At 35.3% G+C, this 144,179-nt stretch overlaps 1 protein-coding gene and 1 long non-coding RNA gene across 3 annotated transcripts; one reads left to right on the top strand and one right to left on the bottom strand.

Moving 5' to 3' along the window:
- Window positions 1-61,641: 61,641 nt before the first annotated feature.
- On the bottom strand, window positions 61,642-116,563 carry GABRA1 (gamma-aminobutyric acid type A receptor subunit alpha1). Of its 2 annotated transcripts, none has more exons than XM_004450562.4 (10): window positions 115,940-116,563; window positions 113,522-113,610; window positions 110,118-110,230; window positions 100,610-100,677; window positions 92,675-92,895; window positions 90,273-90,355; window positions 77,111-77,254; window positions 67,855-68,007; window positions 65,956-66,158; window positions 61,642-64,494 (listed from the first exon to the last, which is right to left on the bottom strand). In XM_004450562.4, exons 2-10 carry the CDS (start codon window positions 113,593-113,595, stop codon window positions 64,183-64,185), a joined length of 1,371 nt encoding a protein of 456 aa, XP_004450619.3. In that variant the 5' UTR covers window positions 113,596-113,610; window positions 115,940-116,563; the 3' UTR covers window positions 61,642-64,182. The 2 variants fall into 2 exon arrangements, with proteins under 2 accessions (XP_004450619.3, XP_058137842.1); XM_058281859.1 differs by having other exon boundaries at window positions 115,453-115,942.
- Window positions 113,745-138,286, top strand: LOC131274624 (uncharacterized). Its single transcript, XR_011647025.1, has 3 exons — window positions 113,745-113,887; window positions 136,290-136,413; window positions 138,101-138,286. It is a non-coding gene; the product is annotated as an uncharacterized lncRNA (long non-coding RNA).
- The last annotated feature ends 5,893 nt before the right edge of the window (window positions 138,287-144,179 follow it).

Here is a 144,179-nt window from a genome sequence, read left to right as displayed (position 1 = left end):
TTCCCAAGATGACTGTGAAAGATCCTAGAAGATTCACTAGTGAAATAAAAATTGAGGAAGGAAATTTGAAACAGAATGCAGGTATTTTCTAATTTGTTTTTCTGAAAAGTTATAGAATACTATTTTTTAATTCAAATCCTTACTTAGAAACAATATAATGTGAATTACTAACAAGTGTCTGGTAGATAGCCAGCTCTCAGTTAATAAGAGCTATTGTGACTACCAGTGTTGTAGATTTTAGAAGATGATGACGATTCTGGAAGATGATGGATTTTAAATATCTATTTTTTTCATGTTACTTGCTTTGGACTTTAAAATGAAAGCACATTTTGAGAATTTGAAAAAGCTTTCCATCAACTGGTGAATGAGTAAGGAAATTGTGGTATATCCATGCAATGAAATTCTACTCAGAAATACAAAGGAATGAAGTACTGAGATATGCAATATCAGAGATGATTTTGAAAAGCATCATACTAAGTGAAAGAAGCTGGACGTAAAATACTGCATGTTATATGACTCCATTAAGATGTAACTATAGAAAAGTCAAGGCTCTAGTGACAAACACAGATCAGTGATTGCCCCGGGCCTGAGGAAGGAGGAGAGGGTTGACTGCAAAAGATCATAAAGAAAACTTTTGGGTTGATGATAAGCCTCTGTATCTTGACAGTGGTGGTAACTACATGACTTGATAGTTAGATAGATATTCATTGAAATATTCACTTAAAATTGTTGAATTTTACTGTCTATAAAATATGCCACAATAAAGCTTATTTTAAAAATCAACTCAACATCTTACTCAGGAAATTAACTAGACGTCATATACAAAAATAATTTGAGAAGGTATTTCAATTTAATAATGTCTTACTATTTCAATAAATGCTTAAGAGGTCACTACCACTTGATTTAATATTGGAAATTTGTGAAATTTTAGACCAGACTATACATGGAAAAATATTTTCCTCTCAAATTTTTATTGGCAGTAGTTATGGCTGTTCATATTTTGGATAATAATTATATATTGGGTAGAATTATGAAAATGTACAGAAAATGCCAGAAAGTAACACAATTTATCTTTCAACTTTTCATCAATAATTTTCAATGAACAAGATAGTAATTTCAAAAAAATAGCTATCTTATCACCTTCTGAATGAAGATAAGTAGTACTTTCTGAACTAGACATGGTTTCCAAAATATAATATATATTCAGAGATAATGTATTCACTAAAAGTAGTCACTTTTGCCATTTTGCTGCATCCATGATGGTAAAGAATTTTTAATTAAATGTTTAGGTTTCAAGCATTTGTTTTCTAATTTGATTGTTGATTTGCAAATAAGGATGTAAGAAAAAGAGTTAATTCACGTTTGTCTTTGTTTTAGCTGAGCTCTTTGTTCAGTTGGTTTTCACATCTGATTAAAGTAAATTTTCTGATTTTGGAAAAGGGAGTGATAAATAAATGTTTATTCCCCCATTTGAAAGAATAGGGATTTTTATTAGTTTATCTCTAAAGTTAAATGTCTTACAGCCTTCTATTTCAGCATGTAAGAGAGAGATAACTTTTTATTTTTGCATTTATCTCCATAGGTAGATATATTTAAAAACCAAACCAAGAATTTCTCTGTATACCAACCAAGAATGTTTAAAAATAATAGACAAAGCTATTTGTGGCCATTTTAATAGGTTGGTTATTTTTATAAATGTAGAAAACAGAGGGCCATTTTAGATAAAATTGAGAAGTTAAATCCTGAAGTTGCTTATCAAATCTTCCTTCATAAACTCACAAAAGCAAGATTGTATTTCTTTTAAACAGTAGGTTGCCAATAAATGCTTTTCATTTCCTAGGAACTTCAGGGTAGTACCATAAGCTTTGGAGAAATTTTATATCCCTAATCTGATATCACATGTGTTTTGTCAATGGAGTGATTTAAACTGAACACTGCACAACACTAACAGTGTACCCTAAATTAAACCATGGGTTAGAGTTAATAGCATGAGTATAAAAAACATGTTTTCATTAATTGTAACAAATGTTTCACACCATAGCAAGGTGTTAAGAATAGTGTGGTATGTGGAAATCCTATATTTTATGAGCGGTTGTTATGTGACCCACAACTTCTCTAACTAAAAAAAAAAAAAATCACATGAAATCTTATTTGGCAAACAAAGGATTCTAGACAGCAAATTTAAGAGAATTCTGAAGTTTTAAGGTTAGTTAAGAACAGTTCCTAATGGAGGATACAGATCTCATTCCTTTTTCAGGGCAGCTTTCATTATAACCTAAATGGTTTTGAGTTTTTGAAAGAAAATATAAATATATGACTAAATCATTTTTAAGAAATAGAAGGAGCACCTACATTTCCAGTGAAATTGCTATGTTTATCCAGCTAACAAAAGGTTTATATCCAATAACTGTATTGGATACTTTTTCTCATGTGCCTGTCCTTGGCTCTCTGCAAATGAAATAACCATATTGTGGCAGTTTGACATGGCTATGAATTCTAAAAATAGATACTGGATTATGTTTGTAATCTAGTCTGTACCTTGGTATGATTGAGTTATGATTAGGACTTTGATTGGGCCATGTCTTTAGGGCATTGATTGGTGGGTGGGCACTCACAGATAAAAGGCATGGCAAAGGACAGAGTTGAAGGTTCTTGCTGTTGGAGTTTTGATGTTGGAGTTTGATGCTGAAGCTGGAGCCCCAGGGAGAGACACAGCTATTAGCCTAATAGTCTACAGCTGACCTTGTGGAGAGAGGCGGAACCTAGAGAGCCTCATAGTCTATAGCTGACCTTGTGGAGGAAACAGAGGAGTTGAGTCCAGAGGAACCCAGAAAGCCTGAACCCTGGCTGACATCAGCACCCCTCTTGTTCCAACAAATGAAAGTAGGAAAGTAACATGCTTTATGGCCTGGTATCTGTAAGTTCCTACCTCAAAAAAATACCTTTTATAAAAACCAACCAATTTCTGATATTTTGCATCAGCACCCCTTTGGCTGACTAATACACATATTGTTTCATTTATAAACATCTAAATATACACTTTTTAGGGAGGTTTAGTACACTTTCCTAAAATAATATGTACAAGATGTATCATATTGAAGAATAAAAATTGCCTTAAATCTTTAAAGGTCAAACTTGGTGGTAAATAGTTATTTTAAGCAATGGAAAGGACAACCAAATGAGATCACATTTACGTATCCTAAAATGAGTTACATTTATATATAAAATAAAAAAATATTTTGAAATATGATGAACTTAATGGTAACACTGTTGTGGATAGTTTCAATATGTGAAACCAAAATACCATTGATTATTAAGTCATTTTGTTGAAGTGAGCTATTTAAGTAGAACTAGAAGAGGATCTAAATTTGTATATCTTTCATGAATACCTTTTATAAACTTGGACTATTCAAATTAAAGGCTTTAAAATGTCTGTCTAAGTAAGATGGGATATTTAATTAGCACTTTAAAGCTCCTAAAGGGCTATATCACTCACCAAAAAGTGTTAAGAAACAGAAGTTGCTCTGTCATTAAGCTTGACTATTAATTGCATTACCACTGAAATAAAATATCACTCATTTGTTCAGTCATTATTACAAGGAAATATAAAATGTAAGCACCATGGCATTTGCCAGTCATTCTTCTAGATGTTGTTCTTCTTTTTAAATGTCAGTTTTATTAAAGGAAGGTAGACATTTTATTTTCTTATATATATATATATATATATATATATATATATATTTAGTTGAAGTAGAATATAATTGAATAAAATAAAAAATTCCTTAATTGTAAAAGCTCACTGACCTTTGTCAAATTAATACATCTAGAAAAATATCATCCAAATGAGGAGGACATATGATTTTTGTTAACAGGATGAATTTCTTCTCTGTGCCCTGCCAGTACTAACATATCCCTTCTCCTCTGCCTAAAATGGAAACACAATTCTGTCTTCCTATACCATATATTAATGTTGACTAGCATTAGAAATTAAGTTTTAATGAAATCATATACACTTTTAATACCTGGCTGTTGATTTACCAATTTCTAGAAAGAGAACCTGCTTGCATTTTTACTATGATTGCATTAAATTCCTAGATCAATTTCTTATGTCCTCCTGTTTAGTTTGACCTTTTTTTTTTCAGAATAATGTTCAATAGTTTAGATTAAATTTATTCTTAGGTATTTAATGCTTTCATGTTCTTTTAAACTAATATTTCATTTTTTAAGTGTTTATGTAGAAATATTACCATCTAGTAACTGTGAAAATATAAATTCTAATTGATTCTTTTTTAGATTCCTGTGGATTTTCTGCACACATAAGCTATCCATGAATAAGTGACATTTTATTTCTCTTTTCAAATCATCATGTATTTAATGATTTCTTGCATTATTGCATTGGCTAGGATTTTCAGTTTCATGTTGAACAGAACTGGTGATGCCAGGTATACATGTTTCTGAATACACCATTGAGTATGATGTTAACTGTAAGTGCTTCATAGATATTGTTTATTACATTGAAAAATTCCTTCTTTCCTACTTAACAAAGTTGTGAAATAGTACTCCTTTTTATATGACTGGATTCAAATTTCAAATGCTGTATTTTGGACTCATGGGTCTATACTTAAAAAAAGAGACTGGCATGGAATTATCCTGTCATATAATGCCCTAAACTAATGAAATGAGATGACATGTATTCTTAGTTTTTCTGGTTTGTGAAATAATTTGATTTTTAAAATATTGATTTATTCCTTTACTGAAATGTTTGAAAAAGGTCATCAGTGAAGACCTCTGGGTCTGTACTTTCTTTTCTGGAAAGGTTTCAAATCACAGATTCACTTTGATTAATATATATAGGACTCTCAGAATTTTGTTTACTTGTGCAAATTTTGGTTAAGTTCTGTTTTTCAAGGAATGTATTCTTCCTAGTTAAATAATCAAGTTTTTTCATTAAGTTGTTCATAATATACTCATCATTTTTCTAATATCTGTAAGATCTATAATGATATCACCCTCCATTTCTGATGCTATCATTTGTGTTTTCTTTCTTTGTTCTTGAAAAGTCTTGCTAATATGTATAAAATTTCTCAATTTTTTCAAAGATTCAATTTAAGATTATTGGTTTTCTCTAATATATTTTTGCCTTCCATTTTGTTAAATTTTTTACCAATATTTTCTACATCCTTTGTTTTTAATTTGTTGTTGCTTTTTGTTTCTTAAAATAGATACTTAGGGGGAAGCGGACTTGGCCCAGAGGATAGGTCCTCCGTCTGCCACATGAGAGGTCCATGGTTCAAACCTCGGGCCTCCTTGACCTGTGTGGAGCTGGCCCACACACAGTGCTGATGCGCGCAAGGAGTGCCTTGCCAAGGAGGGGTCCCCCCGCACAGAGGAGCCCCATGCGTCAAGGAGTGCACCCTGTAAGGAGAGCTGCCCAGCGTGAAAAAAAGTGCAGCCTGCCCAGGAATGGTGCTCCACACACAGAGAACTGACGCAGCAAGATGACGCAACAACAACAAAAGAAGAAACACAGATTCCCATGCCCCTGACAGCAGCAGAAGCAGCAAATAAAGAACATGCAGCAAATGGACACAGAGAACAGACAACTGGGGCAGGGAGAGGGGGGAGGAAGGGAGAGAAATAAATAATATAAATCTTTTTAAAAAATAGATACTTAGGTTTTTAATCTTTACATTTTTTAATTTATGGAGTTAAGGCTATGAATTAACATTAAATTTATCTCCTGTTTTAGTTTGTTAAAAGCTGCTGAAAGTAATATACCAGGAATGGCTGGGGTTTTCACAGTTCCAAGTCTGAGAAGTGTTCAAATCAAGGCATCATCAGGCAGCACTCTATCCCCAAAGACCAGATGTGGCAATCCTGGACTCTGCTGTCCCATGGGAAGGCACAAGGTGGTGTCTGCCAGCCTCTGCCTTCTTCTTTGCACTCTGTTGCTTTCAGCTTCCGGCTGCTCCATCTGTGGCTTTCTCTCTCATCTTCTGTGGGTTCCTCTCTGAGACCCTGTGTCCTTCACTACAAATTTATCCATTCATAAGGGACTCCAGTAAGAAGATTAAGATCCACTCTGGTTCACAACTTACTGAAATAATCTAATCAAAGGCCCTTAACCAAAGTAATCTTTTTTTTTTTAAGATTTATTTATTTAGTTATTTCTCCCCCCTTCCCCTTCCACCTCCCTGTCCCAGTTTTCTGTTCTCTGTGTCTGTTTGCTGCATCTTCTTTGTCCACTTCTGTTGTTGTCAGCAGCTAGGGAATCTGTGTCTCTTTTTGTTGCATCATCTTGCTGTGTCAGTTCTCCATGTGTGCTACGCCACGCCTGGGCAGGCTGCACTTTTTTTCACGCTGGGCGGCTCTCCTTACAGGGTGCACTCCTTGACGCATGGGGCTCCTCTATGCGGAGGGCACCCCTCCTTGGCAAGGCACTCCTTGCGTGCATCAGCACTGCGCATGGACCAGCTGCACCCAGGTTAAGGAGGCCCCGGGGTTTGAACCGTGGACCTCCCATGTGGTAGACAGACGCACTAACCACTGGGCCAAGACCGTTTCCCTTCCAAAGTAATCTAATCAAAAGATCTATGTGTAATAAGTTCACATCCACAGGAATGGATTTGCTCTGAGGTCATGATTTTCTCTGGGGTCCATAAAAGCTTCAAACAACCACAAAATTTCATAGATGTTAATCTGTAATTTTTACTTTATCATTTAGATCAAAATGTTTTCCAGTTCCCAATGAGACTTTGAATCTTTGGTTACTTGAAATGGTATTGCTTATTTTCCAAGCTTGTGGGCAATTTTTAAGTTATATTTGTCATTTATTTGTATCCATAGAAAGCTAAAGTTTTCTACAGATAGTTCATGGTATCAGTCTTTAAATTATTGTGGAAACTCTTTGTTTCCCAGCATATAGAATATTTTAGTAAATGCTCTATATGTACTTGAAAAAATATTTGTTTTTTATTGGATTAGTACAGTACTCAACATTTATCGTAAAGATTAAGTTTTCGAGTCATAGTCAGATCATCTATTTTTGCTGAATTTTATGTCTTCTTGCATTTTATTTACTGAGAGAGGTGAGTTAATATTTCTAGTTATGATTACATATTATTTTTCATTTTAATTCTAATGATATTTACTTTATGTATTTATATTATTAGGTACATAAAAATATAGCATTGTTATATTTTCCCATTGAGTTCCTCCGTTTTTTGTCAGTATGGAAAATTCATTATTCTTATACTATTTTTTTCCTTTATTGCAATTTGTCTGATATTGCAGAAGGTAAGCAACTTTTAAACTTCCAGTACTTTAAAGGGTGTCATTCATTGTCTTCTGACCTCCATTACTTATTTTCATAATGGTGCTCATGGTTGCTCTCTTGAAGGCTTTATGCTTTTTTTTTCTGTATCTACTTTTAAGATTGCCTTTTCTCTTTGTTCTAAGGAATTTAACATAATAGACTTAGGTGTCGTTTTCTTTTTATTTATTTACTTGAGTTATTGGGAGGTTCCTGATTCCGTGGGTTATTATAGCTAATCAGTTTTAGAGACTACTCAGCCAGTAGCTCTACAAATATTGCATTGGCTCCATTCACTCTCTTCTCACTTTCTGGGGCTTCAGTTATTTTAAAATGAGAAGTTTAAAAAAGTACACGAGAATTTTTCACTATGTTGCAAAACATTTATTTTCTTTCCTGTATTTTTCCTCTTTTTATCTTGGATATTTTTACAGATGTAATTTCTAGGTAATTCATTCTCTTTCTGTCATGTCTAAATTTCTATTTAATCCATTAATGAATATTTTAATTTCATTATGTTTATTAATTTTTTAAAAAAATTTCTCATAACACTTTAAATAAATGTGCACTTAAGAGCTTTGGCCTCAAAAGCTGGTTGTCATCAGTATGGAAAGTGAAAAATGCATTTATTCTCATGCTATCAGTTCTAAAAAGTTAGTAACTTTTGAAAAAGAATTAATTATAAGTATATTTACAATCATTTTATTATTAAAAATATATTTTCCGTAATTTTTTTTGGTTTTTACAATGGGGATTATTAATTTAAAAACTTACAGTTCTGAGACTGTGAAAGTGTCTGAATCAAGGCATCATAGGAAGATGTTTTCTCCCTGAGCTGCATCTGTGGGCGATCAGGCACATGGTGGTGTCCACTCAACTCCCCCCGCTCCTCCAGGCCTCACTGCTTTCAGCTTCTGGCTAAAGTGGCTTCCTCTCAGTTTCTGTGTTCCATTGATTTCAGCTTCTGGTTCCCAGGGCCTTCTCTCAGCTTCTGGATTTCTCTCTGTCTCTGCAGCTTTTTTATGTCCTTAAATTTTAACTGGAATTGAACATAATTCCAATGGATAAAAATGGATAAAATGCGAGCACATCTGAATGAATAAATGTAAGTTACATGGAGGTAGGAATATTTCTTTCTCTTTTTCATTGCTGTATTCTCAGTACCCAGAACAGCCAGTCTCAGAATATATCTTTTTTCATTCTTTACTGTCTGAATTGAATAAATGTATTAGTGAACTGAAGTGGGAGTGAAGAACACTGCTAAGAAAAATAAGCACCTAATTTAGTTTCTGGTTATTGTTAATCTAATTAATAAAAACATCAACATTAAAGATATTAGAAGGCATGAGTAGTCTTAAATAGTAATAGCAATAAAAATAATTCCCTCAAAATAGATTTCATGGCAAGAATATTACCAGAGATTTAAAAACAACATTTCATATTCACTAAAAAGTCAGTTCATCTGGAGGACATGACAGTGAATGAGCACACCTAAAATAATTCAAAATACATAATGAGAGGGAAAAGGGAATTTATGTTATTAATGTAGAGTGCTTTAAAATGCAATTTAAAAAGAAAAATATATGATGAAAAAATTGTCAGAACTAAAGGAGACAATAGGAAAATAATCTTAAATAGAGATTTTAATGCCATTACTTAGTATTTGTTAAAAAACGTACACCAAAACAATCCACAAACGTGTCGAAGATTTGAAAAACACTCTAACCAATTTGACCTAATTGACGTTTTATGCCACCACACCCAACAAATACAGAATACGAACTTTTTTTCAGTGCTTAGGTAACGTTCACCCATATATATGGTAAGCTATATAAAAAGTCTTAATATATTTCAAAGAAGTAAAATCAAACAGAATATACTCTTATTAAAATGATGTTAAGTTAGACATGAATAATAATTACATACCTTTAAAAATTCCTAGTATTAGGAAATTAAGCAATGCACTTTTAAAAACTCCATGTAAGAAGAAATCACAAAGAACATTAAGATAAATTTATTTATTTTTCATGACTCCTGTAAAAGGATTAAGACCAACCGCCCTATATCTTGCAATTTAATCAAAGTCCCTTAAATAAAGTAATCTAATCAAAAGTGATCTGATCAAAATGTCTCTTAACTGAATCTAACCAAAAGGTCCCACACACAAGGCTTCCATGCACAGGAAAGGGTTAGCTTAAGAACATAATTTTCTGGGGTCCAAAAAATGTTCAAGCCAGAACATTCCACTCTCTGGACCCCCAAATTACATGTTCTGTCCACATGCAGATATATTCATTTTACTGGAGTATTATATAAATAGAATACACAGAGATAGAGAACTGGCATTTTACCCTGCCATGTGAAGGAAGACTCCAGGATTACCTACAGCTAGTCACAGAAATCCAGAGAAACCTGAGAGGCTGAGAGAGACGCCAGACCCTGGTATCAGTGGAGCAGCCTGAACCTGAAGAGACAAGGCCCAGGAAGGTATGAGCCATATGCCTGATTGCCCACAGCTGAAGAAAATGAACCTGGAAGAGAAAGCAGAGACGGCCACCATTTTGCTTTGCCATGTGGAAGGAGTCCCTAGTCACCAGAAGGAGATCTTTGATGAGAAAGCATCTCTGAAGATGTCTTGATACCTTGATTTGCATATTTTCACAGCATCAGAGCTGTAAGCTTTTGCCCTAAAGGAAAAAGCCAACCCATTTCTGGTTTATTGCATTGGCAGTCTTAAGCAAACTAAAACAAATGAAATAAGGAAGTAAAAGGTATACCAACTGGGAAGGAAAAATAAAACTGTCTTTATTTGCAAAGGATAAGATTGTCTACTTAGAAAATAAAAAAAAAAAATTTAAATCCCAGAACTAATAAGCAGCTCGAGCAATGCTGCAGGATCCAAGGTTAATGTAGAAAGTCCATTAATTTCCTATTTAACAGTCATTAACAACTGAAATTTAAAATAAAAAAAAACAAAAACACAACACTATTTTCATTAGCTCAAAAAACATGAAGTATGTATGTATCAACATATCAAAAAACATATAAGCGGAGCAAATGTAGCTAAAGTGGTTGAGTTCCTGCTTCCCATGTATGAGGTTCAGGGTCATTTCCTAAGAACAAACAAACCAAACAAACAAACAGGGAAAAAAAAAAAAACAACTCTCATTGGGAAGCAGATGTAGCTTAGGGGTTGAATAAGTGTTTCTGATGCACAAGGTCCTGGTACCTCCCATATATATATATATATATATATATAAAATACACATAAGGAAAACTACAAAACTCTAATGAAAGAAATAAAATACATGTAAATAGAGTTATGGTCTATTGTTCATAGTTAGGAAGATTCAATATTGTTAGGTTGTTAGTTCTTCCCAGCTTGTCCAATAGATCAATGTTAGTTAAACCACAGCAAGTTACTTCATGAATATTGACAAACTGCTTCAAAAAATTTTGTTGAAAAGCAAAAGACATAGAAGAACCAATACATCATTAAAGAAAAGGAACAAATTCAAAAGACTCTCTGACTCAACTTTAAGTTTTACCATACAGCTACAGTAATGAAGACAGTCTGCTATTAGTGAAAGAAGAGACAAATAGTAGACAAAAAGGTCAATGGAACAGAATAGAGAGCCTAAAATTAGATCTACACAAATACAGGTAACTGATATTTTACAAGGAGGCAACATAATTAAATGGAGAAAGGGTATTCTTTACAACAAATAGTCTTGGAACAACTGTGCATCAACATGCAAAAAAAAATCAATAAATCTAGATGCTAATCTTACACTTTTCACAAAAATAAATGCAAAATGGATTATAGACCTAAATGTAAAATACAAAACAATAAAATTTCTAAAGGATAACATAGAAGAAAATCCAGGTAACCTTGGGTTTGGCAAAGGATTTTAGATGCAACACCAAAAGCATGATCCATGTTAGAAAAAAACAGTTGATAAGTTTGACGTCATTAAAATTAACAACTTCTGCTTTGCAAATCACTCTGTTAAGAGAATGAAAAGACAAGTCATAGACTGAGAAAAAATATTTGCAAAACACATATGTGGTAAAAAACATTATTTAAAATATAAAACTCTTCAAATTTAAAAATAAGTAATTAACCCATTTAAGAAGTGGAGAAAATATCTGAACAAACATCTCACCAAAAAAGAGATACAAATGGCAAGTATGCAATGACAAAATGCTCAACATCATGTGATTAAGAATTGAAAAAAACTTAATAAATCAATGAGATATTACTGCCCAGCACATAGAATGGACAATATCCAAAACACTGACATCATCAAATGCTGGTGAGGATGTGGGGCAACAGGAACTATCCTTCGTTGCTGAGGGTGAATGCAAAATGGTACAATCTCTTTGAAAAAGAGTTCAACAGTTTCTTACAAAGGTAAACTTAGTATTACAATATGACCTAGCAACCATGCTCCTAGGTATTTACCCAAATTAGTTAAAAACTGATGGCCATGCAAAAATCAGCATACAACTGTTGATAACAGCTTATTCATAATCTTCCCAAATTGAAAGCAACCAAGAGGTACTTCATTAGGTGAAAGGAGAAACAAACTAGTACAACCATATAAGAAACTCTTCAGCAATAAAAAGAAATGAATTATCAAGCTGAGAAAAGACATGCATGAATCTTAAAATGAATGTTGCTAAGTGAAAGAAGCTATTCTGAAAAGGCTATGTGCTGTATGATTCCAACTATTTAACTTTCTAGAACAGGCAAAACTAAAGAGATCAAAAAGAATGTGTGTTACCATCATGGAGGGTAGTGGAGGGGGAAGGGATGAACAGATGAAGAACAGGGGATTTCTTTGAGGGCAGTGAAACTATTCTATACAATCTCTTAATGTTGGATACAAGACATTATGCTTTGTCAAAACCCACAGAATATACAACACAAAGAATGAATGCAAATGTAAACTATGAGTTTGAATAATAATAATAATGTATCAATATTAATTCATCAATTGTAACAAATGCACCATACTAGTATGAGATGTCAATAATAGTGGAAACCATGTTGTGAGGTGGAGGATGGGGCAAGGGGAAGGGTGTAATGGAAATTCTCTCTCTTTTCTGTTCCAATTTTCTGTAAACCCAGAAATACTCTAAAAGATAACATGTATTAATTTTTAAAAGCTTAGTTTTGTACTGCTTATTGTTTTACATAATGTAAATACTACCATCAGGGCTAATTTCAAGTTACTAACATGATATTAGAAGGCTCACAAAATTCTTGGAAATGTAACAATCATGTGTCACAAACAGATAAGAGTCAGTTTCATCATAACCCAGAACTCATATTTATTTCTTTCTCCACAGTGTTTCAAGTCCTTAATACAAAAGGTTCAGAGTCCTTAATACAAAATGTATACAATATAGTTCTAAAATATATGTAATTGAAGTTTTGTATGGTGTTATTATGCCATCTGTGGAAATATATTATTATATTTTAGTGAATGAATGGAATCATTGTCCAAAGCTTGAGTAATACATTAGAATGATTCTTGTACATAGCTAGAGAGGAAAAAAGCAATTTAAAGTAATCAACATAAAGCAATAAATAATATGAAAAGAATAGGCAGATACAAAGACATGGACTTTATTTAAATTGAGCAAGAGAATCTGGAAAAAAGATACTGGTTTAACACATTTAAGAATATATATATATATATTATATATATATATATATAAATAAATATATATATATTTCCAAACCAATTTCTAATACTGTAATAATTGTTAAATACTTGAAACATCAGGAACATGATCTGATTGCCTACTGCTGTCATGCTTATTTAATTGTTTAATATTATTTTCTGGGACATCTTACTAATCTAGCTATAGAAAAATTCAGGAAAATAAGTGAGACATACAACTATAAGAAAGGACAAATTAGAAGAAAATTAAATTTAGAAATTCAGAAATTTCTAAACTCAAAAAGATTAAATTAATGAGAAAATTCATCGAAGAGGCTATATACAAAATAAAGCCACAAAACTAAATTTTCCAGTTTCAGCCAGAATGAGACAAATGCACAAACAAAAATATAAGATGGTAGTATTTCCCAACCAAGTAGAAGGAGAAATAATAAGAAAAACACTGAACTATTTGACCTTGAAACAAGAAAATAAGTAAATACACAAATTAAAAGTGTTAAATACAGTATTTGGTATTTATTTTTAAAATAATAGACAAAGCATTGATATTCTGAATTTACAAACATTTCTTAACTTCCTTCACAGAATAAGCTCAACAGAAACTTCTGATCTCTTTCAGACAACCAGTCTCCTCTAGAGGAACAAAACGCTTGTAATTATGGTTATGGCCTATCTTATGGTTATGTACTTTTTCTACGTCTAAGTGTGTTAATGTCTGACTTGAAGCAAATGCTTGTAGTTACGTTTTCAGCTCTGTGAACTCATGCAAATAGCTTTCTCAGCATTTCCATTTGAATTTCCAGTGCTTACATGTCTTTGCAAAATGCATTTATTCTTTTTTTTCCTCCTCTTTTACTGAGAAATTATCTGACTCCACCTTATAGAAGTTTGTGTCTCCAGGGATCCAGTCTTCTCTTATTCCCTAGGTGCAAAAAGCGTTGCTGCCTTCAGGTATAGTTTTCCGAACATCAGCATCAGTAGCACCTGGAAGCTTGATAGAAAGGATCTCAGGCTTCACCCAGATCTACTGAACCAGAATCTACACAAGATATTCAACTGATATATACACACACACCCAAGAAAATGAGTAATAATACAAGCACAGCCATTTGTTATTTCAGTTTCACCTCTGCTATTATATCTGGCCTCCTAGGTAAAAAGATTTTCTTATAGTCAGGTGTTGCATCATCACTCTTGCTCCCAAATCACTAGGCAGGCCTGAACAGCCCAAATAAACTTGCATTTATTATTTTTTCCTATAGGAAACTTGGGACCTAGGAACAGCAGGGGTTAAGGCTGAAAAATAAGAAAAGGAAAGAGGAAACATTTGGCCTTCAGTATGGTGAAAGAAGAGTACTAATTCCATATTCAAATATTAACAACCTTATGAAAACAGGAGCATGAATCATCATAGGTAAATACCAATTAGGGTAGTCTCTAATCCAAGCGTTTCCAGTTAGGACCTTTGCTAAATTTTCATGTATGTTTTTTAAAATCTCCCAAAGAAAATATATCATTTACCTAATCATAAAAAATGGTGTATATACATGTCTAGAACGGACATGAGGTTATCTGGAAAAAATCAGCTATGGAGAAATTGGGATTACTGAAAATTTTATCCATTTTTCTTAGAATGGTATTGTTGTAAAAGAGGAAGCAAGGAGAATATTTTGCCTCTCCAATGCCAAACTGTAATTTTAAAACTGTAATTTTTCTATAGTATTTAGGTACAAATACTTGGTGAGTCAAGAAATGCTTTGCAGATGCTTCAGAGCAGAGATAAACCAAGCAAACCCCTTATTTTAAAAAATAAAATTGGATTTTTTGTCCCATTTTCCTCTTCAAACTCTACATATCTGACCATTTAATTTGGGAGCTGTGATTACTTTGTTAAGTATGAGGGAGATATTTCCATTCCTGGGAAAACAGAGTATACATATTTTTCCCTATCCCTTCTGCTAGGTACAAATAAAAAACCTGGATATTATAAAATTATATATTATATAAAACAAACCTTAGAGGACTCTGAAGGGTGGAAATGAAATAAGAAAGCAGATCAGTTAGGGTTATTGGGACCCAAGGGATGACATACTGTTGAGGTCCAAGGTTTTCCTTTTTGTCTCATTTATTGAATCCAAACTGGATCTATGTCCAGACTGGATAATGGAGGAAGTGGCAGCATGGAAACACCGATGGAGCACATACATAAAAACCCAGCGAATGCCTGATCTCTTCAGGCAAAGAAGCAAGGAAAGAGTAGCTTAGCAAGACAGAAAAATAACTGTTCTACTCTAGCCCTCTGCGTCTCTGCCAGCAAATGTTGAGTGTGAATCTTAGACTTGTAGATCCTCACCAGGCTGTCAGGAGGTACCCCAAGTACCTCGAAAAAGTAGTACCAAAGAAGCCTTAGTAGGGAGCCTGCCCTTATATTCCTGCCAAGCATAGTTATGCACTCACATGCAGAAAATCCTCCTTTAACAGCTTATCCTAGAATTGTCCAACCACAGTCAGAGGCATTTTATAATTGAAGCACCCCTATTTTGTCCCCTTCTTAGCCCATTTGCTTTCCTTACTCCCTAAAATTTTTCTGCTGGTCCTGCATGCCTCTCTTTAGAAAAGAAAAGCCTTTTTAAATTTGTTTGACTTTGCGAAATTTGCAGATTCTGAGGTACGAACATTCTCCTATTGCAATAATTTTTCGAATAAACTCTTTCTTTACCTATGTCTGAGTTTATTTTATATTTGACATGTCATTCTCACAGCATGAACTAGCTTATTCGAGTAGTTCTCAAAATAGTAAGGAAATTGTACTTATAAATAAAAGTCACCCAAAAAAGATATCTCTGGGCCCAGATGTTTTCACAGAAAAATTCCACCAAATGTTTAAAGAAGAATTAACACCAATTCTATGCAATATCTTCTGGAAAGCAGTAGAGGATGGAACATTTCCCAACTCATTCCTGGAAGCCAGTATTACATTAACACCAAAACCAGATAAATGTATTACAAAATACAAAAATACAGACCAATATTCCTCGTGAAAATTGATAAAAATTCTTAATGAAATATTATCAGGAGCAGATGTAGATCAAGTGATTGAGTGCCTCTTTCCCATGTATGAGATTCTGGGTTCGATCCATGGTACCTCCTAAAAACAAAAATAAACAAATAAAAAAACCAACTCTCATTGGGGAGCAGATATAGCTTGATGATTGAACAGCTGCTTCCCAAGTACAAGGTCATGGATTCAATCCCCAGTACCTCCTAAAAATATATAACTAAATATAATTCGGCAACATACGAACATAATTGTATATCATGGCCAAATAGAGTTTATTCTAGGTACTCATGGCATGTTCAATATTTGAAAATCAATTATTCACGGCATTAAGCTAAAGAAGAAAAATCACATGATCATATCAATTAGAGCGGGAAAAGCATTTAACAATTTTCAACATTCCATTCAGAAAATAAGGAATAGAGAGTAACTTCCTCAAGTGAGATACTCTGATAAAGTATATCCACAAGAAACCTGCAATTAATATTAAACTTAATGGTGAAGACTGAATGTTTTTGCCCTAAGAGTGGGAAGAAGGCATGCATGTATGTCCACGTTCCTCATTGCTATTCAACATAGTACCAAGAGTTCTAGGCTGTGCGATAAGGCAAAACCAGGAAAGAAGGCTTTCAGATCAGAAAATAAGAAAGAAAACTCTTCCTATTTGTAGATGACATGAGAGTCTACATTTATCTGGTAATGTTTCCATTAATGGCAAAACAAAACACAAAAGAACAAAATCAATGACAAATATCCAATAGATGAGTTCAGCAAGATCACAGGATACAGTTTCAATATATAAAATAATTGGATTTCTATATACTAGCAATGAATATGTTGAAACCCAAATTACAAAAATTATAACATTTATAATCACTCAAAATTTAAATATACAGGTGTAAATCTAACAAAATATGCATAAGACTTGTATGCTGAAAACTGTAAAATGCTGATAAAAGAAATCAAAGATCTAAGTAAAAGGAAAGATATTCCACATTCATGGATTGTAAGGCTCAAGATACTAAAGGTGTATCTTCTTAAATTGACATATAGGTTTATCACAGTTCCTATCAAAATCCCAGCAAGATTTGTGTAGATATGGACAAGATTCTTTTAAAATTCTTACGAAAAGGCAAGAATTTACAATAGATGTACCAATTCTGCAAAAGAAAAATAAAATTATATGATACAGTCTATCCAATTTTAAGACATTATATAGCTACAGTAATCAAGACTGTATAGTATTGGCAGAGAAACAGACACCCATATCAATGGAACAGAATAGAAAATCCAGAAACAAATAGTCTCACACATATATAGCCAATTAACTTTTTACAAAGATGCAAAAGGAAATCATTGAAGGAATAAAATCGTTTCTTCAAATGGTGTTGGAGCAACTGAATATCCATAGACAAAAAAAAATAAAGTTAAAACCTCAAAACTGAGCATACAGTTAATTGTAAATCCTAAAATTATAAAAAGATAAAAAGATAACATAGGAGAAAAACTTCAGGAAATGGAAATTAATGAAGGGTCCTTAGATATGAGAGCAAAAACATTATTTCTAAAACAAAAATCAATGAATTGGCATTCATCAACAATTAAAAACTTTTTACTTTGCAAAAGACCCCAATAAAAGGGTCAAAAGACTATTTACAGATTGAAGAAAATGTTTGCAAAACAAATATATGACCATGGAAAATACCTAGAGTATATAAAGAATTCTCAAAAATTAAAAAAAAAATCCAATTCAAAATTAGGCAATAGTGAGAACATGGGGAGATATTTTACTGAAGAGGATATAGGGATGTTAATTAAGTACATAAAAAGGTGTTCAACATCACCAGTCACCAGGGCAATGCAAATTAAGAACACAATGAAAAATGACTGGCATCTATTAGAACACCAAAAAATAAAACATTATGACACTACCAAATGCTGGTAAGGATGCAAAGAGAATCAATACTTCTAACATTGTTGGAGTGAGTACAGAATGATACAGCCAATCTGGGAAATAGTTTGCAGTTTTTTTTAAACAACAATTATGCGTTCCTTTAGCATACAATTTAGCAATAGCATACCTAGGTATTTGTTCCAGAGAAATGAAAACTTATACCCATTCAAAAACCTGTACAAGATTTTCATAGCAACTTTATTTGTAATAGTCAAATATTGGGAGGAAAATGTTCTTCAATAGGTGAATGTTAAATAAACTGGTATATCCATAACATGGACTGCAATTCAGAGAATAAAAGGAAAAAACAAAACTATTGATTCACACAAATGGGATGGCTCTCAAGAGTATAAAACTGAGCACAAAAAAACAATCAGAAAGTGTCAAAAACTCATGATATCATTGATATGAAGTTATTAAAATTGCAAAATTTTATAGATAAGCATCAGATTAATGGCTTTAATGGTTTATGGATGACTGAGGTACAGCTGGGTGGATTTTGGGTGATAGAAGAGTTCTGTATTTTGATTTCAGTGGCAATTATATCAATTTTATTTAAAACTGTATGTATACATTGTACCAATGTCAAATTCATGGTTTTAATATTGTACTATAATTATCCAAGATACCTATCAGGAGAAACAGTCTGAAGGGTACAAGGAACCCTCTGTGCTATATTTCAACTTACTTTGAATCTATTGCTATTATAAAAAATAGTGTACATATAGTAGCTGATATAAAGTTGAGGCACTTAAAATGCAAGTTGAAATATTAATATTTTGGGGCTCAGGAGCATGTTACTATGACTCATGAAATTCTCATAACTAAGAAGCCCTATTATATTTTCTATAGATATAAAGATTTGCTTTTCTCCAAATGGTAGTGGAGGTGACATATTTGCTTGTAGAAATAGAGGTGCTGAGATTTGAATGGAGTTATCTTTTTATATGTCAATCATTCTAGTACATTAAAAATGATTAAACTTTTCTCTTTGATTTCCCAATGTGCCCGTTCAAACTCTTGTTTGAGTAATATTTCATTAAAGATGTTTAGAAAAATACACCTGTTCAATTCAAAATAAACTTCCTAATACACATTTTAAGTTATTGAGAAATATGTATGGTTAGTAGGGATCATGAAAAGGACAAATTAGGTTATTATCAGACAAGGAAAAAAAACTAATTAAAATCAATTGTTCCAGGAATTATTTTAATTAATACTAACTTATATACTGTGATTTTTTGCTCCAAGTAAATTTCCCATGATGTGGAGCAAATCTTTTAATACCCCATTTTTCCAGTTTGGTACCACCCCCACTGCACTTAAATATATTATGTGCTTCTTACCAAACTTCCCCTGGAAATTTGAAATACAGATTTCCCAATAGCTGATTTTCATTAATCACACAGTCTTTAAACTTATATTCATTTATTTTCAGGACACAATTAGTACCTTCAAACAATATTTCATGTTCCTACAAGGTACTATGAACACGATAGTAAAAAGGACTTGGCCTCTGTAGACAAGAACATCAGAGTCTAGTGATGAAAGGAAGAGAAATAAAAAGGTATTTACAATGTAGTGTGATAAGAACTATGATGCAAAAGTACAGTTTACCACCGGAGCCCTTAGAAGATTACCTACTAAAGTAGTAAAGAGAATAGGGGAGAAAAGAACTCCCAGAGGAAGTGATAAGCAGGTTGATATCAAATGAAAACCGAAATGTTTCATGGCAGAGGGTTGGAGAAATTCTTTCACACTGAAAGAAAAACATGTCTGGTGGTTCAGAACCCCAAGACTGACCATCGATGGGGACTAACTGGAGGCAGGAGAAGTGAAATCTGCTTTGATTTTGAAGTAAGAAAGAACAATATCTTTGGAGTCTTGCCTGTAGAAGATAAGGCCAGAATTATTAAATTCAGTTAGAAGACTATCTTAGAAGACAAGTCAGAGTATTGTAGCTTGAAATTCAGGTGGTAGCAGTGGGAATAGCATGGAAAGTCCATGGCTTTGTGAGTAGGTTAGGAAAGCATCAAGACTTAATGAATGTTTATCTATGATTGAAAAGGTTTAAAATGTTTCCAGGATGATGTCCAGGTTTCTTTTATGGCTTGTTTTATGCTCACTGGTTGAAAAAATCAAAGATAGTTTTCACGGCAGAGGAAGAACTAACATAAATTACATTTGCAAACAAACAAAGTGTTTGTATGGGCATGTGCTCATGTTTGGAAAAAAAGATAGTATTTTGTTATTTACCCTATAGCAAACAGTCAGAAAATATACAGTATAAATCAGGACCGTGAGAAGTTCTAAAGAAGAAAAGCTTCATTCTTATTACTAAATGTTGCTCCCTTTTACAAAATGCACTTTTCTCCTCTATTAAACAAAAAAAAAGAAAGTCAGTAAGCCTGAGTCTTTCTGTCTAAGAATGGTCACTAGCTACAGGAGTGTGTGGAATGTGCACAGAGTAGACCTGCATTGCTGGAAGTTAATGCCCCAGGAGTGACCCTCAACCAAGGAGGAACAGAATTTGGTGGATAAATAAGGCAGTTCCTGGATTTATCCAGGGGCGAATTCTCAAGTCACTATACACAGTCCTTCAGAGGGTCCCCATCAGAACTGATCTCCCGCTGCCCACAACAGTAACCCGCTCATTAACACACACTTTACCTCCACGTCTCCAATGTATGCTCTCAACGTCCTCTATCATGACTGTCACCTACGGTCCTGAACACGTTTGAGCCTCTTTATTGTGAGGCCCATGTGTGCAGTGCCCTTAGCTCCCAGGTCCTGAATCTGTTCTCACTATTTCCTCATTCAGGTCCTTTTCCTTTCAAGGGATGATCTCACCCATGTCTCACCATTACCATCATCAGTGTGCTCTCTAGAGCAGGCCATGTTGAGCTGGGATTCTTATCTTCTACTTACATGTAAATTGCAATTAGAAGCTCTTTATGTGTCTTAATTATGCCAGACGCATAGTTTTATGATTTTGGCTTGTCTGTTTGCTCTCTTAATTAACCCATATGATTACTGGAGGACAAATTTAAATTTAAGTAGCTTTCATTATCCTATGAACCTCTTTTAGAAATTTTACTATTTAGCTTGAGGGACCCAAAAACTTGGATGTCTAACCTGGCATATCAAGAAAATGAGAAAATATCACTGGAAAATGTGTATTTAGAGGCCTCTTAGGACCAACAATGAAATCAGTAGTAACAAATGATTTTTTTTCCAATTTCTTCTGATGCTGCTTCTTTTGTTTACTGGGGTGGGAAAAAATGACATTGTGGGAGAGGACACGGAAAGATATGCTTGGACAATCTTTGCAAACGTTTCTGAACAATAAATATTATTATTTGATGGATGCAACCTTTTCCCTTTACTATCTGTGTGATCTGATCAAGTTACACATCTTCCTAAATTTTAGTAACATCACAGGTTATTTAGAAATAAATGAACAAATCGCAAATGCTTACAAGAGTCCCTTGTACATAGCAAGAGTCCAAAGTAGTTTAAAATATAGTGGTTATAATTACATAATGTGAAAGTTAAAAATCTCTCTAAGTGCTCTAGTTAAAACAGACGTAGTTCTTTGTTGAGGCGAATGTGTTTGAAGAGCCCCCTCAGGCTGTATCAACAGAGCCAAAGTAGTTTGTAGACTTGGAGGAGAGTGTATACAAAAATAAATAAATAAATATTTTAAAAGACATTTTGCTGTTACATGGAGAGTGAAATGTCTGAAAATGTGTGTGTGTTCTGACTTTTAAAGTTCAATATGTTTCGTAGCACTGTGAAAATGACTAGCTTCTGAGGCTTGCCAAATTAAACCCAGCGAAGCCAAATACTGCTAGAGCTCCTCCTAATGGAGGTAAGTGACGAAGGCTATTGCTAGCATATTCTCCTAATGTGCAAGTGAGTCAATAAATAAACTTGCCACTCTTCTTATTTGCGGTTAGTAGAATGGTCCGAGCAAGACAGACCTTTCTTTTGTAAGACAGAGACAACGGTTCCCTTTTGAAAGATCAGGAAAACTACCCAGTTATTCTCTGGATGTAGAAACACAATTGCATTTAATATAAAGGGAACTGGCAAAATTGTATGCCATGTTTAGATAATCACAGACACTTTACTCACTAAATCAGCCCATGGAAACTGATGCATAAAACATTCCTTTGCAAAATAAGAAATGTTCCCTATTTAGAAAGCATTCACATTACATTTATACCACTGAAGACTGTCCTGTTAAATTTGTGCTGGGATCGTAATAAAATCTCAGGGCTTCTTGTCCTACTTCACGTCTAATGTAGCATGCATGTCTCCACTTGTTGCCTCTGTAAGGCTGGCAAACACCGTCTTAATTTAAGTTGATGAATTGTTTCCTTTCTAAACAAACATTCAGGTTACTATTTACAATGAGAGAAAGGGCATATCTAGATTTCTGTCTTTGTAGATAATGATTCTTTACCCCCCCCCAATTCATTCTTCTTTTGAAAAGGAAAGATAGTCATTTTGAAATAACTTTCTACATAAATTGCATTGAGGAAATATAAAGAGTGGTTAATTACAATCCTGTGAAATATTCTTCGATGGCTACACCTGCCCAGTTGTGCAGAAGGACTCCAACAACAACAAAAAGCAGGTGACAATAATTTACATTATGTATAAGGGAAAAAGAAGTAATTGACCCAAAAGATCGTACTAATTGCTGTTTCTTTTTTATGTGTAAGGAAGAAATGTTGGCCTCCATGCAGAAACCAAAAAGAACGCTTTACCTGAGAGACACTATTGAGTAGAGTGTGATGCTAATGCATGCATTTAGCTACACTTCACCTTGGGAGAAGCACTTAGCTGATTGGTTCTAATTAAGGGTATAGTTTTCTTCTTATGGAGAAAATATCTATCCATGCAAAAGTAGAGAGTCAATCCATTTCCTCTTTAACTAGGAATTACATAAATAATGTGTAATAAGTCTTGATTCTGGGTCTAAGGTAGGCCAATTGGTACCAAGTTTCAATGGGCCTATTTGTTCTCCCAGAAGAAAACTAAGCTCCATAAAGAAAGGCCAATGGATAAATTTTAATTCTTATGCCTCTTTCCTTTTGGTTGGGGATCAAATAGTAATTAGTAACAAGAAAGGGCTTTGAATGTTACTGATTGAATAAATATCAATGCTAACTATTAGGCAAAGTGATCATTTACATTTTGGAATTATAAAATAAAAGAAATTTAACTGTCCCCCAGGACATGGACCTTTTCTTATTATTCTATACCAGTATCTAGCATGTGCCTGACATCTAATAGATGCTCTAAAATTTTTGTTGAATAGATGAGTGCAAGTTAAACTGGGCTCCCTTTCTATAATTTTTGGATATTAGACTGGTGAGCAAACCTATCATGTTCTTCCCCGATTATTAGGAAATGAGTTTCTTTTTATTGCACTTTCTTGAGTTGTTTTCATTTCATCACAGAAAATTTAGACTAGGTGATCAAGTCCATCTCTTTAGTCTCATCTAGTGACTTTGTTAACCAGTTCTGATGGCTTCTCCCATATCTGAAAGAGAATCCATCCTGTCTGCTTTCTGTGCTAAACCACAGAAGAAGAAACATGCAGAGGCAGTAAATTCATAAATCTTCAGGTACTAAAATAATGATGTAGCACACATAGTTCAGCAGATTTTTTAAAAAATGCTTGACACACAGTAGACACTCAAGAAATATTTTAGAATGAATTATGAATGGTGCTAAAGATAAAAGAAGTTTATGAGAGTATAAAATGGCTTAGAGAATACATTAGACCTGCTACAATGTTAATGTAAAATTCCACCAACTTTAAGATTTCACTTACATTCTGAGTAGTTCATCTAATTTCTAACCCCCTAAACTTTCAGTTAATTCTTCCTCTGTATTCAATTCTTGAAGAAGCCTTACAAAAAAGAGAAAAAAAGTTAAAACTGATAGCAAAATCAATTGTAGACATCTTAACGTTGAAATCAGCGAATGCTTCATTCATTTGCCAGGTCCTGTTAGGAAGGCTGGCTTCCTTCTGAAATAAAAGCACTTCTCTATAAAGCTCAACAGCAGAAAGTGGGAATCTCTTCAATTTTTCTCTTTCGCTACAACCAATTTCTGAATGCCTGAAATTGAAACAGCTAATAATAACAACAACACGGAATATTTTGAACTTAATATACCATTCCATTTGGTTTCCAGAAATTCACATGACCTCGCTGCTCATTTAATCCTGGCAGGTGTATTATTTTGAAATAAACAAAAATATTTTCTCTTTGAATATACAATTGTAAAATTCTATTTGATCATGATGCACGGTTTCAGAGTCTGCTGTTACCCAAGAAGAAGTGTAAAGCAATATAGTAATAGATAATTCTTATTGGACCTTACCCATAGTGGTAGACATACTTCTAAGTGCTTTGGAAATATTAATCCATTTACTCCAGCAACAATCCTATAAAACAGGTACTATTGCTATTCAATATTTATAGAAACATAGAAAGGCTAACAAATTTTATAGAGTTAGACAGTTAATATGAATTAAAGCTGAGATACAAACATTGGTAGCCTGTTGAAGAGTTTTCCTAGTCACTCTCTTATAGTTGCAGAACACAAGAGTTGAGGTCTGGTAGACTTTAGCTCTGGCGCTAGTAAACTTGAGCCAGCCTTTTGACAGTTTCCTCAATTGCAAAATGGAGATACTAAAGTGTTTCCTTTGGCATGATGTAATATTTGAAAATACAAACTCTGGGGCTACACCAGGTTTGAAACCAAGTTCTGCTGCTTACCAACAATATCACTTTGAACATTATGTAGCATCTTTGTGCCTCAGTTTCCCCAACAGTACCATGGAGATAATAACAAGCATACCCGTTAAGATTTTTAGGATTAAATTAGTTGATATATTATTATATACATGTAGTGGTTATATGAGAGTCTGACAAATGTAAGTGCTTTACAACTGAGTGTTAAATATAATTTAAAAATTGTAGGGATGAAATTAACTTAAATGAGGGAAACGGACTTTGGCCCAGTGGTTAGGGCGTCTGTCTACCATATGGGAGGTCCGCGGTTCAAACCCCGGGCCTCCTTGACCCGTGTGGAGCTGGCCATGTGCAGTGCTGATGCGCGCAAGGAGTGCCGTGCCACGCAAGGGTGTCCCCGCGTGGGGGAGCCCCATGCACAAGGAGTGCGCCCGTGAGGAAAGCCGCCCAGCGTGAAAAAGAAAGAGCAGCCTGCCCAGGAATGGCGCCGCCCACACTTCCCGTGCCGCTGACGACAACAGAAGCGGACAAAGAAACAAGACGCAGCAAATAGACACCAAGAACAGACAACCAGGGGAGGGGGGGAAATTAAATAAATAAATAAATCTTTAAAAAAAAGAAATTAACTTAAATGAATAATGACTTCAGTGTGCCAAGTAAAAACTGAACAGAATGTAGGTATTGTTATGCTCAGTACTTCAATACTCTCCTTATGCTTATGTCTCACCAATTGTATCACTGGATTCTATGCCATACACTAAATTACTTTTAGTAGCTAAAATTCTAAATTCCTTCTCTGTGTCTGGTCTCCTTACCTGTTAGCAACATTGGGCAGTTTTTCTTTTCTCCATCTCTTCCCTCCTTCCTATCACTCTCTGTTAAGATCATAATCATAATCCATTACCACCATTACCTAACTTTTAGTTTAGTCCTTGCTTTCTCTGGGAAGCCCACTCTGGATTCTTTGAGATCAGGATAGAAGACCTGGCTCTATGGTGCCATCAAATCTCATTCTGACCCTGTGATAACGTTCACCACCAGGCTCTATTGCAATTAATTTCCAGTCTTTTGTCTGTCACTTCTCCTTAGCTAAACATATCTGTTCAACTACTCCATCTCTCTACCACTTTTCACAGGGTCTGACACAAAGCATTTTTTTCAGTATCTATTTTGAATGAATGGAATGTTTCATTTCATTTGCCTAATGACAGAGTAAAAGATCATTAGCTTCCAAGAGATGTTATACAAAAATATTTCTTTCATTAAGTGATTTAAAAAAATAAGTGAGAAAATGTGATAAGGTTTGTGAATGGAAATTTAATTTTTAAACACTGAGATTATGTCTTTGCCATTTTTAATAATGAAATTAATTTCTTTCATAAAATGAAAAGGATGATAAATGAGTTGATTTATCTGTATTTTCCTTACTTAGAAAATAAAAATATCAGCAACTAGTATTTGCATCTCTATGTTTTTATTTAACTACCCCAAGGAATCCCAAGTTCTGGTCTAAGGAACTGAGGCTTACAAACATGGATAGAGGTCGATGCAGAAAACTAAGGTGGTGAGGGAGCTATGAAAAGCTTACGTAGTAACCTCTTTTCACAATTTTGCTTAGAATGAGAGCAAAATTTATTGTGACAGCTATGACTGTTAAGCTAATTATTTTAAGCTAAGGATGTAATATATTACTGTACCTGTCCCAAAACATAGGTTTTATAGTCTAGAGGTCATTTCAGTAAGGCATTTGACATATTTCCAAGAAATGCTATTGGGCCAGGTAGAAAAAACATTCCATAGCTAATGATAGGGATGGGTGGATTCATATCCTTCCAGCTAATAGATATATTCAGTGTCAACTTGGAATATTAGAGCACTTTCCTGGGTTCTGACCTTTTGAACAACTTTATGATTAGGATGAGATTGCTGGTACCTTGACTAAATAATTCTGAGATGATGGGGATTAAAGAAACAAATAAGATGCACTTCTGTATCAGATTCAAAAAAGTCCTTGAGAGGCTGACACAGTGTCTGTCTTAAGAAAAAAAATTAGGTAGCACAATATTGTTATGCTTGTTTGCCAAAAAGGAAATTCACAAGAACAAGAAGTCAATTACCCATTAGAAAAGATAAAAACAAAAAAAGATACAGGAATTTTCAATCAATATGTGCTAACAGTAGAAAGTGTTTTCTTGGAAAGTACTTTTGATCTTCTTTTGCATTAATGAAAAAAAGGGAATGATCAGCGTAAGAGAGAAAATAATTATTTTGAGAAGTAGATACCATATCCCCAGATGGTCTTTGACAAAAGCAATGTATCCAGAGGTGAGCTACTAAATGTTAACAGAGAATTATCTCCTCTCCAAAAGGAGAAGAGTCAGGAAAAATTTTGTATATATCTTCAAGTATTTATTTAACTTTTTCATTCCAGGGACTGTGTGCAGGTGTGTATGTGTGTGTACTTACATTTTGCCCAAACCTACAGAGTCTAGAAAAATATCCATGAAGAAAAAATGTTTTTCATTTTTTTCCTTTGCAAAAAATGTTTCAGATTATATAATGTCAAAGTAAATGATTGTAGAGACAGTCTATTACAAACAGAAGAAAATAATAATGAAGTCATTTTTCTTGCAGCCGAAGGTCAGAAAAAAAACCATATTCTATTTTCAACCAAAATACCGTTGAGAAATGCAATTACTGTTCAAACTTATTTAAATAGCTAGTATTGTGAGCTGTGAAATGTACATCCATTGTAATAAGTTTGCATTTGAATTTTGTAGATAAGTAATGTCATAATTAAAGTGTGAGCCATATTTACAGGACAATAAGTCAGACTTGAACACCTTTTATGAATTTCTGCCTTTAAAATGTATTTTATTCATGATAACTGAAGATAACAAATAATAGTGAGCTGAGAGCATGGCTTTATAAAGTACATTTGTATTTGGTTACTGGTGACCACTGATTAAATCAGGGGAGTGAACATGGGGAGAAATTGACTCTAAAAATACATACGTCACTCCAGATCCTTTCTTTACCCCAAACATTACTCTTCCATCTTGTTCCTACTCCTCCTAATAGGCCCATGGAATGAAATAGGTTTGCTGGTAAATTTGGAGTTGGTGTAGATGAACTCTCTTAACTTGAATAAATGGGTTTTGTCTCCTTTTTCACTACTTTTCTTTTTTTATGGAAGGCAGACTTCATTGGTCCAGCCTATGGGTAATGTGCCATCATGTTAAATGCCAACCACTTATATCAGACAATGTAGTCTAGAAAAATGAGGGTTTCATTGCAAGCTGTAGTTCACTTCTGATTTTGGCAGATTGGTTGGGTGACCTTAAGTCAATTGGATCATGTCCGCATGTTGGAGTATTTTGGCTGCGTTCTTATCTACTAAGTAAAATGAATGCATTGGATATGGTAATCTTTCATTATGAAAAATCAAAGTTATCAATAAGACATCCATACTATTGCATTCTTTTATAAATAGCATTGTTAATTTCCTAACTTCATTTAAAAAGCTAATTTTATTCTCTAATAACAAAAATGCTTCTTTTTCCATCTATCTTGTATTCCATCTGAGTGTTTACTGATTGTGGTAGAAGTCATTTGAGATGTTCAACTTAGAAGGCTGTTCTGAATATGTTTGTACTAACAACTTTTGCTGTTTTGATATGATAGCTTCAAAGGAATTAAGCACAGCTTTTTCTTTAAATTGGTTAATATTTCCCTGAAAAGAACTGTTTATTTACTTTCTGTATTGGTAAAAAATTTAAAAATACAAAGGGGATAAAACGAAAAGTAAGTCTCCTCTCACCCCATAGCCATCATTTTGCTTTCTTTGAACAGTGAATATTCCATAACTCCATAATTATGTGTATGCTTGTATCTTACTATTTTGATGGTATTTGACTATACCTACTACTATACAACTTGCTTTTTATCCCTTAATACATCTTTGAGATCATTTCACATCAAGGTCATATAAATCTGCTTTATCATTTTAAAGGCTACATAATCTGTCATTAAAATAATATATGATGATTTATTTAACCAGATTCTTAATTGTGGACATTCAGATTTTTCCAGTCTTTTGTGATTTTAAACTATGTCCCAGAGACTCTTCTTAAAAATATATTAAGATAAATTCCCAAACTCCTAGAAGTGGGACTTCTAGGTCAAAATATGCATGTCACATTTTGAAATATATTGCAAAATGTCCTCCACAGAAATACAAATTAATCTTCCATCAGCAATGTTTAAAGATGCTTATTCTTCTTGCCTACTGATATTAAAGTTATCAATTCAGGACATACTACTTAAAAATATATCTTGTTAGCTTATCATCTCTTAGTTTTATTCTAAAAATCAAATTATATTTGCAAAATAAGTATTACACAAAATATCCAGAAAGATAGAATGCAGATTAAAACTTTGTTACACTTATATAAATTTCCCAATTATACATTGCAATGTCAGAATAGTTATGAGAGAATGAAGAAATAAAAATCACATTGGAGTCTTTGGTCTTTGAAGCTAAATACGTTCTAGCCAATGAAAAATTTAAAAATACAGTTATTTCCATCTTTTGCAAAGCAAATTAACCAGGTTTCTGAGGTTGCAGTTCTAAATGTGAATAAAACATCCTTGTCAGCTGAAGTATTTCATTCCAGATTATTGAGACCATTATTACATTTAGGAAAAATTTACTTATTTGGAAGGAGAAAAGAATGTATGACCTAGATCTAGCAACACTTACAGAAGGACAATTAAAAGATTTTTCTGGGAATTTTTTCAACGTATTTATATATTCTATATATTTATGTGAGAATCTCTGGCTTCTGAATGATCAGTAGTACTGGTATTTTCCCTTAAAGGGATCAGAAAAAAGGAAAGATATCGTCAAGTTTATTTTTCTTCATCTGGCTGGACTTTATTTATTATGTGTTTGTTTCAGTCTTATTTCAAAGGCCAGGACTAAGGCTACCAGCTATATATCCAGAATCAACTCTTACTATATTTCTGATATATTGAATTAAAGAATTGCGAATCTAGGGGTATAAAACAGGGATTATGAAATCTGAATCTAGAGTTTACAATTAAACTTCAAATTCCATCTCAGTACTTTACTTCATGTGTAGCTTTCATCAATTCATTTTACCCTCGAAATCTCAGCCTCCTGTCTATTAGCAGGAGTTTGGCTGATTCAATAAAAAACATGAAGCAATTAGCACATTTCCTATTAAATATTTACCAATATGCTTTTTTTTTCCAGATGAGGAAAGGGAATCATAGAGAGATAATTCATTGAGAGTAATTCAAGAAGTATAATTGAACTTGAGGGAAAAATCTAGTTATAAAATTTTAAAAAGAATAGAAATAATAATAAAAACTGTGACATTTTCAATATTTCATTCCCAAAATATCATTGCTTACTTTTTCATATTTTCTGGTATTCATTTAGCTGCATAACAGAAATTTAAATTCAGTTTTATCTGACTTCCGTCAGAATACCAGGCTCTTGGTTATTACATAGCTTCAAAATGAACATTTTAAAAAATTAGAATAACAGAGAGAGGATTTTTTTGGTATGACAACTACCATTCTTCCTTTGGAACTCTGCTTAAAACAAATAAGTTATGGAAGGAAAAGCTGGTCAGTTTTCCAAGAATTAAACAGAATATTGGGAGAGATATTAGACACTTACATAAAACTCAAGAAATAGACTTGGATTTAAATGCAAGACAGTAACATACCACAAAATGCTTTCAGTGAAATGGGTATACGTCATATTAAAGATGACATATAAAAGGCACCAAGCATAGCATATGATAAATGGCACTCGGGAAGTCATTGTTGGTGGCACCATCAGTTAAAAAAAAAAAGTATTCTGTTATCTATTGTTTTTATTGTCTTTGATTTTCCCAGAAGAGTTAAACATTGATCTCTAGCTCTAATTACCTCTGTACTTTTATGTATGAAAACAAATATACAAACAGAACGTATTTAGTATATAAAATATAAGGTAAGTGTCTTCCACACACATCTTGATAGCATGACATATATTCTCCATGTAACATTAGGTCATGGTACTAAAGTCCATAAATAATTTCCCATCAATTGCTTTGCAGTGGTATAGGAATAGTGCTAAAAATGGAATTATATTTTACTCCTTTATCACAATTTTCTTTTAGAGGACTTTCTGTACTGCTTTAAATGGCACTAATTAATTATTAATAAATTTTGAAAAAGTTGCAAGATACATTATAAATTTTATTTTAACATTATACAAATAATTCAATATCTGATTGGAAATTTTAGGTTCCTTTTATGAAATGTGACTTTTGAATTAAGTTTTACTCCTCACTCCCTGGATGTTTGACTTTTAGTCCCTGGTAGAAAGCCACCACAAATGGGAAACTTTATGTGGATTTAGATTTAATTTTATTAAAGTTCATGATAATGATAATAATAATAACTCAGCATTTAATTCACAGATACCATGTGCCAAGGACTGTGGTAGGGAATTTTAAGAATTTGTCCTTACAAACTTAGAAAATTTGGTGACTGTATACCCAGAACAGGAAGAGGACAGTGCTCCCTCATCCATTCTGAGCAAATGTGTTTGCTTTCAGCCCACATGCACAAGATTGTTGGGCATACCCAGGGTCCATTCCTGCCCCTGGTAGGGAAGAGGGGAAACAGTGCTTCATCATTCTACCTGGTATGGCAATTTGATATGGCTATGAATTCCAAAAATAGGTATTAGATTATATTTGTAATCTGGTCTGAACTGAACATAAGTTATGATTAAGTCTTTGATTGGGCCACCAAAGGGTGGGGACTCACAGAAAAAAGGCATGGTAAAGGACAGAGTTGAGGGCTCTTAATATTGGAGTTTTGGTGTTGGAGTTTGATGCTGAAGTCTTAAACTGGAGCCCTGGGAGGTAAGCACACAGAGGAAAGAGAAGCAAGCCCCAGGAAGAAAAGAACCTTGAACCCAGAGAGAAGCAAGACCCTGGAAGGGAGGAACCCAGGAAGCCTGAACCTTCACAGGCATTGGCAGTCATCTTGCTTCAACATGTGAAAACAGACTTTGGTGAGGGAAGTAACTTATGCTTATGGTCTGGTATCTGTAATCTCCTAACTCAAATAAACACTCTTTATGAAAACCAACCAATTTCTGGTGTTTTGCAACAGCACCCCTTTGGCTACTAATACACTGGGCAAATGCAGTTGCTTTTGATTTGCATGTTTTAGAGTGCTGCCCACACCTTCAGCTCCATCCCTATCCCGGGCAGGGGAGGAAGGGGCATGGAGCTTCATCAGTCTCTCTGGGCAAGTACAGATGGTGTTTGCCTGCATAGCAGCTTGGATTACTTCACATGGTTGTGTCTCTGTCCCTATTCTGGCAGAGAAGAAACGTGGGAAAATCATTATTGGTTCCTGGAGCATCATGGGCAGCTTTAGCTTCCACAGCTTACAATAACAAACACATCCTCAGCTCCTATTCCACAACCAGCAAAGGAGAAAGGGCAAGAAACAGATGAATTTCATATTGGCTAAAAGTAAGCCACTATAAAGTTCCAAATTGGGTTGAAACAAGTATCAAAGAGGGGCTATAGCACAAAGCCAATCAAATAGATAGCCCTAGACTAAAGGGAAAAAAGTGTCCAGAAATAAATGCATCTAGTAAACTAGATCCCAAGACATCAATAAAAACTTCAAATCCATATCAAGAATTAGGAAAAAATCGCCCAATTAAATGAACAAACTAAGCCTCCAGATAACATAGAGTAGTTGAGACAACTAATCATAAGTGCTAAAACAAATCTTAATAAATTCAATTATATGGCTAAAAAGATTAAAGATATCAAGGAGACATTCAGTGAACACAAAGAATTTTAAGGTGTACATAGAAAAATGGCAGGTCTTATGGGAATAAAAGACACAATAAATGAAATTTAGAAAATGCTGGAGGCATATAAGAGCAGATTTGAAGAGGTAAAAGAAAGAATCAGTGGGCTTGAAAACAGGGCCTTTGAAAGTGAGCATACAGAAGAACAGATAAAGAATGTAAAAAATTGAACAGGGTCTGAGGGAACTAAATGGCAGCAAGAGATGTGCAAACATTTGTGTCATGGGTGTCCCAGAAAGAGAAAAGAAGGGAAAAGGGTCAGAAGGAATATTTGAGGAAATAATGGTAGAAAGTTTTCCAGCCCTATTGAAGACATAGATATCCATGTCCAAGGAGCACGATGTACACCCATCCTAAAAATCTAAATAGAACTATTCCAAGGCACATACTAATTAGAATGTCTAAAGCCAAAGAGAAAAAAGAGAATCCTGAGAGCAGCAAGAGAAAAGAGATTCATCATATAACCAATAAGAATAAGTGCTGATTTCTCCTCAGAAACCATGGAAGCAAGAATTAGTGACATGATATATTTAAGGTAAATCAAGAGAAAAACTGCCAGCAAAGAATCTTATATCCAGCAAGATTGTCTTTCAAAAATGAGAGCAAGTTTAGTATATTCTCAGAGAAATAGAAACTGTGGGTCAAAAAAGAAATTGCAAGAGAATTCAACAAATATCTTAAGACAAATGAAAATGAGAACACAACATATCGGAACCCATGGGATGCTGCAAAAGCCATGCTTAGAGGGCAATTTATAGCCCTCAATGCTTACATTAACAAAGAAGAAAGAGTTAAAATCAATGACCCAACTACACAGCTGGAGGAACTAGAAAAAGAATAGCAAACTATGTCCAAAGCAAGTTGGAATGAAATAACAAAAATCACAGCAGAAATAAATGGAATTGAGAACAAAAAATAATAGAGAGAATTAACAAAACCAAAAGTTGGTTCTTTGAGAAGATCAATACATTTGACAATACCATAGCTAGACTGACAAGGAAAAAAAAAGAGAATATGCAAACATATAAAATCAGAAATGAGAGGTGGGACATTACCATTGACCTCACAGAAAAAAAAAGAAATCATAAGAGAATACTATAAACAAATTTACACAAACAATATAGACAGGGTAGATGAAATGGAAAAATTCCTAGGATAATACAGCAACTTACACTGACCATAGAACAAATAAAATACTTTGACTAATGAATCACAAGCAAATAGATTGAAACAGTCATTAAACAAATTCCAAAAATGAAAAGCCGATATATTGAATTTATGTTCAATATAGTTCTAGAGGTTCTTGCTAGAGCAATCAGACAAGAAAAAGAAAGAAAAGGCATCCAAATGGAAAAGGAAGACATAAAACTTTCACTATTCACAGATGATATGATCCTATACATAGAAAATCTGAAAAATCAACAACAAAGATATTAGAGCTAATAAATGAACTCAGCAGTGTGGCAGGATACAAAATTAATATGCAAAAATCATTAGTGTTTCTATAAACCAATAATGAGCAATCTGAGGAGGAAGTAAAGAAGAAAATTCCTTTTACAATAGCAACCAAAAAATTCAAATATTTAGGAATAAATTTAACTATGGATGTAAAGCACTTGTATTCAGAAAACTACATTGTATTGCTAAAAGAAATCACATAAGACCTAAATAAACAGAACATTCCATGTTCATGTTTGGAAAGACTAAATTTCATTAATATGTCAATTCTACCCAAATTGATCTATAATCCAATGCAATCCTAATTAAAATTTCAACAGCCTATTTTTTAAAGAAATGGAAAACCCAATAATCAAATTTATTTGAAGAGGTAAAAGACCCCAAATAACCAGAAACATCTTAAAAAGGAAGAACAAAGTTGGAGGACTCTCACTTCTGGGCTTTAAATCATGTTACCTAACTACAGTGGTAAAACCAGCATGGTACTGACATAAAGATAGACATATAGACCAAATGAACCAAGTTGATGGTTCAGAAATAGACTCTTGCATCTATGGTCAAGTGTTTTTGACAAGGCTGTCAAACCCACCCAGCTGGGGCAGAAGTCTATTCAACAAATGGTGCTGGGAGAACAGGTATCAGTAGCTGAAAGAAAGAAAGATGATCTCTACCTCATACCCTATTAAAAGAAAACAACTCAAAATGGATCAAAGCCTTAAATATAAAAGCAAGAACCATAAAACTCCTAGAAGGAAAGATCTTCAAGACCTGGTGGTAGGTGGTGGTTTCTTAAACCTACACCAAAAGCATGAACAAGGAAAGAAGAATGGATAAATGGGAACTCCTGAAACTTAAAAACTTTGTGCTTCAAAGAACTTTGTCAAGCAGGTGAAAAGGCAACTCTCTCAGTGGGAAAACCCCAATAAAGGTTTCATTTCCATGTTATGTAAAGATATCATACAACTCAACGATAAAACTGCAAGCAATCCAATTTAAAAATGGGCATTTCTCCCAAGAGGAAATACAAATGACCCAAAAAGTATATGGAAAACTGTTCAATATCTCTAGCTATTAGGGAAATGCAAATGAAAACTAAAGTGAGATATTATCTCATGCCTCATAGAATGACTTTTATTAAAAAAAAAAAAAGGAAAAAAACAAGTGCTGAAGAGAATGTGGAGAAATAGGAAAACCCCTTCACTGTTGGTGGGAATGTAGAATGGTGCAGCCTCTGTGGAAGACAATTTGACAGTTCCTCAAGAATCTAAAAATACAGAAATCCTATATGATCCAGCAATCCCTCTACTAAGAATATATATCCAGAAAAACTGAAAATAGTGATGCAAACAGACATTTGTACAAGGATGTTCACAGTGGCATTATTCACAATTGCCAAAAATGGATACAACCCAAGTGTCCATCAAGAATGAATGGATAAACAAAATAAACAGATACATACAATGGAATACTATGCTGCTGTAAGAAGAAATGAAGTTGGAACACATATGATAACATGGATGAACCTTTAGGACATTATACTAGTGACATAAGCCAGACAGAAAAGGGAAAATATTGTATGGTTTCATTAATACAAACTAAATACAAAGAAGAAACGCATGGAGTTAAAACATAGAGTATAGGTTACTAGGAGAGAGGAGGAGCTGAGAAGAGGTACTGATCTTAATGTATGTAAAATTTTCATTAACTCGACTGTAAATGTGTGGAAATAGAGTTGATGGTAACACATTTTAGTGAGTATAACCAACATGACTCTTTTATAAGTGGGACTGTGACTGAACGAGGTAGTCTGTAGTTGCAAATGTCAATTGAAAGAAAGCTAGAGACTAATCTGGGGACTGAATAATATAGTGAACTTGGAGGTGGATAAAGACTGTGGTTAATAATGCAGATACAAAAATGCTGTTCTATGAACTAGAGCAAATGTACATCACTATTAAAAGGTGGTAAGAATATAGTGAAGCATTGGAAAATACAATTAATATAACCTATGAGCTATAGTTAACAGAAATATTGCAATATTCTTGTATCAATGTCAAAGAAGGTACTATATCAATGCTAAGGGCCCCAATGTGGGAAACAGGTGCTCAACTGCTTGAGCCACATCCACTTGCTATCCCTTACATTTTTGATGTAACATTTATAAAATCTAAAATTTCTTTAAAAATTAAAAATTAAAAAAAATAAAGAGCTATTTTGAGAGCATCATTGAAAAGTACAAGTGAACAGGGTGGAGCTTCCAGATGTGTGAAGTAAAGACCTCTTTATATCTGCTTCTCCATAAAGCAATGAAAACACTAGAAAATTTGTCCTAATTAACTTTCCCCCAAATGCTGAAAATTAATAAAATACTTGAAACATTGCAGGGTATTTATTCAGAGAACACTGCTGAACTCTGGTAAGAATAAGTAGCATTGTACGGTTGTAGCCTGCCATATTCCCATTCCTCTCTCTTCATACCCATGGTGGCCTTTAATTGTAGCAACCTTATAGTAGTAGTAGCACAAATTAGTAGACTTGCAGTCATCATTCAGGGAAACACCTCCCCCCATTCTTTGTCACTGTTTGGCCGGTCTGAAAGCCCATGGGATAAGTCCCATTTGTACGTTATTATTATTGTATCTCATTTATTGACAAAAGCCCTATCATCAGGAAAAGATGTACAAATAAACAGGAAAGTATGCCTATACACAAGAAAAGATGCAGTCAATAGAAACTGTCCCTGAGGGGGTCAGATGTTGGATTTTCTAGGGAAAAAAAAACAATTATTATAAATATGTTCATAGAGCTAGAGAAAATCATGTCTAAAGAACTATAGAATGAGGACAATTTCTTACTGAATCAAAAATTTCAATAATGAGATAGAAATTATAAAATAGAACAAAATAGAAATAATGAGGTTGTAAAGTTCAATAACTGAGGTAAAAATTTCATTAGAAGTTCAAGCCAGAATAATTGAATGAGAGAAGAAAGAATGAGAGGAAATGAAGACAGATCAACTGAGATTATCCAGTCTGAGATACGGAGATGAAAAAGAATGAAGAAACCTTCATAGATCTGTGAGGCAATCTCAAGCATACCAACTTATGCTCAATAGAGGACTTGAAAGAAGAGGAAAGAAAGTGATAGAAAGAATATTTGAAAATGATAATGGATAAAACTACCCGAATTTGATGAAAAACATCTGTCTACACATCAAAGAAGCTCAACAAATTCCAAGTGAAATACGCTCAAAGAGACCACATCTTGGCAAGTCATATTCAAACACAAAGACAACGACAAAGAGAATCTTGAAAGAAAAAAGAGGGAAATAAACAATTATGTACAAGAGATTCTCAATAACATTAACAGCTAGCTTCTTATTGGAAACCATGGAGATAAGACAGTAATATTATATATTTAAAGTGATGGAAATAAACAGATTATCAACCTAGAATTCTATATCCAACAAAATTAGCCTTCAAAAAATGATTAGATAGCAAAACATTTACAGGCAAAAACGGAGGGAATTTACAGTCTAGCCTACAAATGAAGCTAAGGAAAGTTGTGTTAGTTTGCCAGGCTGCCATGACAAATACTTCACAATGGGTTGTCTTAAACAACAAGCACTTATGCTTATGGCTTATGGTTTTGGGACTAGAAGAAGATATCGGCAAAGCTTTTATTCTCCTGGAGTTTGTAAGTTTCTCTGTTGGAAGCTGGCATCCTTGGCTTGTCTCTCAGACTCCCATCACATGATAATGCTGTTGACCTTTTGTCAGTTTTTCTGGTTTCTGCTGGCTTATGGCTTCTATTGACTTCCAGCTTCTGGCTCCTGTGTTGCCTTCTCTAATTCCTGTCTTTCAGTTTCTCTCTCTTTATAAGACAGATGCAAGACATTGTATATCTTGCCATAAACCACTGAATGGACTGGGGGAGAGTGTAAACTACAATGTAGCAGTGTTCCAAAATGTATTCACCAAATGCAATGAATGTGCCACAGTGATGAAAGAGGTTGTTGACGTGGAAGGAGTGGGAGGGTTGGGTGTGGGGTATATGGGAACCTCTTATATTTTTAAATGCAACATTTTTTTGTGATCTATGTATCTTTTAAAAAAAGGATATTTAAAATGTTTTGCTATAACTAAAATAAAATAAAATAAAAAAGAACTAATAGACTAAGTAAAGAAATATGGATTAAGATTCACCTTGATTCACTTGGCCACAGTTTAACTAAAAATGACATCTCAAATGGTCTTATTTATAAGTAGACTCATATGCACAGAAATGTGTATTAATATTAACAATGTTCAGTCTCAATATTAAGACTGAATAATTCAGTCTGCCACAGGAGTCTTTCAGGCTGAACTGAAAAGAAACTAAAAAGTTATTTTGAGCTACACAAAGAAATAAAGAGTACTGGTAAAAGTAATTGCATAGGTGAATATGAAAGACAATATAAATATATTTTTGTAACTCTTTCCTTATTCTATATGACTTAAAAGATAACTGCATAAGGCCATATTTATTAAAGGTACTGATGGACTCATAATGTAGGAAGGTGTAATTTATATGATTTGTTCTTATTTGTCTACCTATCTCAATGATTTCAAGTGGAAGTGTTTATGTAAATGGCTTTGAATGTCTTGGCATCCCTCAGAGGATATTTCATATTAAAATATATAGTCACATATACAATAAATGAAAAAGGAAAATAGAAGAACTATGTTCCTCTGAGGTAATGCATATATATTTATTTTGAAAAGGATGTTGATCACTGTTATATATGGCATACTCTAAGAAAATAACCTCTCCATAGTATGTACTAATTCCCCTTACAGGATAAACTCTAAAAATTCAGATATTGTAATAAAAATGAACTATTGATTTTTAAATAAAATGTTTTAGAATTATAATGGAGGTTTATGTTACAAAATTAGGTTTTACTTTCTTCTTTTTTTAAGAAAAGTAATCCAATATTAGATCTTCCAATGAAAATACTATTTTAAGAATTTTTTATTAAATGATTTTTTCATAAAGTAGGCTGATTTCCATGAAATAAGTAAAAATAGTCATTTATAGCATGGAAAGTTACCAGTGTTAGTAAGCCAGTGCTAAACCTGCCATGCTTTCCTGGAGTCCCAAAGTCTCATTACCAAGTGGTTAGTTAGACAGAATTTAGGGAAATAAATTTCTTCTACAAATGATCATTAATTAATAATAAATCATATAATCATGTGAAGTATTTTATATTGGTAAAAACAGTGCATAAAAGAGTAGAAACAAATAATTATTACTTATTTATCATTCTAAATTACCCTTCTAGAGGATGGTAAGGTCTAAGTCCATTAAAAATATGTTTTCAGAAAAAAAATGATAAAAGTTCCAGGAAAGAGTGCTGATCCTGGAATAAGAAGGCCCAGTTCCATCCTGGCTCTATTCCCTGACTACTTGAAGAGCTGTGATCTTTTGGGCAACAGTTGTGTTATAAAATGAAGATGGAGGTTGTTATCATAGATAATTTCAAAGGAAGCATGTTTCTGCCAAAAATTTAGTTTGGGAGTTCTAACCTCTGTAACTGTGAGACAATAAATATCTGATGTTTTAAGCAACTTAGTTTGTAGTACTTTGTTACAGAGCCCTAGGAAACTAAGATACTCCAAGCATACCTTGTTGGATTGTGCTTTGCTTTACTGAACTTTACAGATATTGGGATTTTTACAATTTGAAGTTCCATGGCAAACCTGTATCAAGCAATCTATCAGTGCCATTTTTCAACAGCATGTGCTCTTTTTATTTCTGTGTCACATTTTAATTAAGTTATACAGATTGATTTTTGGATATAATGTTATTGCACACTTTATTAATAGACTACCATATAGGGTAAACATAACTTTTATAAGCACTAGAAAAACAAAAAAAAAATTGTAACTCACTTTATGGCAATATTTGCTTTATTGTGGTGATCTGAAACCAAACCCATAATATCTCCAAGGTATGACTGTACATGTTTGCTGAATGTACACACTGAACAAGCTAAACTTTCTAAGAACCACTACTTCTATTAGTACATCATTTCTTAATTCTAAATGAAATGAGAAGTAGCATTGCTTTTAGGATCCCTCCAAGTTGGATTGGAGAAGAAATGGAGCTTCAGGGTGCCTAAGATTACCTCCTGAGAGCTTCCAAGGTGCTCAAATGTGACCACTCTCTAAGCCAAACTCAGCATGTGAATGCATTACCTTCCCCCCACCATGGGACATGACTCCCAGGGATGAGCCTCCCTGGCACCAAGGGATTACTACCAATCACTAACTGGTGATGCAACTAGAAAAAGACCTTGAATAAAAGCAGAAAATGGTAAAGATGAATGAGTATATATAGGTAAGAGTCTTCAAAAAAGAGTCAGGAGGTCATTAGAGGGGTCATGCTTACTCATGCCTCAGCAGGATCCCAGAGACATTCAAAGTAGATACAACCCCAGGTACTAGTGTTCCTGAGGGCTATGGAGACACACAGGTTCTATAATCATGGCAGTTGGCTCTGGAGTTCAATGCCTTGTCAGTGGGCCCTACTTTGGAATTTGTGCTCCTGAGTGTGATGGAGTTGGACTCAGGCATGAACTTTCTACACATGCCTCTTATGTCATTTTTACTGAACCTGTGTTTAGTGCTTGAGTTGGTGTATACCCAGGAGACTTGAATCTCTGGACTGCCCACGTGCCAGCTGGGCCCTGAGTTTCAGCAGAGTTGCAGCTCCTACTCTATGGTTTGTTGGACTTGCACAGGTTGGCTAACAAGGAGGTGAAGGTGGTCAACCACCACACCTGGGAACTGAGATTGCCTACGACTCCAAACAAGAGAATTGTATCCATCAACCATGTTGATCTAAGCCCCCTCTTGATATGGAGGTGGAGTGGACTTCACCAACCCAGGGTCCACAGGATGGAAGAATAAAATATGGATTAGAGTGGACTTACTGTTATTCTACTATAAAATCATTGTGACTAGTAACATCACAATACTGTAGCATTGATCTGGAGATAGTGGTCATGGTAGTTGCTGAGGGCAGAGAGAGGGAAGAAGAGATGAGATGTGGGGGCATTTTTGAGACTTGGAGTTGTCCTAAATGATATTGCAGGGACAGATGCTGGACATTATATATCCTGCCATAACCCACTGAATGGACTGGGGGAGAGTGAAAACTACAACGTAAACTATAATCCATGTGGAGCAGCAGTGCTCCAAAATGTATTTACCAAATGCAATGAATGTGCCACAGTGATGAAAGGTTGATGTGGGAAGAGTGGGGGGGTGGGGGTGGGGTATGTGGGAACTTCTTATGTTTTTTAATATAACATTTTTTTGTGATCTATGTACCTTTAATAAAAAGACAATTTCATAAAAAAAATTTTCATGTAGTTGGGACACGGGAACAAGTATCACCCCTTCACTTTTATGCATAGTTTCATCATCTATTTTATGGTTTTTGTTTATATTCTTGGCAGTTTTTTTTTTTAGAATACCAAGTATATTGCTGCTTAAAATAACTTGAGCTGTGTCTTCATGGTAATGAGTAAATTTGACTGAGTCAAATCTGGCCTTTAAATCTTTGTTCTCCACTTATTGGCTATGTGATTTTGGGAAGGTAATAACCTCAACATTCTTTGTCTGTAAAATCAGAATGCTAATGGGATCCTACCTCATAGAGCTGTTAAAATCAACAGATTAAATGAATTCAAAAGGACTTAAAAGAGTTCTTGGTGCATAAAAATATTCATACGTAATAATAATAATACTTATATCCAATATATAAAACTTAAGCTAAGGAAGCTAAGGATTTAAATATCATTTATCTTCTACATCATGAACCCAAATTTTCTGGGGGAGAAGGGAAGAATCATCACTTTAGTTCTCTAGTGTCAGATGCTCACCAGTTACCAACCGTGAGTTACCCAGGGCATGTGAGCTCATATTAGGATCAGTTCAAGTGAATCATGGTGTGTTTGTCTAAATAAATACAATTGTGTTTTGGAGCATAGGACACATGTACATTCATAGCTCTCAATTCACAACCGGCAGACTTGTTTTCAATCAATTTTCTTTTCTTTTTTATTGGTTTCTCTAAATTTGAATTTTACATCTTATTTTTCTACTTTTCAAAAGAACAAAGAAAAGAGGAAAGGAAAGGGGAGGAGGAGAGGGAAAGAAGAAAGGGGAGGAGGGAAGAGGGTAAGGGAAGGGACAGGAAAAAAGGGGAGCAGAGAGGCAGGGAAGGGGTAGGGGATAGGAGGGGAAAAGAGAGGAGAAGGAGAGGGGAAGGGAAAGACCAAGGGCAGGGGAGGAGATGAGAAGTGAGGAGAGGAAGAGGAGAGTTTTACTGGAAGAGTGATGGATGATATTCTTTCAAATATGAAGAGTTCATTTAAATTGTAACACTGTGACAACTCTGCCCTTACAATGATATTTCCTTACTCCAGAGTCAGCTTCAGTCATGAAAATAGATCTTTCTTCCCCCTTTGAGATCAACTTGTTACAGATTGAACAGCCTGGCACAGTGTTTATGCTGTAATGGGTTTTTGAGCTGTGCAAGAGCAGAGGTGGTAATACATGGCATGATTACATTTAATTTATATTTCAATTCTAACTCTCTTGAGCTCCGGCTCTGCCTTTTCATTTTCCTTCTTTGTGACAGTGGTATACAGGGTGATGACTAGATTTTCATCAGGGACTCCCAAATCCCAACTCTGGTTGGTATGCCTCAGCAACATTCTACCCAGAATGCTTTCTTTTTGTTTTACTATGGATATTTTGATGAGTTTCTTTTTCCTTTGCTCAGCTTTCTCTGTGCCAGAAACATAAAATTATCTGAAATTTGGGTTGCCATTATATTAGTTTAGCAAGTAAAGTGATTTAATCTGCTAAAATCAGATTACATCAAACCTTATTACCCTCCATGCCTTCCAATTACTTACTGTCACATTCCCTATGCTGAGGAACTTCTTTTTATTTTCTCAAAAATAGGTGAAGAATGTTGCTGTATTTTTATAGTTGTAGAAGAGAGGGAAGCTGAAATCCCAGCTTCAAAAGAGCCATCATTCCTAATGAGCCTACATTTTCAAAACATTTATCACAATTATAAACATTTCAGTTTACCAAGGTTTACTATCTCCTTGAACTGTAAACAGTAACTGTAAATCTGGGACACTGTTTATTTTTTCCATTTATTCCTTTTTCTTTTCAGATGAAGACTCTTCTTCAAATTAAATGATTTCATTCTCCCTAGGAACAAATGTGTACTTACTTGTAATTGGGCAATAAAACTGTAAGATTGTGGAATTAAAAAGTAATTACTATGAATGATGTAAAAATGAAGAACAAGATGAAAAAATTCAGATGCTGTGACTCACAAGAATGTCTGCAAATGCCAAAATTGAATATGCACCTTCTAAGCCAGGGAATTCTAGATTTATGTCATGTCACCAGATATTTGCTAAGCTGCTTCTTTGTTCCTAGAAATATTCTGGCCATTTTGATACATATAGTATCTCTTTGTCCTTTTAATTCTACTGCATTAATATCTTTTGAACCTGTTTCTTCCTTTATCCCTCACACCACTAACCTTGCCCTTATCTCCATATCTCCTACCTGTATGCCTGAGGTAGTCCAGGCTTGTCCACTTTTAATCCATTTTTAATTACGCTTTTTCTTAAATGCAGATGTGATTATGTCATTTCTTGTATTAACTGCCCAGTTTCTCTCCATTGCCCTCAGTTCAGCATCCAAATTTCTTATCATGATACGGTAAGCATCTCTTTAAACTATTGCCTTTCATCCCTTCCAACTCCTTCTGCCAACATCCCCCTACCCACATTTGTTTTTGGGGAAAAAACAACTATTTCATAGTGTTCCTTTGTGCTTATCAATCAAGGTCCTCTCCAGGAGCAAGGACATGACCTAACTAGACCAGTCAGACTCTTCTAAGGTTTAAATCCAGAGCAGAGTGCCCCAAATGACCAAAGCTATATCAGTGCAATGACCATGCTCTAGAAGGGAAAAAATGCCATTCCTGCTACAAAGATCCTGAGACTCTCAGTACCTATCTCTCTTGTGATCTAACTACAGAGCTTCTTCAATTCTGTGGTTTAGCCAGTATCTTAAAAATAGGTTCCTTCATTTTCTAAAGAGTAAGTCATAATTGGTTTGGGTTTCTGTCAAGGACATTTATTAATAGATTACTTCATAGCTCTTCTTTCTCCTATCTTATCATTCTTCATCTTGCTTCTGAGACTTACTGAATTCTTTGTTCTTCACTAATTTACCATACTTTCACTTGACTCCAGTTATTGTCCCTCATGTTCCCTTTTTTGGAGACCCCATCCTCTCATATAAATGCCTCTAATTCCTAATCATTCTCTAAAACTCAATTTTCATTTTCTCCAGGAAGACTTTCTTTATGTCCCCAGGTCTGTCTGCTCTGTACTTCTCAATCCCATTTATCACACTGTGAATTTGTTGCTTACCTGCTTTGAAAGAAGCACTTCCATAAGTGTGGAGTCTGTGCCTATCTTTTTCATATTTTATTCTTGGTGTCCAGTTCAGTGTCTAGTATATTAATCAAATTAGCTAATGTTTGTCATATAATGAGTGATGAATGAAGATATGAAAAAATATTTTAACTTACACCATATCATATAATCATGATCCAAAGTGAATATAATCAGTTATTCAGCCTTCTGGGTGACTAAAACATGAATGACCTTAGGTGTATGTGAGGATATTAGGGAAGACTGCAGGAAGGAGGTCGAGCTTGATTTGTTTAGTAGATATTAGTAAAAGAGGTAAAAAAATATATATATAGGAGAAGCTATTGGCCCCATAAAGGTAAACTTTGTATTTCAAACTGATACTGGTGAAATTGGGAGGTTTTTTTTCCCAGGGACATTTCTCTCCTATGTTACCTTCATCACTATATAGATGCTCTGTCCAGTACATTTTATCTCACATGTCAGTTCTGATTTTAGTGAGACAATGAGGCCTCATCCTGTCTTGGCATGAATGAGCATGGTGATTGATTAGCAATGTCTGCTTTGGACAAGGAATGAGGGAGTGAGAATAAGAGTGATGGGTATTTTCCATTTCTGTGCTAGCATAAGGAATTATCCTCTAGTTGATTTTTTGAATTAAATCATGCTAAATCATTCCAGGAATTTCACAGAGAAATGATGTAGTAGAATTTCCCTGAGAGTCATGTAGAAAACACTGAGAATTCTATTGAAGGTTAATATAAAATTATAGAAACATAAAATAGTTAAGATGCCTCAACCATATCTATTCATGTTAAAGATGTGGAAGTCAAGACCTGGAGAAAGTAATAGGTCTTTTTTTAAAGACTTTTTTTTTTAAGAAGCTTTAGATTACATAAGTGTTATATAAAAAATATAGGGGATTCCCATATGCCCCACTGCCTCCCACTCCCACACTTTACCATAGTATCAACATCCTTCATTAGTGTGGTACATTTGCTACAATTGATGGACACATATTGAAGCATTGCTGCTAACCATGGACTACAGTTTACATTATAGTTTATACGCTGTCCTGCACAATTTTGTAGGTTATGATAAAATATATAAAGTCCTATATCTGTCACTGCAGTGTAATGCAGGACAATTCCAATGTTCCATACATGCCCCCATATTATACCTATTCCATCTTCTCCGCCTCTTCAGATCTCTGGTGGCCCCTGCTTTTATAGCAATGATAAAACTTCTTCCATTGCTAGAATAATGAGTCTATAATAGAATAATAATAAGTATACGTAAGTTCATTGTTCATTCCCGAATCTTGAGGATTTGGGGATGTGATGTCCATTGTTTCTGATTGAGAGGGGACTTAGATCCCATGAAGCCAATGGATGGAGCTATCTTGCTTGCAGTTGCAGACTCTGTTTCTTAGGATGGGCTTTGTTCATTATCATCTCCTTGTTAGTTGTCCTGGCTGAGTCCAATGAACTGGAAAGTAGGTGTTGCAACTCTGTTGAGATTCAGAGTTCAATTGGCACATGGACAGATGAAAGATTTAAGTGTCTGGGACTTTCATTTAACAAGTATAGTGCTAATTATAGGTTCAAATATAAGGGGGAGAAGAGCAGTGTGTGGGGAAGCTGTAAATGAGTCTAACTCTGGGGAGCATAAATTCCAAAGTAAAGCCTATTTACAGAGTGCCAAAATCCTGAGCTTGTCTGCCCTGCTTATGGTGTCTGGATATCTATAGAGCCCTGAGGAGACCCACTATCTGAGACATTGTTTACTCTGGCAGTCAATGAGATCCTGCTGAGATGTGCATAAGCATAACCTCTGGAATGACCTCCTAACTCACTTTGAAATCTCTTAGCCATAAAACCTCATTTGTGTTTACCGTTTTCCCCTTGGTCAAGGTCTTTTTCTAGATGCATTGTTAGTTGGCTCTTGGTAATAATCCCTTGGTGTCAGGAGCCTCATCCTGGAGAGTCAGGTCCATGCCAGGGTGGGGGTGGGGTGGGGGAAGATAATGCATTTATATGCTGAGTTTGATTAGAGAGAGACCACATTTATAGCAACAAGGAGGCTTTCAGGAGGTAACTCTTAGGCAGTATATAATACTAGGCTAAGTTTCAATTTTAGACAAAAAGTTTCACAAGTATAATGATCAATATCAAGGACCTGGCATAATGGCCTGTCCTCCTTCATGAGGCACTGCCCTTGTACTTGGGGGATTCTTGCTGTCCTATTAGAGAAGGTGGCAGAGCTCCTCAGGATGGGAATTCAATATTCTTCCACCCACTGAGACAAAGCCCCATGAAGACTTGAACACATTCATATGCCTTAGAGGCACGCCAGGTCCACCCCTCCCCACACACACTGCCATCACTGACACCCAGCACCAGTGATCCTCCCCTGCCACAGTTGTGACCCTCCTTTGATCAAAAACCTCTCCAAAAATGAGGCCAAGAAAATAACAAAATAAAATTGATAAGAAAGTAAAATAATAAAAAGTTTTTTTAAAGAACCAATAAAGTAAAAAAAATTAAAAATTTGAAAGAATAAAAAAAATTAGACATTGTGTCTTTCATCACGTAAGATCTGTTGTCTTGTATGTACTGTGACATTTTCTTTCATATATTTCCCCCAGTGTTTTTTTTTTCATTTTACCTTCAAAGAAGCTTTAGGTTACAGAAAAGTCATTCAGAGAATATAGAATAGAGTAGAATAGATGGAGCATACAGTATTTTTAGGGCATTGGAAATGTTCTGCATGATCTTGCAATAAAGGATGCAGGCCATTATAAATTTCATCAAAATCTATAAAAATGTATGGTCCAAAATGTAAACCATAATGTAAACTATTGACCATGGTTAGTAGAAATGCTTCAATATTTGTACTTCAATTGTAACAAATGTACCATTCACGAGTAAAATATTATTAATAAGGGAGAAGGAAAAAGGGGGAGGACATTGGGTATATGGGTAAAAGTAATAGCTCTTGCCCAAGAATTCACACGAATCCATCAGCACTAAAATTTATGTTGTTTATTTCCTGGTTCAGTTTACATAATCCAATTTCAGTTTTCTTTTATAGTCACACATTCCAAATTAATAATATTCATTTATTAATTGTGATGTCTTGTGCAATAACTTAATCTTTGCCTTTTCTTAATTTGTAAAGTGTGTTTAATAATTAGATCAAATGAGATGCTATGTGTTAAGTTATAAGCAATACCTGGCACAAAGTAAATAAGTAAAAAGGATGTAACTGCCATCAACATTGTGAAATTTTTTCAAGCCTCACATTTAAGTGACTCAAATTCCTTAAAAAAAGAACTTTGCATCCGTTGTCAAGCCTTGATGTAGTCAGCCATAGTTAAGGGAGAAGGGCCACATGTTATAAGGCACTCCTTCCATTGTGACTTCTGTAACAAACCTTTTTCCTATATTTAACCAGTGCTTGGGTGATGATAGTTTAGAAAAGTGTGAGCAGGGCTTACATCATGGAAGGAAGCAGAGAATAGAATTGGGGTACAGAGGAGGAAGAAGGAAACCCAGAAGAAATATCGAAAGAATCATGTATAATAGTTTTAAGAAAGGCTTTTCTCTAACTCTATCTCGTTCATAATCTGCTTGTTCATTTCCAGGGTAAATTTTCCTTCCCTCAATAGAAGCTGGATAAATTATTATATTTCATTCACACAATCAGCAGTGCTGACAGCAGCAGATAGAACATTGGAACTCTGCCAGTACGCTAAGGCCAAGATTATTATCATTAATAAAATAATCAGTGATAAGTAAAGCTAGCAAGTCTTGAATCCTTATTATATGCCAGGCCCTGGACTAATTGCTTCATGCACATTATCTTCTTTAATTGTCATTGAAAGGCCATGTGAAAAATTGCCCCCATTTTTTGGATAAAGACAATGAGGCTTACAACAGTTAACTTGCCCAAAGTCAAAAGGGTAACAACTAAGTCTAAAAGAGTAAATCTGTCTGACTCCAAAGTCCATACCTTCAACCATTACAGCAAACTGCATCAAGCTACTCACCTCCCTCCTTTTTCTCCCTGTGATTTTCACAAGAAGGTAACACCCTCCACCAGTCCCATGGTGTCAGTGTCAAACACCCTAATCGGTCCTTGGGAAACCCTCCAGCCCCATCTCCTGTCCTGGCTGACTTTGTTCCAGGTGCACCATTTGGCCACGGCACTCTGAACTATTTGCAAGGCCTTTTCACCTGCTGTTCCTTCTGCTTGGAATATCTTTTCTCACCTTGTCAACTCTTACTTGTTGTCATATCTTAGAAACCTTATCTGACCTCTTAGGCATAAATCAGCTTCTGCTTTCAAGCTTCTCAACCCCTGCACCCCACTAGGAGCTCACACTACTGCAGCAGCTCACACTGCTGAAGCAAGCAGTTACCTTAATCCCATTGCGCTTGACATGGTACTGAAATGGATGGGTTACTTCTGCTTTCTTCAATGAACCCTGGATAGCTTGAGAAAAGGAGCTTGATTTTATCCATCGCATGTTCCCTGTGCCCAGAAGCAAAGCAAATAGAACCTAATAACTGCTCCAAAATATTTGACAAATTGAATAATAACACCAATAATAATATAAAATTACTGAATAATTCTATGTGCTAGCATTATACTAAGTCTTTCCACATGTTACCTTAATCAGTTTTCCTTGAAGCTAAATTAGATTATTCCCACTTCTGGAAAAGAAGGCTTTGAGAGGAAATGTGATTTAGCCTTGTTCACACGAAGAGTTAATACCAGAGAAAAGTTGGAATTTTGGCCTTTCTAAACCCAGAATTCATACTGTAACCACTGTACTTTATTAAATCCCTTCATGATTGGAAAAACAGGAAAACATCAAGGCAGATTATTTTAGAATATCGTCTTACAATGGGAGAAGATTGCAAACACAAGTGCTCACCTATTTAAAAATAAAATGGCTTAAACCATGTTTGCTCACTGATCCTTCCATATGTCTCGGTCATTTCTAAATAAGCACCTTTGTCTTTGTTTTCTATGCCCCCTCCCCCATGATGCTCACTACATTTGGTTTGCTTATTCAAATCTTGCCTATCCTTTTTGGGATAGCAGAAGTACTGGTGCTTGCACTCTAATCTGATTTCTTGAGCTCTCATTCATGTGTTCATCTCCATACTCCCAGTGCACTTTATCTCTAATATTCATCCTTTTTATGCTTGCTTTAGTAAAGTTCTGTTGAGGTTAGGAACACAGTCTTTGGAGACAATCAAAACTGGGTTTGAAAGTGGCTTAATAGCTGATTAACTTTACCTTAAAGCAACATTGGTTTGCTTCCTCCATGGTAAGTCACTCACTAGGCCAGGGGTTCTTTACAAGGGGTCTGTGACCTTGAAATGAAATACAAAATAAAACATTATTCTTGTGGGGTCGTGTTGGCACAGGCGTGATGTATTTATTAAACAGTACACAGTAGAGTGTGGACTTAGTACGGGGTCCATGGTTTTCGCCAGACTGGCAAAGGGGTCCATGGAACAAAAAAAGGTTAAGAGTCCTTGCACTAGGCCAATCTGACATCTCAGGGACCAAGAACAGGCAGGGAAGTTGGCAGGGAAGGCCTGAAGCTGTGGACAAGGCTAGGGAAGACCAGTTAAGGCTGAGTTTCCATTGCAGAGATTTTCAGGATAAGGAAAGGTAAACCCATGATTAAACAGAGGAGATAAGAATTAGAGATCCATTTAAAACAAAATTCTACCACAGAGATTAAGGAGACTATGGGGTTGCTAGAGTGCACCCACCAAGGCAAATATTCACAGTGGAGGCAATTTCTGGTGTGTGTTGGGGGACTTGACCAAGTCTAACCTGGAGAGAATTGCACATCCTACCTGTAATATCTTTAGAGTTCTTTGACTCTGTGGCTATCTCTGCTCTTTCTGCTTCAGACAGACAAGATCTTGTTTGTTTATTTTGTGTTATTTCCTTAGGTTTTTATCTGCTTGTTATGTTTATGGCTGAAAAGAGGATATTGACCTCTCTTTAAAAGCAGGTCTCCTCTGCTCCTGAGGACATTTGCATGGAATGATGAAGAGCCAAATGGAACAGGTGGGAAGAGAATATTCACTTATTTCTCTTGTGTTCTGTTAGCATGCCCCAAACTCCTGCCACCTGGATCACTTAGCAGGACTGATTAAAGAGCACAGGGCCTGGCAGCCTGGGGAAGATTGTTCCCTGGTGCCAGCCTGGACTGCCCTGGGCTGCTAGCAGCCTTATGGTCTCCAGACAATCTGTCATTTCTGCTTTGTCCCAATAACCTTTGGCAACAACAAAAGCAAACAAGTACCTGAAGGCTGAAGAATGCCAAAAAAAGAGAACTTGCCCTTTCTTTACTTTTAAAAAATGCAGGTGTCATTGCTACCCCAGGAAGTTATTAGCTCTTAAGAAAGTTCATTCTGAATCATGATTAAATGTAGGCTTGTTACAATTATGCACCAAATATGACCATCATATTTGTCATGCTTTTTCTCCTCTTACCAGTAAGTTCGCAAAATAGATGGCAATAGTAATAACCACGTATATGTGCATGTATGTATGTATGCATATATGTATGTATGAATAGATGAATGGATGGAGATACATATTCGTTCAGAGAGAGAAGGCAAAGGAAGAGAGAGAGGGAAAGTGAGAGAGAAAATGAATGAAGAGACAGGGAGTTAAATATCTAGATGTATGAAGAAAGTACCATGTCAAAAACTCTACTCTGTTTCCATTGTGATGTGTACCAGAGGTTCCAAATATCTTATGAGGTTTAGACATATGATATTGATGAATGGATCCAGCCAGATTATATTTTGCAAGAAATGCTTGTTGTTTCTTATTTTAATACATACATAGGAATCATCATAGCTTCCTCATTTTTCTTGAAACATGAGTCCCTTTTAACTATCTTTTCCAAGTTTTGTTAAAGCAAATAGACAGGCAATGGGAGCAGATGTGGCTCAAGTAATTGAGTGCCTGCTGCCCATGTGGGAGGTAGTGAGTTCTGTTCCTGATGCCTCCTGAAGAAGATGAGCAGACACAACAAGCAGATACAACAAGCTGACACAACAAGCAGATACAATGAGCAGATGCAGCAAGCATTGAGCAGACACAAAAAACAGGGAATGGATGTGCTTTAAGCAGCTGGGACCCACCTCCCACATAAGAGGTCCTGGGTTTGGTTCCCAGTGCCTCCCAAAGAAGATGAGCAGACAATAAGAGGACCCAATGATTAGACACAATGAGCCAACAAATGAGCAGATGTAACAAGCAGACAATGAGCAGAATCAACAAGCAGACTACAAGCAGACAAATGAGCAGACAATGAGCAGAAACAACAAGCAGACAGACAAGGGAGCCATCTCAGTGGGGGGCATGGATTATTCAGGCAAATATTTTCCTTCAGAAGAATAGTGGTAACACAAGCACCTGGTAATGGATGTTCTTTGGCCCTTGCCCTGGGTGTCAGGCACACTTGAGTGTGTTAGGGACTATGGAGAACTGGAAAACCTATGTCCAATCTGAAGGGGCAGCAGCCACTCACCTCCAGTTCACTGTTGTCTTGCAGGTTGGAGTTTCAGTGTTGCCAGATTTTCTTATTGTTAAAGAAGCCCCCAAACAAGATTTTACACAAGTGTTCTGACTTTAAAAATAGCAGCCTTATTTTGTTTTCATCAAAAACACAGGCTGAAACTTGCCCATATCTTACAATAACATGTGACCCCATAGCAAACTAGTCAAGTGATTCACACTTCCCCTTTTCTATTCCTCTTCTATAGTGAGTCTCTTTAAAATTTAGAAATTATCATTTTAAATATCTTCAATTGTTCTTTTAGTATAGAGATGTAGATTAAAATAAGCACAGTACCGAACTGTACATTTGTTTATACGTTTTTACTCTATTCAATAGAATCAATATATTTAGAAAATATATTTTAGAGAAAATGCTATCCAATGTGTTGCTTATTCATTGTTTCTTCAACATGTTTGTAAAATAGTGTTTATATGTTCATCAATTATAAATGTGGGTTTTCTTTCTTTTATTAACACCAAAAACGATTTTCTGATGCTAACCTATTTTTCTCATCTGTCGTAGACCAAGATCTTTCCCTGTGCTTGGTTCAAAGTTCTTTACTGGAGAATATGGCATAGTCACTTTCTGACTCTCTCATAACAGAGCATTTTTCATCTATATTACATGGTTAATTTTGGGATATTGGATTTATTTTCTTTTCGGCTTATCCTGGGGAGTTAGGGGAATCCTGATACCATTTGTTTAACTTTTAAAGAATTATAGGTGTCCAATTCTTCAACCCAGTTTTGGCTTCATGCATTATTCATTATTCAACTGACCCTTTCCAATTTCCTTCTGGCAAACTCTCTTTATACATCCATAGCAAAATCCAAATTTGTGTCATGGGTTTCCCAAATTTCCCCCAGGTACTAGGCAAGCAATAGGAAAATAATAAAATTCACTCCTGAACATTTACCCAAGCAGAAGACATGTAGTTTAAATTTGGTTCCTGAGATTTCATTGGAAGACCCACTTAGCTCATTGTTTGCTTCTCCAACTGATTTTCCCATTTGGAGAAAGGGACTTTATTATGTCCTTTATGTTAAAAACTGCCTGGCATATGCTAAGGTTTGGTTTTTTTTAAATTTTCCTTATACAACTCTTACTCGTTTTCAAATCAACTCTTTTTTTTTTTTTTTTCCCCTGACTATCTTGTGAAAACAGTCTTGGCATTTGGAATTGGTAGTGTCAAAAGGGCAAGGTTTTGATTCAGAAAAAGTAGACTGGCCAATAGCAGTTGACTAACAACATCAGCTTCTCAACATTTAGAACACAATCCATCTTATTCTCTGTGGCCTATAACTCCCTCCAAGTCATGGCCTTTGCCTGCCTCTCCTGCATCCCCTGAAACTCTTCATCTCACTCTCAGCATTCAGTTATGTACAGTTTATTTCCCTTCCAGAATTTCAACCAGCTTGTCTCAGAAATAAGGCCTTTCTCTGAGTCCTCTATGGCTGGGGTACATTTTTAACTACTGCCTCCTTCTTGTCATTCAGGTCTCAGAATCTATGTTGCGCTTCCATAGAGATCTTCCTTGACCACCTTACTGCATTATCTATACAGGTTTATGTACTTCATTGCACTTGTTGCCTTGCTGACATCACTGTATTTTTTATTATATATCTCCCCCACTAGAATATGAAATTCACAAGATTAGGACCTTGCATTGTCTCATTCACTATGATGTTCCCAGTACTTGTACAGGGAAAACATGCTCAATACAGAGATTTTGAGATATTAAAAAATCTATGGCACTTTCCCTTTTCAATATCAGAATAAATATTCCCCTATATTTACAAATAACCTAATTTGAAAATTCTTGACCTATATGTAACTGGCAAAAACGAGGTTGATTAAAAAAAGACAATAATTGGGAGTGTCTGAACTCTTTAGAGAATAAACTGTTTTCTGAATATTTCTATGTAAATTATTTGTCAGTGTACTTGACTTACAGTCTTAAGGTAGGAGTACTTAACCTTTTTTGTTCCACAGACCCCTTGTCAGCCAGGTGAAAGCCATGGAACCCTTACTAAGTCCACACTATACTGTGAATTTTTTAATAAATATATCACACCTGCACCAACATGTCTCCACAAGAATAATGCTTTTTTGAATTTCAATTCACACTCACGAACCCCTTGTTGATAACCCCTGCCTTAAGGGAAGGAAACTAGGTGACAAACTCCCTACTGTTTCTTGGGCGAATCCGTTTACCTTCAGTAATCTTCATCTCCCTTTTTTTCAGCCATAAACACACCTACCCAATCAAACAAAAGCAAATAAGCCCTCAATCACTAAATCCAAACTGATGAGAAGGCAAGAATGAGTTCTAAAGATTAGAGATTAAGGAACAGCTGGGATACATTGGGTATTAAGTGACAGAGTTAAAAGCATTAATTTCCTCCTCACCCCCAGATGGCTCCCTGCTCATTATCTGCTCATTGTGTCTGCCCTTTACCTATTTGCCGTGTTCACTTGTTGTCTACCCATCCTCTTTTAGGTGGCACTGGGAACCAAACCCAGAACCTCCCATATGGGAGGTGGGTTCTCAACCACTTGAATCATATCTGCTCCCTGCTTATTGTGTCTGCTCATTTTATCTGCTTGTTCATGTGCTCCTTGAATCAACTCATTGTGTCAATTCATTGCATCTGCTCTTCTTCTCCAGCAGGCACCAGGAACCGAATTTGGGACCTCCCATGTGGGAGGTGGGCACTCAACTGCTTGAGCCACATCCACTCCCAAAAGCATTAATGTTTAAACCAATAAAATAATTGTCAGATAACTATGATTACTAAGTATATTTTGAGTCATTATTTGCACAGAAAGTCTAATTATATGAAAGTTGTTAACATAATTCCAGTGAAAAGATAATCTTTGGCTTCCTAACCCCACGCCTGCAATTAACCTTCAAGTTATATTGGTAATTTTGACACTAATTCCTTGCTTAGATAAAATCATGTGAGTAAGGCATCTTTTAAATAGCATTGACTGGGGAGTTGAGACCACATTTCATATTCTTCCTCTGCCATAATTGTGTGAACTGGGTAATTCACTTTTCTGGGTTTAGTGATCTCATCTATAATACAAGGCTGTTACTCTGGATGAAGCTATCAAGTTCCATGACCTGAATTTTCATTCTTAAAATAAGTGGCTCTGATTCCTGGTATTTAATTGTTAAAAATGATCTGTCTTTATTTATAATCTTCATTTTTTTCATATTTTTCCTTACAAGTAATCAATAATCTGGATGCTGCCATTTTCATTCAGCATCATCTATAATCTATGATTTTAATAAATGAAGTCTTTTTTGGGCGATGATTAAGATGATGAGAAGGATGATGTTGCTAGTTTGGACCAAAGATACTATTTCCACCACCTCCCTTTCCCCAGAAAGATGCAGGTTTACTGAAAAAGAAATGCTTTTATTTCTGCTGCACCTTGTTTGAGGTTTAGAATTCATTATAGATAATACTTGTTTGTGTGTTTTTGAGTTGATGAAAATTAATTTTTTTGTTTCAATGGTGGCATGTGGAAGGATCATTGAATGACATTAAATAGATTGTTAAACTATATGTATTACCATGATAAAATCTTAGAAATACATCTTATTTCGTAGTCACAAATTTTAGTGCTTTGAAGATACTAAGGATCACCTGTTTAAGAGAGAAGAAAAATTGGCTGTATTTCTTAAATTGAAAGTTTTACCTCTTAGTTGCTTGATATAAGATAGATCTATATCTGTTAGTTTTTACCTGGTTAACCATGAGAAGCTTAATGATGGATCTATTTCAATAACTGTTTTAGAGAGAACACTTCTTCCTCTAGCTCTAGGAAAACCCACATATGTTCTGCTGTAATGAAATACCAGAAACCAGTTGGCTTAAAACAATAGAAATTTATTCTTTCAGTGTTCTGGAGGTCAGAATTCTGAAATCATGGTATTGGCAAGGCCATGCTCGCTTTGAAGGTTAGAGAGGAGACAGTTCTTCCTGGGCTTTTCCAGTTTCTGGTGGCTACAGCAGCCCTTGTGACTGCATCACTCTAATTCTGCCTCCACAAGGACATCTCCTCTGTGTGGGTCTTCTCCTTTTTTCTCCTTGTCAAGTTCCCTTTTGCCTTTGTTATAAGGATGCTTGCCATTTGTATTTAGGACCCATCCTGATAATCCAGGATGAGCTCGTCTCACAATCCTTAACTTCCTTCCATCTGCAACAACCCTTTATCCAGATAAGATCACATGCACAGGTATCGGGACTTAGGGTGTGGATGTATCTTTTTGGCAGCCACCATTCAACCCACAATAGACCCCCTCTTGCATGTCCCTGCAAAACCTTCTTTATTCCATCACTTTATATGCTTATGTGTTCCTAAAGGGATGGAGGGACGGTTCCTGGAGGAGAGGCCGCAATGCAATCACCTTTGTAGACCTAGTATCTAGCACAGTGTCTGTGGCATTAGTCAACTCAATATATATCGACTCAATGAATGAATTCTTGCTATAATTTTAGCCTCCAAATCTTGATTGGCCTAAACATTCTTTTGGCATTACTTGGGTTAAATGTTTCCCTTCTTTTCTGAAAAACATTATAGTAAAGGATTGAGGGATAAAAGGGGCAAATTCAACATAAAGAAACAAATTCATGTGTTTTTTGCTTATTGGGGTTTGAGAAATGTGTATTATAATCCTGGATGTACTTTTAGAAGGGATATATCCATTACTGCTTCTATTTTTTAATTGTATATAAAATGGAGAAATTAAATTAGATAATCTTTTCAATCCATTTAAACTCATAGAAAGTGACCCAGTTTCAACCCAGTTTCCAAATCCTGTTTCAGCACTTTATAGCTACATGGCATTGGGCAAGGTATATAAACTTTTTAACCTCTGTTTTCTCATCTGTAAAATGGGGATTGCCATCACTAATTCACAGGGATGTGAAAAATTAAATGAGGTAATATATGAAAATGATATAGTGTAATGCCTGACACTAAAAGCAATCAATTATTGGGAGTTATTAATACTGATTTTTAGCAATGTTATATCATGCAGTGGTTTTCTTTTCTATAGAAAACCATTTTTTTGGATACGAGGATTCACAGATATGATAAAGTATCAAGATTTAATGTTTCTTTCTGTTAATGGCCAAAATTCATAGAGGAATCAAAGTCCCTTATTTTTGGACCACACATTGAAATGCTAATCTTACCTTGAATAGCCTCTTCCTCAGGAAAGCAGACTATGAATTAAAATCTTCCTGAGAATGTTTCTTTAATGAATACTAACTAAGGCTTTGAATTGGGAAACAGCTTTTATAGTATCTCTGTGTCTTTGTTTCTATTTTTGCAGGGACCGTAAATAGAACAAACTAAACTTATGTGGACAACTGCCCACAAATATGTGGGTTAAGTTCCCATATGTCAATTCACTAACTTGCAATGGTAGTCGGTGCAGAAATAAGACTGTTAAGGAAGCTAGAATTACCAACATTAATAAAATAATTTTAATATTTACCTTTTAATTTTGTTACAAACAAATATTTGTATCGTATTTTGTAGCCCTCGCCCTGAGATAATTGTGAGGTAATTGTGCTAGAAATCAAATTGTATTCAACATCGTCATTTCATGACCTTCAATGTTAGGAGCTTTTAGGCATCATTTCATTGCGTAGTGCTTCTAGACAAATCTGCTGCTGTCTAAACCTAGATTATCCTAATTATACCTTATACTTTATCTTTCATGATTATTAACGTGTATAAAAATTGAAATAATTATAATATCCAGAGGCATTCTCATGTTCTTATATCAATGAACTCTAATAGAAAAAGTATAATTACAAAAAGCAGAAACAAATGGTACTGCTTGACCTACAAGTAGCTGTGCAATAAGGTAGAGATGAGAGTATATTTTTATTTATAATGTCTGAAATTGAGGTCCTTCGTTAAAGGACAGAGCAATTTAATTTTCAAAAATATTTGTTTTATTACGTAAGGGAAAAAAACTTCCATTTTAACAGGTTCGTTGAATGTTTTTATTCATTTTACTGGTATTCATTTTTCACTTGTGGGAGGAATTGGTTACAGTTACCAGTTTGCTACTGAAAGAGACAAAATCCCCAAGACTCATGTCAATAAATCTTTCAATTCCTTGTTATCGACAGTGAAATATATGTGCTTTCCCTGATAAAGGTAGACTTTATTGCTTTAATACTCAACCTTCCCTCTCTCCTCACCAAATGAATGACAATTCTAAAATAAACAACAACAAAAACATAGGCTGTGGGCAGTGTTAAGACCACTGTGAAATTACAAAAATGGCAGTGCAGTGGTTCTCAAAGGACCATGCCTGGGCCAGCAGCATAAGCATTGCCTGGGGACTGGATAGAAACAAATTCATGGGCCTCTCCTAGACCTGTTGAATTGGAAACTGTACAGGTAGAGCCCAGCCATTTGTCTTTTAACATGCCCTCTGGGCAACTCTAATGAATGCTAAAGTTTGAGGATCACTGGTCTACGGCATTCCAGGATACTCAGGGGCTATATTCTCCAATCCCTACAGAGAAAACATTTGTGAATTGTGGGAATATGCACATCTGTGTGTGTGTGGAGGGTATGTTGCATCTTCTCCAAATTTTGTAAATAGTCCCTTTTATGCATGGGAACTAGATTATTTAGATCTATTGTCCCTTAACACTACTTTCAATTTACAAATAAGAAATCCTTACCTCCTTTAATTTTGTGATGTGGCTTGTCCATTAATAATTCTCTCTCTTTATAGATTCTGATTATGCCTCGTGGAAGTAGGGGCTCTATCTTGCTGGATACTCCAAATTTGCAAGACAAAGTAGAACACAGGTAGTGCCTGAATCTCTTATACATATTTGAAATTGGTGATGCCCTCATGATATTTCTTCATGTTAACTTTCATTGTATTTATAGCATTATTGAAATATAACTTACATACCATAAAACCCATTTATGCTAAATGTGCAATAAATGTTAAAATAGTTGAGCAGCCACCACTGCAACCCAGTTTTAGAATGTTTTTATTGTGCCAAAAGATCCTTCTTGCCCATTTTCAATCAGTTTCTGTTCCCAACTCTAGCACCAGGAAACCACTAATCTGTGTCTATCTCCAAATACTTACCTTTTTGGACATTTTGTATAAATGGACTCATACATTATTTGGTCTTTTGTATCTGGCTTCTTTTACTTAACACAATATTTTTGAGGTTCATCCATATTGCAAGCTTATAACAGTGCTTGTACAAGTTCCTTTTTATTTCTGAAAAGTATTTTGTTTATCCATTCATCAGTTTATGGACTTTTATTTAACATCCGAAGTCGTATATATTATAGCTGACTTGAAGTCTTTGTGTGCTAAATGCAACACCTTGGCTCCCTCAGAAAGAGTTTCTTCTGATTGCTTGGGTTCCTGACAGTGGGGCACACATTCCTTTTTTTTTTTTTTCTTTTTATGTCCTCTAATTTTTTTTGAACTTGGATATTTTGGATATCCAAATATATGTAATATTTGAATATCAGTAGCAACTCTGTTACCCATTCTCTCAGAGATTTCTATTCCTTCTGTTGTGTTTGCTTCTTTGGCTGGTTATTGGCTTGCTTCTACAAATTCTGTAGATTCTGCTGTCTCCCTAGGTTTTTGGACACTGATATCTCTGTCTGGTTATTTTTAAAATCTTGTTCTTTGTTGTTGTTATTTTTTATTTTAACCCTATTTTCATGGGTATCACCTCAGAATTAGCATAGCTAAGTAGCCAGCCAATGATTGGTCAAATACCTTTGCTAATAAATCTGTGTGTAAGTTGGGGAGCTCAATCAATTTCGGCCATGTATAAGTCTGCCCAGCTTTCATTTTCTGTGGGAAATTCTCAGGTTCCTTCTGTATATGCATAAGGTTTTCTGTTCAGGGATCGAGGTGTGGATACCTAGGCTGTCGTCTCTGGTCTCTTCCGGGTGTGATTGCAGCTTTGCATAAGTGTACAACCTTCCAGACCACCAGGAATATTTGGGGACTTACCATTTTTAAAAAGGTAAAATTAAAAGATGGTAACATGCATGATTTTTCTTCAATAGGCTACTGATGAAGAAATCATTCCTTCCAGCTAACATTTTCACTTAACACATTTCCCAACTATAAATTCCCTATACTAATACATTTATCAGTAGTTGGTATTTCTCATACAGTATTTTAACTTTAGATTCATCCCTATTCTCTAAGACATTATGTACCTCCTAAAGGTACTTTGTCATATCCATCTCTGTATTCTCAGTACTTACTACAGTAGCTGAAGGATTCTGAGAGATTGCAAGTGTTCAGGCAATGGTTAAAATGTGAACAACTCATAGAGATGTTATTAGCTCCCAGTTTTCCTAACTCCTGATCCAGGACCATTTCAATTCTTTCTTATAATTCAAGTTGCAGCTTATACAATATTAGTTTCTACAAATCCACTTCACCAATCTTATGAAAAGGGACAAACTGTCCCTCTTATGTATCTCTTAGCATTATCATACCATTTATATTCTTATCTTTGATTTTCTGTCTTCCTTTCGCCAGTACTGTGATTTTCATAAAGAAAGAGGCCATGAAATATTCATCTTCACATCCCCATCATCAAGTACCTTACTTAACAAAGAACATATATCTTCTTCGGAAGATATATATTTTATTTGTTAAAATTTACTTTGTTTCTCCATGATGATCCTCTGACATGGAAATATTTTGGTTCAGGGGTCTAGTCATAGAAATTAGATAAAATCTTAAACCTAACACTGAAAGAATTTTTCAGATTTCTTTCAAATGACTATAAATATTCTGTAGTTTGATCTTACTTTGTGCTTATAGAAACATTAAGGAATGTTACAGAAGAAAATTCTAAGTATTAACAATGCAGTGCAATAGTTTTTAACATTGGCTACTTGTTTAAGTCACCTGTAAGCTTTTCAAACTAAAATGCTCATATTTCTCCCACAGAAAGCTGGAAGTAGATCAGAAAATGAATTTGCTATATTAACAACAGAGGTAAACAAACTCCATTTTCATGTCAGCATTTTGATTCTATCATTTGTTTAAAAATTTTTAAGTTAATGCTTTCTTATTAACACCAATACCAGGTATTGAATAAATTTCTCTTTTTAAAGTGACTTCTAAAAACTCAGAGTTTGGGATCATACTACTGATACAACTGCAGAGATCTTCTGAGTGGCCTAGAATCCTGCTGTACTTGCCACTTTTTGGTGCTTCTAACCTGAAAATTGTTTAAAAGAAAGCAATGGAAGGTCCTGCTGATAATATGAAAAGAGAGTCAAGCATTGCATTTTGTTATTGAATAACATTAGCTTTATTATTATAATAGAGTACATTATGACATAAAATTAAGAGCTTTTGCTAAACTCTATAAAGCAACACATGCATCTGCCATAAACAACCTTGACTCATGTTAGTTTTTATTGCCACTTCACTGCACTAAGGTGCAATAAACATTCAGTGTCATCTTTTAAAAAATTTTCCTGGGAGTAAACAGGAACTCTCCTTTATAAGAGTGTATCTTTATTTTCAAGGAAGACTTAACTAGTATTACATGGTTTAGCAAAGCACTGTAGAAAAGCTACATAGAATAATCTGTCTTTGATAAACTGTGCAATCAATTTATACAATAGGATACTACCCACATGTACTAACAAACTAAAAAATGATAGAAATGCAGTCATTGCATAGCAGAAAGCAGACTAATAAGAAATATTCACATCTAATGTGTAACATACAGACCAAAAATTATCCATGAGGAGACTGGAAGATAAAATGCCCTCAGTAAACACAATAGTTTAATGCCGAAAAATAACAAGATAAACAGCAACACAGAAGTTAGAGCATATTTTATTTTATTTTCTATACAGAGTATCTACACATGATAATGAATGATGAAACATCCTTGGCTCAGCCTTTTTTGGCTTACCTCATTAAATGTAGACAGGGCCAAATCAAACAATAAAGCACATTTAAAAAGAAAACCACAATTTGTTTAAAGAAACACAAATGGCATATTTTCCTACATCATTGAAGAGCAGCTTTTTGTGGAAAAAAAAATGAAACACTGCTCAAAACTTGGGTATGCATCCAACTATCTCATTGGACAATTATGCCAAAAGATTTAGGTTGTAGTATTTTAGACTATGGCCTGTTGGTTCTGGATGCTAAATCTAAATACCTGTGAAACTCTATCAGATAAAAGAAGACTTCAAAAACTCCTTCTGCATAAATATTTTATCTCTAAACTTCTGGGCAGTAATGGAACAGACTAGAATTTGTCATGAAGAATAGCAATGAACCTCTTGTGTTTAAAGCCCTTACATAGTATCCTTACAAATATATTGCTACAGTATAAATGAAGGGTAATATTACTCAATAAAAGCTATTTCCTGTACAATCTTTAATGTGTTTTTATATTTAATGCTACATATGTTAACACTTATTGAAACAGTTGGTATCAGCAAGTATAGCAGTAATATACAGTTGATTTTCTAGCTCCAACTAATGCTTTTCCAATTTTTTTTATATACAATAACTTAAAATAGAGAAATGCAGAATGACTTGAGCAGAGAGCAACTGATCTACTGTATTCTGGACAACAGTTTGAAATTATAGTTTCTCTACATTAGCGGACATCATACCCATATATTTAAACTTCCATTCGATTCTTATGGGCTGTTCTGTTCTTAAATGCAGGCTCTAAATGCATTGCTGCAGCATTTATCAACACTCTACAGCTAAGAACAGTGAGTCCTACACAGTATTTTAAGAGCGCAACTTTTAAAAAAAGATAAAAATGTACAATCTCATGCTGTATATTTACATACATAATTTATATAGTCTAGTTTGTTTGCTAGTCATAAATTTCAATCTAAAGCTTTTAATGCACTGTTATATAAAATAATACATTCAACAATTCTAGACCTTGCAAAATATTTCACCCCTCTGAAAATATCTTCACAATGAGAATCAAGTGGTTTTTAGACCCATGTGCTATCTGGAAATAGATACAGTGGGAAAGGGAATATATTTTTAATTTTTTACTTAATTTTTTTAAAGTTTCTATTTCATGTATGTCTCTGTTAAAATGATTCGTCATTGAATCTAGTGGTAAAAGCTCAGATAATAGTGAAGTAGCCTATTGAAAACATTCCTCTCCACTGTTATTAAATGTGCTACAGTGATGAACTGCACCTTTGCATATGAAGTGTCTATGAATTTTAAAATAGCATTTAGCAATACAATAATGGTATTAGCCATATTTAAAAAAGAGAAAGAGTCGGGAGTTTTAGCTTTGGGGGCAAAATGTTAAAGTCTGACATCTTTTTAAAGAACAAAACAAAAATGTAAGCACAAAGTAGTTTGTGCCATAAAGACAGATACTTTTCTTTTTCATTAAACATGTATAATGTATTCTTTTAACACCTTCATGTAAAAATACTTTGGACATATACAGTATCATTTTTAGAATATGTGGAAGTATGTATCTACAAATGAGCTGGGGTTCTAGTAAGTTTTATTTTTCCTCTACTTTTCTTCATTTCCTTGGGCCCTCTTTCCTCTCCTTTCCTATACCTTTCATCTGTCTCCTTCTGCTGTGGTGCTGCTCTCTTGCTCCCTCTCCCAGAAGCCTGTCTTCCAGCTGGACATTCTGCTCTGCTCTGGACTGCCAGACAGGGGTCTCTGGATCTTGTGTGAATTATGGGAATAAGGAAACCTTCAAATTCTTTAAGACAGAGGCAATAAAGCAGATGGGAATTGCTGCACTGAGAACAGAAAGGAATTCCCAATGCAGAGGACTGACTCAACGGAATGGGACTGGAAGGATCTATTGATGTGGTGTGGGGGCTTTTAGTTGAGGCTCTCGGTTTAAATACGTAGCCCAATAGACTAAGTTAAAGATTCCAAATAGCAGTGGGAAGGCTATTCTTGACAGTCGATCTATTTTGCTGACACTGTTAAAGGTTTTCTTGGGTTCTGGTGGTTTTGTTTCAGGCTTGACTTCTTTGGGTTCTATGGTCGCACTTTTAGCAATGGTTGCTAAGCCAGGGTCACCCCTGGCCAAATTAGGGGTATAACTGGTTGCTGTTGGAGCATAAGTGTTGTTTTTCTTAATGAGAGGATCCTTCACTTTCTTTGGCTGTAGAAGAAAACAGTAAAGCATTTTGTTTAGTAAATTACAGGAAGCGAGGTTGTAAATTGCAGAGCAAAGTGACTCAGTTTGGAACTGCACTTTATTTTAAATCTAAGAAATCAATTTAAAACTATATTATTGGGATAAATTGAAAATACAGACAGTCTTTTCTAGCTCCTTCCACTTCTTTTATCTAGTCTGGCCTTGGAACTTTACAAAATAATGCTGTTCAAAGGAACCTGGTCTTAAAAGGAATTACATCCTCAGCCCTAACCTTCCTGGAACTTGTGAAAAAGCTTGAAACAGAATCCTGAATGACCAGAGACCTTGTGCAAGGAGAGGTCTGCCTGACAGTCAACATCACAGCCCCAGACAAGTGAGAGAGACCATCTAGTACCCTCTCCTGGATGCAGCCTCTAGATGACTGCAGCCCTGTGACTGAGCCTCGTCAGACTAACAGACCATGCCAGGCTGTTCCCAGACCAAGAGGCAGAAACACGGGCAAGTAATGGGTTGTCGCTGCACGTCGTTAAGCTTTGGGTGGCTTGTTTCTTAGCAGTAAATTGCTAAGACAATTATTATTTGCTCCTTCTCACCAGGTATCAAGTGGGCACATTATAAAAGTGGGGCTATTCAGTGTATTTAATCTGGTGGTTCAATATTTCAAAAGACTTGTAATCTATGGAACAGAATTTGAGAAAAGCTTCTCTAAAGTGACTCTTCCCAGATGACTTCCAGAAATCTTGAAAGCTCATTGTCTGACTTTGTGCCCCTTACCAGCAGCCCAATGCTCACTGGAATTTTAATATTTTTTCCCCTTCCAAGCCCAGAAATAGAAATATCCTTCAGAAATGTGACTTAACATCCACACTATAAAATAGGTCCTAATGGAGGGAAGCGGCACTATTCTGTACTTGATCATTTACTGCAATGAGGAATTTCTCTGTGGTGTAGTGTGTTGCCATCCCTGAGGCCAATCTCTACTTTGAAAAGAGAAAATGTGTTTCCTTCCCTTAACTTCACTGGAAATTGAAGAGAATGTGTTTTGGAAACACAGTTCAACTGAGGTATTACAATGATAATATTTATGACTAACATGATTAAGCTCAGAAAACAACCATTATTAAAAATGCAATGGATCTGGTAAGTTTATTTGCTCCTCATTTGCTCAAACTTCCCAAGTCCATGGAGACCAAAGGATAGCATGTTTGAATAGAAATGTTTACTTTAGTATCTCTTCTTTATTCCTCTCCTCTACTTGGCACATCTATTTCACGCAAATAATCTCTCCCTTTAGCCATAACAAAACCATCATATTGTCTAGTCATTTATGACATCAGGAAAAAAGAATCCATATTAACTCATCCCTGCAGGCTTCATCCAATCCCCTGGGCCCAAATGTTCCAGCTCATTGGTTTAGGGAATGAATAATGGTGACAAACATCACAGAGCCACTGAAGCATTTACCTTTTCTGGAACCACACTTTTGCCGTCCCATGCATAACCTCTCTTGGTGAAATAATTCACTGTGGCAAACTCAATGAGAGCTGAGAACACAAAGGCATAGCACACTGCAATAAACCAATCCATGGCTGTAGCATATGCCACCTTAGGGAGGGAATTTCTGGCACTGATACTCAAAGTTGTCATGGTGAGCACAGTTGTTACTCCTGCAAAGAAAGAAATTAAATGAGTATGCAGATTTCATACCACAAAATTTAATATTTGAGGCCAGTCTATTTGCCCAAAGGGAAATTGACAGTATGTGTACAGAATGTGGTTTCTATTTGATTCCATTTGGCTTGGGCTGGATGAGTCTTAATCCCAGTGTAATTAGTTTATGACTCATGGTAGTCCACACGGGAGGAGAAATCTTGGAAGAATAAACTGCTCTGCTATTTAGGAACTATTAAGAAGATAGTGGACCCCCCCCCCCCCCTTGGAATGGGGAGCTCAAACATGGTGTCTTGGATAGGAAAGGAGAAAAATATTCCTCACTCTCCTCAACTCTTTAAAATAGAAATTTTAGATGTTCTCAGCTGCTGATGCATGAGAAATTCCTAAAGCCTCAGGTCTGTTTAATATTCTATCTGTATATTCCAAATGAATAAACCAAGAAGTCATTGATGAGAATTGAATTACCTGAGGGTAATAAATTGTCACTTTATTAAATTTTCTTATACTATTTTACCCTATTCTAAAGTGCTACTCTTTTGAAGAATTTTCTGGGACATGTAATATATATATTTGTATATAAAATATATGATATATATGCATATAGTAAAAAATAGCTTTATGTAACTTGCTTGAGACCACACCATTCAGTGATAAAACCAAAATTTGAGTACAAGTTTGTCAGAGTCAAAATTCCATGATCTTTCCTTTTTGCTAATGTTGCCTCATCTTCCTTATTCTACAAGTCATTTTCTACTGATTCAAATTAGCTGTATTCAAAGCAGATTTTCAAATCAGACTTGTTTACTTAAATAATCATATGAGTTCGTATGTGAACGATAACCATTAATGTGATCACTTAACCTACTATATATAATTCACTGAACTACATACAGAAGTACAATGCTGTAAGTTTCCTTTTAAGGCATTTGGAAGCATAGGAAAAATAATTCACAATAATCTTTCAGTGGTGCATCAGGCTACACTGGGTGGAAAGATTCTTGACCTTTTCAAATGACAAGTCCCAATCTCACCACTTATTAGCTGTGTGGCTGTGGGTACATCAGTTAACCTCTAGGGAACTCAGTCTCATCTGTAAAAGGTATGATTTGGATTTGTCTATTCCACTACTGAAATTCTAGGAGAGGGAAATTTCTGCCCAGCCATTCACAGGATTGTTGTTAGGATTAAATGATATAATATGTGAAAACACCTTAAAAATGATAAAGAAATTATTGCAGTGGAAGATATTGCCATCCCATGCTTCTAAAACTCACAGTTATAATTCCCCCTGTTGATTATTATTAGAAAATCATCTAGCATCTGTATTCAAGTAGCCAATTGCTCTAAAACTGATTTATCCAATGTTCTCCAGGATTCCATGGATTCCAAGGTAGATAATCTTTGCAACTTCGTTAGAAAGTGATAGGATTAAGAACACTCAGTGTGAGATTTTTGTTAAATCAAATTTTAGATACATGGTAAAAATTATAGGAAATAGACTTACTTAGAGCTTTGGGGATGTTACAGAAAGTTCTGGGGCATATATTACATACTTTTTAAATTATTTAAGGAATGCTGCACTGAGTTCAGATTCACATGTATAATCACTTTCATTGTATTTGCAATCGTATAGATATGCTATAACTTGCCCCTCCATATTCTTGTTTGCATGTGTTGATTTGCACTTACCAAAGACAGTTCTTGCTGGTACGGATTCTCTGTTGAGCCAGAAAGAGACTTGGGAGAGAATAACTGTCATTATGCATGGCAGGTATGTTTGAATAACAAAATAGCCAATCTTTCTCTTCAAGTGGAAGTGAGTGGTCATAACAACATATTCTCCTGGAGGGTGAAACAGACAGAAAGGTTGAATAGTTTGACCTTGAAAAGACATTATCTCTGAGGTTTTCAGCAGCAGCAAAGGTTTCTGAGTTAGACACATCCTTTCCACATTGACACCTGTTTCCTGGAGAGAAACGCTTTTACGCAGAAGAGAAAGGAAGCACCTTTTCTATTTGCCAAGGTGAATGTGAGGATGAGATGGTAATCCTAAATTCTCACCCACGTTCTCATGGGCCGAGTCCTGTGCATCACTAATGTAAGGGATACTTTTGAAAATATATTTACAGACTGGCTTTGCTGCCTGTGAAAGCACTGTGCTAGATCCTGATGGCACACCTCAATGGATCAGAAGCAGAACAGATCCCCAGTGTGTCCATCGCAGGACAGTTTCAAGATGTCTCATGAAGGAGCTTTGGTGTACAAGTCAGGACACCTGAATGCTAGCCTCTGGTGTGAATCACTTAGCTTGGTCTGATCTGCAAAATGAGGAGTATGGGCTGGAATCCAGTGCTTCTCAAAATTTACATTGGAGAACACCTTTGTGAGAATCACCTAGGACATTTTTGAAACATGCAGTTCTTTGGGTTTCACCTAGATACGTTAACGATCTTTGTGGTGGGGCCTGGGAAATCTGTGTGCATAATCAGCTTTTGAGCATGTCCCAATGCCTAGCCTGGTCTGGGAACGAAGAGACTAGCTAAGAGTGCTCCAAGGTCCTTCTACCCTTTAAATTCTGACTTCAGAGGCACCAAGCAATTGAGAACACAAACTGCATTGTGGGAAGGTTTGTAATTTGTGGTTGTTGATGTTAGGCTTTCTCAATTACAATTCCTGAAAATATTAGCCTTCTTCACTCAGAGCATATGCTTTCCTATCTGTAGGTCATTTGGAGAGAAACAGAACTGTTCTGGCTAATATAGCCTTCCTCTCTTTAGTAATTGCATTTCTCCACCTTTCTCCTTTGCTTCCAAACTTCTCCCTACTTGACTTGCCATTTTTACTCAGCCCATGAACGTCCAGCTTCAACTGCTATAATGTGACTAAAACTGCTGAATAATCTCCTTAACAAAAACCCTTTTCTCATTCTTCAAGCTGGCTGCTCACCTTCTATGCAGGCTTAAGTACTGAGAAATGCTGAATAACCCTACCTTCTTGATAGCACGCTCTTGATTCACATTCTCCTTGTATCACTTATTTTCAGTTTCTAGGGCTAATTCATTAGTTATTTCAATCAGAAATTATTTATTGAGTTCTTTCTCTCTGTCAGGCATTTCTCTTCCTCTTTCTGTAAAGTAAATGCAGGCATCCCTGGTATAATTCTGTTCTGAACTCTCTTCTGGATTATACCAGGGAGTTCTCAACCTCACCCCTGCCAAACCTATATCTGTTAAGTGACCTCACTGTCAATATCAAGACCTGTATTTACAAATGCCTACTAGGCATCTCAGATATTGATTCTGCACTCATGCCACCAACTGAATATGTTCAAATTTGACATTAGCTAACCTTTCCTAGCACACAGCCGTGTTGCTTCTCTACCTGTGACACTTTCATCTTTGTTTTCATTCAGTTTGAAAATCTAGGTTGCATCCTTGGATGGGCAGTGGTGCTCTGGAAAGAGCAAGGAAGGATTCATTTGATTATCACAATTTCAGTTTCACCTGTGAAGTATCTCCAGGTCTCTTTATCTTTATCTCAGGGTCACTGCCTTTATCTCCTTTGTAGATTTCTTACAATAATCTTTTAACTGTCATCTGTGCTTCTAGCCGCTAATTCCAATTTTCCCTAAATTTGATGTCAGAATGATTTTTTTAAAGTATGCATGTGATGATGCCACTCATTTTCTCAATTCAAATACCTTAATGGATCCCCATTACCTACATCAGGTTTTCTCAACCTCAGCACTATTGACATTTCGCATAAGATAGTTCTTTTGTGCTTAAAATTTATTGAAATATTTATCATTCATACATGAACATGCATAAATAATAACTATATAGTAAAATTTGTGAATTTGCAAAACAAACATGCATATCATCATACAAGGCTCCCATATATCTCCCTACCACCACCACCTGCATTGTTGTGAAACATTTGTTCTAAACTATGAAACAGCATCGTCAAAATAGTACTACTAAATATCTTATATTTGGTAAATTTTCCCTCAACCCACCTAATTATTAAGACCCTATATTAGTACTACATATTTGTTATTGTTCAGGAGAAAATATTATATTTGTCCTGTTAACCACACTGATGACCCACCACTGGATTCCCTCCACTATATAGTCCCACGCTTTGTACAGTCCATTCAAAGTGTATGCTCAGTAGCTCTCATTTTCATCACAGAGATATGCTGTCAATTTTAGAATGTTTTCATTACTCCAAGAGGAAAAAAACCCCATACCCCCTTATACTTCCATATTGTTGTCCCTTAGTATTGAAATAATATATGCTTGCCACTGCTGCAGAATATTACAATATTACTGTTAACTAGTGTCCATAAGTTACATTAGTTGTAATTTTCCCATCTATCACCATATTCTTGGCATTTTGTAAAAGAAAAGTGTTCTTATATTTATACTATTAACCACAATCTTCATCCACCACTGAAATTAGAAAGTTCTTTTTTGTAAGGGACCGTCATATACATTTGTGGGATATTTGGCAGGACTCCTGGCCTCTATTCTAGATTAAACTCTAGAATGGGGAGTATAAATACCAGGACTCAAATTAAGTTAATGTTGCATAAGAGTTTTAAAACTAATTGTAAGTCTTTTCTCAATTTTCTTCCCTATACTCCTCAATCAGAACTGGCAAGAATACTAGTAGTGGAAATGCATTCATTCAATACAGCAGAAAATCATCTGCAGCCATGTATGCATGCTTTCATTATAATTGTTATTCATTGATAACACCTGGCATTTATTGACACTTACTAAGTGTCAATAATATATTATAGATTCTTGTTTATCTTTCTGATAATATCTCATACTTCATATTTTAGTTATGTATGTGCTTTTATGCTTCCTACTAAATTGAAAAGTAATTGAGGAGAGGGTTGGTACTTTGAATCTAGCATGACTTTATGTGCCCTCAGTATACAACCGAGACCTGTGCTGGAAATGGATGCACTGAAGCTTCATGCCATTCTACCAGATTAAAATCCACTAGCATCTCTCCTTTGAAGGGCAAATAAACTGTTTACTAACTAGTAAATTAATTTTTATTTTCTGTATATGCCTCTGGTCATGGACATATATACATATATTCTTCAAGTGTCTTTAAGGGCATTTGAAAAAGAAAGAAGTAAAAGAAAATTTGAGAAAAATACAGATACCAGTGTCTCCAGGACTCTGCTATCCCTGTTCCATGTACCCTCCAATGCTTGCGCATTGTCATTCCTAACAATGCACGCAATCGTGGCCTGCAAATATCACCATCTCAAATGAAACAAGAATAAAAGGACCTTTCATATAATGTCAGAAAGATGAGTGTCTCTCTATCTTCCATTATCATCTTTTGTTGTTTGCAGTGTGACATTTTGGGAAGTTTCCCAAAGAATATGACTTTGGTAGATCTGAAGAGTTATTACTTGGCATTATTTATATATTTTATAAACCTTTCCTCTCTAACAGATTAAATAAAAAATAGGAGGACTTCAAATTTTTGAGCTATCTTCTTGAATTAAAAAAACCTAAAAGTATTATTACAAATTTTAAACAAGTAAAGGAAAAGACAGTGACATCATAGTCCATATTGTAATAGTTTAAAAATGAAAGAAAAACACAACAAAAATCAGACTACTGAATAGGATTGAAGGAGTATGTCTAGACATCAAGTACTTATGCACTAAGCAACTGAAATGTTTTTTTTTTTTCCTACAATTCAACAATCTAGAAGAAAAATAGTTCAAATACTCTTGTGCCTCATCTAGGCCTCAGGGAAGCTTATACATTAGAGGTAACAATATTTCTGGTATATTACAATATAAAATTAAGAAGAGTGGATGAAGAAAGTAGGGATATAAGTTTGTGAAACAACACGGAGGGTTTCTTTTTTAGACCTGGGATTTTACCTTTGCTTTCTTAAATGTTACCTACTTGAAGGCAAACGTCTTAGTTAAATTCATTTGGATTCAGATTCCTTATTTGGCCAAATGAATGGATAGTATGTATGTATTTATTTATTTTAGAAGGTATTGTGGATTGAAACCAAGACCTCACATGTGTGAAGAAGGTGCTCAACCACTGAGCTAAATCTGCTCTGCTGAAATGGTAATATTTAACATAATTATTCCCTGAAATGCCCTGCTAATAAAATGTACAAGAGATGTGAAAATTCTTTTAAGAAATCAGTTTTGTGCAGATTTAGATTATAAATTAAGAAAAGATAGAATTGCATTTGCTCTACAGTTCAGGAAATCATGCAGCCATGCATTTAACAAGATCATAATGAATATTAACAGTATGTAAAGTTATCATTTTCTATCCAAGTTTCCTAAAACATGGTATTCTCATGAACAGTTTCAATGCATTCAAAATATTATTGAAAAAGGAGGTGATATTTAATATCAAAGAGTAGTAAACCAGCAGGAAGGTGATGAATGTGATAAGTCTACCCCATTTGCCCTCCCTGGACCTGTTTCTTCATTCAAAAAAAGCTGAACAGATCACAAATGAACTCTTTTGTTCCAACTTTAACAGACTATGGTTATAATTATGTGTATTAAACCCCTTAATTGGGTGGCCTGGGGCCCCTCTGATGAATGGTGATGACCACGGTAGCTTCATGGTCAGGTGAGAGGAAAGATAGTTTCTTTCCTCATTCATTTGGAACCTGCAGGGTCATTCCTAAATCAACTCGTCAAGAGAATAATCTGTCTCTAAGAAAGAGGATCCCATAATTTCCTTGGTCATTTGCCTTAAGGATTAAAAATAATCATTTGTAAAGAAGAGACACTGTTAACAAACTAACCCAGTTAATTATGGAGACCTTCCAAGTCATCATCATATGCTTTAAAAAACAGTGCATATTATATATTCCTTATTATTGTCTGGCTCTTGATCTTCTTATGCCTAATGACTAATTTTAATTTTTTTTACTTCTGTGTATGTCATATCTTCACTTCCTTTAATCACTGTTGTCATTTTTGCATGTGCCCTCCTTAAAGAGTTACATAGGAAGCACGATACGGTGTGTTGAAAAGAGACAGAGGGTCAGGTTTAGGGTAGGAGTAGAGTTCCAACCTGCCTTCCCTGATACCCCAAGCAGAAATGGCCTGTTCCCCACCTAGGCCATCATGTAGCTCTCTTTTACTATCACAAATGCTATTATGAATCATATTTCTTAACATTTGTGGCATAGATTTTATGTGCTAGTTATTCAGCTGAGCAGTTTCTTATTTCAATCTCAGTAGTTTATGAAGTAGATATTCTTATTATCTCTAAATAACACATGAGAAAAAAATAAACAGAGATTTAAAGACTTCCCAAAAATCATGTGATTAATAAAAGGCTTTCCTTTTATCAATCTTTCAACCCCTTTCAAACCTCACGGGGTAAGTCCTCAGTCCACACTGTTAACCACGATGTTGCACTGCGCTCCACTACTGCATTTTCACACTTGTCTGTCTTTCCTGTTATGTCATGTGGTTGAGAGAACGTACTTTACAGCAAGACTACCCAGATTTAAATCCCCGCTCTGCCACCTCCCAGCTATGTGACCTTGGAGAAACTGTTAAGCTTCTTGGGTCCTCAGTCATATCCTATCTGTAAAATGGGAATAAGACTACCTATAACCTAGGATCCCTATGCAGATTAGATGTGAGGGCTAGAGCAGTGCCAGTACATGTTATCACGCCCCCATGACTTGCTTGATGGTGGGAGATATGTGTCTAGAATTGCCCTTCCCAAGCCCCAGATACAGTATCAGACTCAGAAAACCAGCAAATGACTGAAGGAATAAGTGATCAAAAGAAAGACTAAGAGAGAATTATTCTGCATTGGAAAGCTAGCTGAATTTACCTTTCCTGTGTGCTTTTAATGGATTTGCTTTTCTGGGTGAATGAGTGAACTTCCAAACAAGGCCCACCTTATTTTCTGCCCCTAAATCTCACTTCAAGGAAGGAATTGTGCCTCTAGTGTTTGCACTGCATTCCGAAATAGAAATATTGGGTTAGTATCCCCATCTTTCACATGTTATTGAATTGATCTAGAGATTTCTGATCTGAAAGAAGCCACTGGTAGTGTCTGAAAGTGTGCACACACGTGAGTGTTGGTGGCAAGCAGGTGGAGTAACACTTCAGCTTCTAAGAGTTGATCTGAGTTAATTGATTCCCCGGGAAGAATTTTAAGGAGCGATAGGTGCTGTTTCACTGATCACTCTCAATGTGTGTGTCCTCTCCTGCTATCATTCTCTCATCTTCTGGCAGACACAGGGAGGTAATAGCACTCAGTCTCCTTTCTCTTAGTGTTTCAGGCACCACAAAGGGATATGAAATATTCTGTCAGAGACTTTACACAAAGATCTTTGTTTCTTCCCACTGAAATCTATTAAGGTGGACTCCGATGGGCTAAAGTGGGCCTAAAGGAAGTGTAGTTCAGTCTCTCATTGTACCTAATGGAGTTAAAAATGTACATCACACTGAGTTCCCTTATTGTAGAATTCACTCATTATTCTCCCCGCCTTTAAGGTTTCTGCCTGTCCATTACGGGATTGTCAAGGGAAAGTTCTCATTTTGTGTTGGTAAACTTGCTGCTATAGCATTGCATGACTTCTAAATATCACAGCCTATGAGGTCCAGACAGCTTGGTGGCAATGGGTTAAGCCACTGCTCCCTCCCCATTATCCCCTTATTGTCTGTATAACTCATAAGTAGCTAGAACATAGACAGACTGAATCCTTAGGAAGCCATGGGTCAGAGAAGACTTCAAGGTTATTTGACTAAGCCACTCATTTTGCAGATAGGAACTGGAGCATAAACAAGTTTGCTATGGCATGGCCAAAGTCATCAGCACTAGAAACAGAATGGTGGCACTCCCACATTCCCACAAATAAGGTTTTTATCTACTTTACCACTGTATGTAAACTATTGCATTTGAATTATTTGTTTCCCTGGCATCCTCCAATTCCCACTCCCATAATAATAGATGGAGAGTTCTTTGTGGCTAAGGCCTGTATTATCACTTTGAGTGCCCTGAGCCTAGAACTGTGATTATTTGGTCCACTAATGAATATTGACTAAGAAAATGAAGTCAACTCTTTTTGCAGCATTCTTTCCTTCATTATCCTAGATTGGATTCTTTTTATTATTATTATTATTATTATTATTATTATTATTATTCCTTCATTCTAAATACTCATTGAGTACCTCTCACTGTATCACACAGTAAATGATACAGATAGAGAAGACAAACACAACTCCTGCCCTCACAAAATTATTAATCATAGCTCTTATCACCCATTTTCAAAATTAGTTTATGTGTTTGTCTCCACTTGAAATTTAATTCCATGAGGGCAAGATCTGTTCCTTGTCTATCACTGCATCTCTAGGGTCTACCACAATACCCATCTTATAATAGCTTTCAATTTTTAAAATGTAAATCCTGCTCAATTTAGTATGTTTTCCTTTTGGATATGTTATGTTGAGGAACATCCTCACCATTTTCCATTTTCTGGCATATTTTCAGGACTACAGCGGCAGCTATTAGGAGCAATTTTGAGCACCTATTACATAAAACTCTAATTGGTGTTTTTCTTTATCTCATCTTTAATGCAAAGTTACCATTTCCATTTCTTAGAAAAGGCTGAGGTTTAGGATTGGATAAATGACTTTCCCAAAGTCACAAAACTTCTAAGTTGCACAGCATCCAGCTTGAAGCCTCTACCTCTTTGTTTGCAAAGCTTAGGCCCTTTTGCCTGTGCCTCATATATTTCTAGTAAAAGCAAACCTGAGGAGGAACCATCTCCATTTTTCAAAACAAGAAAAAACATTTAAGCTTCCAGGATAGCTTTGGATGCCTTTAAGCTTCTTGCAAATAAAAAAAGATCCTACTAAGCAAAGCTTACTCACTAATCCCAGTCAGAGATGCCGGCCATTACTTGAAAGTTTGGATCCCAATATAAAGTTTGAAATCTAAGGAAGAAATCCTTCTGAGAAAAATAGCAACCCTTCTCGTATTTATTACTAAATTGTCTTTCTTTAGAAATCCTAAATTAAAGTGAATGAGAACCATTTAACTTTTTAAAGACTTCCTTAAAATGTATCATTGACCCTTTAAGTATTCAGTATGGAACATATTTTTAAATACTGGAATTTTGGCATAAGTTTTCCTAATTCCCAGAGGCTAAATTTTATTTATAATTATTTGGCCTTGTGATCATATTTCAATTACTCATAAATGGATACTTGCACAACCAAGTTCTTATTTTATACTTATCTAAGTATATCATTAGAGAATCAGCTACAACATTAAAAAGGATGCTACCCTCCTGCTGTACTTTTAATTCCAAAATGAAGTGATCAAGTATGTGGTCAGTTTTTATGGGCTTTAGCTGTAGGAAAATCTGTGGCTAAAGATATGAAGGGATTTGTACAAGGACTTGGCTTTTTGGCATCCTCCCTAAAATATTTTAATGACTGCTGCAATTCACCAAGATTCATTGAATCATGGCAATAAATGGAGCCTAGAAGATAGGCTCACATTAATAAGTTTTCTATTGCCAAAAATTGTGATAAGTGCTCTAATTTCTATGGCAATTGTGATAGATTTAATTTATTCCTTTCAGCAACCCTCTGAGATGACTACAATCAACTTGCAAGGTAGGTGGAGGAGTAAGGACCTAATACAGACATTTTCCCCAAGAGTTCACATTCTTAGCCCCTAGGCTATACTACTTGCACCAGTGTTTAATTTGCAAAGAAACTGAGGTCCAGGCATTAACTGATCTGCCCAAGTTCACAGGTCTACAGAGTTTACACTAGTTCCCAGATCACCTGATTCACGGTTCAATTTTTTTCTCTCTCTCTAGTTGTGTTACTGAAGGTTTCTCGCAAAATGTTTTTCTGCTTCTTCATATCCAGTAACCGAATGGCACTCACCTGTACTGGACTGAACAATTCCAGAGTCTACTGTTTGTCCAAGAAGATCATACTGGTTTAAGCGTGACCCATCTTCTGCTACAACCACTGAGCGTGCTGGCTCTCTGGTCCACTCATAAACCACTTCTGCTCTTGTATAAGCATCTAAAAGGAAAGAATGTGCTTTGTCATTTCACATCTACTAATTAGTTGGTATATTGTTATCAGTCTTGTATTTTCCTTCACATGGTTCAAGGAAGCAGGCTAGGAAGGAAAGCCCATTTCTCTTTGATGAGGAAAACGAAAGCATATTTTCATGATACACGAAGTCATCTGTTCTCTCTTCTAACAAATGACTATTAATCATCTGCAAAGTACAAAGTACTAGTCTGGAGACATAATGAACATAATGAACATAAACAAGATTCCCTGCCCTTGTGGAACATACATTGTAGTGGTGGGGCATGCAACAGGTAAGCAATTAAATGCATGATTTCAAGTAGTGATAAGTGCAATAAAGCTACATTCAAGAGAGTTAGGAGGTAGAGAATGAAGAGGGTGGGGTCCTATTTTAGGTAAGGAAAGTGATATTTAAACAGAGGCATGATGGAAACAAGGAAGTGAGTCATCTGGAGGTCCTGGGGAAGGGTTTGCTGGGCAGAGGAACTAACAAATTACTTTCTCTAACACAGGTCAAAGCTTGATATGTTTGAGGAAAATCAGGAACACCCGTGTGACAAGAGTGGAGTGAAAAATGAAATGTTAGCAGTAGTAGCTTGGGTCCAGATTATGTAGTAGCTTGGGTCCAGATTATGTCAAATCAAGGGAAGATCATGATAAATGTGAAAAGTAACAATGTAAATTTTGCTGCCCACCTATTTTCAAAGGAAACCTGATTTTACTTCCTTTTTATTCATTATATTTTTTTGTATTCCCTACCATGACGATTGTAATGATGATGATGTTACACCCTACAACTCCTTACTTCTCAAACAATTTTAGTTATCATGTCACTTTTTAAACTTGCTATTCTCCTACATAAGAGGTTAGGTTGAGTAGCTCACTGCATGCAGCTGCCAGCACAAATCCCCTACTCTTGTGGCAGGCTTAGGGTCCAGTACCTGGCTGGCTCCTACAGACAGAGAGGGATGTAGAAGTCCTCTTCCCCAAAAACAGGGATTAAGGGTTCATGGCCAAGCATGGACTGTGGCTTTTGATCAGCAAATTTGGATCACTGTGTTCTGGCTCTGAGCTGCTGTTTTACCCCTTCCTGGACAGAGCCATTATTTCAATCCCACTCCAGACATGGGTGGAGACAATGAAGGTCTGAAAACACAGTGCCTCCTTAAGGCAGCAGAAAGCAGATTGACAAAGAGGCTCATCTGCTGGATAGGCCAGGAAAGCACAGCCATTGTCAAAATGGCTTCTGTGGCCCTTTCATTGGTCCCTGGCCCTATTTTGTCTGGGAAATACTGACTTGGGAAAGTCCTCTCTGGGGTGTCTGTCCTCCCAAAATATTCCTTCCAGGTAAAAACAGCTAGGGACAACAAAAGGAATGTTAAAAACAATTAAAAACTTTTGTGCTTCAGGTGATTTTTGTCAAGAAAGTGAAAGGGCAACCTACTCAGTGTGAGAAGATATTTCAAAAGTACATATCTGAAAGGGTTTAATATCTAGAATATATAAAGAAATTCTACAATTCAACAATAAAACAATAAAAAGACAAACAATCCAGTTTAAAAATTGGTAAAAGGGGAGTGGTTGTAGCTCAGTGGTTAAGCACCTGCTCCCATGTACAAGATCCTGGGTTCAATACCTGGTACCTCCTTAAAAAAATAATAAAACTGACAAATATTGGAATGGAAATTTCTCCAAAGAGAAACTACAAATGGCCAAAAGCCACATGAAAAGATGTCCAACATCACTAGCTATTAGGGTAATGCAAATCAAAACTGCAATGATATCATTTCACATCTACTAGAATGGCTACTTAAAAAGCAAAACAGAAAATTGCAAGCATTGGAGAAGATTTAGGGAAATAGGAACACTCATTCACTGCTGGTGGGAATGTAAAATGGTGCAGCTGCTATGGAAGACAGTTTGGTGATTTCTCAGGAAACCAAGTATAGAATTTCCATATGATCTTGCAATCCCAGTACTAGGTATATACCCAGAAGAACTGAAATCAAGGACTCAAACAGACATTGTTCGATAATGTTCCTAGTGGCATTATTCACAATTGCCAAAAGACGGAAGCAACCCAAGTGTCCATCAAGCGATGAGTGGATAAACAAAATACATACGTACAAAAGAATATACATATGAGAGAATATTATTCAGTTGTAAGGAGTGAATTCTGATGCATGTGACAACATGGATGAACCTCGAGGACATAATGTTGAGTGAAATAAGCTGGTCAAAAATATACAAATATTGTATGATTTCTAAGATGAACTAATTAAAATAAGCAAACTCATAGAGCTAGAATCTAGAATATAAGTTATTGACAAAATGGGGATAGAGAATAGGGAGCTGATGTTTAATTTCTGCAGAATTTCTATTTAGGTTGATTGAAAATGAACAGTAGTGATGGTAGCACATTATTGTGAGTATAATTAACAGTGCTGAAAATTATGTTTGTGAATATGGCTGTAAGGGGATATTTTGGGTTGTGTAATGGTACTAGAAGGAAAGTTGGAAGACAAAACACGGGCTTGTGTAACACAGTGAAACCCTTTTGTAGATGATGGACTGTGATTAATAGTACAAATATTAGAATATTCTTTCATGAATTATAACAAATATGTGATACTATTATAAGGTGTGAGCAATAGGGTGGTACATGGGAAAAATACACCCAATGTAATCTATGGACTATCATTAAGATTAATATTTTAATATTCTCTCATCAGTTGTAACAATGCAAAGTGTCAACAATAAGGGCATTTATGTGGACGTTCTATTTTACATGACTTTTCTGCAAATTTACATCTCTAATTAAAAAATAAAATAAAATAATTTTTAAAACATTATACTAAGTGAGAGAAACCAGACAAAATGTACTACATATTGTTTGATTCCATTGATACAAAATGTAAATATAAATAAATTTATGGGGATGAAATTGGATTAGTGGTTATAAGGGCTAGATAAGGAAGGAGGGATTGAGAGGTGATTGCTAAGGGGTATCAACTTTTTGATTGAAAATGTTCTAAAATTGATTGTGATAAAGAATGCACAACTCCATGGTTTTACTAAAAGTCATGAATTGTACACTATGGATGAATTGTATGGTATGTGAATATATCTCAATAAACTTCCTTTAATAAATTTTTAAGGACTGCCACATTAGCTAAGGCACCTTGTATCCAGGATATTTGAGAAAAAACATATGATAGCAAAAGTTGGCCTTACTGCAAAAGCTTGATCCCTTGATGGACTTCTCCATTTGGCACAGTGGGTGCAGTGCTCAGGGCTCACTATACTTTTAGAACCCATGATACTTTTCAAAGAACCTATACAAGTGAACAGTGCAAAATTTAAACCGTAGCATAAACCACTGGCCATGATTAGTAGCAATGCTTCCATATTTGCTCATCAACTGTAATAAATGTACCATTCTCATGTAGGATGCTATTAATAGGGGAGGATGTAGAGGGTCAGGGGGAGGTCTATGGGAATCCCTATATTTTCTATGTGACTTTTCTGTAACCTAAAGCTTCTTGTAAAATAAAGTAAAAAAAAAATGACACTTGGGGAATATACAGAAGAAATTGTCAATCGACATAAAAGATAATAGACCTTATGGTGATGAAAGGCACAATGCAAATTTTTTTTCATTTATTTTAATTTTTAAAAATTTGATCATTATAATTTTTGGCTTTGTTTGGGGAGGTTTTAGATTGTAGAATGGTTGCAGCTGTGGCAGGGGAGTATTCCTGGTGTGGGGTGTCAGTGGTGGGGGGAATGTGTGGGGAGGGGTGCACCTGGGGCATGCCTCTATGGAGTGTGTTCTTGTGGTCATGGGGTGTTGTCTTGGTGGGTCATGACCCACACAATAACTGACATACTATTGAATTCCCATCCTGGGTAGCCAGGCTACATTCTCTAATAGAGTGGCAAGAATCTCTAGAGTACCTGGGTAGTGCTGAGTGAAGGAGGACAGACCAATATGCCAGCCCCTTGATATTGATGCTTGTGCCTATGAACCTTTTCTTGTGAAATCAAAACTTTTCTTGTGAAATCAAAACTCAGCCTAGTAATATATATTGTTTAAGAGTTTCCACCTGAAAGCTTACTTCTTTTCACTCAAATGTGCCCTTTCTCTAAGCCAAACTCAGCATATAAACACTACTCTCCCCTCCCCCACCGCCCCACCCCCAGCATGGGACATGAGCCTTCCTGGCACTGAGGAATTATTACCATGCACCAACTAGCAATGCATTTGGGAAAAGACCTAAACCAAAAAGGGGAGATATTAAATACAAATGAGTCTTTTTGGCTAAGAGTTTTCAGGAGGTCATCCTAGAGGTTATGCTTATACACGTCTCACAAGGATCTCACTGACCGCCACAGTAAACAGTGTCTCAAGTAGGGGTGCTCCCAAGGGCTCTAAAGACATCTGGACACTAGAGGCAGGACAGACAACCCTAGGAAAATGGCACCCCATTGGTGGTCCTCATCTTGGAATATATGATAACCTATCTCTTCAATGTATCAGAGTTAGACTCACTTATAAAATTATTCTGCCCCTTTTATGTGCACCTAAAATAATCACTATACCTATTAAATATATGTCCCAGAGACATAAGTCTTCTGGTTGTTCATATGCCAGTTGGGCCCCTGAATCTCAACAGAGTTACAGCCAACATCTTCTCTCTTACCCAGGACAACTATCAAAAGGATATGATGGGGAAGTGGGTGTGGCTCAATCAGATGAGCTCCCATCTACAATATGGGAGGCCCTTGGTTTCTTCCTGAGGCCTCCTTATGAAGGCAGACTTGCCCATACGCTGCAGAGAGCCCCCGTCTGCAGACACCAAGGAGCGCTGCCCTGTCCGCAGGAGCTGCGGAGAACCAACTCAGCAAGGTGATGCAACAAAAAAGAACACAGAAGAGCCCACAGTGAATGGACACAGAACAGACAGCAAACAAGCCACAAGGGGGGAGGGGAAATAAATAAATACAGATACAGAAGAACGTACAGCAAATGAGCACAGAGAGCAGACAGCACGCAAAAAGCCACAAAGGGGAGGGGATAATTTTTTTAAAAAAGGATATGATGGACAATGCCCACCACAAAAATCAGAGAGTATCTACAACTGCAAGCAAGACAGTTCCATCAGTCTGCCCCATGGAATCTAAGCCCCCTCTCAATCAGAAACACAGTGGGCATCAACTTCCCCAAATCCTCAAGATTGAGGAATGAACAAACATAAGATGGGAATGCAACTATGGACTAAATAATTACTCTAAAGTATCATTCTAGTATGCCAGTAATGGAAGCACTTGTAGCATTGATATAAAGACAGTGGTCACCAGAGGTTCTGAGGAGTGGAAGAGGGAAGAATAAGTATAACATAGGGCATTTGGGGGACATTGGAATTGTTCTACGTAATATTGCAATGATGTATACAAGCAATTAGATCTTTTGTCAAAGGCTATAAAATTGTGCAGGCAAAGTGCAAACCATAAACTAGACTATAGATCATGCTTAATAGTAATGCTTCAATATGTGTTCATAATTGTAATAAATGTACCATATTAATGAAAGATGTTAATGGTGGAAAGTATGGAAGGGGGATGGAGGGTATATGGGTCTCCTATATTTTTGATGTAACATTTATGCAAGCTAAACCTTCTCTAAAAATAAAAATAAAAATAAAAATAAAAGAAATAAGGCTTAAAAAAAGAAAAACAATATAATTTAACCTGGATTATAATCATCTTTCTACCAACATAATAATAAGATACAATTTTAATATTTTGGAGGAAGGGGCCAAGGGTTGTGTATATTTGGTAGATAGGATTGGTTAGGAAGGATCTAAAATTTGATTTTTTAAAAAGCCCCTTAGAGGGCAGAACCCAGGAGTTTGAGCAGAACCATGTTGCTTATGAATAATAGGTACCTCTGTTTAGTGAAATACTTTTCTCATGGTAATTTGGAATCGTTTAACATTCAACCTGGAATAGCCTAAAGGTCAAATAGTTTAATCTAATTTTACAGATGGTTCATTGAGGCACAGAGAGAGTAAATGACTTGTTGAAGGGAGTAACTTAGCGAGAAAACTGAGATAAGAACTCAGAATTTCATTCATTCCATCCCACTATTGTTTCTAAGACTTTTCTAGGTAAAAATTGTATTTTATAAGCTCATAAGTAAAGCAAGAACATTTGGTGGTCATGTAATTAGTGATGAAGCCATTTCTAAACCTAGTGTCATTCCATAACAAACTAAAGCTCTTGCTATTCCATCACACTGATGTGAGCAACAGCACCTGGCCTCTATCTTTTTATACGCTGTCACGTGTTGTCAATGGACTTAATATCATGAAAGGGAGAAAATTTTGTTACAAGTGACTGGTAAAATTGCAAGAAATGAGACAATAAAATTTTATATATATATATATATATATAAAGTTATATGTATATAATTTTAGTGTCTCATTTTTCGCAATTTTTATGATATATATATATATATATCACTCCATTGCCCCATTATGATAGCAACCCCATTATGTGAAAATGTCTAGACCATCAACTATAAACATGGCTCATTGTTCACGTCTTTCAATAGACTCCCCATAATGAAGAATAAATTCAAATGACAGACTTGGTATTTTAAGATATAGAAGATAAATATACTTCAGTTCTCACAATTAAGAATGTATTTTATTGTTTCTAGAAAGTAGATCTTTTTGAAAACTTAGTTGATTTGGGATTATTCAGCATAAAGAAAAGGTTAAAAAGGGTCTTAACTGCTTAGCCAATAAATTTAAGCTCAGCTTTTGAATAAATCAGATTACATAAAACAAATTAAAAACTAAGACAAAGGGGTTTGGTTTGGTTACAAAAGACCTTGGTGGTGATAAAACTCTGGGAGCATAGTCTAAGCATCAGGAAAGCAGCCAGTAATTGACACTCTCACTTCACTTTTATGAGCCTCTGTTTTTCCATTTCTAGAATTACACAGATGGAATAAATAATTTCTAAATGTATTTATTGCTCAAAAATCATTTAAATGTTTACTTATCACTCCCTCCTTCCTTACAAGGTAAGCTGTTTGATAGTCAGTTAAAAAATGATCATTTGTTAAGCGCTGCTAGATCTAGTACTTGCCTAGATCTTAATGGCAGACTCCATGATCTAATTATTTCTCTTCTTTTAAAATCAAAGCTATGTTATACATTTTTCTCAAAATAAAAAATTAAAATACATCCAAAATCATGCATGTTGTCTTCAGGTTATTTGGCCTTATTAAGAAGGCTTAATCCCTAACAAGCATAAAATGTAATTTAGCACTAACAATCAGAATCTAATGGGTAATGGTAAGGAAAACATCTGCTTTTCAGAATTTGATTCCTATCAACATATGGATTATGATGTTTTAGAAGCCTCATAAACAGTTATTACACAACATTCTGCTAAATTGGAACCTCCTCTTGCCTATCTCTTGTTACCCTATTCTCTGATATTTTGGCAAGATGCCTACTCTAAAAAGTTGGGTCAAATGATTTGTGTTAGCTTTGCCAGGACAACATTCCATAGACTGGTTGGCATAAACAATAGGAATTTATTGTCTCACAGATCTGCAGGCTAGAATTCCAAAATCAAGAAGTCATGGCTTCCTCTGAAGTTGGCAGTGTTAAGGCAGTGACTTGTTAGTGACCCACAACTCAATCTCTGCCTCTGTCACTCTGGTGTCATATGTCCATCTATTCCCTCATCTTTCTCCTGCTGTGTCAAGTTTCCTCTGCTTACAAGGATTCTACTCATGTTAGATTGAGTGTGGCCTCAGTTTAACAGAATCTTTGGAGATGCTATTTACAAATGAGTTCATATCCACCAAACCAGGTATTAGAACTTGAACCTGTCTTTGTAGGGGGCATAATTTCAGCTTATTTTCAACATATTTCAACACACATTTCAACTATTTTCTTCACCTCAGAAATGTGCTGATTAGGCCAAGCTGAGAAATGAATAAACACCAAATGGACCACTACTGCCCCTTCCCATGCCAATGACAAGTGACGGTAACTAGTTGGTGCTCTTTCCCTCTGAGCATATATTCTCTTTAGTCAAATCCCCCACAAGTCTTAAACACTCTTTTCTGTAGCCATCTTTTCTGCTCTTACACATTTATAGGCATTTAAAGTCTGATTATTGTAAACTTTATCCATATAATAAATATTTAGTGAGTGCCTACAGAGTTTTCTGGCTTTGTGATAGGAAATAGTCATCAACAAAGATCCTGCTGACTGTTCTACATGATATTCCAGTGACAGATAGAAGCCATTATACATTTTGACAGAACTTATAAAATTGTGCAGCACAAAGTATAAACCGTATGTAAACTACAGACCATGGCTAGTAGCAATACTTCAATATGTGTGCATCAATTGTAACAAATGTACCACACTAATGAAAAATGTTAGTAGGAAAAAATGTGGGTGAGGGAAGGGGTGGGATATATGGGAAACCCCTCTATTTTTGATGTAATATTTATGTAATCGAAAGCTTCTTTAAAAATAATAATAATAATTAAAAACATGTAACAGAAAGGAAGTACCATGAGCTCCAACTGTGCAGAACAGAGGCCATGGTGTGGGAAGATCCTAGGTGATAGGGAAAGAATGAAGGCTTAAATTGATTATGGAAGTTAAATTATGGAAAAGTTTTGTTGATGGATGGTGGTGATGGTAGTACAACATTGTGAACATAATTAACAGCACTGAATTATATATTTGAATGTGGTTGAAAGGAAAAATTCGGGGTTGTATTTATGTTACTATTGTAAAATTTTAAAAAAACCAACATCATAGGTCTGTACAAAACAAACCGTAAATTCACTGTAAACAATTGACTGCAATTAATAGTATAATTATAAAAATGTTCTTTCATCAGTTGTAACAAGTCGCCACATTAATGCAGTGTTAATAATATGCTGGTACATGGGAAAAAACATATTTGAGATGTTTCCAAAAAAAATAGATCCTGAAGTTAAGGAGATTAGAATAGAAATCTTATCTAATAAATAAAACAAATAAGTGTAGCTGTGGTAAATGCTATAAAATAAATGTGCAATAAATGTGCATTGCAATCAATAAGAATGGGACAGCTGTGGGCAAATTTAGAGAAGATCGTGTGAGGAAGTGTAACTAACTGGCATTTATGCTGAGATGTGGAGAGAAAGAAGAAGCCAGCCAGACTATGAATCAAGGGAAGAGTAATTCAGGCAGAGAAAAGAACATATGCAAAGGTTCTGGGGTGGAAAACAGCTTGTGATATTCTAGGTCAGGTTAGGAGGACAGGAGCCCAGTGATTACGAGGCATAAGATCAAGAAATAAGTCATGGTAGTGAGGCACCTGGTCATGCAATTGATGGTCCATAACATAGTTTAGATTTCATTGAACAGTGTTTCTACTTGGCAGGGAAGCCACTGAAGAATATTTTCATCAATAGGTGTCAGGATAGCACGTGTAATGAAAAAGAGATCACTCTGTCAGGTGGAGAAGAACTTGGGAGTGTGAGAAAGAGTAGAGCAGGGAAAAGGGTTAGTAATCACTTTCAGAATGCAAGTGGGAAATGACTACTTTGGACTATGGGATGGTGGGGTATCTGGCTAATACTAAGTGTGTTTGAAGTCAGAATTTCATCATGTCTTTGAAGTGGCATTGAACCTCTGGATAGTACCCATGAAATGGAAGATGAAAATGACCTTAGATTTCCTTAGATTCTCTAATCTGGGTTTTTTAAATAAAGAAATCTCAAAGAGTTTCAAAATCTTGGACAAGGTTCTCTTTATCCTTCAAAGGAGAGAAAAGAATGAACCAAGGTCTCTTGAATTCCAACCTGGTGCATGCTCTCCCACCACTTGATGCCCAAGCCTGTTTCTATTTCACAATACTGGGACAATCAAAAGACATTTCCCAGATGGAAGTGTTCTGAAAGGTAAGAAGTTCTGTGATGTCTTGAGGTAGTTTTATTAAATTAAATATCTCAGTTCATTACATCACAACAAGGATGGTTTTGCATTATTTACTCATATAATCAAACTTGGCATGTCAAGTTTGTAGGTTTTAGATTTTATTTTTCAAATTCATATCAGTTTCATGGTTTCTTTAATTTCATAAGTAAAAATCAATGAATAAATGATAAATACTATGACTTAAAGGCAAAACATTTTTAATTAAAACCTTGATATGGATTATCCTTCTTTTCTTTGCATTTCCTTTCATATAATCAGAAATTACATAGTAGTTAAATGGTAGATGTTCTCCCTTGCACCTCTGATTTTATTTTTTGAATTATACTAAGGCCAAGTCTTCTGTCTCTACTAAACTATTTCTTAATGGATCATGATGGGAGTTGGTAGTACAACCAAGGTCTGAGATTCATTTAATCATCAATGACTTTTCCAGATTAAGACACTTTAGAGGCAAATCATTATAAAAGCAGAATAAGATGTTTTTGAAGAAGGTAACTATATAAAAGCACTCTTGCATACTGCTTCTTTAGAAGATCTGCTAAAGGACAGACATCTCTGAGACATTGCAAAGTTCCTTTGCATATAATAGGAAATCAGAACAATTTTTTGAATGACTGATCAAATATATGAGCATAGATTGCTTAAAGACATGATTTTGCGGCACCTAAAAGCCTAACTACTCTGGAGAACTGTCTGCTTTTAATTTTCTTGATTCATTTAAGGCTAAACCAAGGAACAAAAGTATTATTAAAATGCAAAATGTTATATAAGGTGGGGAATCCATTTCTAGATTTATAGAAAAGACAGCAAGGCACTTGGGGAAGATGAGGTCAGTAGGTGAAGAAACAGTTTTGGAGGCAAGGAAGAAAATAGACAAGTCTAGAATGTGAACTGTTTACAAATAGAGCTACAAGTGCAATTTCTGGAGTTGGATCCTAGCCCTAATAATTTTTAGTTGTATGGAAATGGAAAACTAACTTAGTTTTCTTTAATTTTAGTTTTGTTATATGAGTCAGTCACTATTTGTTTTCTACTCACTATCTGCTCCTTCCTTCGTAAAATACTTCGTATTTTCTTCAGGATGACAATGTGCCCAGTTAAAGAATACTTACTTTCCCCACTTCCCATGGAGTTAGTATTGGTTATGTGACACAGCTTTGATTAATGAGATTTCTGTTAGGATTTCAGAGAAAGTTTTTATTTTATTCATAGAGGCACTATCCCTTTCTTCTTAACCCACTATTCCCTTTATCTTGGAAGAAGATGGAATGACTGAGGTTGCAGGAGTCATCTTGTGAACAGGAAGGACATCTGAGGACATTTTAGGATATCAGCCCTGTTAAGTTACTGAACTAATAAGCAACCAGCCAACAATTACTAATCTTCAGATCCTTTATATGAACATAGAAACTCCTCATTTTATTTGCAATCCATAGTTACTGTTGAAAGCATCCTGACTGATATACTAAAATACAATTCATTGCACAAACCATTATACTTTGAAAGTTTAAAGGGGGCATTATTAATAATTAGATCAGGGAAAATAAGCATAAATCTGTAGAGACACAGGCAAACTGAAATGTATGTTCACCTGTACATCTCAAAATAGGGGTATTTTGTGGATTAGGTGAGTGTGGGTACGTAAAAATGTTTAATACACTGCCTAGCACACAATTAACACATAATCCATGTTTTTATTATTAAAAATGGAACTGGTAATCAGGAGAAAACATGGTAGTCCTTGACATAGAAGGGACTTACTAGAGCAGGAAAATATTGGGGAGGATGTAGTTATCACCAAAGGACTGTGCAAATGGTAATTTTTTTTTAAGAAAAGTAAACAGACAGGAAGGGATTTAAAAATACTGGATGGCAGTTTCCAGCACATTTTAAAAAACATTTTATTTTCAAATATTTTCAAACTTACAGGACAGTTACACAAATAATACGCCTGATAGATTTTGAAGTAGGCTATACTTGGGTCTCGGTATAGAAAGCAATTTATAAATAGAGAACATGGTCACTCCATAATTAGTGCTACTGGGAGCCTGAAGGCCCTTTGCTATTTTCTTTGCTTGCTGTCTTCCTACACTACAGATATTTTTCTTCTGTGAATCATGTCCATACCAAAATAGTTGTTCAGAATGCTTGTCTAGTGAGAACAGAAAGCTGGTTAGGTAGTCCAAGAGTTGAGTCAGCCCACGTACGCAACTCCCTTGTAGGAAACCAGGAAAATGTATTCCCACTCACTTTCATGCATGCTAACTAGTCAAGAGCCAAAGGATAGAGAGAACGCTAGAGAATCTAACTTGGCACAGTGCAATGGCTCCTCTCAGGTGTGCTTGTTTATTTCCAAACGGCTGAAACCCAGAAAGTTATTGTAAAGGAATTATGTCTAAGATATCTTCAATAGCATTAATACATGATGGAACTTCATGGGATACCCATCATATCTAGAACTTTCCTAAGAGTATGATTAGAGTAAGTTGTTTGTAGGCTTCATCATTAAGAAATACCTATTCTTTCCCTTTGGCACTTACTAAATTTCCATCTGGTAAACCAGTTGGATTATTCTTAAGGTCAAACAAGTGTCACTAATGATATAAAATAAAAAGTGATCTCAATTTATTAGGAAGGAAATATTGCCCATGTGGTGTAATTATCTATACTTTACTCCTTTCCCATAAAAACAATTTTGAGAAAAACAGAATTCTTCCTTCCACTAAATAGTCTAATCCAACCTATGCTTTCTAGCCCATGAGATAGGGAATAACCCATTTCAGCAATAACATTGACACTTGAAAGTGAAGTCCAAGATCACTACTTATAGAACGTACTTGTAGAATATCCCTCTTTAAAATTCTTTGATGCCCTTTATCTATCTGACACCTTAAAAGACCTGTGATAGGAGGACTTTTGCTGAAATGCTTCAATCTGTCATAAGAATAAAGAATATTTAAAATAAATTTACTCACAGCTTCCAAATTTTAGTGGGCAGGCATGGGCATCCATAGGGAAGTCTTCCAAATGCATTGGACATTCAGCTCTCACCGTCAGCCTAGTCAAGTAAGAGAAAGAAAGGACATAAACAAGAACCCTATTAATTAAATCCTTCCTGATAAATATGATTGGGATATTACTTTCTATAGCAAATGTAGTAATAATGCTGGAGAGATAAGCACAAAGGGCAGACTTATGTCGAGCTGTTAATAATAAAATGACCTAAAAAGAATTACTTACAATAATGACTGGATTCTACCCACTTTTGTTTATTTTGAGAAAATGAGGGACACTTGGTTTTGTGCAATTGGCATGCCTTGCTAATGTTTTCTCAAACAAGCATCACCAATTAATCCACCTACCTACAGCACATCCCTTGATAACAAAACTAAATGTAAGGAAATAAATACCTTCATAAATACTAAGTCATCCTTGTTAAGAGGAAGACATGGTACCAAATGCATAAAACAATGAAGCAATAGAAAGAGACACCCTTGTCAGGCTTTGTGAGACTGAGTTGTGAGGTTGATGTTGACCTAACTAACATTTCCTTGAGAGTTTGCATGTAATTACTGATTCCTCTTATAGCTTATCTCATTCTTTTCTTAATGTATTCCAACTACTTAGTTCTGTTTTACAAATTCATTACCTAACAGAAGCCATGACTCCGACTCCGTTGTGTTACTTTGCAGTACCTATGTTCTGGGAACATGAATTCTGTTGATGTTTTTTTTAAGAGGAGGTTGAAAAGGAATGCATTGAAATATACTTGACGTCATTTTGTGGAATTTTGAGGGAATTTATACCCATTCCTCTAATATGATTTTTTAGAATATGTATTTACTCATATTATTAAATATCATAGAAAGTGTGGTAAAATCTCTTTATATCCAGTAAAATCATTAAACGATTATAATATTAACTAAAGCAGATATAAAATGTGTACTTTAATGATTAAACATGCATTCTTAAGTTAAACCACTAAGGAAAGTGAGAGTATATTAGCAGAGGTGATGCCGAATTTAGGAAACGGAAGAAATAGGCTGGTTATTGATGACAACCAATGTGTATTTCAGAAACCATTAATCGGTAAACTATTCAGGATTTGTAAATTCCTCCCCAGAAAACTGCCAGTGGGGAGGAACTGAACACTGAATTTAGGGTCAAAGAAAAGTATAGGGTGCTTAGAAGGAGGGAGTATTTTAAATTACACATATAAACAGGTCTTGCTTGGATGATCTGGCAAGGTCTCAACAAGTGTTCACTGGTTCTCTATTTTCTTTTTCTTTTTAGGGGAATTTTCATCCTGTGATTTTTGTTACACTTGGGCCAGTACTCTCTAGCTCGGTCCAACATATAACTTGGCTCTTTGAGTACTTTTCTCTTTTTCAATTTGGTTTGGATGCCTTTGTATAAAAAAAAGCTAGGCATTCTGGAGCTTTACTAAGGCAAACTATCACTTTATTCCCATGCTAAATCCAGCCTGCCAAGTGGAGGATTTTGTCTTCATTATCTTTTTATACCAAAGGGATAATTGTATGATCTGAATTGTCACACATTGGCTAGATTAAGAAAGATGATGTTCCTACCAGTTATGATGATGAAATAACTGCTTCCCTCAAGGATGAGTGCTGGGAAATGTCTAATTTCTCATAAATTAAAGATATTTTAATGCCTCTTTTCTTCTTTAAAAGATATTCAAAACTTATTTCATTCATGATTCCTTCAACCAAAAATGAAACGAGACTTCTTTATACGCTAGGTTTTCTAGCAAACTCAATAAGGAAGAAATGTTTATATACCATAAAATTGTGCATAGTTTTCAGTTTAAGCAAAATTAAGATAATCTTTATTCTTAAACTAGAAAAAGACATCGATGTGAGTTTATATACTTCTTCAATATGTATATTTTTCATATCGAAGTGTTTCCTTTTAAAAATTTTATAGTTCTTATATTCTGTTTCACCTCCCCCTTCCTCTTTAGTAGAAACATCTTCAGAATATACCCTTTTAGATGTCGTCTAGAAATCAATTCTAGGCCTCATTGGAATACAGAAATATCTGAGGCTTACAATGAGGAGAGAAAGTTTTTCATATTGAATCAGGGCAGCTTGGAGAGATACATTGTGCTATTTTATTACTTGAATTAGAAGCCGACCTTTTTTCCTGTTTTTCTAGCCATTCTATTTAACAATCCAATACATGTGTACTATTTCAGCAAGTTTATTTTTCATAGCAGAGTAATTATTAAAGTTGAAAAGTAAGAAATGCCCCACCATGGTTGAGTATCCCAAAGATCACCAGCTTGATTATTGCTGAGAGGTAGAAGAAAAAGAAGTGCAGAAAGAAAAGCAGGTAGGAAGGCAGCCGTCCTCACCTCATGGTGTACAGCAAGGTGCCGTCCTCTGTGATCCGCAGGAGCTTGTTGGGCATGGTCATGTTGTGGGCTACTGACTTCTTTCCATTGTGAAAAAAGGTGTCCGGAGTCCAGATTTTACTTGCCATTAGGTTATTTAACCGCAAAACGGTCATGGGTCCTTTAAATTTTAACCTTTCATCCTTCCAGCTTTGACGGAAAAACACATCTATTGTATATTCCTAAGTAATTTTGGAAAATGGCAAAAAGTTCACTGTGCTGTATTTTGCAATGCAAATATCTTACACAGACTATGCATAATTTTTGCAACTTTGGAAGCAAAATATGAGCTGCACAATGTTTTTAGAAGTAAACTACTCTAGCCTGTACATACTGGTGTCAGGAGAATCTTTGGTTGGCAGAATGATTTTTTAAATACCTAAAATGCCTGAAATATGTTTTAGACAAAATGCTACTTGTTACCGCCTCAGATACGTGAAAGGAAACAATAGCGCCAACCACATCAGCACTTAAAGACATAAATATATTACGAATGGAAATAAATCACATCTTAAAAGTTATCATACAGTGGAAAATGTTCAAATTAAATAATTGCCAACCATAAAGATAGACCATAGTGTTTTTGTGGGCCCTCTCGTGACCTCTGATAACCGAATACCCAAACCTGAGTCAATCATGGTTCATGTGGATGTACCTACCTATCTTCTTTTTGGCTGAGAAAATTTTTCACAGTGATAATTGTGTAACTTTCAATTCTCCTCCACAATGGAGAAGATTATGAAAATTCTGAATTCGTTTCAACTGGAAACTTGGATCTTTTTCAATAAAACAAGAATGCAGAATGTGCGTGTGCGTGTGAGTGTGTGTTTGTGAGTGTATTTGTGTATAAGACACACGAGAGATGTGTGAAGCTCATCATCATTCACAGCCAGGGAATCTATTTATTTGAATAAACATGGCATTCCTTATGGCAATACCCAGAGACAAACATCTGCTAATCTGAAAACAAGCAATGTGACTTACCAGCTCTTAAAATTGAAAATGGAAATATCCATCTTCCTTGCAGTACTTGCTACACTGATACTAATTTGGAACTCAATGGTTTGCAATGAAGGCTACCACATCCTCTATTAATCTTAGCATGTTCCTAACTGAAAAGAAGACTAACTCGGAAACCTCATGCCACATTTTCTTAATCCTCTAAGCCCTAGTACATCATGAAAGCAAACATTTTTAATCTTATACATATTGTCTTTAGAACACAGAAAAGTCATGTCTGTGTCTAGTCCTGCTGAGCATAAATTTGACTATCTGTCTCTTTACCAGGGCTTAAGCAAGAGAGGGTAAAGATTTAATGAAGATGCATTCTTCTGGCGTATGTTTGGCATTGCTGATCCCTTGCTGATAAAGTGTTTAATAATTATTATGGGATGGTGTTTACAGTGTGCCAAGCATAGTGCTAGCTTGCACTGAGGTAGAAACAATGAACTGTTACATGATGCCAGTCTGTCTTTGGAGACAAGTTACCTTGTTTTGCTGGTTAGGTTTCCCTGAGTCTGAAATGGTTATATGAAAGGGATTGTAATACATGGCATAGAACTTATTTACCAACAAATATTCATTAGGCACTCATCAAATTCAGCAGCGTGAGAGACCATTTAGACTTGCATGCTGTAAGAGCAACTCATACAGGAGAACGAGGAACATGCAACAGTATTTTCCATGAGGAGAGAAGTGGAGAATGGACCTGGGTTACAACAAGGGATGAGATGAAGCCCTGCTTGCCAGGGAAATGAAGCAGACCATGGGGGGAAACTTGGTTAAGAGGATAGTGAAAATCAAGGATTCAAGAGGTAGATTTGAAGGTGGTTACAAGCAATTCTCAAAACTTTGGTTAAGGAATCTGGACTTGATAATTTTGACAAGTTTTGGAGAGAAGCTTATGCTATTTGAAAACTTCTCTCTCGCTTTCCCCACCCTAATAGCGTAGATGAGTCTACTCTGGGCTGTGCATGTTCGGGACAACAGACAAACTTGTGAGGCAGGTATAAACTATGCCATGATTTTTCTATTATTCACCCCTACACCACATAAACTCTATTCTCTATACAACTGAACTCCAAAATAGTCAGCAAGAGAGGGGATCCCACCTTTAGATTAAGGTTCCAAGAATGTCTAAACTGCCCATTTCCCTATGAATCTAAGAATTTTGTTCCTTTGCTTGCTCCAAGGATGTTTTGAAATTAAAATAAAATTTAAGTATAAAATAAATTTAAAATAGATTCATGATCACATATTTGAAAAGATATATCCCAATGGTGAGGGTGACAAAATATTATATCAAAACTTGCCAAAGTTTTAATGTCTACGTGTTTGTCATGTTTATGGCCAACTGTATTTACCTGTTATAACGATATATAATGAAGTCCCCAAATTCATTTAAGACATTCTCCCTCCAAATATCTTACCAGTCGAACACACACACACACAAACACATATACATGAAGTAAAAGTTATTGAGTAAGCTTTAACTTTCCCATTTTCCCCTCTGTTAGAAGTAGAAATGTGAAACTTGAAATAAAAGTAGTTGATGATGAGAAACTCCTGCCTAATAAATAATGTCAATATTTGGACTCCCACTTTCTGAGGTCTGCCCCTCTGCATAGTTGCCATGGTGGCAGCAGGTGGCCACCCAAAGCTACTTGTATAACATCACCTTGCACACAGGGTCACAGCTCATTAGAGCCATTATGGACAGTGGGACCAATATGGGCCAGAGCCGTCTTCTTCAGGAAGTTGGAACAAGAGGGAGGAGGGAGGTAGAGTCAAAGCATAGTAGTTATGGTTGTAAGTTCAAAACCTAATAACTGTAACTAAATTGTCAGTCTGCCAGCTGAGAGACCATGGGGAAGTTTTTTACCCTCTTCATATCCAAGTTTCCTCATCTATAAAATGGGGATGATGACAGCACTTATTTCACTTAGCTTAAATGAGAAGTCAACAAGGTAATATCTTTAAAGGTTGTCCGGCACATGGGAATCTATCTGTAAATGTTAGAAATTATTGTCTCCCATTTTATTTTATTTTTTTTAACCAATGCAAACTTATGTTAGATTTCTGGAAATGAAAAGGTACTATTTCTTTGGAAGTTTGGGAGAGCAGGAAACCTGAGAATGTATTATATGAACCAAGCAAAGCCAAAACAGATAGCAAAAGGGGGTACTCCACGGAAAGCGTCGGAGCAAAAGGGCAGCTCTACTGAAGGATCTGCTCAAGCTTCAGGAGTCAACCTCTCCACAAAGGAGAAGTGACTCTCTGAGTTACCCTTTTCAATAGAATAGGTCCCTGGAGAATGTGAGCCTTACTCTGAAGACCTACAAAAATACCCTTTAAGTCCCTAAATAAATATTGTACTGATGTGTTTCCACTTACACCATTTATTACCATCTGTGTGTGCTTTCACTTAATTCATTTTAAGTACTATGGAAAGAAGGATCTATGATTCTGCTGCCTGGATATTTCTGGCAGAACCTAGTGTCCTGGGAATGTACTGTATGATTGCCAATTAATGGTTTTAAAATAAAGTTAAGGAGCTGTCCTAATTTTGTTTTCTATTCCAGGTGAAGTCGGCTGTCTTGGGAGATATGATGTCTCTAGAGTTGGATGGTTGGGGATCAAAATACGGCTCTTAGCTAGCTAGGTCACTTTCCTCTGGAAAATATGGATAATAATAGTATTTAGCTAAAAGTTTTGGCATGAGAATTAGATAAAATATGATCTAAAAAGTGCCTGGCATATTATAAGCATTCAAAGTTGTTAAGTGTCGCTATGGTTATTGCTACTAATTAGATTATTATTAGCCCTCACCTGAGAAATTACAAAGCATTTCCCATTTTGAAAAAATAGCTTTGTTAATTTGCCTTTTAATTTGATTATCTCTAAATCACATTGCCGTTCTTGTAGCATAATTCTCCATACTGTGATTTAAATGACTACTCTTCTAAAACAGGGTGGGCAAGTACAATTTTCACTAGCCACTTAGCAAATAAGTTGTAGACCTAATTTTATCCATTTACAGAACAATTTAAACATTGTCTGCTTCAGAAGTTCCAGACAATAGGGAGTATCACTGACTGGGACAACTCTGCCCTCTTTCACGCTCTTCTTATCTGATGTTTGACCAAAGGTCATATATGAAAAGTAACGCATATAATCCCAGAGTTAATGGTGTAGGAAAGGTCTTGGTGTCCAGCTTTAGTCTAAGACAGAACACATCACTGGCTCCTTAAATCACAACTAATCTAAACAAATACCCCAAAGGTATACCTAATATTTTTGAGAGAAGAAAAGAGGTTGTAATTGTATGTGGCTTCATTTGGTAACTGTCTTTGACAGTCCCTGTTGAGCATCTTCTCCATATGTACTGGGGACAGAGACAGAGTTGATAATTAGAAAAGAAAAAAAGTATTTTCATCATTGTAACTGGTGTATGATATCTGTAATGCTTGACACCTTCTCCTGATGTTTCCCTCCACGATAAGGGCGCTTCCACAGTGTATAAGTCTGAATGCTCTCCGGCCCTCATTCTGTTCTGCCAGGGAGAGGGTGTATGAAAATTTAATCTGATGAGCGACTTTAGAAAGAGAAATGAAGCTTGCCTGTCTCAGCCCCTTCCTCTTCTCTTTTCCCTTTTGGATGCTGGCTGTCCATTAGATACAAACCCTGTGGTGTCCCGATGTAGATGAGCCGCAGAGACCAATGCTTCCTGTGACTGGGGGGGGGGGGGGGGGGGGAGAGCAGCAAATCTGCCTGCTCTTCACTCTGGTACCCTTATTTCCTGTATCATTTATTTCACTGCTTATTTCTCTAACTGTTTAGAATTCAGGGGGGGAAGAAGGGTATAATTTATTGGGTCCCAAAAGACCCAATTTTTTTTCTTTACTGTTTTTTTTTTAAGTACCAGGGGCCAGGAATTGAATCTGACACCTCGTATGTGGGAAGCTCAACCACTGAGATACTTCGGCTCTCCTGAGTTGATTTTTTAGTTTGTCTTTGCTTATTATTTTGGGTTTTTTTTTTTAAGGAGGTACCAGGAACTGAACCTGTGATCTCCCAGATGGGAAGCAGGGGCTCAACCACTTGAGCCACATCCATTCCCCCCAATTTTTTTAAAGATACTATAAGCCTCTAAACCTATAACCAAATAAGTAATAATTCAGCACTTACTCTAAGCCCAAAGTACTGATACAATGAGGGATGTGAAGTAACTTGGTCTTTATAGCTTTGGGGATCACTACAGGAAAATGAGATATTTATAAAAAAACCGACAACAACAATCTTACAGAACACTACGGCATATGTGGCAAAATTCTAAATTGTGTGTGCTAGTCAATAAATATGGTAAGAATACAGAAAGGAAAAGTTAATTTTGTTATTAGCTTAATAAAAAAAAATGTTTTCATCAAACATCTGGGTCATGAAGCATTGGACCTAATAGAAAATACAGGATTTAGATGGGTCCCTTTTATAGTTAGGTAACTCTAATAATTCACCCATTTCAAGGACTTTCAGCCTCAAAAGTTTATGTGATCTGCCCATGGTCACCCAGCTTGTAGCGGTGAGCTCTGAGCCCAGCAGCCTGCCCCCTGAGCTGGTCCTCTTAACCCTCAAGCTCCATTGCCTCTCAGAGAGCAGGATAAATGCAAATGACTAAAGTCTGGTCCTACTCAACAAATAATCAACACTGGGAGTGAATGAGGGAAAGTGGAAAAATAATTTTTAAAAATGTATGGAATACAGGAAGAAGAAGAATTTGACTTTAAACCTCAGTGAATCCATTAAAGATTCTTAGTAGCATGATGAGAAAATGTCATAGTAAGACTAAGTTCCAACATGGGAGGAACCACAAAGAGCTAGGTCTTGAGAGAATGATCATGTTAGTAAAAAATAGCGTGTCTCACAGCATTCCAATAAAATGGCATATGCATTAACCATATTGACTAAATGGGTTTCCAGAGGAATAAATACACAATAATAGTTGACTTTTATATTTTTATATCTTATGTAGTAAGATTGACAGACATTTATTGAGTGTTTATTATATGCCAGGAATGGTTTTAACTATTTTGGCTCTATTAAGAGGCATTTAATATTTGTAATAAACCAATAATAATAAATTATTATTTCCATTTCTCACATGAGGAAATCAAGGCAAAAAAGACATTAAGTAACTCCCTGAAGGTCACACCCTTGTAAGTAGAGAAGGTGGGATTGTAAACGCAAGCATATAACCTAGCTGAATCTCACCTACCACCCTGCCATTTCTCATATGTACTGCTGACCCCTATTTGTGCATTTGGTATATTTCATAAACTAATTTAAGATCCAAAATATTTTATTATTACCTCTACCAGAATTTCCCAATATTTGATACACAGGACACTGTTTCTACAAAATTTTAACAGATATTGAATGAAAAAGAAAAGTATTTTTGTCAAATATGATTGGAAAAAACTAGATTTAATATAAGTAAATACATTTCCTTACCTCCAGAATTGTCAGAGCTTTTATCCTGCCAAGGTGTGAATTTCCACACTTTGGAAAATGCTGGCCTAGGATGATGTGATAGGCTGAATTATGTACCCCAGGAAACAAACGAACATATTCCTCATCTTAACACCATTCCTGTGGGTATGAGCCCACTGTTAACAACCTTTTGAAGATGCTATTTTTAGCTTAGGTGTGGCCAGCAAGCCTGATGGGCAGCATGGGTCTGAATCCCATGGAGGCCTTATAAGCAAAGCCATGGGGAGGAGCCAGAAGACAGCAGAAGCCAGAAGAGAGAAGAGAGGATATTGCCATGTGATGCAAAGCAGAGCTGCAAGCCAAGGATCACTGGCAGCCAGCACAAGAATCTTACAGATTTTGGGAAGAAAACATCTCCTTTGTTGATGCCTCCATTTTGTACTTTTCTTAGCCTCAAAACTGTGAACTAATCCATTCCCATTGTTTAAGCTAGCCTATTGTGTAGTATTTTCCATAGTAACCTGGAAAACTGAGACATGATTTTTTTTTTAACTTTTATCCTGAATCATCCTGGCAAGTATGAATTAGAGGACATTTAAATGAAGATGGTATCACAAAGGGGCATTTCAAAAATAATGTTCAATTAATGTGTTTTTGAAATATTCATAATGATATGTCTTCATGGCCTCTTTGTGGTGATATCCTTATATAAAACCTTGGAAGTTATGAGTTCAGAAATACATAAAATGTGTAGAGCTCAGCTGAGTTACCAACTGCCACCATATATAAAAGAAATGCATGGTAATTTTTCCAGGTTGAGGAAAGAAAGATCAAGTATTTATTCTTCCCATTCCCACTCCTGGTACTATTTTAACAGTTCCTTGTGAAGCCAAACGCTTCCCAGTGTTGTATTTTATCTTAACTATTTTTCCATCAAATTATGGTCAACTATTCGCTCAGCTTTTATACTCATTTTCCTTTTTTAGTCAAAAAATTATTCAGAAATCATAATATTTATGGCCATCTTATCATGGTGCTGGCTACCTGAAAACCTAGCATCCTTGAATCAACGTGACCTAAAGTGAAAGGTAAATCACACTATTTGGCTTGCAGACCACCAACCAAAGCAAAGTTATCATCTCAGGGATGGACCAAAAACAATGATTGCCAAGAGTGCAATTGTTAATAACTATAGAAATGATTTGGTCTGTGAACTGAGTATTTTTATATTATAACTGTATATAAATAAATAGATTTTAAAATATATATTGTATGATATATACACAGAGACACAAAGATATAATAAACCAAACTACTTCAGTTGTTCCCTAGACACTTTGTTTACATTTTTTCTTTAAAAGTTAATTTTTTAAAAAATCCCAAAGAAATCAAAGATTCAGTGTCACTTACCATATCGTGGTCTGAAACGGGTCCAAAACTGGTGACGAAGATGTCAGTCTTCACTTCAGTTACACGCTCTGATGAAGCAGGAAATTGGGACAGTGAGTGTCTGTGAACATCCCTTATTAGATCTCTCCACCACAGACTCACACCCAAATGGGAAATTTATTGGCTTTGATTAGCTATTTCTAAAATTGGTCCACTGTGTAGTCCTGATAATTTACTGCTTAAAATTTCACAGTTAATATTTTCAATGGAGAACGGATCCTAAATATGCCACTTTGGGAGGAAGAATCTTTAAGGAGAATTCATCTTTGGCTTAATGAATTCTTCAAGTATGGATACATTTTCCCAAATGATATTAAACCATTTCACATTATAACAAAAATGTTAGCATATAGGTTTATGCTTAAGCTTATTCTTACACTAGCTGGGCAGATCCTCAAGGTATTTAGGCTACTCCTGTGAAGTATATGGTATTTCTCAGTAAGTTTTATTAACTCTTGAAGGACTCAAGGGTATGTTTTATGAATGACTGCTTTCTTGCACTAAATCATAACCAAATTATCCAAATTACTCCCTGGGAAAAATCTGAAAACCCACATAAGTCTCTTCAATTTTGAGGATTTGAGGAGAAGAGATGATGGCATAGAAAGAGTACATTTAATAATTTCCATTTCAAGTTATAACATGATTTTATTTTATTAGCCTCTGATGGCATGCATATCAACTATTAAAGCATATTTATAGCTTATCTGTGGAAAACTCAATGTAGCCATTTACAAAGAAATACAGTCACTCACCAAGAAACACAAAAATGCTGCTTGCAGAAAAGGAAACAATTTTTTGAGCGGTGCTAATGGAAAAGATAATTTTTTGGTAATTTTCACTTTTAGTTCTGAAAAATAACAATCCCGTGTCTTGAACAATTTGTCTCATTTACCAGGATATCATTATCCCTGGCATAAGTCATTAAAAAATGACCCAATTTATGCAAAACTGAATTCCTTTGAAAATCAAGAGTTGAGCTTTATCCCTCAGAAAGTCACTTTTTAAAATAAATTTTAAAACAAATTTCAAATAAGTTTTTCTTAAGAAGGTCAAGTTTTATACTACACATAATGTGTCTATCAAATGAATAAAAAATTTGGAGGTAGAAATATTCCCTTATTTAACTAATCCCTGAGATTTCATTCAAAATCATCTTTTTTGCAAATTCATTGGTTCCAAAATGCTAAAATGAGCTTTTCAACATAGGAATTGCATCAAATTTTTGCCATTCTCATCCAATACTATCCCCATTCTCACCTCTTCCACTGTCCATTCTCTAAACATCTACATCTCTGGTCTATCACACACTTTCTCTCCATATACATATTTTACATAACTAATATTTTTTTTCTAGTCAAAATATGTTATTTCTTAAAGCTCCACCATCAGTTCACATTTTTTATTAAAAACTCAGGGCTGCCTCTTAGCTAAGAATAATAGAAAGAACATACACACTCTCTATTCACAAAAGCAAGCATTTTTCTTTATTCTCTTGAGCTCATTTTTTTGTCTTTTTTCTTTCATCATTTTCCTTTTTGGATCACGTAAAGGAGGATTCTTGAAGTGGCCAATCTCTGTTGATGATTTTTTCCCCCAATTGATTGACTCAACCTGAATTTTTTCCTAGGTTGACTTTAGTTCTCCCCAGATTAAAAGTATCAGATTTATGCTGACTCTCATATGGAACTTTGTGGCATCTATAAAATCAAAATTATGCTCATGTCAATCTTTATCATTTCTATTATTGCAGCGGGAATCTATTAAAGACCAGTGTAAACTTTGGGGGAATATACAGTAACCTCTGTCTGCACACTTGCATGTGCTTGGCAATTGGAGACAGCATGCCTGCTATCTACTATCACTATTTCTTGAGTGCAGAGAGAGCATACTTTCATTATTTTAAAATGACTCCCCAAGGAATAACAGGAAAATAGCTGTCTCTACAAACATTGGCTCCCTAGAAGTTTTAGGAATAATCAACATGTATTAGCTACCATGAGAAAATGCTCTAAAGAACTGAGGTGACCACTTTCCCCCTGTTGTTTTTAGATTGTGAAAAAAGGATCATGCTACATAAAAAAAAAAAGAATTATAAATGCCTAAAAACCCATGTAGAAACATTTCTGTACAAATTGAATGGAACACAAAATGAGGTTAAAATGTTGCACACAATCAGTACATGGACACTAAATAGAATATTAGTTATCACAATAACTAATGTATCTCAAAACCTCAGTGTGAAATGGTTCTGTTTGGAAATTGAAAACATCCTTGGCTCCACCACTTAAACATCAATGTACACTCTTGGATCAGACCATGTTTCAATTCCCTGCCATTCAGCCTAGAGAAATATTTTTGCTCCCTGTTTTCCATTTCCATTTCCTTCCTACATTCTTAGTATTAGAGTAGTTGGCCACTTTCCCCTAGTTGATATGTAGTGCAACTTAAGTTTGGGTGTGTTTGGCTAAAATATGGATATGGGATAGAGACCCAAGTCTCAAGGTGTCTTTCCAATCCCTAATCATTTTGTGGTTTTGGATTCCAAGAACTCACATGAGGGAAGTGCACTTGGCTCAATGCATAGAGGTCCTACCACATGGGAGGTCCAGCGTTCAAACCCAGGTCCCCCTGTCCCGGGTGGTGAGCTGGCGCATGTGCAGTGCTGATGTGCACAAGGAGTGCTGTGCCATGCAGGGGTGTCCCTTGCATAGGGGAGTCCCATGCACAAGGAATGCACCCCTTAAGGAGAGCCGCCCCACGAAAAAAAAGTCCAGCCTGCCCAGGAGTGACACTGCACACACGGAGAGATGATGCAGCAAGATGATGCAACAAAAAGTGACACAGATTCCCAGTGTCACTGACAAGAATTCAAGAGGAAACACAGAAGAACGCACAATGAATGGGCACAGAGAGCAGACAACTGGGGGGGAAGAAGAGAGAAATGAATTTTATTTATCTCATCTTCACTGAGAAATCTCCTCCTTCCCTCCTTCTGCTGAGAAAGTTTTAAGTGCAGATTCTATTGGAGGGGGCTAACCTTTAGAGAAGATTGTTCATTGCTCTCTTGGTGGAACGGGTTTCTTATTGTCTATGTAAGACTTGATCAACATTGTACAACCTTGCGATAACTTTGAGGCATCATATTACCTGTTCTTCTTCATGTAGCACTTTTAGTTATATGAAAATAATCATATAACAATCTTGGAGTGATATGCCATCTACTTAGGCTTTTTCTTTCTTAAAATAACCAGAAATGGAAAAGCCCATGGTTATTGAAAATGAAATTGTCTTCTCAGGAAAACACACGATTATTTTTTAAATATAGAATTCTGATTTTGTCTGGCAAAAGCAGTCATCCATAAAAAATATTTTTAAAAGTTCCACATAGATACTAGAATCAGGGTGAGGCATGGAAACTGTATAAAGGTCAAGGGTAACTTCACATACATGCACACATACATGCATACACACACATCAATAAACTGTGCCGTTTTCTAATAATACATATGACTTTACAACTTGAGTATATATCAACGGTTACATTTTATTTTGACACTGATAAGGTAGATGGTTTATATACAAAAGGAAAAAATATGAGAATAAAAGTCTGCTAAATATGCTAGAACATTTAAACATTCCTTTGTGTATTTAGGCTGCTTTCTTTACATGAACTGACTTCCTGAACTTTCTGGTGATCTCAGTTGGTAAAGGTTAAAGGTGTTTTGGGTTTATTTTAACTCTTTCTCTTGGGTTTTCAGTAACTGCTTTTTCCACAAAATTTAATTGAATTATAGAATGTCTAGTCACAGAATTTCTTCATTATGCTGAAATCTGCACATTTGCTAAACACCTTGCATTAAAAGCACAAGAAAAAAAGTAGAACAAATTAAAAAAGAAGGGTTCCAGAGTAGAAATTCAAGTGATAACACTAAAAACTATTTCTCTGGTGACCAAAAAGAAGGGACTGTTAGTCCTAACCTTATTTTTATTTCTTTGCATTTTGTCAGTAATTTAGAATCTTTTCATTTTTATCACATTCTTACTTATTGAGATATCTTGCCATCTCAATGTTTAAAACTCTGGCTTTTGAAGACAAATACGTATATTAGTTTTAGTTGGAAATGAATAAAATGGTTCCCTCAGATTTCAATGTCATGCCAGATGTAAAATAAGTAAATATATAAAAGAGCATGGTGCCTATCAGATGTCTTATATTCTTGATATAGAGAAAATGTGATTTATAAAAAGGTTTAAGTATACTGTCTTCCCTGTGCTTTTGTCACCTATATTTTACAAAGGTGCACAAAATATCACAAAACTTAATCTGCTAATAGTTTCAGAGCACTCTGTTTTCTACCTTTTGTTAGTTTGACACAAAGAAACAGAATTCAATATCTCAAGTTAATTTCCCAAGGAGCCAACACCATTTTGCCAGCTGTAAGGCATATCTAATCCTTGCTTTACTAGTTGGGATGCTCATATTTTAAAGTTGAGATTTCTTGGAATGATTGACTCAGGAAAGTCACAAAGGTTTCCTATAGGCTTAAATAATCCAATATTGGAAATATTAAGATAGAAAGTCTGCTTTGAGGCAAAGAATGGTTTTTAAAATTACATATAGTGCTAAAATACCTTGAGAGAAAACTCCAAGTACTCATCTAATTGATACTTTCAATTGAGTAAAATTTCTAAAATTACAACACTTATAGGAGAAAGAATAAAATCATAACAAAATATTGGTTAAATGTGTGGTAAGAATAAATAAAGTCCACTCTCTAATAAAGACTTATTTAATTATTCTTCTCTACCCATCCATCCATGTTAGTCCTCTGATGAGTAGACATTCATGTCTCAGCTTTCCTTTATCTTCTATATTTTGCGATAGCTAATAGAATCTTTGAAAGACATCTATCATCCTATACAATTTTTATCAAGATCTAAGTTTAAGGCTGAGCTTAGAAATAAGAAAAATATTTCCAGGAACCCAAGGAGGAGGAAGACGGTAAAAGCTCTTCTTCAATTCCTCCAAAATACGGCTCAATCAAGATCTCATTCCTTTTGATGATACCCTGTTTGAGTTTTAGTAAATATAGTTGTGCCCTAGTCTGTTTTTTCAAGGAATTAAATCAGTTTATAGAAGAAAACACCTTTTGTAAGATAGAGAGTTAACAATAAATCTGTGGAGAAGAGCCTGATGGTGTGTCCCAGACTATAAACAGGACTTCCATCTGGCTAACCTTGGGACTTTGTCATATCATAAATAAAGTGTATATGCAGTGGGGTAAAGAGGAAGGGAAAGATGGAACTGGAAGCACATTAATTAACCTTCAAACCTTAAAGTTTAGGTGTATATTTAGGGAAAACTTTTGTCCCACTCTCAGTGTATAGGAGGAGCTGCTAAGATAGTGGCTAAAATTTTACCCAGATGGGTGCAGTTCAAGGGAAGCAGCTTTTATTTATTTATTTATTTATTTATTTATTTATTTATTTATTTATTTATTTATTTTAGGAAACTGGAGAGAATCCACACTTTTTTTTTAGGATAGACCCTGGTAATAAGGAAAATTCATCTTCTGATTTGGTCCTGATTGGAAACTAAAGGAGAAGCCTTGATGAATCAAGAGACAACTGAAACTACCCGTTCTGATATTATAGACACCTGCCCTTTACCATTTCCTCCCTACTTTTCTTCTTCACTTTCTTCACCTCTCACTCTCCACTCCATTTTCTCTCCTTATTTTCCACCTCTCTTTTGCTTTCTTATCTCTGATTTTTCTTTCTTATCTTCCCATTTTTTTCTGTAGTTTGCTTGCCTTTCCCCCCCCTCAACCATTCTATCCTTTTATTCTGACGATGCTTTAGGAAAGAATATTTCAAAGTTTTGCTAGGTCTCTGATTGTAAAGAAGAAGAAAACTTCCACAACTTGCCCCCTAAGAAAGAGATTATAAGTGAGAATGAATTCAACAATTACTGACAATTTTGACTTGTGTTCTCTGTCTACTGACTCTTTCAATTCAACTCTATGTACATTTTCCTTCATTTATTTTATACTTAACATATAAAAATGCACAACTTAAAAAAAATTTTTCTCCTTTTCTTCCTAAATGAAGTATATTAAATATTCCATAGCCCTTTTTATCTCTCCTATCTTTAAAAAATGCCTTTCCAAGACATCTCTCTCTGTTATCCTCTTATTTTCACTTTCTCCCTATTGTTTATAGCCCTGAAAAGGTCACCTTTCAAAAAAGCATGAAACAATATCTGCAATCTGATTTCTCTGCTCTGGGCCAATGAGATTATGTATTTTATATTCTTTAAAGAGTAATGTTATACATTTATATGTAGTATACATTGAATTTTTGTTATTGGACTGAAGATGTATCTCTGTAAAGAATAATGCAAGACATTTATATGTAGTGTGTGTTTTTGAGAAACAAGTCATAATGAATTTGCACATACAAATTTCTTACATTAGCGTCAAGTCTCACCTATGGCATCTCTTTATACTCTGAGGACATTCAGAACAAAATATTCTTGTCTCAGCATGGTGTTAAAATTTTTATAAAACCAGATATTTGTAATAATAATAAAAAAGAAAACAGACACCTTTCTCTAGCAAATGAGAATTATTCTGGCTGTAGTCATCTACCTACTTATAGGAAACTTCTTCTTTAAAAGAGTATGCTTATCTTTTAAGTACTTTCTCTACATAGTCTTTTCATCTTAAAACAAATGACTCATGTAAAAGAAGGGGACATTTTTCAGTGGGTTCCACTGAAAAGCATGTCATACTTAAATTATCAGGAAACTGTAGTAAAAAAGTGTATTTAAATAATTCAGTTTTGCAAAATTTAGATAATTCCACCTATAGAAGTGAAAAATCATGGTGTTAAACATTTTTTTCTCTAATTCTGTAGCAGAAGTTGTTTTCAAAAAATGTCTTAGAAATCTATATTTCTAAAGTGTAGCTTTCTAATGACAAAGGGAAATTCTCTACTGTATTTAAAAACAGTTGATGACCATTTCGATACAAAACAAGCATATGTTGTTATATCCCTTTAAGATAAAAATTGTACTCCTAAAAAAAATCGGAAGTTTAAATTAAGCCAGTATTAAATTTTTTTCATAATTCTTAAATCCATCTTATCTACTTGCAGTACATTCTGGGGTAATACATTTATTATAGAAATAGAGGAAAAACATTAGAAATAATTTTTCACTGCATTAATATCTATTATCAATGTGTTCTCAAAATCACTGTTTTTAGGAATCAGAGATATCAGAAAAATCATTTTAATAAAGATTAAAATACATCCATTCTTTCACTTTTCCTGAGTACTTTAAATCTCCATTTCTGTAGTATATTATACACATTTAAATTAAAGAAAATCCTTTATCTGTATTTGGCAAACTTTATTTCTATTCTGGTTTTTTGTTATATTTTTAAGATTAAATAGGTAATAAAAGTAGATTATACCAGAATAGTAATGTTGCAGTATGAGTTAATATAGTTATTTCTGTAAACAAATCTACCATTATCTCTAGTCTTGAAATTAGGTCTTCAGTCCATTCATGTTCTACTTTATATATTTTTGTGTTCCGTGGCTCTTCATGGTCTATGTGTGCCTGTGAGGGAAAGTTAAAATGCTTCCTTCTTATACTGTGTTTGATTAGAGAATTGATGTATGCATTTATTAAAGAGTTACTATGCACAATGAAATAGAAATGAACAATTATGGGCATGTTACTTGTACTCTGAGCAACATAGTTGATTATTAAAGAAAAGGTGTGTGTGCGTGCGTGCAAAAGTTTTCCACAAACTGAAAATTATGCACAATCTTTCAGAAGATACTCATATGCACATGTTGACATATTTGATAGGATTTCTTAAACTATGATAAAGACCAAGTTTATATATGTTATAAAGTGCTGTTGATTTCGTAGAAATTGATATCGTGAAGCAGGAAGGAGAATTAAAGGAATCAGACACATTCCCATCAGTACTTCTGAATATCTTACTTTTTAAAAGTTATATCGTTACCTTGACTATTTTTCCCTTTGTAGATTCTTCCTCTATCTGCAATTTTTGAAACTCATTTAAAATTTTATAAATAAAGAACTATTTTCCTGAAGCAAATACAAATGTTTAAATGAACATAGAACTTATATTGATACATCATGCACAAAGTGATGATCCTCATTTTGTGAACATAATAAGGAAAAGCTAGGTGTAAACTAAACCAAAAGGAATTTATAGGACATGCCCTGTAAAAAATGTTTGAAGTTGATAAAAAAGGCTTATGACATTCATGTCAGTTATGACTTTGACAAGGCAGATCCCCTTAAGTCTTCTGAGATGTTAATGGCACTTAGCAGTTCTCAAAACAGATCATGATACAGACCAATATGTTTACATCATCCAAATATCAAACAATTGTAAGTCTATAGTCTAGCTACTTTTCCGTAGTAAAATCAAAATGTGAACTCTTAAGTTTCTTATTCTTTGCATATCTGAATTATTTAAGATGAAGAAGAGGTGATGTTCTTAATATTGCTATTTAATAGCTATTTAAATACTGTTACTAAGTTATTTCCACAAATACCTTGGAAAAGGTGGGGCAAAAGTTATAGCTGTGCATTGTGGATTCTAACTGTGGCTTCCTTTGTGGCTTTGAACATTTCATTTCCTTACTTCAATTGTTTTATTCTGACACCAATAATTTGTATTAGCTTCATTAGTCTTGTTTAGCCAAATAAGATAGTTTGATTAGCTCATTCAAGGGTTATTCAAATAACCAATTTACAAATGCAATGTTTAGTAGTATTTACTCTTATTATTATAAATATTGTATTATTAAGTGCTATCTTCTTCCTAAGTAGAAATTTACCAGCATAATCAATTAATTGATATACCAAGAAAAATCAAATTTTCTACAGAACATTAGGGTATAAAGTCAAAGGCATGGTTGGAAAAAAAACCACGAGCTTCTCATTATCATTTCACCTTAAGGAAGTAGTATCTAATGCAAGATCAAAATTGTGGATCAATATGTAATGTTCCTAAATAAATTTTTAAATCAATAGACTCAGAGATATCCTGTTTGAATTCAATGCAGACATAGCCATGCTGAAAAAAGAAGGTGCAGTCTTGGGGCTGGAAGAGAGAATACTACCCATGCCATTTTTCCTGTATAGTCAAGTCATTATGCAGAAAGCATTGTGCTTGTCAAGTAAATAAAACATTTCTTTCATGTCATTATGAGAAGTGTGTGTCTGCATTTTGTGATACATCAGTTTTCACATGAAACTTCCATAGTAAATTAAGACTGAGCAATTTGTTAAAAAATAGTATTACCATTAATCTACATGTTACCATTCTTACTACTTTAATATTTACAGGGAAAGAAGACTTAATAGTAAAGGTTTAAAATCCTTCTTTAGAACAAAAACAATAATACAACCCACCTCCTAACCCTGGTCTCAGGCGATTGTCATAACCATCTAGGAGTCGGTCCAAAATCCTGGTGAAGACAGTCGTGTTGTCTTTAAGTTCATCTTGTAATGAGGGTTGTCCATAGCTGAGGAAAGCATAAAGAGAGGCAGGGGCTCCATTACAGCTTTCCAATAAAACCTCTTTCCAAATACAACCTTCTTTGGATTGTCTTATCATCAAATATATTGAAATCTTTATTTGAAAATTCATTCCAATAAAGTCAGAGTTGTCATATAACTTAACTTTTACCATTTTCTCATATTTGTTCCCATAGATTATATGCTTTTGTACTCCTATATTTATAAAAACAGAAGGAAAATTACAGGAAATGAGATTGGTGACCTTTCTTTTGGAATTCTTGCATGTCTTGTTGCAATTCATATCTTTTCGAGGCAAGTCAGGATGTTAGTGCCTGTGAGGAAAATAACAATTCGGAGAAACTACTCGCCAAATTTATGTGTGTTCAAAATAAGTGGTCATTTTGTTTTCATTAAATTTAACATGTAACAAAAATCTACAGTTTCACCAACCAACACTTCCACCTTCATTCACTTCATATATATCTGTGTTTGGTTTTGCTTTTTAAAAAAATTTTGATATTCCTTTAGGAGATTTAGATGAGCAACATAGAAAAAATCATTTCTTATGGTAATTACGTTTTTAAAAAGTGAAAAAATCTTCATTCCCGTTAAGGTTTATGAATCAATTTTTATAATTTCAACCTCTAATTGAATTTTTGACATTTCCATTCTTGAGGTAAAAGAGACCTTTGAAAATATATAGTCCAAAACAATTTACAATTTGCTAAACTCTAGCAGTTTTAGTGTATTGTTCAAAGACAAATTTATTGTGAGCAAATCTCAAATTAGAATACAGTTTCTTCAACTTTTAATCTAAAATTTATTTTCATTTTTCTAAATTGGAATAATTGTTTCTTTTAAAATTTTATTAAAGATGTGGCTTATATCCCTTAGATTTCTAGTCTTTTAACTTCAGCTACAATGTGGTCACAGTTCAAATATTTTGTTTCATACATCCATTGCATTGCCATCTATGCTCCTTGGATCATATTTTACGTAATGATTAACATTGTATCTCCAAAATCCTCTAAGAGAAGAGTTCTATCTTAGGATGGATCACACTACTGAAATATTTCATGATAGCTCTGATCTTGAGAAAAAATGAGAAACTGCTACTGTTATCTCACTTCCATACTCTATTTAATAGGCTTTTGGCTTCACTCTGTGTGTTCATATAACTGATAAATCTAAGAAATATACTAACATTTGAAATCATATTTCACTTACTTGACAAGAGGAAGAAATGTAATCAGCGTCATTTCAAAAGCAAACATAGTTTTGGGGATAATTGATCTTGTATCAGCAAAATGAAATGGCCATTTTTCAGACACAATTTTAATTTAATAAATTTATTGTAACTCAAATTTACCCATGACATAAATATATGAAACATGCCACTATGAAACATTTGTTCATTCTCACCAATTCAACATTAAACCTGTAGTTTAAGAGTTTTCTCTCCTTTAGTAAAATTAAGCATCTTGCTGGCTTTTGAAATGAAATATTCAATGAGTTCTGTATCTTCAAGGGTGTCTCATTGGCAGATGACAGCAGTAAGGCAGAAATAGTTTTCCCAATGCAATTAGTTATACAAATTCATTGTCACAAAACCAACTGCTACTCATGTATCTTTCAAGGATATTGGAAGGTCATCTTGATAAAAGTAGAAAAGAAATGCTCACACACCCTAAGCTGCAAGGAGGCTTAATCAAATACTTTAAGGAATGAAGCAATAAAATAAGAAAGGGGAGGGATATGAGTTGGAGCTTGACATGACAGAGCACAATTAGGTTGCTAACATTTTCTCCAGAATGTGGAGTTTTCTGAAACCTTCACCTGCACTCCCTATATTTTTACAGATTATACCAAATCCAGGAAATGCTTTTTTCTCTAGGTGTTATCTCATAAGTATCGCTAAAGCCAACTCTTTGCCTATTTGCATTGAAATACAAATGCCAAAAGATACTTTTCCCCCATGAGGAGACCAATTCTGTTATCCCCATTTGAATGGTGATTTTTAAAAAATGTAATTTTCTAATCAGGTTTTTCTTTTTTCATTACTTCTATTTTACCATATCCAATTGTAATTGCCAAAGAAGAACTCTAGGATAGAGATCAGGATTATTTATTTGTTATTAAACACTCTTGACAATGTAGTATTTCCTGAACTGAATATATATTTGAGAAGAAATGTCAATTACAGTACCTGGTTTTGATTCCATATGAACCACTATATAATAAAACACTGTGCACTTACTCCATCTACAGGTCATTACAATAGTAACACTTGATATAATTTTTCAAAAACAGTGAAGAACATTTAACTCCTCAGATTAAGAGTATCTGACAATAATGCATTTCCTGTTAATGTGCAGGTCAGTATTTATCATATACAACAGCAAAAAATAAAAATGGGTAACAACTCTATTTTTAAAATCATCATAAATTTCATATGCCTTTCCATCCAATTCCTTACCTCTTTCTTAACTCACAAGGTTTCACTTTCTATTATATTTTAGAAGAATCTTAGGTTCTTAATACATGACTAACACTTCTTCATGGGTCACGGGAAATATATAAGTAGGTGAAAGAAAGAGCTGGAATAGTTAGCCATTTTTTGCAGATGTTATTATATTTACATGTTTATGTTAGATTATTGGTTGAATATGGTGAAATGTATTAATTTTTTCTTATAACTTGACTCCATAGTAGTTACGCTTGAATAGAGAAGTGCAATTTTACCTAATGTTGTTAAAAGTGTGTACAGTATATTCCACCTCTATTTAGTTATATAAATAATGGTCTCAAAACATAATATGCATATGCATTTACAGAGACATATGTCTTTAAATTCCAAATATTACTTAAATGTACCACTTCCATATAGTTGCAAGCTATTCTAAGATCTTTACAAATTAGTTAGATATTTTCTTATTGGAAAATCAACTTATACAGTAGACAGATACTAATTGGAATAACTTTTTCTATGAATTAGGAAGCCATAGGTTTTATTCGGTTATGACTGAACAGTGAAAAGTCCAATTTAAAACTCAAATGTTGAAGAAACACATTCCTCAACAAAGATTTGTTACTTGTATTTTAACCACATGCCATGCAAATAAGATGATTACTCCTTCATACTACTCTTCTTCATTGTTAGCTGGAATTTTATTGCAGTTTAAGTTTCCTGAATTCCCTTAGTCATGAATTCATCCAAGGACAATTTTCTTCCCCCTTATGGAATAAATGAAAAGTTACAGAAATTCTCATGCAGATTTAAAATAAAGTGTCCCCACCTTCTTCCAGTCAATGTGCTCAGAAGGAGGGTCCAGGCCCAAAGACAGTCAGAGAGCCTCGTACTTTTCTTCATCGCAGGCTTGTGCAGCTGAAAAGTAGAACAAGTAGAGATCAATGTCTTTCGCAAGAAACAGCAGGTTATAACCACTAGGGCTGACTGAGGCAGTTCAGATGAATGCTTTGAAGTCAGGAAATGACCTCACTGGGATATGACACCCCATTGGAAGCACTGGAAACCTGGACCATCCATTCTCCACTCTCCCTTCCAGTTCTCCATTCAAAAATGTATCAGTGCCTTAATTTTTCCTGTAAAAGAATACAAGTTGAAATGTTTTCAGGAGACAATATTGCTCAACATAAAAACTGTGAGTTGTTTTTCTCTGGTTTTATATTTCCACTATAGTTCGATTCCTCTCTTGGGGTTTATCATCTGAAAATTTTGACCTTTCTGATTTCAGTTCACATGACTGAACTATGCATGGAATTTTTTAAGCTGGTGTCTGTAAAAGGGAAAGCATGTTAGGGGTTGTGGTGGGAAGGGATACGTTAATAGGCTTTGATGGCTGAAGTCATCTTGGATTTCTAGAAGTACCTTGATTTCAGAACCAACTCTATGCGTTTCTTTTTTAAAAATGTAAGAAACACACTGTTGAATGCCATAGTTGTGCTTATATTCACTGCCTGCAATTGCCTGTTAAAAATGTTTGCTAATGCTTCTGTCAGACTAAAGGACACACTTTATAGTCAAGCCATGTGCGGATCTCTCACACACAAACCACACGTAAATGCACACAAATATGCCCATATATATCTTTTAAGCCATCTCAAATTCTGCCAGGTTGCTGCTAGAAAAGGTTTCATCTCAAACAGATGGAAGCTGGAGTGCTTTGCTTTGCATGAATAAGGCAATCCTTTTTCCCTCTTAGGTAAAGTGCAATCAATCACCAGCTGATTGTTGAATTTAGACATGGTAGTGGGTTGCTGGAGGAATGAAGGAGTAGGGAGGGCTTAGAGGTTTTTTGAAAAAAGAGATTTGAATCTATTTATGAAATTAATTTTTGAAATTCAATTCACTGTATGGTTAAGGAGTAGATCTGGCAACATTTTTAAATGTGCTATAATTGATTCCAGTCATAATATGATGAATGTTAAAAGGGATTTGTTAGCACATCCTTGAGTATATATATTCCTTAGTAGGGTAAGTGATTAATGGATTGCAAGTCTTTTAAAGCATATTTTTCATTAAGCACTCTATAGTTTAATGTGGCATGCCTTTAAATATATCTACACAAATGCTTTCCACACTCTCCAGGATCATTTAAATCAGTAAAATCCATTACAAACAGGCATGTAAGCAATGAAATAAAATTAATGTGTTCAGAGTGAAATGATCTAGTGAAAAGAACTGTGAGTCTCACCATAGCTTTTACTTAATTTAGTGACTGGTTTTGACACAGATAAGTCGAATTTGAGAAGAAATCCTGGATAAGTATCATTATATTAAAATATTGCATCTAAATTGCACAATAATAACCTACCCTTTTATTAATCTTTAACATTTGTTAAGAAAGAAAAACAACTTCTCTTAACCCTATTAATTTTTGTTGGTCTGTATAAAAGGAGGAAATCGTGGAGGAGCAATCAAAACAAAACACAACCCCAAAGCAAAGCACCATAGCTTTTTGTCCTCTATTGACGTCTTATAAAGGAAAACAAAAACAGAAACAAAAACCTCTCATAGCTCTCCAGTTGTTGAGTAAGAAAGTTTCTTGCAAATACAAACACAATAGTTGGAGGCTGCCGCCTTACCCTTTCCATCTTCACCCCCTCCCATACACACTCAACCACACTCCAAACACCCATGTCCATGCCGCCCACACCAAACAATAAGTTGAGTTTTTCATGTTCAGAATAAGAGAGACCCCCATACCAGAGGGTATGTAAGCAGCGTCCACAGGAAAGGAGAAAAGAGGCATTTTGCAGCCAGAATGAGAGAGCGCCTTCATAAGGATCTAACAGTGAGACACGTTTCCTCTCGCAGTGTCTTAACTTTAGGTGATGCCCCCGACGCCCCTCCCCACCTCACCCCAGCTCTGCCTTGCAAAAAAAAAAAAAAAAAGATCAAAACAATATGTCACTGCCCACACCACGGACTAGACATTCCATTTTGCCTAAGGAAGGAGAAAAGAAAAGAAGAGAAGGAAAGAAAGAAAGAAAGAAAAAAAAAAAAGATGTTCTTCTATCGCTGAGGTTTTCACCCTGAAAGAAAAACATTCGTGGTTTCTACCTGCTATGGGATCAGGCTCTTGCCCTGCTCCCTCCTCTTTTTTCCCCCTACAGCTTTCCTGTCTAGCCAGCTAGGGGAAAAAAAATACACGTTTAAAGCGCTGTGTGCCGCGGTCCGAAGCCGCACTTACCTTGAGCCCCCTCTGAGCACAGGATCGCTCAAGACCCGGGAAAAAGTCTGCGAGAGGAGACCGTGGAGAGCCGGGAGCCGGCGCGAGTCTGCGAGCGGCGGCGCGGGGCGCGGGGCGCGGGGCGCGGGGCGCGGAGGGGCGTCCTCGCGCTGCCTCGCGCTCACTCGGTCTGAGCCATCATGGACTCTGTGTGCTCCTCGGCTGAAGACTTCACACCCAAATTTGCTTCCCAAGACCCAATCTGCAGCGATACAACAAAAGATTTCTCTTTACCAAGACAGTAGTAATACGTCCCAGGGCAAACCGGATGTGAAATAGGCGGTGACTTCATGCCAGAGAGATTTTATTTTAGAAAGGAAGGTGGTACCAGTCTGGATGTGGAGACCAATCCGCCCATTTTTTTTTTTTTTTTTAATATGCAGCACAATTTAACTTGCACCGCTCTGGCCCTTATGCTTTTCTCTCAGTAGCTACAGATTTAATCCTTCTACAATCTGCTGCAAGCTTTCCTTTTTTTTGGGGGGGGGGGGGCGGAGGGGAAAGAGTTTGGGGGGGGGAGGGAAGGTTAGAAGGGGTTAGAGACGTAGGCACTACATTTAGACTCTTTTCACACCTGCGGTTTATGAACCCTCGATTTTAAGGTGTGCCCATTAAAAATACAACTCATCAGTATGACTCTTCCACCTTTGGATAAATATTTAACCGCTGCTCACATATGAATGAACGCGAGCTTAGGAAACCGGGAGGTGCAGGATGACACATGTGGAGAGCGCACATTCCTCTCGCCTCTCTCCCTCGCACACACTCCCACACGTATGTCTGTGTCACTGTGTCTTGCAGAGTCACGGATGGCGAGGAGTGGTAGGGACGAGTTCGGGCCGGGAGGGAATTGGCCGCCAGGTTTGGAGAGCCCGTGAGCACTTTCACAGGTAGTGAGCACTTTCTACCCCACCTTGGTGTGTAGCTTGGAGGACAGAAAGAACACTCTCAGGACCGGGTTTTTATCTTTGCAGGAAACTGTGTTTTGAATGAGAAAACACAGGTGCCTTTCTCTGAACTGCCCTGGAATCCTAGGACGAGGATTATTTAAATTGCAAAAATATCGCGCTGATCCTTTCTGGATTTGAGAGCCCTATCTCCATCCCCAGAATCATTCTCTAGCTTCGAACTCCACCATTCTCGGGACTAGGAAGATTGGGGGAAGGGGCAGATTATTAAAAGATGTAGAGAAGTCAGGACACAACCCTCTTTTACCTTTCTCGCGGCTCTTTTCTATTACCCTCCTTGTTACCCTTCACTCACGAATATGCGTAAGGAAGGTGGGTGTGTTTCATCATCAGTCTAACTAAATTCCTAAAGAATCAGGGGTGACTGTGATTCCCTTCTCGGATTTTGTGAATGGGTGTTTGTAGCAGAAAGGCAAAAGATGCTCGCTTCTTGGGAGCGCTTACCAAATTACCTAAAGCCCTGGGAGCTGTCACTTCAGTACTACCGCCCGGACTCGGCAGGATGTGCTGAAGAAGAGAGAGTGTCCCTGTGTTTTGCTTCTGGTGGAGAAAGTCTGAGCTTTGGTAAGCTCCCTGGCCATTTTCCTCAAGAGAACTTGTAGCAGACCAGAAACATCGGTTGGGGACGGAGCTTGGCCAAGCGAAGAAAATACCCAAAGGACCTATGGGCTTTTCTTTCTACAAGTGTTCCTTGACTTTATTCTGTAGCGCAATCAAGTTAAATGATTTAAACATAAGACAGACGGTTGAAATAATAAGGAATATAAAACTGAAGACCACGTTCAGAACTGGACTTAGTTGCCTTCTGAGTTGTGAAGTGCTATTGGCAAATAAATTCACAAACATTTAGAAAAGAGATTTGAAGATATCCTCATTCATGCCACTGTTTCTGGGCAGTAATTTCATGCATTGTTCAGACAAAACAAATGCCAATATATTCTTAAGGATATCCATTGAAGGAACATTACAACTTGCCTATGTGGCATTACAGCACAATTTTATTACTTACCCATCAATTCATTTACTTATTGAGTAACTTGGGAAATAAAGTTGTCCTTAATAAAGTTTTGAAAGCCTGGGTTAGCAAATAAAAGCTGTTGTTTTCTTATTTATCCATTTATAATGTTCAGGTTTTTTTTTTCTTTTTTCATCAAAGATCAAAGTTATAAAAGTGTGATCTTTTAGTCTTTTCTTCTCCTGGATAAATTGTCACAGTACCTTTTACCTTCCTCTGTAAATTGAGACTATTTGTGTTTCTTATATCCAATGACATGGAAACAAATCACAGTCACCTAAACTTCATCCCTTGAATAATAGTATCTGGAAAAAATGCCAGTCATATTCTGATGCAGACTAAAAATTGTTATGATACATTGCAGCAGGATACAATTGCACAGCAATTCAATACATTTTAAATCAAATAAATATTTAGACAAAATTTTTGGTTTATATTGAAACTACAGTTTATATGAAAGTGATTATACTATGACTCTCTTTTAAATGACTCATAAAGTAGGTTTTACTAGATGATTCTCTATGGATTTCATTTTGGATCACATACATGTATTTTTTTTTGTTTCATTTGGACATCTGTGATTTAATAAATCAATTAAGGATATTTAAATTATTGATAATTTGACTAATCCAAAAGTATAATTGCAACTCTAAATTATGAGTGTATTTATTATTCCACCCAAGGTGTCATTAGCATAGGCACATAATATCAGGAAATAAAATACAATAAACTAATAACAAGGAAATAATTTTCTTTACGTTGCCTTGTTACATTGAATTTTTTTTGATACTTGCTGAAATTCTCATTTTTTTCCCTTTATCCAGGGAATAAATCATTTTAAGCTGTATGTGCAACTGGTCGAAGTTCTTGATGTAATAAATGACCATGATGTTTACTATTCATAAAGTGCTTACTTTGTGCCAGGTAATGTGCTAACCCCTTTGCACAAATCATCAATTTAATTCTTAAAATAAATCTACGTGAGAAATAGTCTTAATATGCCTATTTTACAAATCAGTAAACCAACTATGGATTAGAGAGCTTAAGAGGAATGCCCAATATCACATAGTTGATGAATATCAGTGCAAACCCACATATTCTGACTTTAAAGCTTATTCTCTTAACCACACATCTGTGTTACTGTTTGTTTAGTATGACGATGTGAGTGCATGCTAATATCTGCTTTATTCATTTTATACACATGATCATATCGGCCATAAAAACCTATCTCTGAATATTTTTATTATTATTCACAACAGGATTCTTTAGATGATAGAGTGCATCTTACTGTGACATAGTGCCAAGCTTGTTTTAGTATTTTAGGTATTTCTGCTACTTTCCTTCTCTCTCATGAGGCCAGTGGCCAAGACCTTCTTAACAATCATGAGTTCAGGGCAAAAGGGATTTGAGATCCAACCTAGGACCAGTTTTCCTGGGGAGGCCTAATAGCTCCATCTCCAGGGATGCAATCTGGTACAGTTTGCTTTTCCTGTCAATTTTAAATGGCAAGAAACCCTGAATTAACTGAATAAGTAGTACTGATTCTATTCAACAGAAAAATGTTTTTACTTTCTCAAAATCTGAATCATATGAGAAAAAAATAGCAATGGTGTTCTCATTTATTCAGTGTGGCTTTTCCTAATATAAAATAATTTGAGGTAAAGAAGAAGAAAGAAGTAAAAATCATAAAATATCAAATAATCTTCAGTTGAAACCTAAAATAAAGTGGTCTTTAAAATGTATTTGTATTGCTCAGATATATACACAGATTTTCATATATATACATATATTTTCACATTAACATACTATGAAACATGGTTATCCATCTGAAACCATAAATTTGTAGGTTTTAGTTAAACAAGATTCCACCTAAATTTATTTATATATACATGACGTTTACACGGAATATTATCATAAAACTCACTAAACTAGTCCCACTTTTCTAACTTCCCTGTCCATAATACAGACCATCTCATTTAACGACTTGTACTGCATATCTAGAGGGGTATCCCTTATTTACTAGTTAGTTTTGAAATGATAGTTCAGGTGGAAAAAGGAAAATAATTGTGATTTAAATAATGGAGTAAGTTTTGTACCTTAATGCAGACACTGTCATCATCTATGTTACAAAGACAAATTCCTTTTCCCAGGCTGGAAGGTTACTTTGACATCTCAGTACACTGAGAGACATTTTAAGTATAGTATAAAGAATAGCCAAAGCAGGGGGGAACCTCGCATTTGAGTCATAAATGTTTGGCACACTGCAAAGGGACTTGGAGATTGTGTGACCCAACCTCTTTGACAGATGACAAAAATTATACACTTTCTCCCATGATCTTTGCAGAAGCAGAAACCAAGTTAGCATGACACAGTAAACAATCATGCATGGCTATGCACCTCAAGCCACTGACTATCAGCTGGGTGGTCTTGGATACGTTACTGAACTTTTCTGAACCTCATTTTCTGAAGTTTTGAAAGAAGTAATAAAACCTTATAAACTGGTTGTGGCATTACATTGGAAAACATAGGTGAATTATATATAGCTCTCTTGTGCGACAACTAACTGGTATCCAGTAAATGCTAGTTCCCTTCTCCCTATTTTAGCGCACTACAAATTCATTATTTTTCTTGCTTTTTAGTGTACTTTTAAAGCATGTTCACATTCCTCATAATACTGATGATATTCACATTCTTCCTGATGTATGACTAAAACATAAAATTCTCAGTTATCAGATGAAGTACCAAAACAAGTTAGCTCCTACAATCACCTTAATTCTAGGCTCATGTTCTTATTTCTGAGGCATTATGAGCAAAAAAAAAAAAAAATTGTTCATACTATATCTACCTTAGATATAGACTATTTTAAACATACCCCAAACCAGGAAGATTTGATGAGAGTATGGTCCAGGTAAAGTCAACCAGGGCACATGCTCCAAACACAGCTACTTGTCAGCCAGAACCACCCCCTCTCCAGTGGTAGACTAAATAACAATATTTTTCCAAAAATTAAGAAGAACCCAATTAATGCTCATAGAAAAGTACATATTTGGGAGTTTTACTCTATTTAATAATCATATAAGTAGGGTACTATCCAAATTTTTAGTTTTTCAGCAACTCACATGTAACTCAGATTTGCCCATTTTCTTTGAAAGTCTTTTCTTTAAACAGGTCTCAAACCCATCTACCTGGACAGAAAAAATGCATTTGTACTCTGAGTTAAGAGGAATGATAATATTCTGATGGTTGAAAACAAAATATCAATAATATTCAAAATGTTGAAGAAGAGTATTTGGATCCTGTAGATTTCATTGCCAAATCGAAGGCTGTAATTCATGAGGTAGAAAAAATGAATACTGTTTCTCAAAATGTGGTCACAATTCCAGATTAGGTGTTTTAAAATGTTGAATTCTATATGACTTGATTAAGAAAAATGTATTCAGTAATTTTTATGAAAACCTTAAGTTTTCTTTGGTAAATTTAAAGTATACTTGTGTGTGTGCACACATGCACATGGTCTATATGTAGACTCCTTTAAACCATGAGTATGCATATTTATTCCAGTTTTCCTTTGTTAGGAATTATGGAATGAATACCAAAACAGTAGGACATTTTAAACATCTAGTATGCATAAAAAGGAAAAACATCTGAATTGGGGAATCAATTTAAAGAAATTACTTGTCATAAATAATAAAATATAGGCATATTGGTACCCAGAAACTGCATTTAGTTTATGCAGGATCTTCTAAAATATTTGGTATATGTCTAACTTAAAATACTGGAAGATTTTAATGTGGTCTCGTTATCCTGTTGGACAGCTGCATTTACATATTTGTTTGAAACCACAAACACACAAAAATATGGCACCAACATTAAAGGAGTATTTTAAAAACCATTCATCATGCCCTGAATGGCCATAGGATTTGTGGACAGAACAGGAAATCGAGGGATTTACTGGTACAAAGATCAAGAATTAAGACACTAATGCCCCATCTGTTCAATAGCTAACAATTCTTGATGTTTACAATAATTGTGTTTGTGATGAAATGAAAAAGAGTTTGCATATATGCCTGCCTTTTATTATGGTTGCTCATAAATATATTCAAATGTAACTACTCTCCTTGTGATAAATGTAGGGAATAGAAATAACCAGAATTTTTACTGTCACTTACAGCTACACAAAAGACTCTTTTTAAACCTAACCCATTTTTAGTTTTACTTATGATAATCTACACCATGATTTTATTAAGAGAAAATTTCCCAATTTTCATTCTAACAGATATGCCAACTTGGGAGGGGGTACCAAAGAGTTTTTAATAGGAGTGATAATCACTTTGGAGCAATTTTATTTATGAAGCAATCATAAGCACATGCAAGTTTCAGAAATGTAAACTCTTCACATGAGATTTTGGGATTTGGCTCAGAAAGTTTTGTTCTGAAAGAGTAAGACAGTGCATCAGAAACCATATAGCTCAAGGCAAACAACTGAAAGCAGTAAGATGACAAACGAAGAGGTCTTTACTTGTCCTATATGTCAACCACTTATAAAGATGACAGCAAATAATTATCTTTGAAAGATATAAAATGAGATTTCAAAAGCAATCAAGGAGGCTTACATTCATGTTAGAATTTAAACATAAAGTAGACTATTCTTAAATTTCATTAAGGAGATGAGACAATAAACTCCAAAATAACACAATCTTTTGCCACATAAGAGATTAACATTTATTAAGTAGCTATAATGTATCAGAAACAGTACTAATTGTTTTTAGGCAATCTTTACAAATGCATTCTCACAGTAGAGCTGTTTACAGACAAAGAACTGAGAATCAGGAAGAGTAAGAATCTTGCCCACAAACACATGGCTTAAAAATCAGAGCTCATATTTGAACCCAGGCATAGGGTTCACTGTCATGATTATGACAGTGAAGGTAATCTTTTACCACGTGACTTGGGAGTAGACCTGTCCTGGCAGACTGGTGAAAATATTTCTGTTCATTGAAATTTTTGCAACAAGAAATGTAGTTATTATGGATAAATTCTTTAGAGTTGTGTTTAGGGCAGCAGTAAAAGAAGTATTTAAGAAGTGGAATTTGGAGTCAGATATTTTATTTCTCTTTCAATTACCACCCATTTAACCACTTGACATCTTTGAAATTCAATTTCTTTATTTGCAATAAACGATTAATAATTTCATTTTAGGTAGAATATTTGTGAGCCATTATTGCATAAAAACAGTCTCAACAATGGATAACTATGGATGTTACAAGTTTTATAATATAGCAGTCTGTGAAGACATGTAACATTTCCTAGTATATTTCTCAGCTTTTTAAATATTGAAATTAAATTTTTGTGCATGGCTACCAAGACAATAAAGACTTTGCAACAGAACTAACTCACTCAGCCAACAATTGTAGATTACCAGATTGACTATTTTGTCTTTGCCATCACATAATTGTTGCCTAAAGCAGGAAGCCTTGGCCTTGGCAAGGAAAGTTAATTCATTTTTCCAGAGAAATTCATCTTAGCAGGTGGTAGGAAATAAGACATCAAATGCATAAGAATGAAGGGACTGCAGGACTCAACCATAACCCCACAACTTGTGGGTGAAGAATTTTCTCTTCATCTAACTTCAGCTCAACTGTTTACCAACAAGATAATGTAGGTTTAGGGGAAACATAAGATGGCTGATTATTGAAAGTAGTGAAAAATCAATTTTTAAAAAATGGGACAGAATTAATGAATAAATAAGAGGTTAAGGAAAATTACCTGTTCTTGCCATATCTTAGCTTTCACTGACAACTGGAGTAGACACTTCTGCAGCAGAACACAGTCTAGAAACTCCAAAGGGAGCATTGGCAAATTCTGAAATTGAGAAGCAACTTTTACTAGACAGGGAAATGATCAGGGAGAACTCTTATTGAGATTCACTCTTAAACTATGAATTTTATTTTACTTATATGTGTAGAAATATTTTAGCAGGCAAGTTCACTGCAAGATGAACCAAATGAATCAAATTGATGTTCTAAAAAGCCATTTAGACAAATATCAGCTATTCTTGAATTGGAAATTTTAAAAAAAGGTTTTGTTTTTTGTTTTACAATCATTTATATGGATCGATTTGAATAAAAATGGTGCTTACATTTCCTCTAAACTAAGAAAGTAGAAAAGAGCCAGAACTTAGAAACAGTATCTGAAAAACATCTGTACAAGACTGATATTCTGTTCTTATCCTTCACCATTAGCTCTGTCAACCATGTTAAAATACTAGAGGTACTCTTCAGATGACCTTGAGAGACTTGATGCCTCTAGGAAAACTAGCTATTTCTTGTATTGAACTGCCCTAAGTTAGTCTGACAGCCATACGTTTTAATCATGTTTTTGGTGCCTAGAGAAATTCTTGTCAGGCTCCCAAACAAGTCAGCAAATTCAGTAGAATTGCCCTGTGGCTTTGGAGGAATGTGGTTGAGGAGGTCAGTCAAGGTTCAAAAAGCCTTTGTAAAAAGCTTGGTGAGGGTTCGGATACAAGCCTTTTTCTCAGAGCAGCATCTGTGTCCCATCTATATGCTCAGGGAAGGTCCCTCAAATTAGAGGAAAGAAATTACCAAATATGGTCACCACGCCTTACCTTTCCTAAAATCAAAATGTAATTTTCCCTTGAGCAATTTTTAAGAGCAGAAGAAAATAAAAATTTTAAATAGAAAATGGATTATTCTATTCTGTTGTCTATTCTGACAACAGATTTGAGACACCAGGGAAATGTAAGAATTAAAAATAAGAATATTTTAGAGCAAAATTTGTTTAAATCTTACAGAAGCCCCTCTATTTGAATGCAAATAGAGGTAGAGAAAATGTTGGTAAGATTTGAAACTGGAGTTACATACTTTCTTATCATTCTTCCCCTTCAAAATTTCACTCTTACTCTAAAGTTGCTAAAAGTTCTTTTCTTTGAAGCACATTATATTAGACATAAAGAAAAGCACTATGCCCAGAGTTAGCACCTTAAATATCATGGAAAATTAAATTTTATATAAAATTTACCAACATCACTCCTGGAAAATATAAATGGCTATTTGCTCATGTCATTTTTTATTTGAAGAGGACTTAGTGACTACCTTTTGTATAGATCATCATTTCTAATCTAATTTCCAAGTACAAGTCCAAATTTGATATTTCCTCATTTAGTAATATACTATATTAAATGATACACAGCATAATAGTTTCACTTTCTTATGGTCATTTGCAGAATTCATAACTATTTAGAACTTGTTTCAAACAAAATCTTTAAAAATGTAATGAAAACATTCAGATTATTTTTAGAACTGGATAAGTCCATTCAAAAGTTCCTATGAAAGAATAATTGGTGAATAAAATCACCAAGAATACTTGGGGGGAAAATTGAGGTGCAAAGATTCTTCTACCAGTTGTTGAACATGAAGCTACAGTAAATAATACTGAATGGTTCTGGCACAGAAAGACTTGCAGAGGTTTAGAACACAGTGAAGAGTTCAATAACAGAGTCATGAATATATGAGACATTTTATATACCTAGGTAATATTCCAAACCAGTGTGTTACAATTGATTACTTAAAACAGGAAGCAGAAATACATACCATACATTTTTAAAAATCACATAATATTAGATTCCTACCTCCAACTTTAAATAAAAATGGATTCCTGGTAAAGAACACAATCTACAAAAATCCTATAAATCAATTAAATTTTGAAAATCCCACAGATAAATGGTTACAGGCAATGAAATGGCAAGTCGATAAGCAATAAGCATGGAATGAGCAATAAGCATGGAATCAGATAGTCAACTGATTTTATTGATCAACTATCATAATATGATGTCCTGATTATCAGATTATGCTTAAGTATTTAATAGAATTCAGTGTTCGTCTAAGCTAGGCCAAGTAGTAAACATGTTTGGTAATAGTATCAGTAGTCAGTCCCTTCATATATACCAAATTAAACTACATACAATATTTAAATCAGTAATTATATTTCTGAAAATCTGTCTTATGGATATTTTAATGCAAGTGAAGAAAGGTATATGTAGATGGAAGCTTAATGTAGGATTATCTGTAAATGCTTCTAAAATTAGAGGCAACTAAATATCCCAAAATAAAGGAATGGTTGAATAAGTTTTGGTTCAGTCACATCATGAAATTACATGTAACCTTTTAAATGGTGAAGTATGTCTTTTCCAAATGGCATTAGAAGATATTGGCAGTGCCTTGCTGAATCAAAATGCAAATATCTAAATTGTATGATTTATGTTTTGCAAAGTAAATGCAATAAGCAAAACTGTCAACAGGGATAACCCTTTGGAGTGGGAGATGGGAATTGGAAAGTCTTCAATTCAAACTGTATCCTTCCCTTATAGTACAATTTTTAATTTAATATGTACATCTTTATTTTAAAAATTATAAATAAAAAATAAAGGGGATAAGAGAAAAATATGATTCAGATTTCTGGGTGCAAAAAAAAAAAAGAATAATTGACACCACAACTTCATTTAAAACCTCAAGAATATGTTCTCTAGATTTACAAAGACAGGTTTGTTATAGCTGTCACCCAGGAAGAGTTGGATTCTCAATTTTGCTGAGACTTCATTCACTTCTCTAAGAAGTTGAAGAGGAAGTGGCAGCATGTGCTAGATGCTCATACTCACTTACTTTGTCTTTCTAATTATATAACCATCCAGGAGTAACACTTCCCTTCAAAAATAAGATACTTATTTCAGAATCCTAGGCATAGCTCCAAGTAACAAGCTTATAGGCCTACTGTAAACCCAATAACACAAGATTAAAAAATTGTGTCAGTCATCTGAACAAATACAGTTGAGTAAGATAGACGCACCTGTGCATACTATAAGTACTAGATCATTTTTTGCAGCATTACTGATTAGCAGACTTATATCCACTATTTTTCTTGGTTTTAGGCAGAAGTCATTTTGTGCCCACTAAATCCCTTAGGGACCATTTGTTTACTATGTTAGCATCATGCTGATGGGAACCAGAGTTCTTCACCTAGAAACCTGTCTATAGAATTTGAAATTCTTCAAAAAGAATAACTTCTCTTTGCTTCTTTGCACAAAGACAATTCTCCCATATATGAACACACTCTTCGGAATCTCTTTTCCATGGGTTGACAGCACCAATTTTTATAAGGAATGAAAGATAAGGCTCTTAATTGCAAGTTTTAAGTTTAAAACTTTGGTAATTACATTTTGCACATTCAATTGTGGTAGAATGAGATTAGCATTTCTTACTCTCATCCAGCATAAATAACTTTGCATTTCAGAAGATTAACTAAGAGGATATTAACTTGATTTAGTATAGTATAGTGAATTATGGCAGGCAGGAGTTCTCAGACTTGTTAGAAGGAGGAGAGAATTTACTTTCTGCTCTCTTTTTTTTTTTTTTAGCCTTCTGCTCTTGAGATCAAGGAAGAGTAGAGGTTTGAGTTAAGGGCTAAATGTCTAGTATTAGATGGGCATAAAAGTAGCAGGGAAGTTTCGTTTAAAGTGATCTCAGTCACATAAATGTACATTTGAAGATTATACACCAAAAATCTCGAGCTACCTCCTGATCCTCTTGAATAGCAGAAAGCTGGAAGATGTTAGAACTGCTTTGGCTCAGTTTGTCACAACCCCTGCTGTTGAATCATGTGCACTTACTCAAAGTGCAGAAGAACAACGCTTCTTCATTTTCAACTCATTGGGAGGGAATTTGGCATAGTGGAGAGCGGAGATGATCTTGCTTTTTCTCTAACTCTTAGAATGTGTAGACTATGGTTTCCATGAGGACAAGGACCATGGTTGTTACATTTATTGTTGTATCCCAATGTGTCACACATTGTTAAAGTTTAATAAATACTTGTGCTACACATTTTAAATGAAAATGAATGACTGGTATAGAATTGAAAGCATATTAAAGCATTTTCAGGCAAATTTGGGTTCATATCCTGGCTCAATTAATTACTGAGCTAGGACAGATTACTTGATATTTCGCTGCCCCAGATATTCACCTGAAAATTAAGTATAATTGTCATTTCAGATGTTTTCTTCTGAAGTCTACATTAGATAACTTATATAAAGTTGGAATATGATAAATGCTGAAGAAAAATCAACAACTATTAATATTATAGTTATTCTTGTTTATATTAGCACTATCACTATTATAATAAAAACTCTCTGAGACTCATTTATTAATCTGTAGGTTAAGGTTAATACGTCTTTCTTACAGAGGAGTGAGAAATCAGTAATCCAAGGGAAATCTTGTTGTAGGTATTATATTAGTTTCTCCTAGTGGTGACAATAAAGTACCCCAAACTAGGTAACTTGAAACAGTAGAAATATATTATCTCACAGTACTAGAGACTAGAAGTTCAAAATCAAGGGCTTTGCAAGGCCATTTTCCCTCTGAAACCTGTAGAGGAGAATCCTTCCCTGCCTCTTCTAGCTTCTGGTGTTTTTCAGCAAACCACGGTATTCTTTGGCATCATTCCTATCTCTACCTTTCTCCCTACATTGCCTTCTTTCTTTTCTCCATCTTCCCATGACATTCTCTGTGTCTATCTCTATCTGTGTCCATATTTACCTGTTCTAATGAAGACAGTAATCATATTGGATTAGGGTGTATTCTGATCTGATTTGGCCTTATTTTAACTAATCACATCTTCAAAGACTCTATTTCTGAATAAGATCACTTTCATGATCCTGTGGGTTAGGACTTGAACATGTTATTTTGGGAGACAAAATCAAAGCCATAACAGATATTGTTGTCAGAGACACCGGCATTACAACCTTTTCCATTAGGGAGTACCACTATGCTATCATCACTTAAGACTTCACAAAGCAGCCATGAAAATACTGTGCATCAAAGAACGAATATCTCTATAAATACACTATACAACCTAGGACTTATTGGATAAATACAAAATGCTCTCCTAGAAGAAGTGATGCCAGTGTCTATTGGCATAAATAGTTCTTCTAGGCTTTAGATAACCCTATCTTAAACCCATACTCTGCAGTCACAGAGGCTTAAAAAGATCCTGGTAATAGGAACACTGCTGTCAGGTTAGTCAGAATGCAAAATTACTTCCACTCCTTGGCTCCATGAATCTACACATAGATAAAAATACCCTAATGTTGCAGTTTGCAGATTACTTATGTCTTTCTCCCTTCCTCTGTTTCTCCATTGAACACTAATGACTATGTCTAGTAATGCTGTAATTAAGGAAGGAAATCATATCCCTGTACTTTAGCCCATCATTTCTGTGGACAAGGCAAGATCTTCACTGAATAATGCCAAACGCTTGACATCTCAGGTTTTGGTGCCTAAGTTTCTGGTGGGCTAATCCTGGGCATAAATATAGACCCTGAGGCAAGTTCCCAACTCCAATGTGTTGAAGTCATGCTGATTGGAGATACTCTGATTATTACAAATATCAGTAATAGTGATTTACATTAGGGATTTTTCTCAGTGCAATAGTGTTTTAACTTCCCCTGCTGGAATCAATAGTTCTAAGCACTTCAGAAGATCTAGCTCTTCATTCTTATTGGAAAGCATGGCTTTCTGTCTGCTATACCTAGTGAGACAGGCCTAAGGAACAGATAATCATTTCAATTACACGGGAGGCTATGCAACTCAGTTAGCCAATGCCTAGCCTAGGATTTGACCGTTGGAAGTTATCTACAGAGTCAGAATATTTGCACACTATTCTGTCCATATTCTAATGCAGCCTCTTTATGCTGCAGATGTTCTTTCCCTTATAAAGCAGACAGCTTTGTCATCAGTTGATAGAGAATTATACTATTCCAGAGTTTGTTAGATTCAGTCATAGGACAAAATGATTGGTGGTTTTCTTTGTATTGTCTGAAAAGTCTAGCTCTTTACAGTGGCTAAAATATAGCACATAGAGTTTCTTTTTCCAGTAGATGCCATAGCAGACAACAGAGACAACAGATGTACAATGTCAACACAAGATGGGCAAAAGTGCCTTCATCAATCATCTAGTATGAGAATACAGCTGACCCATGCTTAATTCCAGGTGCTTCAAGACTTTGATCTTTTGGTAGAAAAATGATGAGTTTCTAGAAAATATCTCCAAAGAGAAAGAAATTATTATTTTCCTAGAGAAGGTGTTCCATAAATGGACAAAGTCAGTGATAAATAGAATTATCTGAAATAGAAAGGCAAACTTTGGTCTAATAGAATGTCAGATGTACAAGGAGTGGCAAAGATATGAGACTGGGAAAATATAACTAAAAGAGATTGTTCAGGCCACTGTTTCTAGAGATGTTAATATTTTATGAAAGCAAACTTTCCTGGTTCGAAAAGTTTCTAGAAGAATCTTGGTTTTTTTAATCCATGTCCCTTCGTTCTTAGAAACAGCCCCTGCCTAGTTTAATTTTGGGATGGAGTATAATCAGGCTTTAACAAACAAACAAACAAACAAACAAACAAACCCATATTTCTCTCTTCCAGATGTTACTTCAGTTAAGGTGTGTCTCAAATGAGTTAGGTAGGGCTCTAATCTGGATATTCAGAGTCCTTTACAAGTAGAGAGAAAGTTAGACAGAGCAAAAGTCACGTGAAGGAGCTAGAAGTCAATGGAACTCAAAAAGGCCGAGAAAGGCTGCCATTTGCATTACCAAGTGCCACAAAATCCAAGAACCAGGGATCACTGGCAGTCAACTCCAGAATGTCAGTCTTCTTGAAGAAAGCATTGCCTTAACGATGCCTCAAACTGTGAGCCAATAAATTCCCATTGTTTAATCCAACCCACTGCATGACATAACAGCCAGGAAACTAAAACAGGGGCCACCCAATTTTCCATTTCCCTTTTTATTTTTCTGCTTAGAAGTTCTATACACTGGCTTGAACTACAGCAGCTCATAGTCTTGTGATACTAAGCTGGTTTTTAGGGTGAAATCCATGTTAGCATAATGAAACCTGTACATAAAACTTCAATTTATTTTGTGGCACAACCATATGAGCCTTTCTACATTCCAACTCAAATTTAATAAGAATGTAAAACTCTAATTTTTTAAGCTATTGTAGCAAGGTCTCTGATACTAGAAATTGGATACAATTCCTGATACATTCTATATAATCCACATTCTTCTTAAAGTTTTGCAGGACACATTTGCTTATTAAAATTCTTGCAAAATACTGTCATAAATCGTACTGTTGTACTTTACATATTCAAGAATTTCTCAAAATTATTTTATCAAAGAATTCACATATATATGTATGTGTATGTGTATGTGCATGTGTGTTTCAAATCCAAATAATCTATGTTTCACCAAAACTACTTAAAGGAATACATACTTTGATTCCCCTGGTTTCTAGGACTATATTGAAATTGTCATGGATTTAAAAATTATAAATAATTTTATTTTGAACATTCCAATGATTCAGAAATTCAAATTTTCAAGCTCTAACTAATGCAAACACTGGAACCTTCTATGGATTAATATGGGCAAACATTTTCCTTCCTTTATGTAACCACATTTTATTTAAAATTATTTTGAAAGTGCTAGCAACAATTTCAAGATATGATAAATTGCATGTTGGATCCAATAAAGCAACTATTAATTTGAAAATTATTATGTTCTAGACTTTTTACTAGTTGCTAACGACGTGGGAGCATAAAACAGTTACTGATACTGAGTATGTCATAAAAGACTTTCCAGAATAAGCTCAGTTACATTTTGAGGGAAGAATAAGAGTTTTCCAAATAGAGTAGAAACAGAAATATAGCACAGGTAGAAGTTGTCATAAATGAAAAAAGATAGGAATCAGATCTTTCCAGCAACTTCAGCATCTTTGATGCAGCTGAGGAGCAAGTGATTTAGTCTGGTGGGTGGATATGTGGTCCAGGGACAGCATTATGCATTTGGAGAGGTAGTCAGAGACCAGATTGTGAAAGGCTTCTTTTATGCCAAGCTGAGGAACTTGGACAGTGTACTGTAGATAATGTGGCACTGTTAGGTTGTTTTAGGCAGAGAGAAACAAGATTGTTCCTGTGTGTGTATGACATCTCTGGCATCAACATGATATACTAGAATAAGGGAGGCTCTGGGAAGTGGGCAAGATGATGTAGAATACCAGATCCAAGAAAGCCAAATTGGAGTCTACTGCAGTGTTCCAGAGAAGATGTTAAGAGGGTTCAAACCACTGCAGCAGCAACTTCTTTGACTGATTAAAGGACCAGTTCTGTTTACTCATGGGACAATGCCAATTTCTTGACCCTAGCAAGAGTCACTGAAAATAGAAGTATATTAACTATAATGGCAAAACAAAGCTGTATTTAAGAAAATGGACTCTGTGAATTAAAATTAAAAACTACTTGCTCCTATTTTATAAGAACCAGATTTTTTAGAGCACAACTATGCAGTCACTTTTGTGACTTGAATTGATTCTTCCACTAATGCTCTGTTTGCTCCATGTCTAAGACATTTTTTATTTCTCTGTCACTTAACAGTCTTCTCTCTATGCCAGATTAAGAATACAGAGTATGCCAGTATCTTCATATGTGTAGTTAAGAAGTCTTTCTTTTCTCGGGGTCCACCATTGTTGGCATTGAGAAGACACTGAAAGTCCACAGTGGCATTTAGCACTAAGCCAGTTGGACCACTGTGATGGAAGCTAGGGTCATCTTCACCAAAGACAACAGTATTTGTGCTAAAGAGTCAATGACTGCAGCAGCAGTAGAAACCTGCACGGTCCCAATTTCAGAGGAAATGATAATTTCCATTAGAAACAATACCACCCATAGAGTCCCTTCGCATCTCTAAAATAAATGATAAAAACTGCTAATCCTGCTCCATTAGCTCTTGCTACAATTTACTTGTACATCAAATTGTGGGGAGGTTCTAGAGTTTTTAATAATCCTACCTTTGCAGTATAGTGATTCTTTTAGAACTTTTTGAATGGTTGTAAACTTCTGAATGAGGTTCCCTGCTGAGGAATTACATTTTTATCAGGTCCTTCCTTTTAAGATGCTTGAGGTTATTGTCTTCTTGATTGTCTTACTGGCTTTTGCTATTATGTATATCCCATTCACCACTCTCAAGCTTTCACCCTGCCAATTCAATATCTGGGGGAAAAAATCAATCAGTACGAACAGAATTAGAAGTCAAATTCATGCGTGCTGTTTTTACCCACTATGTAAATTTCTTTTCAAAGACCCTTTCCTCTAATTTTATCTCCTTATGATCCTCTTTCTATCACATCCATGAGATAGCATCACCTCATGCTGGATAATGAAGAAACACATCTAAAGGATTTATGTCAGATAGTATTACCACCTCCATCGGATCATGGCAAGGGCTGACTAAACAGGTGGGGTCAAGATACAGTGTGATGGGGTCAATAAATATTTGTTTTAATTAGAAAATAATGATTATGTCACTTAGAAATGTGCATCAAGATGGTCTACTGGTAGAAAATTATATTTTCATTTGTTTTTGTTTAGATAACACTTTATTCCCACAAAGAATGTGGAGTGGCTAGCGGTACATGCTTTCTCTGCTACATTATCACTTTTCTACTAAAATTTACTGGCTTCCTAGGACATAAATCCAAAAGAAAAGGACATCACTGCATATAGTAGGACTTTCTTCTTTTTATTCCAATTAAATTCAACTTGTTATTTCCATAAAAGCAATTTTTCAGTGAGATAAAAAGATAGTAATAGATAGTTTTAGATTGAGGAAGAAGAGTCAGGGAACTCATTCTTTGGTTTTCACAGATGGTAATGGAAACAATAGGATAAAACTCATGGAACTGAACTTTTAAAACATTTTTGAAATGAGAATTTTCAATAATTATAGGCATTCTCACGTGTCTAGGGAATAGCCTCACTTAGAGCCTTATAAACTGAGTAAGAATCTCAATGTTTCACAGATCCTAAGATGAATCAGTTTATGGATGATTCTTAGAGGGCATTTAATTAGTGCCTGTACTTCACAGATGAGGAAAACACATTCTCAAAGCATTTAAGTAATTTTTCCAATGTTACAGAGCAATCTGGTCTCACTGGGGTTTTCTGAAACCTGCTGCAGAACCATCACTATACAAAGTTCTCCTAGGCAACTTATATTAGGGCAGAAGTCATGGGCTAAAATTCTAGTCTTGCCTCCCCTCACAGTAGCTGGATGAGTATGGGACCCAGGAGACATTTATTTTCTAAGTTTTTGGTAGAAGGTAGATAAAAATCTAAGAAAAATCAAGTAAAGAATCCATGTTTTAACCATTGTCAGAGATCAAAGGCCAAAAGTTCCTCTAGTTAGAAAATAAATGTGATATAATTCAAATCAGAATTTTAAAACTATTTTAAACACTTCATGTGGTTACATCTCTTAAGGAAGGGAGACATGAAAACACATTACTTCAAATTAAAATAAGACCTTTATAAAGTTCATTTGAGACTCTACCAGCTGAAAAATTAAAGAATCTTCCTTGTGTTTCTGGAAATACTAGATAAACCTGTTTCTTAAGATCCCATTATATCACAGCAGGGTACATATTTGAGAGCTCTTGGATATAAAAGTTCAGCCTAGGGAAAAAGAAGAGCAAATCTGGTAGAGGGAAAGTTTTCACTTTTTTAGAGTTTTGCCTTTAGTAATTAAATTAATCAAATGGATATTTTTCACTTTCCTTCCATAAAATACATTTTTAGAGATGATTCAAATATAAATTGCTCTCAGAATCATGCTAATAGGCTCTCTAGTAATTCAAGAGATAACTTCTTGATGAAGATGATAATGATAAGTTCATAAGGGAATATAAGGAAATTCCATTTTAAAGAGCAGTTCTCCTCATTTTTATAGATAGAAATAAGAACAAACACTTCTTAATAGAGGCTTGGTGAGGATTCCTTAAAGGGATAGGAATGCTAGCATTCATTGTCTCTTATCCTCAGGATAAAGGAAGACGCATCCTAATCAATTACAGCCTTATAAGTTGAGAAAGAATCACACACTTACAGATTCTCGGATGAAGCTGTTTGTTCCACCGATGTCTACAGTTACAATTTTTCTAAAATATAAAAGCTTTGCAGTAGCTCATATTCTAAGATCCTCCATGGAAGAGAAAGGCCATTTTACACCCCTGTACTGCAAAAGAAATATTCTGCATTTATAGAACAGAGAGGTAGAGATGTGCCTGGAAAATCCAGTTGGTTGTCTAGGCTGCCTGCTTCTTGGTGGCAGAATCCCAGTTGGTTTGGATTACCACCCTTACTTGCCTCAGAAAATGTACAATGGAGGAGAATTATGACAGTTTTCGAGCCTTGTGCTAGGCATTGGTTAGGCATAAGTGTGTGGCCCATTCCTGGCCAAGCGGAACTGAGGGTGAATCTAATGAGTCTTCACCAATCAAAAGAGATCCAGGGATAGGAATGCTTCTATTCTTTCCTAGAGGTGGGTATATGCCCTTATGTAAGTGTTATGCTTTGCATCAGTACAGATGGTCACATCTTACAACAAGAACTGCTGCAAACATCTTGCAAGCATGAATAAAAGCATTGTGACTATGCTAAGATTGACACAGGAATAAAGTACCGGGCACCTGAATCTATGATGATAATGCTGACTTGTTAAACCAACTCTGGAATCAACCTGCAAGCTGGGTGCTGAAAGACAATTCTCCATGGGTCTCTTTCATTTCTGCAAATTTTGTGAACAGGCACTAATTGCCTTTGTTTCCATTTTTTTCAAGGATTTTGTGTATTGAAAAGGCTTGAGAAACAGAGATGGAGTCTCCCTGTGCAACAAAGGGCAGGTTTGTTTACTGTTCAGTAGGGTAAAGAGAAAGTCTCTTTCTGAGGCAGAGTTTAGCCGAACTTGCAGTCCATTAGAGAAGATTCTGGTTCCCTAAGCTTGGATTTCCTCTCCTATATGTCAACCAACTTCATAAACAGGCATCACCTGGACCTCATTGTGTTTGCCTCTGGGAATGGGGCTCAGCAAACCAGGGCAAAGGCTGATACTCTGGCTCTTGCTATTGCTAGTGCTGTGACTAATAATCTTTTGTCTCTGACACAGAGTCTTATGGTCATGTGCATTCATAAAACATTTTCAGAGTAATCTTTTAGCTTACAGATAGAGTAAAATCTCAGACCCGTCATAGATATTGACACTGGGTTTTCTGTTATGTGAGGTTATACATGACTTCAATGATTAAATATATTTTAAGTAGATATTCTGTTATTTATATCTGAAAACATACTATCCAAATATTATCAAAATATTGTATATTTTTGGAAGAAAAGAGCAAAATATTATCTACTTATATGTTTCTTGTCATTCTAGAATCAGAAGCATGTTCTAATGAACTGGAAGAGCTGGATACTTCTGAGACCTTAGGAAACTCTTTGATTCCTTTGCCTCTGTTTCCTCTTCTGTTGAATGGGAATAATGAACCTTCCCTGGCTATGTAAGATTATACTTTGCCTCAGTACAAATGTTCTCATCTTATTAAATAATAGTAAAATTGTATATGAATATTCTCTAGAAAGAAGCTTAGAATTATTTACAGAATTATATTTGCATCACTTTTGTATTTCCAATACCAGGTTTTAAAAATGATAAATGTTTAGAATTCTACAGTAAAAATGCTTTATTTCACTTTATTTTACTTTATTTCTTTCTGAGGAAAACATTGCAGAGAGATAAAGTCTTATCTAGACTTATTTCTAGAATTATTTCTTTAGATGACTCAAATTAGAAATTGTGACACTAAAAGCCAACAGAAAAAAAGAGCCCAGTAGGTTTTTATCCTTTTCTTTTCCTTTGTTTTTATGTTGTATTCTGATTATATAGAGCAAGGGCTCTCTTTAATGTATCTTTTGTGAAATAATTATCAGTAAAAAAAAATGTTAAAAATTCATTTACCATTCTTTCTTTGCCTTCCATTCCCTGAATAGAAGAGCCCATCTGGCACCTAGCATGTGAGGCAGTGAAGGGAGAGGGAGTTGGAAAACTTTGTGGAGATGCGTGCTAGCAGAATTGGTGCTGACTAGGGTTACAGAATATTGTGGAAGGGTTGGAGAGCAACATAGAATAGAAGATTGGCTAACTTAGGGCCCAACAATTGAGGTGATGGGAGGCGGATAGAAGAAATGGCATGCTTGGTTATAAATGGTTACAATGAGCAATTAAAAAAATGTATTAAGAATAATATGGAGACCTTCAAAGCCAGAGAATATATTAATAAACATAGGACAGGAAAAGGTTGGAAAGATCCATGAAGTGCTGGATTGAAGTTGGAGGTATCAGTATGGTTTCATGACATACATATATATATATATATGCAAAGCAATATAAAGAAATATAGTTGAATATGCATCCATATACATATATTTCCAAACTCTGTCCATTGATAGGGACTAGAAACAATGACCCTCCTATAATGATGAGAATAGTGGACACTAAGATCTTGGTTTCTAACTGCCATCCTCACTGAAAGGAGTCATGGCTCCTTAGGGAAGTGACTGATTCAAGGTCTAGGGCAGAGAAAGCCTTGAACATTTTATTGTGTTTGAAATTAAGGTACTGCTCAATGAATGTGAGGGCATGTCAAAAGCACTCAGGAGCCAGTTTGAATAGAATGTTTTTCGGCATTAAAATAAATAATGATAACTCTGAATTACAACTTCATTAAACAAAATACAAACCCACGACTCTATACCAATATAAATAAATGAAGGAATGAATGCTAACAGGTTTTTCAAGGAATAATGAAAATAAAGATTCACCAGTTGGCAAGCATCAGAGATAAAAGTTGATTAAGGCAGGGGCTGTCAATTTATACTAAGGCCGTTTGGTGTAGTTGGATGAAGAATAGGAAATTGACATTATATTGAAATACTTCCCTTTAAAATACTAATCAACTATAGTGGGGAAATATTGACGTTAAGGTAGAGGAGCTTGGCAGATCCCAGGATTATCAGGTGACTAAGGTCAAAGTCACCAGGGGAAGGATTGTTTGATATCATGTGCCTGCTGAAGAAATGACACAAGAAATGTGCCACATCATTTCTGTGGAACTGCTGCCAAAAGTGCATGACCTGAGTCAGGACATGAAGGTACCTGACATAGACCCATGCTGTCTCCTTCTACAGAATGTATGGCCTATTCCCTCTAAATCTGTCAAGCTCATGAAAGAAAGGAAAACCTGAGGAGCTGTTTCAAGATGTCTGAAGAGACATGACCAGTAAGGGCAACATAGCTGCCTGGATAGAAACCAGAACCACATAGGAAAAAAGGCCATTGGGGAAACAGCTGGCAAAATTTGAGCAGGATCTGAGGTTTGGTCAATGACGGTGTAGTAATTTTGATTTCCTGATTTGGATGGTTATATGTTTGTGTCCTTGTTTAGAGAACATGCACAATGAACTGTGTAGGGGTAACAGGACATCATGTCTATAGCTTTCTCTGAGAAAGTTCAAGAAGAGGCAAAAGATAATAGTTAAAAATAGAGAGAGACATTGTGGCCATGGAAAAAACGATAACATTTTTAAAACTGGAGGATCTGGATAAAATACCTGTAAGAGTTCTTTTCAATAAAAGTATTTAAAAATTTAAAAATATAGGTATATACTGATATTGAAGTAGTGTGGCTCTAGAAAACTATGTATTCACTGGCATTTAAATTTTAAGTTTAGTATTCAATATACCATTCATTAGTTAACAAATATTAATGGAGATTCTGCATGTGACCCCAACTTGTTCTTGAGAACAAGGCAAGCAAGGCCCCTGTGTACAAATTCTTAGACTCTAGTGGAATTCACCTAAGCATACTGAGATTTGTGACCCTTTTTCTGAAGTAATTCATTAGAACACTATTTTCATTTATATTATTTTTAGAAATTCCAGTGGCCCCATGAAAGAAGGTGAGGAAATCTGAAAAGGAAATGAGAATGTTCAACTTCATAATAAATATACCCATCGAGGCCTCTTTTTCATAGCAAACATACTCTAGTTCCTAATTTCTTGGATTTTGAATCTAGAAGGCATGTCATATTCCATCATTATTACAAGAAATATGAAAACTTTTTTTTTTTCTTTTTGAAGTACTTTCACAACCATGATCTTTTTTTTTTTTGTTAGAGCTGAAAGCAGTCTGATAGTGCACTGGCTCCTCAAATAATACATATCGTATTATTTTTCTTCCAGTTCACTGTCTCTTGAATTTTAAAGGTCAGCAGGATTCAGAGTGAAAGAATAAAGACCCAAACCCCTTCTGAATTGTGGTGGAAACTCTCAGTGGAAACATTATTCTTAAGTGCTTAAATCAAAACAATAAAGAAGGTGGTATCCACAGTATATTGATACATTACTTCCAAGTTTGAGTTTTTTTAAACAAAAAGCTTTTTATTGACTTTAATTTAACCTTTGCTCTGGATTATATCTGGCGGAAATATTGACTTTAATATACACAATGAAAAAACACTAAAATCCTTAAGAATTTTTGCAATCCCATTGAGGATTCATGTTTTGTTTGTTTGGCTTGGTTTTGTTTGAAGTTGCAATCCTTTTGTTACTGGGATTTGACAAAGGCTTATTATCCTGATTTACTCATAATGAATAATCTGAATTTAATGTATTTCTACATACATAGTAGTTATGCAGAATATCTATATAAATGAAAGATAGAATTCAACTTAGAGCATATTCGTTGAATGGCCAAACATTCTCAAGTACAATGCCACTGTACACAAAAGACCCAATACAAATTTTAAAAAGTCTCTCAATAGGAAACCCATTCTGGTAACAAATAAATAAAAATTCAATTTAAAAATCCATTATCCAAGAATAAGAGGTAGGGACAATTTACAGAAAAATATGTTTGTCTCTAATTGGAAATGGCTTTCTGGGGAAGATGACAACAACTGAGAATTTAAAATCAAACAGAAATCTTTTAGACCAAAATATGAATTCCAAAAGAAATTAAAGCATCTTAAAATTATAGAATATTGTGTACATTTTTAATACTGCCTCAGTATAAAGTATGTGTATGTGAATGTCTGCATGTATATGCAACTGGATAGATGGATGATGGGGGTTGCTTATAAAAGTGAGGTGGTAAGAGATACAGAAATGAGGCATGAACAAGTTTTAGGTGCTTGGGCTCTATCCTACAAAATAAAAGGAAATAGAGAGGTGGTGAAGAATGTTTGATGGAAGGGTTACATGATAATGAGAAAAAATAATGAAAACCAAAGTCAGCTATTGGACAGTATACAGAAATAAAATACATTTTAACAATGAAAAAATAAAAATTATATCTAATTTAGGGTTATGTTCATATTCTAGTTGCCTTCCCAAGGATAGAGCCCTGTCTTCACTGGTACTGCTGCAGAAAGCAGGCAGCTGGAGAAAGACTGAGGAAGACAATACCTTCTGATGTTCTGAGTCTTGGGCCACTCACATAAGGAGACAAGCTGCATGGTCACCATGTGCCTGGATCTGCACAAAATACTCTTTTGCCATTCTGCACTTGCCTCCAAAGTGTGACAGTGTGACAGTGTAGGTGCATACATGTGCTTATATTTTGCCCATTTGTGGTCATACTCCCAAAAGAGCCAGATGACCTTTCAAAACCTCAAATCACATCATGGCTCTCCTCTATACAAAATTTTCAGAGGCTTCCTATTCCCCTTAGAATAAAATATGAATTTCTTTACTTGACTTATAGGATCCTGTGGAACTAGACATGCTTATTTTCCCATCTCATTTCAAATGTTTCGCTTGCCCCTCAGTAATTTCCTACCACGTTAGCATTGTCAGTTTCTAGAATAATCCGTGCCCTTCCCTAACATATGGGCCTTTGAACTTGCTAATTCTTCTGCTCAAATTATCCTTCCCATTAGTAAAGTGACTCCTTATATACACTTCATGTTACAGAGTAAATGTCGCTTAGAAAGGCAATTCCATATGGTTCAACCTAATACTACATTATGCTGCATTCCATGGTCACAGTGACATTAGCTGTTGGAAGCAAGGCAGAAACAGTTGGCACCACAGGATACCCACAGGGTTTGGACTCAAAGCTGTAGTTCAAATTCCAGTTATACAATTTGCAAGCTGTGAGTGCTTGGACACATTTCTTAAAGGATAGCTGAGCCTCATTCAATTATATATCCACAGATTCATTCATTCATTCATTCAACTATATGCCAAGCACTGTTGAGTTGTAGACATTGGGATTTAAGCAGTGAACAATACAGATACTATTTTTTGCTTTAGGAAGCTTTTGTTGATGTTGGGGAATACAGATTATATATAACAATATTAAGGAGTATTAAGTGATATGACCAAGGTGGAGCCTCTTTACCACAGTTTGAGAAAGAAAGGTCTTTCTTAGGAAATAGCATTTTAGCAAAGACCCATAGAGTAAAGCAAATTTAATGACAGACAGAACATTAGCAAGTACCAATGCAAGTACAATATTGGCATGCTTAAGGATTCAAATTTATAGATACCAAGACTTATTTTACAGTTTTGTTGCTCTGGAAATTAAGTGAAGTATACAATTTAACACATGAAACATCATCAGTAATCAATGAATAACCATCCACCATCCTGCCTCCAGGGATTAAGGAAGATGGAGAGAGAAAATTACACTAATGTTGGGCAGTGGTTACTTAATACAATCTTGTACTCTTCCACATTCACTGTGCATCTAAATGGGGCAAGTTATACATCTCACTGAGTTATAATACACAAAGGAAAGAAGTAGTGACTTCTTTCCAAATCCTGGACCATATTTGCCATTAGCAAAACTAGATATTTCCAACAATATAAGAATTTTCCACTAATATTATATAAAAAATCTAAGGGGATTTAAATTCAAACCAACCCTAGTATGAGTAAATGAGCCATCATTTGCTAGCTGCATGACTTTTGCTTAAATTACCATATCTCTTTCAGATTTTTCCCTCATCAGTTCAATGGTAATAGAATTTTAATTATAAAAGTTAGCATGTATAGTATGCTAACAATGTCCCAGTTACTATGCTAAGCATCCTGTGTGTGCTAACATCTTGTATTCTTCACAATCCCTCTCTGATGTGTTTATACTATTATTATCTGCATTGTACAGAAGAGGAACTTGATGTACAGGGAGTTAAATAACTTTCCAGGGTCACATAGCTGGTGAGTAGAAAATCCAGTATTTGAAGCCAGCCCACATATAATAAAAGTGAGAACTAAATGTTTGTTATGTAAACTATTGAAATTTTATGATCGTTTGTTACCACAGCACAGTTGTTAAGTACCTCTGATGTTGCAGGACTTCTTGGAGTTTTTAATATAATCATACATTAAGACTTGAAAGAGGGAGCTATAGTATGTAGCACTGATCAATCATTTATTCAACGTACTGACTATAACAGTTACTATTTCCAGGCAATGTTCTAAGAACTTTACTAATATTAACTTTCTTTTATCTCATGACAACACTATGAGGTAAGTACCATTAATATTTCCATTTAACAGTTAAGGAAACTGAGGTATAGAGAATATAAGAAACTTGCCCAAGGTCACTTGACCAGGGTTTTAACCTAGGGAACTTGAGTTTGTGCCCTTGATCACCATGATATGATGCCTTCTGCATATTTGATAATATGTTCCATAAATGATGAACCAGTTTCTTTAGAATTCATGTGACCTATTTCTGAGCTTTGCAAATGTGGATCACTTCAATAGATGAGTATCTCAGGCAAAGTCATAGTCTTTGAGGACAGTCATAAGCAATGCAGGCACCCTTTTGAATCTTTATTGATTTCTTCCTTGAGAGAAAGGGTGTTATATAGTATTTCTCTTATTCTCCAACCAGAATCTTGACTACCAATTTCTCAATCTGTCCAATATATTAGGTGTTGAGTAGTCAAAACATTTGAATGACTAAAAGTTAACATAATGACGCTTGATGTTTTGTCATAACAATCATGGCTCTCAACTCTTCTTCCTGAAATTTAGTAAATTTGGTGGCAAGAAAGAGTGGAAAGAAAATGTCCTTTCATAACTTTCTTACCTTGAGAGCTCAGAGTTCTTGGGGTGTTTTTAGGAAACAATCTATCATCAAAATGGTTTACATTAGTTGTTTTATTCTGGCACAACATGAAACAGAAAACTTCAAATTTTGTGTGAGTCTGACCCACGTAAGGTAAAACTCTATGCAGTTTATAAATGTCAAAGCAGAGGGATATATGTCACTGTGCCTTAGCAAGACAAAACGTGCATTTTAAAAATTGTCTGAATTCTGCTTTTCTCCCCATGTCCTGACAAAGGTCTTCCTATAGCTACCACCTACTTGATGAGATGCTGAATTAATACTATAAGGTTGATGAACAAAAAAGAAACATTGTTGGTATTCTAACCCCATGTCACCGTCTAGCTACTTCAAAACAAATACATAAAAAGAGAACGATGCTTTCCACTCATGTTGCACCTTCTAACACCATTTCCTACAGCTATTCTTTAATGTTTACTTGCATAATATCTCAGGAGAAAGAAGATTAAGCGTGATTCTGGAAGTTTCAACACTTTGAACAAACTTTTAAACCACAGGAGTCTACAGTTTCTCCAGTAATGTAATTCTTCACTTTGTAGAAAAGGCAGTGAGGGGTGGTTCTTGAAACCAGTATGGAACATTTTTAAACTCAGGGTTACTTATATTTTCAACCATATTATTATTTTTAAAAATATTTTTATTAGAGAAGTTGTGAACTTAAGAAAACAATCAGGCACATGTGTGGAATTCCCATACAACACCCCTCCACCAACACACTGTTTTGTTCTAGAACATTTGTTAAAAATTGAGATAATGTCATCAGACTATTCCTACTAACTATGGTCTATACTCTACATTTGGTACATTTTTCCATACTCCCCTATTATTAACACAGTACATCTTTGGCATTGATGCAAGAATATTAGAGCATTGCTGTTGACTACAGTCCATAGATTACATTAATTGTATTTTTCCTATGCTTCTCCACATTCTTACCACCTTGCAATAGAGATGTATATTTGTTGTAATTCATAGAAGGACATTTTTGTATTTGCACTATTAAATACAATTCTCATCCATCTCTGGGTTCACTATGTTATTTTCAGCTCCAAGATTATTGTCTAGCTTTCTTTCAATTGACATTTACATCCCTAGGCTATCCTTTAAGTTTAATTTATATACCA

The sequence above is a fragment of the Dasypus novemcinctus genome, chromosome 2 (genome assembly GCF_030445035.2).
Source record: "Dasypus novemcinctus isolate mDasNov1 chromosome 2, mDasNov1.1.hap2, whole genome shotgun sequence".
In the NCBI taxonomy this organism is placed as follows: domain Eukaryota; kingdom Metazoa; phylum Chordata; class Mammalia; order Cingulata; family Dasypodidae; genus Dasypus; species Dasypus novemcinctus.
This window is presented reverse-complemented; position numbering and strand designations above follow the sequence as displayed.

Excerpts from the sequence above, each read along its gene's own strand:
- GABRA1 (XM_004450562.4), bottom strand. The coding sequence starts at position 113,595 with ATGAAGAAAAGTACGAGGCTCTCTGACTGTCTTTGGGCCTGGACCCTC. Across the intron at positions 92,896-100,609 it reads CCGTTTCAGACCACGATATG|GAATATACAATAGATGTGTT; the intron begins GTAAGTGACACT and ends AAAATTACTTAG. Across the intron at positions 64,495-65,955 it reads AAAGTGTGGTTCCAGAAAAG|CCAAAGAAAGTGAAGGATCC; the intron begins GTAAATGCTTCA and ends TTTCTTCTACAG.